This window comes from Scleropages formosus, chromosome 20 (genome assembly GCF_900964775.1).
Source record: "Scleropages formosus chromosome 20, fSclFor1.1, whole genome shotgun sequence".
NCBI classification, from domain to species: domain Eukaryota; kingdom Metazoa; phylum Chordata; class Actinopteri; order Osteoglossiformes; family Osteoglossidae; genus Scleropages; species Scleropages formosus.
Window position 1 is genome coordinate 17,593,424 of NC_041825.1, and position 132,185 is coordinate 17,725,608.

General features: G+C 43.7%; 1 protein-coding gene across 8 annotated transcripts; it reads left to right on the top strand.

Annotated features, from left to right (window-relative positions):
* The first annotated feature begins 1,972 nt into the window (after window positions 1–1,972).
* cacna1g (calcium channel, voltage-dependent, T type, alpha 1G subunit) lies at window positions 1,973–113,653 on the top strand. 8 transcript variants are annotated; one of them, XM_029246634.1, is made up of 35 exons: window positions 1,973–2,083; window positions 4,414–4,547; window positions 17,185–17,282; window positions 24,682–24,841; window positions 26,733–27,024; window positions 30,366–30,458; window positions 31,861–32,722; window positions 33,200–33,579; window positions 46,639–46,790; window positions 46,940–47,125; window positions 47,806–47,920; window positions 48,017–48,172; window positions 51,652–51,717; window positions 54,843–54,936; window positions 55,912–56,096; window positions 56,538–57,008; window positions 57,151–57,251; window positions 58,502–58,625; window positions 64,771–64,839; window positions 66,505–66,689; window positions 72,963–73,089; window positions 74,729–74,854; window positions 75,303–75,392; window positions 76,227–76,419; window positions 79,118–79,168; window positions 88,773–88,924; window positions 91,294–91,403; window positions 94,466–94,599; window positions 96,426–96,496; window positions 97,265–97,343; window positions 98,222–98,343; window positions 98,831–99,181; window positions 105,698–105,875; window positions 106,366–106,535; window positions 112,789–113,653. In XM_029246634.1, the coding sequence occupies exons 1-35, from the start codon at window positions 1,991–1,993 to the stop codon at window positions 113,635–113,637; spliced, it is 6,819 nt and encodes a 2,272-aa protein (XP_029102467.1). In that variant the 5' UTR covers window positions 1,973–1,990; the 3' UTR covers window positions 113,638–113,653. The 8 variants fall into 8 exon arrangements, with proteins under 8 accessions (XP_029102467.1, XP_029102469.1, XP_029102470.1 ...); XM_029246635.1 differs by lacking the exon at window positions 112,789–113,653 and adding an exon at window positions 109,978–110,147 and having other exon boundaries at window positions 1,981–2,083; XM_029246636.1 differs by lacking the exon at window positions 79,118–79,168 and having other exon boundaries at window positions 76,227–76,440.
* Window positions 113,654–132,185: the final 18,532 nt, after the last annotated feature.

Sequence of the window (132,185 nt, forward strand, 5' to 3'; positions counted from 1 at the left end):
GCATTGTGGTTCACACAGAATGTATTCCAGTGTAGCTTTGCTTAAATTAATTACCTTCAACGTTTTAGTATTTCTGTTAATGAACAACAGCTGCCCAGGTGCCTGTATTTCCCATGTCACGCGGTGACTTGGAATGTGAACAATGCCCCTTCCAATTCTTTTCTCACATATCTGAAATGGCAGCAAGGACTTGGAAGATGGGATGCTGTCTTTGTTCTGATGTACAGCTTTCATTATTGTCTATCGACCTGTTGAAAGAGAGACCCAAATTGCCCTCGTGCCCCAAAAGGACAGAACACCTCCATCTCGCTCTGCCCATGCCGCACAACAATTTTCACACCTGAGGCCAGCGGGGCTGAGCGTTTGACTATTCGTTAAGAGGCGCATGTAATATTGGGAAGTAATTGAACTGGGATCGATTAATGCCACCGGATCAGCTGCCGAGGTGCACAGGGAGCCACTAAAGCAGGCATCGCTGTCAACTGCTAACCCTGAGAGGTGACCTGCATGCATCCCGGGCCTTTCGTTATACGATGTGCGACTGGAGAGAATCGCTCATTGAGCCAGTTATCAGATCGACCCTATTGAAAGTCTCTTCATTACCTGGTGCACATAGTCCCAGGAGCTGGGCCGAAGTCTCTGTGTGTCAGGGGCAGGTTCTGATTTCAGATCAATGAGGACCCGGGAGCAGTTAGCAGCTTGTAATTAGTTTCTTCCTATTCCCCCTATTTACATTATTAATCGAGAATAAATTATGGCCAAAGTTTTCCATGCGATTATGGAAGCATCCATGCTTTTTTAGCAACAATGCGATTATCGGGACGCTGGCCTGGATGTTAGTTTGTTGAGCGTGAAAACCTCATCATGGCACAGTAATCCATACGACCCTCAAAGCTGGCTGTGGATAACCCAATCTCCTCTTTCTGTGAGTGCTCATGAACTCGCAAGAAAGAAATGACCGTGGAAAACCTAGATGACATTCAAAGTTCACCAGGGTATCCAGCGTTTTTTCAGTATTCAGAGTCCAAAAATTAAATTCTTAAAACTGTTATGATTATTTGTTATCTATGTTTTTCTTTTCTTTTTAATCCTGAATTCTGTGCGTGGCCGTGTACACGATTCAGGCCGGCCGTCTTTAAGGTATTCTGTTTGATATCACCGCCACACATACTTTGGTGTTTAATTACAACCTCTCAGTAATACTGGCCTTTGTAATGTGGAAAAATGGGCTTTGCTTATGTCATAACAGTGTGTTCGGATGAAACCCTGACTCTCTATTAGCATCCCTTTATTCGATTTGAATGTAAATTTTCAGGGTGTAAGCAGGGTTAGCTACGCTGTGCTGTGAAGCACGGTACTCTGGGTCACGTGATCAATTACGTCCCGCTCGATAAAGCAATAAAAATATCTTGGGTCATTCATTTTCTGAAGGTGAATTACAAGCAATAACAGTTAACACAATGAAATGTTTCTTTTTTTCTTCCAAAGCTTTTAAGTTCATTGACCTTTAAGCGTACTCTATCTGTTTGTTGCAGTTTGTCAGCTGTATCACTGTAATTTCCGCAAGCGAAGTAACTGAATCTCCTTGCGTTTGCTGTGTATGCAGTTTATCTATTACATCAACTTATTTCCTTACGATTACAAACACTGATTGTTCTTGCTTGTTCTGTTTTCCACATGACTTGAGCGAAATTATGGACATGATTTATTATTGCGGTAAGGTTGCCGTAATGTGTCGCTTGTGTCATATCGAAAAAACTTAGACGCTTACCTTTACATGTACAGATAACACATGTGCATAAATACTACGACAAGGAAACAGACTCTAAATAGTGCTTTAGTGTCTGATATTGAGCTGATGATGCTGATGTGATTGTGAATATTTTTTTTTCTTGGTAACTCTGTTGAAAATTGTTGTTGAAATGTTTTCCTGCTGTGTATCTGCTATGGTCCTCAACTCCTGTGTCTCACGTGGTTTGAACGTGCCAGCATGCTGGTGATCCTGCTGAACTGCGTCACTCTCGGCATGTTCCACCCCTGCGAGGACAGCAAGTGCGAGTCGGAGCGCTGCAAGATCCTGCAGGTAAGCGAGACGGCCCGGCTGGGGCAGGGAGGTCTGAGCAAACCTGGTCGTGCTCCTCCAGGAGAGGGCACTGTAACATATCGCCAAACACACGGGGCATGTATTCTAGCGGGAACAGATAATGTGTTCCCTTAGATAACCGGACATCATCCATGCGCAGCACACCTTATAAAATTTGATGATATGTTGTCTGACCCTGTACATGTGCTAGAGTTATCGCTATTTAAACCTTACGCACTACTGGAGGAATCCGTCTGCAGCCATTATCTTGTCTTGTCAGAGCAACCGAACGAGGAAATAACGAGGGCGTATGAAAATCGAGAGAAACTCGGGCATAAAAGAATGGGCAAAGACGTGCAATCAGCAGCTATATTCACAGGCGGAAACGTGGAACCTCTCCTGGGCTGACGTGACTCTGTTTAACCTCTCCGTGAGACTAAAATAATGCCTTTGGTGGGCTAATGAAATCCGAGGCAGTACAATAAAGCCAGCCAACGCTCTAGGCCTCTTGGCGTCGCTCCCCTTCCCACACAACAGCTCACTCTCTCGCTTTTTTATATCCCTGCTAGAGTGAAATGTGCTCTAATATTTACTTGCAATTAACGTTCTATGGTCCAAACCAGACTCAACACATTAGCTCAGCCGCGGTGGATGTTTGGATATGATAAGATTATAGATGTTGCCATTTCCCAATTTGACAAATACGAAGGTCTGGAAGAGGCGGCGTGTTTGGTAGTGCTCTGTGTGTGTGTGTGTGTGTGTGTGTGTGTGTGTGTGAGGAGCCCCAGAGCATGACTGGACACGGGAGGCACGTGGGAGCGGACCCACTGACGTACCAGACGGCTGTTTTATAACTCTCTGGTGCACATTATCGGACACAGAAAGCCTTCAGAAGTTAGGGCAGAAGGTGTAATCTGTCATCGCTTGTTTTCTTCCCGTGCCAGCATGTGAAAACGGAGCTGCGATAACAGACCGGAGGTTAAAGGCATGATAGGAGGAAGATGCCATCGCTTAGCTCAAGTTTATGGGATGGCCTTAGTTTACTTTTGAGGAAAGGATGGACTTGCTACAGTTTTGTTCTTTCTTTTTTGCCCGAAGAAGCATTTTTCTCTTTAGCCTGTGACACACAGAAGCAGGTAGTGCTTGTAGCGTATACAGTCATTGAAACCAAGAGGCATGCAGTCTGGTCAACATGGTGGTCAAGGGAGCAAAAATGGGAACGAGTAAGGCAATCGGTGAGAGACGAAGAAAGAAGGGGAAATACAGCGTGGAGGAGATAGGGGAAGGGCGGGGGGCCGCAGGACAGAAATTGTAGGAGATATCGGGGTGCTTCGAGATGGGTTCAAAGAGGCCACTGTATGAGGGAGAGATATGATGGACTGAATGGCTGGTGTCCCAGGATCCCTGTGCTGCGGCACTGGAGATATCTCCTGGTCCATTCTTCCAGTTCTCAGGCAGAGCTGATGGACTGTAGAATCACTCTGAAGGGGATTCTACACTTGGGCTACTTCCTTGACACGGGCGGACCGGGAATCCCTCACACTGTTTATTCCTGCCTCCTTCATGGTTTTCTACTGCACTACATGAGCTGTTTACTGGTCCACTCACTGTGGCCCCAAAGTTTAAAACAAGTTTATCCTGCTAAAGTAAATTAGGATTACCGCTCTGTTTACGTAAGGGGGTGTGGGGGCGTCGGGGCGCGGCGGGTTCAGCCAGTGCCCGCGGTGTGGTGGGTCTAAGGTTTGAGCCCTGCTTGGGGAGCCTTGCAATGGACTGGCGTCCCGCCCTGGTTGCGACCCTTCCCCCTTCGGCCTTGCGCCCTGCGTTGTCGGATGAGGCTGCGGCTCGCCGCGACCCCACTCGAGACAAGTGGTTATGGACAATGGACTCTGTTTACATTTGTTTTTAAGTATTTTTGGAAAACCTTTTTTTCTCTTGGCTTTTTTCTTAGTCATATAATAACATTTATTTGTGTTTAATAAATTAGAAAACATAAATTTGTGTATAACAATCATTTTTAAACATGCACCTATTAGTAATACAGAACATTTTTTTACACATTACAAAAATTATACTCGAGAAACAAAAACTGACCTTTGATGAGACATAACTATGTAATTGATAAATTCGGGCTAAAGTTAAAAATATAATTCTTTCTTTAGAAAATTTCGATATTTGGCTACAAAGTATCCGAACAATAACTGTTAATTTCTATTTTCAAGTGCAATTTATATTCGGAAGAAGAGTGACCTACTGTCGTAGTATTTCTATTGAATTAATGAATTATAAGTTTCTACAGCTTACACCTATGCCGATCTGCTTTCTTGCAGGATTTTGATGACTTCATCTTTGCATTCTTTGCCGTGGAAATGGTGATCAAAATGGTGGCACTGGGCATTTTTGGGAAGAAGTGTTACCTTGGCGACACATGGAACCGGCTGGACTTCTTTATCGTGCTGGCTGGGTGAGCGACCCGTCTGATGCATTTCCTTCGACACAATAGCAGCGCAGCCACAGTCCGTCAATTTGCAGATGACGTGATTCTTTGAATCCGCGACGTAGGGTGATGGAATATGAGCCGCACTGTATAGAGAATGGCTGCCCATGAACGCAGTAGAATTTGTCGCAGCTTTTGCCCATAAATGGACAAGCACATATTAGCTGTCACCACAGATGTCAGTGCAGGCTTATCAAAATCAAAATATGCATTATTAAAACGGTGTTGCTCCATACACATAAGCGTGCGTGCCAGAAAGTTCCACTTTTGTTCCATTGTTTTTGAAGTATAAGTTTACACACTCGCACCACTTCTAAAGATCGTTGTCCCAGTTGTACTATGACGGCCTGATTGTATAATACGAGTGGCTCTCCGATAGGGCTCAGCCAGGACTCTCGTGGGACTTTAAAGCTCCAGATTGCGTGTCTCCAAACACACAGCTCCCTCCCCCACCTCTACGGTTGCTGTGATACTCGTTTAATTTATCATTATCTTGAAATCCTGTTGAAGTGCAGGTGATGCGAATGGTAAATCAAAACCAAAGTTCACTCGTCATGTTGCTAAACTTTTTTTTTTTTTTTTTTTTTTTCCCCGTGAGACCTTTTTTTCTTGCAGCAGAAAACATAAAACCTTTTTCCTCGCTCTCGCTCTTCCAGAGAGTAGCAGTTTCACGTGTTGTAACGGAAGTCAGGGAGGCGCTGTCGAGAGTCCCCTTGAGTCCATTACAGTAAAATACCATAGAGCACCATAAAAACCTGCACTTAAAGGTCACACCCAGAGGAGCAGCGTACTTACAGCAAACTTGAGCAATCTATTACAAAGGCAGAATTGCTGGAGACCCTTCTTAATTAACCAGAGAGGGAGCAACCGTATACGCAGCCTATCTTAGATCATACGGCACAGCCTCCAGTCGGGGAGCTCTGAATCACCGTCGTGTACCATGTCGCTTTTAATCTCTTCAGCTCCGGTCTTTCAGCGCTAGAAACACTAGTGTGGAAGCTTTCAAGATTTTTTTTTTTTTTTTTTTTATTCCGGCCTCAGTTTATCACTTAAGTCCGTGGAATGTTCCGAATATATTTTTAACGTTTTAATGTCATTAAAACAAAAGCTGATTTCATCAGTAAATGATTTCTTCTGTATTGAATCAGTCTATTTATGTTTATCGGTGGTTATGTGTAAGTGTAGCTTGTACCTGGAGCTGTGATCGTACATCGCAAAAGTAGGGATCATACGCCCCAGAGATATATCTCCATTTCGCTCACTGATCCGCACGTGAATGACCGAAGAGATTTCATGTTTTTCTGTGTTGATATAATTTAGCAAGTTAGCAAAGAAGTACGATTTGATTTGGAAAAAATGACACTGCAGACCTTCACCACTGGAGTGACAGCACAACTTGGTCATGGAAATGTTTGAAACCCTTTTTCTCTGATGCCTGCTTAAATATGCTCAGCCACTGGCATCGCTTGGCTGTAGAATATTTGCGGGACAGAAACTGTAATTAACCTCACCTTGTTTTTTTTAAACAAGAGTGAATACTTGATATGATGTATAATGGTATTTTTCCAACCCATTTTTAATTATGCCCCTGGTTTAACCCATCAGAATCAGGCTGGCTTGCATTTCGATGCTGACATCGCATTAGTCCTTCAGTATTAATTGAGAAAAGGGAGATTATTTTGTCTTCTGACCGTTAACCAGCAGTCTGAGCACACCTCGAAAGAGTGTACCTAGCAGAACACACGGCATATGCAGCCAGTTCTCCCTGCCAGTTCACACAGTGCAACAGCACATGAGGACTTCATTCCTTGTCGTTCATTCCTACCTGAAGCGTGCCGCTCGCGCTGCATAGCTCCGCCCTTCTGGGAGACGTGCCTCCCGGCCCCCTGTTGCATTAGCATCCCACACGCCGCACCGACAGCCTCCAGCACACGACACCATATGGACCAGCGGCGGGGCAGTGCCAGGGCACGTGGGAGGGCTAGCGACGTGACCGCTGACACTGTGTCCTCCTCTCAATCCGCATGATAGTTGACATAAATCCAGAAGTTGCCTCGGGCGCCTTGTGTTGCAGCTGTTAGAGATGCGTCGCTAAATGCCAAAGTTATTTACGGAGGAAGTCGTCTTCGGACCCCTACTTGGGTAGTGTTCCTGGGTGAAGCACATTTTTACAGGAGACTTCACTTTTGGTGAGTGCACTATAGATGCAGTGCGCCGTTGATGTTGACTCACTGTAACTGCTCTTAATTGCTCGCGTTTGCTCACATAAACCCAATAATGTACCCTAAGAGATCAGCATTGCGTACTGCGTTGTCAGAGCGCATAACAGAGTACACTACAATGGCCATTTGTAAGAATTGAAAACGTCTCCTTCGACGCACTGTAATGCATTACGTAACAAAATCAGAAGGACACCATATGTTTGCAACTGAAATATTGCATTAGAGAAGCAATTACAGGAACACACATATCTTTGACATGGCCAAATGGGTAAAGACAAGGACTATTTTTACTACAGCGCACATCCGATTTTTGTTCAGCACTGGAAAAATCTAGCTTAGAAAAATGGCATTAGTATCTGACTGCAGATTTCGGTACAATCTGCTCTCGGACCTGGCATTTTACGAGAGGAGGAAAGGGATGATTACCTTTTCAGCGGTGGTTTCAATAACTTTTTACCTCAAGTATTATTTTCAAGCTGGCACGAAGCTCCCAGGCCTGCCATGAAAAAAAAACTGCCGCAATAGCTGGTGATTTCACAATATGTTCGTAGGGGGGGTGTGATCTGAAATGCAGAGTCGACTTTTGTCCAATAAAGAAACAAACAATAATATGTTCCGCAAGCATACGCATTCATACTAAACCCATATATGTTCATTCGTTACCCAGAAAACATTTGTCTGTGCCATACACCTTATACTTTGTCTTCACATTATAAAATAAGACCATGAAATCTGCAGATTAATTAATTTAAAATCATTTACATCGGAATTTATTTTCCCCATATGGTGACTGATTAAATAAATGCAACGGCGGTAGTGCCACCTGTGCTTTTTGAATTGTATGAATGAATACAACTGTACAGTATATGCAGTGCACTTTTAAAAATTATACATTTCTAAGGAGGACAGAGGTGTCTGATAAGCGGTTTATCCAATCAGTGATACGGCAATCTTGATCCTGTGCTGAAAGACATAGTAAGGAGGGGTACGCTGGGGCCCAGACGGCAGTACACCGCAGGGTGCACACGGTCACACATCGGCATGCTAAGAGCACTCAAGAGTCTTCGGTTCATCTTCAAAGCGTGACATTGGACTGTGGGAGGAAACCAAAGGCAGGGTCAGAAACGAGCCGGCGAGTTTTGAGTTGACATTCTCACCTGCTTAAAATCAGAATTACAAAGTAATTATTATGGTCCAAAGTTTTGTGTTGTTATAGGAAGGTTATAACCTGTTCTACCCCTTGATGTCCACGTTCATGACCTGCCATGACTTCAACTGGATAAGAATTATCATTTTTTTTTTAGGTGTTTTGAACACCATAAACAATTTGGTATTACTGTCAATATCAAACACCATGGTTATTGCTCAGTTTTAGTAAGAATATATTTTCAGTTGTTGTTTTTGCAGCAGTTGTGACCGTCAGAAGAAAATGTCTTGTAAAGTACTGAATGTTCTGCTGTAAAAGTACTGTATGATGTAAACATGGTTCAGGAAGGAGTTGAAATCCATTCAGATATGGATCGGACAGCCGTGCATGTTACGTGTTTGTTATGTTGTGTGGTTGTAGCCGGAAAAAATGTCAGCCCTACTCTGGCTGTTATGCAGAAACAATGGTAACCTTGGTAACAGCGAGATGGGTACACATTTCTTGGCAGCTACAAGAGCCTGAAGAGATTAAATGTTTGTTCACTGAAAAGCACAGTGCCACAAAAGCTTTTTTTCAGCACAGTTTGACAATTTCCTTTGTTGAGAGGATTGAGAGTGGTATTTTGAGACAACCTTTAAGTGATGCATCAGTTAAATTATTATTGTGCCACCATGCATCCTATTTATTATTATTATTCTTACATTTACATTTCTCTCCAAAGTGACGTACAACTCAGAGTAAAGAAAAGTACTTTTCACCAACAGATTGAGAGACACAGAAGCATAACCGTATTGTAAAAGTACAGTAACCTAACCCGGTACCACCGTTTTTGGTGGCACACTTTACACAAGTAGCTGAATTGATAGGAAGTACGAACATCTATAACAGATACTTGGGAGCAAGTTTATGGAGTAGATAGGAGTGCCGCAGAGAAGCGTTTGCAAAAGAGACGAGTTTTTCAACCTTCGACTTCTTGAAAGTTGAACAGGGTTCAGCAGCTCTGAGTCAGAGCGGGACATCATTCCACCACATTTGAACCAGGACGGAGAACCTTCGGGGTTTTTGTTTTGGACCTTTTTGTGAGTGGGACCATCAATGCGCCAGCGCTGGGCGAACGTGGCAGTCCGGCTCGGGCGTAGCGAGCAACCAGGTCCGTTCTCCAGCACCCACTGCAACACCAACCCGCTTTGTGTCCTCCAAATTCAAATGCCGTCCAGGCCTCCGCCTGTGTTTGCGGGCCTCGCTGTACCTCCAGGCACACATGTTCTTGCATGTGAGGAGGCAGACTTCATTCCCAGCACACCCCAGCTCTGCGGTCTTTCACTGTCCGGGGTCCACACACAGAGGCCCCTCTCGGGAAGGTGGCCGCCAACAAGCGTAAAGCGTAAAGATTCAGTGTCCAAAACGGGGTGGTGATGAGGAAGAGGAAGCCGTGAGAATGTCAAAGAAAAACACGATGCTCTGTTGTTTGAGGGAAAACGATTTTTTACATTCTGTAAGAATTCGCTTGCATTGCTTTTGCTTGGCCTTCAAAATAGTCATTCGGTATAATACCTGTTTTTTATGTTTATAACTGCTGCGCGCTGCCAAAATCTGGAAATTATGTGGTTTTGGGGTACATGTTGTTTTAAGGAGAATATTATAATGAATCATTACACATCAGGTTTCATTTCAGCAGACTTCACGCTTGGAAGGGAGCAAGGTTATGCTTCAGTTTGCCTTTGTCACGACAATTAAGAAGTTCTCTGACTTTAAACGCACGGCTAAAAAACAGTGCTTCGCCAAGCAGACGCGCGACTGCTGTGTGCGGAAGCATCAAAGAAATCCACCTTTGTCGAAATCATCTCTTGATGCAGGACAAATCTGATTCTGTGTTGAGTTGTACCATAGTTTAAGTACTAATAAATGGCATTTGTTGTTTTATTCTCGGTTTATGTACACTGGAGACCGGCCAGCATTTTGCACACATAGACGAAAACACATGGACACTCGCACACACACACACGCACGCACGCACGCACGGACAAGTTCAGGCTTCCTTGGCCATGCACGCAAACGCACGTTGGGTCTGGAGTCCTTACTCACGCACGCACATGCACACGCGCACACAGACACACGCAGGCCAGGCTCCGCTCCGTGCTCAGTGACTCACAAACACACGCGCTCACACACTATCGTGAGCACCCCTCCTTCCCCAAGGTCCTACAGCACCTGCTTCGAATTAGGACCCGTTCCTTCTCAATGGAAAGTATCGGCTTTGACGGGCCCGCCTGGAAGCCGGGGGGGGGGGGGGGGGGGGGGGGGGGGGCGCGATCTAAGCTCTCTCTGGGCCACGCGCGAGTTCAAGTGCCCCGTGCATTTCGGATTCAGGGTATGGAATTCATTTCGTGGAATAAAAAAATTGAGTAAGAGAGGGGCCCGGCACTCTCCGAGTACTAATTTTGGGGAGAAGAAATAAAACCCAGTTGTTGTTTGCTCATGGCCAAACTATGCTTTTCGTGCTTTTTGAATGCTCTGCTGATTTGTTTTCCTTCGACGGACAGTGAAAAGAGTAACCCCTCTGTAGCACTGCCTTTGTCTTTTTTTTCTTAAAAAAAAAAAAAAAAAAAAAAAAAAGAAGAGAGCTGTGCATGACTGTCCTGCAAGAATACCCCCCAGCAGAACATGGAGGACTTGCTGGTCATGGGACACCTGGTTTTCCTGGCCCCGGCGGGACTCGTTCACTGTCCACAGAGCCTCACAGTTGTAATAGGGTCCACTAGGGGTCAGCTGCCAGAGTGTCAAAAGACATGCCTTTCGCTCCAGTGACCGGCCAGAAACTATGCGCACGTAGGAGGGGACTGAGGGTCCCCTGTAGTGCGACTAGCTTCAGCCGTCTCAGGTGGCGCGGGGCGCGAGGGGAGGCGAAGCGGACAGGATCGTGCGGGTCGGTCCACCGACGACAAGACCACGGCAGCAGAGGAGCAGAGGCTGCCTGGACGGAAAGACGGAGGATGCTGGACAGGAGCCAGTCCTTTCATCTCAGGCCCTTTTCTGAGCTTTTTTCAGTTTTTTTTCCCTTCGTGGAGCAGGTAGTTACAGATGGCTCGGCACTTTCCTCCATTAATCACGCTGCGGCACACCGGTAGTCGCTGCGTTTGGACAAACTGCTGGATAGGTGTGCTCCGGTTCCGCTTTCGGCCCCCGCACGACGCCGTTACCTACGACGAGCTGTTGCCCGCACCTGCTCGCACGCTGCTAACTGCGGCGCCCATTTGGGCGATTGATAGCTCCTCGCTCTCTTATGTTCTCATTTCTTTTGGAGGAAGGCCACTCGAGGAGCGCAGCCCTCGGCGTGGCGACGCGCTCGGCGCAGGCGCCCTCGGAGCTGTAGGAGCGAATCGTTAGCATTCGACGGAACGTAGTGGCCTTTCTCGGTGCTTAAAAAGGCATCGATCACGGAAACCGAATACCCGCGTGAGCAGGGGGAGGCAAACGGGGAGATTGTAAATTGACACATCAACCGCAGCAGCAGCAGCTGAGCGGGAGCTCTGAGTCGATAGCCCCTCCCTCTCCAGATGTGTTCGACACGAGCCGTATTTACACAGGAATGGGCTGCGTGTCTCTTTCAGACACCGGCGTTCACCTGCAGCGGACGAAAGGGTTCATTCGCATTCACGCTGAGCGGCAAACATTGTTTCTGTACATACAGTAACGGAGAACTCGGGGCGGAGCTGGTCACCTCCTGCTCACCACCTTTGACTCTAGAGCAGTTTCTTTGTTCACCTGCTCAAGCCCATTAAAACATTCTGTGCTTGTTTGCAAAATATGTACTGAGTCTTTCAGGGGAATAACGTTCATGATCTTGACAGCTAAGGGAAAGCCGCTGGTGATATGTGAGCAGCATGAAGGTGCACTGCTCCTTCCACTTTACAACAGTTACTTTCATTTAAAGAGACAGAATAATAATAATAATAATAATAATATACTTTTGTTTTTGAAAGAAAATATTTGAGGTGTTTGATTTTGGGAACTTTTTATAGTTATTCTTCAGTCAATCATTCTAGAAAATTCCTTCCACTATACAGTATCTCTACCGACCAAAAGGAAATAAGAAATGCAAATCATGAAAACCTATCTGGTACATAACAGGAATAAAGTACTATACATGCAGAACAAATTCAGTGAACGTTTCAAAATCATATCACAGGAACCCGTTATGTAATGGATTCCTTAAGCCATAATTTTAACATTGTCGTAACAATGTCGGTTTCTGACAGCTGTCATGATGCCCATCACAGCAGTCAAAATCTGTTACGTTAAGTGAGATGTTGAAATATTCATTCCTGTGACGTGTTGTAATGTTATATGACAGTAATAACAGCATCACGGTAATGCAACCAAGTAGTTTTATTATTTATTAGGCAGTGTACCCTGCATTGGACTGGCATGCTGTTCAAGGTGTACCCTACTTGTTCTTCTCCCAGGATAGGCTTTGGGCCACCACAACCAAGCGTTGGTGAAGGTGACAGCGAGCATCAGTGTTATTTTTCTTCACTATGTCTTTATTAATATTTAATTTTTTTTTTTTTTTTTTTTAATTTTTTATGAGCGGCTCATTCCAGAAAGTTTAACTTTGAAAATGTCCAACCAAATCAGCTGTGCTCTCTGGCTACTTCGCTTTACACATGGCTGAGACATGTGACCCTTGTCCATTCTGGAAACTGAACATCTTTATCTGAAGCAGGGCGGGAGAGCCCGAGAAGTTTGGTGAAATCGACAGCGATCGCATGATTTGATAGCAGTATTTGTCCAGCGTTAATCTCCCATGGCTGCTAGGTTTGCCGCGGCGGGGGGAGAGAAGAGTGGGCGGAAGAGACGGAGCGAGGGAGGTAAAAGGCCGTGTGAGGACAAATGAAGGCTTTCAAAAGCGAATCGCTGTAAATACATAGGGCCCCTCAGAGTTCCACCGCACGTCTTCTTCCACCCTCCCTCCCTCCCTCCTTCCCTCCCTCCCTCCCTCCTGCCCCAGCAATCGCACCGTTCCCCAGCCCACCAGCTCCAGCATCTTCCTCTGGAGCCTGCTTCATTAACCTACTACAGTGTGTGTGTGTGTGTGTGTGTGTGTGTGTGTGTGTGTGTATGTGTATGGGGGGCTGACCTAGGTGTGATTGAAGTGCTTCCAGACATGTGCTTTGAAGACTAGGAGCAGCGTAGAGTAGATGAGAGGGAAACTAAGCACGAAAAGCCTTTCGATGCAGCCTGCCGTGCCCACCCTGGCAACAGTGGAGCAGCCAGCGAGGGATAGGATGGGAAACGGGAGCGCACGTTTCCCCCTCGGTCCGTCACGTGTGCTGTGATCTTCAGCAAGCGAGGCGGCTGCTTTGTCACTCGTTTTGAAACTCCACTTCTGTAATAACGCTAACCTAACTGACTGAGATGATCGGCGGAGTATGCCGAGGCAGTGCCGGGTCTCCCTGCGGAGGGGTCCAGCAACATCGTGAGCGAGACGGTATCTCTGGGTAACATGTCAAGTTTGCTTTCATCTCCCCCTCTCATTCTTTTATACTTTTCATATTATGGTTTTCCCGCAATGTCACCTTGTTGCATGGTTCGTTCTGGCTTCTTCGACAAGGCCGCCATCGCTTTCACTTTGGGAAAATACCGTTTCTCGGACTCTTGGGACCGGCCATTTGCGAGGAGGCCGCAGGCGTGTCCCATGTGTTGTATTGTATGCAGAGTGCGTCTGTGTGTATATGCAAGCGGAGTTTTTCTGCCATACACAAAGGCAAGAGCCAGAATAGCAGCAAGATCTGAATGTTGTGCTGTGAATGTGTGTGTGTGTGTGTGTGTTTGTGTGTGACAGGGACAGTGAGAGAGCGAAAGAGAGGAGGGGGTCTCTCTGGTAGCCCGATGTGTATTTAACTGTGTTTATTTCTGTTATGTGAGCTGCGTGTTTGTCTGACGGGGCCCAGAGTTTGTGTGGAGTCTCCTCACGCAACTCCACTCAAGGTTGGGCCTTTCCACTATCCCCACACGCTAGCTCCGCTCCCCCCGCGCCGCCCCCACCCTCCCTCTCAGTAACCATAGCATCTCGCATGGTAACAATCCAGAAAAAAACAGAATCGAAAACACTCCCCACACTTTCCTCCTCATTTGAATTTCTTCATTATCTTTCCTTTCTCTCATTTTAGTTTGATTATGCCGGTTCACTACTGTTTTTTTGGGTGCAGCCACCAGCCACATCTGGTTCCCATCAGATCCAATCAGTCCTGACAAAGCCCTTGCAGCAGACCTCGGAACCACCAGCCAGAACCGGGCCGGGCCACGTTTTCTGCACCGCGCCTGCCGAGGTGGTTCTCGTATTAACTGTATCCATCCAGCAGGTCCTGAGAGCTGGGAGATGAGAGCCGAGATCTAGGCCAACCAACGACCGCGTTCATTGCGGCAGAGGGGCAGACACACTCTAACATAGAGCATTCATCTTTTTCTTGCGCTCAAGTCCATTTTGCACTCTCTTCAGTTTCACATTTCGCAACGTTAATTTAATTCGTCAGTCTTACGAGTAACCTTGAATGAGGAATTCGGTAAATTATCAGTAATTCGCCGGCTTCATAAATTGTTGTTCACAATAACAGTTCTTATTAACAGTCTCTTCTGTTACCAATGCAAACTGTCATCTGTTTTGATGTTCACCTGTAGAGATAGCGCTATTGCTACAGTTGCTAGGTAGCTAGCTAATTTCCAGAGGTACACCGTATGCAGGTGTGTTTAGTTATTTGTGTGCTACTGCCAGCGAATAAATGTTAAGTGCTGACAACATTATACAAGCGTCCACTTTCATTACCACATTTTTTAGTCATCTACATTTCCCAACACCGAGATAAAAGCTTTTTGAAGTAAGACATTCCTGTGAATGCAGCTCCATCGTTTTTTCTTTCCTTCAAACTTGAGTGTTGAGACAGCTATGAATAAACAGGAAGCACTGAAACAAAATGAAATTACACATGTTCGTACATTTAAAGCTGCACATTCCTACACTTGCACTATAGATGCGTGTATGTACAGAACTGTAGAAAAACACATACATCTATATGGCATGTAGTGACATCTATATGTTTGAACTGTAGTCCAAGAAGCTGTCTGGTGGAGGACGGTTATTATACTGGTGATGGGGGCCGATGCGTTGTGAATCCCTCTTTACTGGCAGTGTTCTATCTAGATATGGAAATCACAGACGATCATTTGCTCTGACAAGCTGTGTATTCCCCTCCCACTGTAGTTTTCTCTTCGTGGCCCTGCAGTAGCTCAAGATGGGTGACTAGCTCTATGGTCTCCCTGTGTGTAGCCCAAGTCTTCCGGCAGACAACCTGGGCTGCGTGTTCTCACTCTGCAGCACTTGGCCTCACGGTGACTTGCAGTTATAGTTTTATAAGTCCTCTGGCTTTACCGTGCAAGATTTTGGGGGAAGGGGGCCAGGGTGGTGGGAGGAACAGGGGCCAATGGGGAGTATGAAAGGGAGCATTAGCGCTGGTGAGAGAAGGTGAAATAGAACAAAAGAACGATAAGTGTATTCAGCTGCTTTCATAATTTTCATCAATTTTTCATGTACGGTCGTAAAGATATCCCAGAGTTCATGGGGCGTGCTTGCCAAGGCACAGTCATTTCCATACTTTTTCCATGAAAAGATATTTTAAACTGGCACCAATTACAGTTCATGCTTAGTCTTGGGGAGATAAGTTGGGGGGATTCTGTTCATGGCTTTGAAGATCATTCATTCTTGGCACCAGTTTGTTAACTGAAGGTAACTGACTGTATAGTATCTCTGTGAATGCCCCCCACCCAAACATTCCCGTAGTCTCGGCACCTCTCCTCACACACGCATACACAATCGCGCGCGAAGTATGCACGCACAACAAATACATACGGAGCGGGGCTGCACAAAGGAGGGAATTCCATCAACTGCACATATGCAGAGCAGCTGTGGGGAGCTGAGGGAGACGGCTGGGAGGAAAAAAGGAAGAATAAATGGAGGAATTTGGAGGTTGTGTGTAAGGTCTGGCAAAGCAAGGGGAGTTACCAGGCTCATCAAGGAAGGGACAATAATCCACCTGCACAGGGGCAACCACAGGGGCTGTGGGCCAGGCTGCCCAGTGATGCTCTCCTGGATACACCAGAGACCAATTTTAAGACAGGAGCCGTGGCCATACTATGTTCCACTGTGTTCTGTTTTGTTGTTGTGCTGGTGCTGCTGCTCCTCAAATAGCATTCAGCTGAGTGAAGAGGCTGTAGTTGGAAGGGAAAAAAGTTGTCACTTGAGAGTGGATTTGCAGTGATTGTATGTAGACATATGTGTGTGATTTTCCCTTGAATATCTGTCCTCTTTAATACTTATTATATTTTGACTCTATTCCCTGATATTGTCCTTGAAACTTTCTTGTTTTTGGTGGTTGATTCGGTCCTGCGGTTGGATCAAGTGCTCAGTTCCATTGTTGTCAATAAAACAGCAAGAAAGTAGATTGTTGTAAAGCCAAAGTTGTGCAACATTTGGCAAACTGCAATTAGCTCCTTCCATTATATTTGAGCATTTACTATGAAATTATTGTACTCCCCCACTGGACTTCACAGACGTGACAGATAGGTGTGGTTTGGAGGCTCTTAGCATCAGTCTCCAGAACCAGGCAGTCAGCCCAGACCAGTCTACAACGCTGGAGACTTCCCAGCCGCCTGACTCACTTTGTACATTTTTGCTTTATATTAGCGTTTATGCTTCTCCTTCTGAGAAAAGAAAAGAGGAAGTTAAGCAAGATCCAAGCAGCCGGAAAAGAAGACAATACGATCAAAGGGCAAACATGACATAAGTGTCCTTGAGCATTTGGAGTGCTGCATTTCAGTGTGGCCTGTCTACTCAGGACAAGTGATGGCTTCTGAGGATCAGTATTAGGCTGTGGAAAGACCTGAGAGATACTGTCCTTACTGTGATGAACGGCTGAGTAGCTCGTAACTTGCCTGGAGTCATTTGTGAGAGATGCATCAGCGGAAGACTGTAGCCCTGCTTCTGGTCTCTACGAGCCCACATTCAGAAGCAGCCTGCTTCTGAGGGAGCCCTTTTCCCACTGACTTTTATCATTTTACTTGACTTTACAGCTGGGGCTTGCAGGCAGCCACATAATCATCCAATAAAACTTTGGTGGGGCATAACAATCTGTGGGATATGCCTGAACACCAGAGCTTGACCTCTTTGTCCCTCCCACAGGATGCTGGAGTACTCCCTCAACCTGCAGAACGTCAGCTTCTCCGCCGTGCGCACCGTCAGGGTTCTGCGCCCGCTCAGAGCCATCAACAGAGTGCCCAGTGAGTACCGTCACCGAGCTTCTTCGCTGCTGCTGACATCATCACCACATCACATCACTATGTCCAGCATTCACAGTCGTCATCACCTTTACTGGCTCTAGCATCATAATCTATTGATAGTGTAGCAGAAAGTTTAATTTGCTGTTTTTCTCCTTGATTTAACAGCAAATCTATTCGCAAAATGGTATATTTCAAAATAATTCTAAAAAATAAGGGTAGCGTGTCAGTTTGATTAGAATGTCTCTTTTGTTCATGTACAGCAGCAGTGTTGATTACTCGAGGATTGCAAAAGAAATGTATGCTCAGCATGTGACCTGTTGATGTTTGCTTTGCTTTAAGCCCATGAGCTTCCCAACTGTGTACTGCTCTTTGTCCTTGTCTTGACATGCGTCCTCCCTCTGTGGTTGATGGGGGACTGCCTCTGTCTCCGTCTGCCACTTTGCCCTTAATTCTGCTCATAGTTGCAAGTTTATAGACATGTTTTCCTCCCCACTCCCTTTTTTTTTTTTTAACAGCAACTTACTTTAAACTAGCTCCATTGGTACAGCCTGTGGAAAAAAAATAAATAAAGAAATCTAATCGGCTCACCAGCTATCAAAAAATGGGGAATATTTCATAATCTGCTTTTTTGCATCTCCATTTCCGGTGGTCCCCAGTGATGGGTTTGATCTCTCCTTGTCTGCAGCCACACTGGGATCCTCCATTGACTCGCCATGATTTACTTAAATTGGGACATTCTGGAGGTGCAGCGAGCTGTCTGTGCATTGTTTTCTTTCTGCTTGTGGTGATTTGTATCGTTTCTGTTTATTCAAATGACTTCCAATTAGAATGGAAAGCTGGGACTTGGAATATCATCAGTAAGGCCGATCACATATATAGCTTTCTGAGAAACATGAGCATCAGTTGCAGTTTTATCAGCACCATTATGTCTCGCTATTGTTTTCATTAAAGCTACAGGCGTTTTGTTAATGCATTTAGAATTCTTTTTTTTTTAATCTCCTGACACTAATTATACATGTGGCACTTAAAAATTTGTACTGGAGACGAATCAAGGAAAACCGAAAATTTTAATAATCTGTGTGCCGTACCCTCACACGGTGTGCATCACACTGCAGAGTGCAGTCCTTTGGTGAGAAGTGGTCCGGTAATCATTCTCGGTCCAGACCCAGAGGAGGGGTCAGCAGTCTAGGCCTGGAAGGCGAGAGCTTCTTTCTCCTCAAGCACTCTCTGTAATTACCATTCATGTCCATCCAAATCATTGCGGAAGGAGGGGAGGGGGGCGCTGGAGACAAACCCATTGCTCATTTAAGAGACACCCAGTCTAATTACTGTCCCAATTGAAGAATTAATTTGGAAATTATTTTATGTGCACATCGCCTGCTGTGAAATGCCATCTTCTATCCTATTGGGGGATGGGGTTTGTTGTTTTTTTTGCTTGGCGTGATTTGTCATTTTTCCCCCACCCCTAATCAAGATGTAGTGATGCGTTCACATGCTAAATTGCAACATCAATCATCAAATCATTCAATTACGCACAGAGGTGTCTCACTAACTTAGTAGGGAGTTCAAAGCGTTGATAGCTATTGCCTTTAGTTGTGACTGGTCACTTTACCACTGACTTCTGCTTCACCTAAATACATCAAGACCTTATACAGTAAATGCAGTTCAGATGGTCTATAGGTATTGCATGGTTTTCTTCTCTGAATTAACTCTACAGAAAATGGCTCAGTCTCCACAAGGTCTTTGAAGAATGCAGCAATGAGATGGTTTCTGTTCTTCATCTGAATCTGCGTCTTTTTGCTCGCTCGTTTCTGCCTGATTTATTCCACAATGGCACTGGTCAAATCATTTCACAAAAACATAACTGCAGTTATACCTGGACATACACTGAAAAATGATCACAAATTTACCACTACCTTGTATATTTTCTGCTAGTTTTTTTTATTTGCTGGTAAATTAGTGTCTTCTGTCTTTACAGACACATGTTTTGTCTTTTAATACCGTTGCAAAGGATGTAGCAGAACTCAGTGCAAGACTACTAGAGTAGGACACTTCGCCAGTAACCAGTATGGCACATATGCACTAAAATACATTTTTGGGCAGTTTGTGCATGGACTCAATAGGTTGGCTCCTGGCACAGGGTTCAACAGAACTTTGGGTACACATCTGGGCAAATAAGTGCTTAAGGCCTAAGGTGATTAGGCCAAGGTGTCCCTTAACCTTTTGACAGAGTGTTGAGATGGCTCCGCCCATTCCACTGCATCACTGGTGTCTCCCATTTTAAACCCAGTTATTGTTTCAGGTGACAAATGGACAGATAGTGGTGAGCAGCCTTGGAATGATGGAGCAGTCATCTTCTCTGAAGCTCTGGCTGTAATTGGAACTGCAGATGTTAAAGGAAGAGGGCAGAAGTGCGCACCAGGGGTGGTGGGGCAGGAGGGGGCAGTGAACAAATGTACTTGGAGACGAACAAGACGATTAGTTGTGTGGATTATGGAAATGGGCCTGGATCGCTGAGCATCCAAGAAGCAGGGCACAGAGTGCTACAGATAGTGGTGTCCAAAAAAGCAAAATATAGCTGCCAAACTACCAGGAAGCAAAATGTAGACCTATCAGAAAGCAGAGCAAATGGGGCTAGTAGCTGAAGATATAAAATATACATGTGTTTAAGTATTTACATCAATAAGCAATCACTGCAGGGTACATGCAGAATTTCGAGTCTCTGTTTGTTGCTGAAGATGTTGTAAATGAGCTCAGTTTGCTTGCGCCCTTTTGTAAACTTCATCTTGGCATGTGATCCGATTTGCCGTGGTTTGTTAGCTGTTGTTCTGAAGATGCAAAGGACATGTATTCTTCTGCATTTCAGGAACACTTAGACTGAGGGAGTATGAAATTGATTAACTTCCATTGTTTATGTATTTGGTTTTAATAATATTCACAGTTCCAAAATAAGATTATGGTAATGGACATGGCCTCCTCTTTCCTCTCTTAAAATACACAGTCTCTCAGGGAAAAAGATCCATGAAAGAGCAGAACGTGTAAAACATGCATCATCACATTTAAATATCTACAAAGTCTGGATCAATACAAGCTGCCCTGTATCTTTTCTCTTTAAATTTATGGACCTTAAATTCTGATGTTTCATGTCATATGAAACCACTTTATAGATTATCCCACAGAAGTGAACAGCATATTTTACTTCGTAAAACGCATGAGATCAATAATGCTCCTTCAACTGTTGAAAAGCAAGCAAAAGCTCTTCAATAGCTTTCTAAGCATAATAGCATGTTCATATTCTTAGTAAAGACTAATCCCTTCTGAAAGTGCAAGGAAAGCTGCAGCATTGTTTTCTACTAAGTTAGAAACCTGTCAGACATAGGTTTACGAAATCATGCGGGCTTCAGTTCTATCGAGCTTCATTGACCTGGTAAATTATCTGCCTTGTTTTTTCAAAGCACTCACTCCTAGTGCAGTACAGTCCTTTCACTTTTAGTCTTTTACTGTTGCATTGTTACTTTGCTGACTCTTCTGTCAAATGAGAAATTCTGGGTAAGTATCATACTTAAGGGTGCTATAGTGGTTCTCCTCCAAAGACGTTAACTTGAAACTTTAAGGCTACAGATATGTGTCCTTAACCGCAGTGCTATTTGCTGCACCTCCTATCACCAGTAGTAATACTGATTTATCAAGCATGAGGACCAAGTGCAGTCTTTGCATCACATTTGTAACCAGGACTTGTGGCCTGTATTCTAGCCTCAGGTTCTGAGACAGTCAAGAAGACATCCCTGGAGCAGTACAAGAGTCAGGGTCAATTCCTCTTCTGCCATTTCAATGAAACTCCAGCCACAAAGTAGTGTAGTTCTTATTAATTAATTTAGCTTATCAATTAATTTAATTAATTTTGAATTTTTTATAAAACAGTTTCAGTGTGAGGATTATATACTAAGCTTCTTACAATGATCCAGTAATTTACAGAGCTGGTTAACTTTTACTGCATCTGTTCTAGTTGAAGATTTTGATGAAGGGTTATACAGCCTGATGTAGGATTGGAACCTCAACCTTTTGATTGGAAGGCAACAACTCTAACGGCTACACTATTTGTACGTTCAGCACACTCGTAGTTGCACAAAACTTTATCCAAGTATCCACAATTCCGAATCACCTTCCTAGTAGTTTTTGTTTTTTGAGATATATATAAACATTTACCACGAGCAGCTTTGTGAAGGTTTATCGGTGCATGATCTTAAAGTTATAGTGCATGAACATTTACTCCTTGCAGGAACTTTCTTATGTTTACTTATGTTACAACAGAAATATCAGTGTTTTTTCAATGTACAACTTTTGTTTTTAAAGTTTTGACCTTTTCATCTAATGCAAGAGGTCATTATTTTTGTTTTTTACATTGGCTGTGCGAATCAGAAACAAGATGTGATCTTAGCTTAGAATATTATTAATTGCTCAACATTAGGAGAAATTCCACTTGATGTCACCATCTGCTATCAGCAGCTCTCAGGGGTTAGGAGCCCTTTTTTAATGCTTTTCCTCGGGAACAGACTGTGCCCTATAGACCACAAGCGATCAGGCTTCACTGGAGCAGAGCAGAAAGTATACTTTTATCATGCTTGAAACACCTAATGGCTTCAAAGTCAAAACATTGCTTTGTACAAAAAGTAAAAATATATTTTGTTTGGCTATTTTTCCTCATACAGTAACCAAATGTATTAACTCAATGTTTTTGTGAATGACGTGTTTGCACACAGTTCTTTATTTTAAGAAAACGATTGGGGTACACTGAAATAAAAACAAATCTTACCCAAAGGCTTTTGTATGCAGTAGATGAAGGCTGGTTTGCGCAGAAATATGTTTTAGAAGTATTGTTTTTTTTCTTCAAAATTCTGCAGCGTAGAGCTAACATGTGATAATATAATCCTTTATTACTCCATTTTTTCTTGAAAACAGGAATCTTCCTCATTTCCTAATAGATGCATGGGTCAGTTGTTTCTAAAGATTAACAGTCGTACAGTAAGAGCGCTTTCTTGTGCGCTACAGAGTCGAGTTCTTCACGCTACAAGGTGTGCATTACGTCACACACAACGGCTCCATTTGCGTTTTGGCGATGTGATCCCCGGCTCTTGAATGGGCTTAGGCCATAGAGCTGTAAGCAGCTTGTCTTTGAATCACACTGAGACTTTGATGTTGTGCTTTGCTACGGGATTACCAGGTTACACTTGAGCCTTAGGGGAGATCTGCCGACAGAATAAAGGAAATGAGCAATCAATCCTATTATAAGTGCTCTTCATGTAACACTTTAGTTCAAGGTTTGCTATAAGTGGTTCATAAACCGTTATCAAATTTTGCATTTAAAGCATCACCTATCTCTGTCGGTGGTCCAGTATAAGAATAATGTATAACATAGGTAATAATTTGGTATTTAAGCACCTTGACTTTGCTGTTTACAGTCCCCCTCGATGTGATTTTGTTCAATTATTTAGACAAAAGTATCTGCAGATCTGTCCGGGTCGGTATGACAGTAGCAATTCATCATTTGTATCTCCTCACAGGTGCAGCGGTTGGTCTTCTCGACCCAGTGTTCAGCAGCACAGCTACAGAGCACTTTAACAAGATTTTAAAAAAATCTAAATAAACTTGAAAACTTTTGAGTGACAGCTAATATGCCTGTAGCTATTTTTTTAAACTTGGAACTTACTTATATAACACATTACGCAATCTAAAACATCAGGTTTTGCATTAACTTGAATAATGTAGCCCTTTTTTATGTTGACTTACAAAGCCTGCAACTGTTAACCACTTTAACCATGTAGGGTATGTAGCTGGATATTTTCTGCAGAATCAATTCAAAATTAAATACATTGTCTGAGGATTGCAACCAGGTCTTTCCTCTGTTACCTGCTGCTTATCTGGCTTATTCTAAAGGTGAATAATTTAAATATTTTTCCATATATAAATAATTTATTTGTCAACTTTTGTTTAGTGGGCTCATGCTTTTCTCTTTCAAAGTTTGATGTGCTGCAGCTTTATTTGGTTTAAACCTGAATAATAACAACCTTTAAAAGTTACTAATAACTGAAAGTTGACAAGCTGCTCTGCTTAGAATGAGTAGGTATAGTATCTGGCAGTCCTGTCATTAAAAAGTGCAACTGATTTTCAAACAGAATTAATTAGAATTACAATTTCAGTATTAGTCTGCATAAAAACCCATCGAATCACACTTCTAATTTATGGAAATGAGTCTCTTAAAATTCAAAATATGAATTTAGAATTAAAAAAAAAAATCTTTGTTCCAGTCTAACTCAGATGCATGGTAAATGGGCTTGTATATTGTATGTGTCAAAAAAAAAAACACTGCAGACATAAGCTAAGTTCTATCTTGTGAAAGAGATTCTTCATTCAGTTTCTTTCTCTGCTGATAACACTTTCCTCCTTATCAGTGCTCCCTCAGAATGTGCAAATTACACTCACTGATGTTGTCACTGTCAGGCACATTGCTGCCAGCTATTGTGCTAGGATTTTGCGACTCCACCAATTACTCTACCCTGAAAATTTGGCCAGAGAAGTAATAGTCATTATTTACATTCAGGTACACTGTTCTGAGATTTACCTTCCCATAGAGCTGATATGTGGGTGAGTTGGAATTATTCGCTTTGTATTCTTACGGAACATTATATTGGCTCGAATGAAGGGATATGCAGTGCCGAACATTTTATTAACCTTTACAAACTGATGTGAACCACATTCCCCAGTTCCATAAAATCTTGTAAAGAGGAGGGATTCAGGTAGTGCACTGAGTCATACAGTACTGGTGGACATATCCTCTTTTGTGTGCGTTTGTGTGTCACATATTTTTAATTTGTATGTCTGTGTGTTTTGCCTAACGTACTGTGTTAAATGTATCAATGAATAAAACATGTCTTTATGAGAGGAATATCATGTTGGACAACTTTTTGTTTAAGAAATGCTTGAATGAATTACTAAGGCCTTTATATTAACTTGTGGTTATCGGCTACTGAAGTGGGCAGTTACAACCGTTCCCAGATTCTGCTTTCATCCCAAAGAGTAGTTAGATACTTTAGCTGTGTGCTGGCTGTTGTCATATTATTTGTCTGTAACCCATTTACCCACACCAGAGTCCATGACCTTATTAGACAACAAACATACTTGCTTTACAGGCTACATTAGACTCGTATGGAAGCTCTGCCCTACCCATATTGCAAACTTAAATATGTCTGTTTATTCCAGAGTAGTGGTCTATGAAGTCAAAGTATCTAACAGGGTACTATTAACTATTAAGTCTTTGTTTGGATGAGTTGTGGATCAACACAATTTATATGGTTGTTTCTCTCATAAGGAACGCACTTTCATTGCACTATTCCCTCTGCAGGCATGAGGATCCTGGTGACACTGCTGCTTGATACCCTTCCCATGCTGGGCAACGTGCTGCTGCTGTGCTTCTTCGTCTTCTTCATCTTCGGCATCGTAGGGGTTCAACTGTGGGCAGGGCTGCTTCGCAACCGTTGCTTCCTGCCAGAAAACTTTACCCTGTGAGTGCCGGTTTCATAGTGCAATCTCGCACACGATGGTATCAGTTTGTAGGGGAACAGTGTAGTTGATTCACTTCGTGTCTCCTAGTCTGCTGGGGGACCCTGAGTCAAGAGCTAGAGTTTCTGTTTCTGGAGCAGTTGTTCATACTCTGAATTTTGAGTATGCCATTGGCAATAATGTCATTTCCTAGAGTAAGAGGATAGGGGAACTTAAACTTGAGATTTGCTGGAAGGGCCCTGATAAGAGTATCAGTCCCTAGTGTAGTGCATCACTATGTGACTGCTGGAAGAAACGAAAGCACAAGTGTCGGTTCTATGAGTGGTTGCATAGGAAAACTTCTTTTTAAGAGACATGCCCAAACTAGATCCAGAGTTTCTTGTAGTAGAGTGGTGGCAAAGGAGAACTTCACCTTAAAAGAGTGCTCACTGTGCCAGGTGCAATACTGTCAGTTCCTGGAGAGATAGTGCAGGAGAAGTTCTCAACCTTGTAATGTGTCCTTTCCCTATTGGGACTGAAGGCAAAATCATGGATGGTATACCACGATTATTGCCTGGAAAAATTCATCCTGTCACTTCTCTAGGGTCATATGTAGTTGGAAGTGCTTAATCCCAGGAACAAATGGAGCAGAGCTGTTTGTAGTCATAGGTGTAAGGACACTGACAGATTGGAAATATATCCAGGAGTTACAATGCATGTATACTTGTTAGAATGACAGTTGTATTGTTTCATTTGACTATTTGTCAAGGCTCCGTTTTTGCTCAATTTGCTAACTAACTATAGACTTCACTGGCTGAACACTGATGAGGCACAATGTTTTATATCTGTAATTATGATATATATTATTTCACTGTTCACTCATCTGTGGATCTTATTCATTTTTAGGTGGATGGAAATGTTTTGAATCCCTGATATGATTTTTGTACTCATTTTATAACCATGGAAACATTCAGTGCAAGAATTGTAATGGAGAGACCACTGGAGAAACTAATGATCTTGATTATCATAATAATGACTTTGCATAAGAAAGTAGTCACAAATGGCATTATCGGAATCATAACTCAGAAATCACCTCTTAGTATGAAGAAATTCAATACAGTCTAAAGATATTGAAACAGTCGCCATTTCTTTAAGCCATATGCTATTAAAGGTCTTTAAAAAAAAAAAAACTTATTTAGGAAGGCATAATGTCACTGAGAGATTTGTCCCGATGGGTAATTGAAGCTCCTCTTGCACTCAGACACTTAGAACAATTAATTCGCCAAGTCAGTTTCACTGTGAAGTGAAACCATGTTGACAGCCGCCCCAATTATCCTCAGTCGGGGACGTGCGCCATTACAGCTAGCCCTTGCCGAGTGTGCTCTCTGCTGGAGTCAACGCTGAATTCTTTGCTGTCAGGTTGGCGTGGAGCTCAACAGAGGCAAAAACCAGAGGTCTTGCTTAAAAAAAAAACAAAAAAAAAAACACAAGGTCCATGAAGCGAGCTTGGCTATGCAAGATTGTTCGTGCACATGCAGTGTTTGGTAATGCATGCCCTCACACTACCTCATTTTGAGAAGTTTAAACGTGCACAGTTTATTTACTTTTATGTTTTGTAATCCCCAAATGTGTTTTCATTCTTGTATACCGGTAAAAGTAATATTTGTGTTTGCTTTGTAATTCAAGAGTTATTAGAGGTTACACAGAAAAGCTAACAACGTTTAGCCTGTATGCTTCATTGACATTGCTCTGAAATTTCGCTGAATTCAGAAATCATTTTCATCTTTAAATGGATCTTTACATGAATGTATGTTTTTTTTGAAAGCATGCTATGGTCATGTTATTTGTGATACTCAATCTGTATTTTCTGAAACACGATCGTTCCCCTACCTCTCGAACAACTTTGTCCTCCAGCCCCTTGTCCCTGGACCTGTACAGCTACTATCACACCGAGAACGACGATGAGAACCCCTTCATCTGCTCACAGCCGCGAGAGAACGGCATGCGTCTCTGCAGCTCCGTGCCCACGCTGCACGAAGAGGGCATACAGTGCCAGCTGGACCTCACGGCCTACAACAGCACAGACAACACGACCTGCATCAACTGGAACCGTTACTACACAAACTGCTCCGCTGGCGAGGTCAACCCATTCAAGGGAGCCATCAACTTTGACAACATCGGTTACGCCTGGATTGCCATCTTCCAGGTGAGGGAACACTGTTTCTTGTTAGTTTTGCTGCGGTGACCTTCATTGAACTTACATAAGTACGACCTTATTGTAATGCTCTGGATCAGGAATGACTCCGTCTGCATTGTATTTGTAATGTTAACATGCTGTACTGGAATAAACCGTAATAATGTCTTGATTTTATTTTGAAAAAAAAAAAAACATTTTAGACTTTCGTACTTACTTTACTTCATTACCTCTTTCATACTTGTGTCCTGTCTAGCAACAGTATCTCTGTAATTCTTTCTTGTGCATTTTTGCTCGTTTCCCCAGTGATTCAGTGCAAGTAGTCCCAGAATTTATAGATGTAGCTTACAGTGCTTCCCAATTAATTTTGCTGCAGTCTATTGTAAACACGGGATCCATGTTTTTATTGCTTTGTTTCTTCTTCTCATTTTCAACTAGATGTTAAGACAAGAAAAGGTAATCCTCTGTATGTCTGATTGAAGTATTTAAAGTAGATTGGTTATTGCTTTATTAGTTCTGTGTTAAAATGTCTGGTGACCCCTGAAATTTCCTGACATCAATAAGAAATCACCAGTTGTTAATAAACATGACAAAGGGGGAGAGTTTAGTTTTAAGACTTCTAAATAAGCTATTTAGTATACCGGTTCCTTAACCAAGTGATTAACCTCTTGTTTTACTTTACTGTTTGTTCTACCTATTTCCCTTTGTCAAATTGTAATATACTATAGTTTTTCTTCTTTTTTTTTTTTTAAATCAAAAAAATTATTTTAATTCGATTTGACTTTTGCTTTAAACCCTCGCAAACCATGAACATTAAAGTGACAGAACAAAATTCCAGGCTTGCTGGCCCTTGAAAATTCTTGTTCACAGTTATGTAAAGCCCCACAGAAACAAGCCGTTCTCTGATATAGCATTCCACCTAGCAGTTGGTTCACTTGCCAAAGAAAGTCAAGTGGCATTCGTTTCTTAAATTCTTTTCTAATGAAAATAATCACTTTTGGTGAAGGGCAGTATTTGCAGCTAATGAATTGTTTGTTTAGTAAATGGAACTTCTTATTACTGAATGTCGTATTTGCCTGTCAATGATCTCATGTATGTAATGTGCACTTTTCTTCTCATCAGTGTCACTTCTGCTAATTTTTAAAGCCAAAAACATTAGTACGAGCTTATGAACACACATTGTATGAAAGTGTGCCAGTCCAGAAGCATAACACATGGATAGGTCATTGAGCTCCAACTACTCACAACAGCAGGCATTGCATGCATGCAGAACCAGTGGTGTCAGGTACATATGTAATGGTCTTTTAAGAGCTGGAGCACTGTGATTAGATGAGCCATATTTTACCATGTTCTAACTGAAAAGATCTGAGCATTTGTGCTGCATTTCTACAGGCGTATACATCTCGAGCGATTTAGTTCTTGCGTTTTAGAATGAAAGTTCCTTACGGGTTTGTGATGGTGACAAGACCCACTTTTTAGCATGGTCTGAAGCTACTTGTTTGGTTATGAAGCAGAGCTTATTTACATATATTTAATACAACATGCTGTAGTGATCCCGAGCGATCACCTACATCCCCTGATCCAATGTTCCTTTTCTGCTTCAAGGGTTGCTTTCACCTGCTATATGCTGCTGAACACATGTTGTAAATAGGTTGCTAAGGAGCACAGAGGGGAAGTTACCCCCCATGTTCCATAGCTCAGCCATTGCTCAGTAATCATTAAGTTGGTCCTCTTTACCATCTGTGGGGCTGTCTAGAGAAATAGTGAGCAAGTCCTTCTGACAGCCTGCTACCACTTTCCTGCAGAACTTTTTGAGAGACTTTTTAAATCCACAAAAATGCATCTTAATTGTTTACTTTTGTCTTTTTATCTGTATCTGTACTATAGTAGCTCTGAAATGTAACAGTTCATAAAATAAAACATTGCTTTTGAGAGACAAAATTACTTATCTTCCTCTAGTGAGCAACCCCTTAAAATTTGGGGAGATATACAGTAAACTAGTAGCGTTGCACATGCCCTTTCTTAAATACTTGTTCTTTTTTCCTTTCTTGGATGAGTGGCACAACATGGGTTTTTATGTTTCTATTTTGGTTTTTAATTAAAATTTAAATTGCTCCCTTTTTCAATCAGGCTCATCTGTCAGGCTTCTAACACCAATCACATAGTGAAATTTGTTTTTATTGATCAGTAAAATCTTACCTATGTGCTCTTTATTTTTTCTTTTGGTAAAATCAAAATAGAAGTTAGTTAAAATGCTTCAGAAGCTGTCATGTTCTGCCTACCAGGAGGTATATGAAGACTTAATCTCCCAGCTGCATGCTGCCAATTCCTCTGCCCCTCCGCTCTGTGCCGAATTCGCTGCCTCTGAAATCAATTAGCCGTCTGACAGCTTTTCATCTTGGTTTCACACTCAATAACATCTTGTAAATTACACAAGAAGTGTTTCTCTTTTTCCCCCTCTCTGATTTTCTTTCCTTGGGAATAGCAGATGTGGCCCGGTCACCTAGGCAGTGATTCTCCGGACACACTCTTCGCACCACAGCGCTTCCTGAGCCCGATGAGCAGCTAGGGCAGGGCTGGTTCTGCGTACTCTCACTGGGTTCTTCACTTTGGGTTGTCAAACACACAGCTGTTGCAGGATCAGAAGCAATACCTGCTTCTGGTGACCTGACAAAGTTTTTAAGAAAATATTTTGCCAGGTTCACTTTACATGTTCGGAGAACTTGTCTTGTGCTTTGTCCTGGCTTGTGCCGTGTGTTTTTTTTTTTTTTTGCTCTAGCTCCTAATTACTTTTGCAGGAATGAATGTGTCACACGTGAAGTAATGGTAGCTGCCAACACGCTATCATCTTTGAATTGTGTTGAACTCACTTTGTGTTGGGAAAAACAAAGAATTACCACAAAGGTTCGCCCCAATAAATTTATTTTCTATCTTAAAGTGGAGCATCAGTTACAACATGTACATACTCGTTTTTAGCCTTTAAACAGTTAGGTAACCATGCAGTTCAGTACGCTAGATGAGATTTGCTGTGAATTTCTTCAGTTTAATTTAAATTCCAGTAATGAAAAGAAAAAAACTGGAAAGTATGCACATGTAACAACTGTCTAAGATGAACACTAATTCAGTCTCATACAAATGACAAGCTCTCTGTACTCTGTCATTTTATTCTGTAGTTTCTGTCATATGACAGACCACTTGACTGGAGAAAATTAGTGAAGATCTTAGAACAAACGCCAACATACAGAAATTTCTACTAGGACCAGACCTGTAGACCAGGGACATAGTGTGAATATATCTTTTCCTTTAGAGAATGTATGACAGCTTTCTGTGTCTCTTTGGCTCTCTTTCTGAAGGTGATCACTCTGGAGGGATGGGTTGACATTATGTACTTTGTGATGGACGCCCACTCCTTCTACAATTTCATCTACTTCATCCTCCTGATCATTGTAAGTAGCACCCAAAGACTAGGCAGCACTACGTCCAGCTTTCACATATAATATTTTAAATTTGCAGGCCGCATAGAAAAGCATTCAACAGCAGTCATAAATAATTACCCAGAAATATTGTGCTTTCATGCAAGTCCAAGACTGACATCCCTTCGGTTTACATGCCAAATATATTTGCATTCTGAATTCCCGTATGCTGTTTTTTGATTTAGATGTGGCACTCATCAGTCTTATCACATGCACCTTGATCGCCTTGGATCCACATCTAGTATACAGATAAAGGTGGTCCTTGACTTGGACATCCCATTAAACTTACCTTTTTCAAGTCCCGGTTTTGGGTCATCTAATGACAACTGCTCCATCTGCTGTATGATAATCGGTTGGCTGCCCTGTCACAAAGCACTCATATCTGTTACTGTTAGGGTATCAGTCAGTGTTTGGATGTCTAGCAAAACTATATTTTCTCAACAAAACTTTTAGTTTGTGATTCCCTTCAAGTTATTTATAATGGCTAGCCTGTGAAAAAGTGTGTTCCAATGTTGCTGAAAAGGAAAAGAAGGAAAAAGATTTAGAAATTAAAGTGAAAATGGCGTAGCATGAAAATATACTATAATACTGTACTCTATTGATTTTACTATCATTTTTAGTATCATTTTAACTTGAATAGTGTGTGAAATTAGTTGAGATGCATATCAAAGCCCTATTATACAGCGTAATATTCATGCATGTTAATTGTTTATGGTTCCTATGATAAGTATGAGGGCATTTTTTCATAACAATAAAGCCATCATAAGTTAAGAACCACTTTTATTCTGTAGCATTTAAGAATACAGGCACAGAAAACTGAAAGATAGTCAGGAAATTTTATGCAGTAATTGGTACTCAAAGCATTTTTGCTATGTCTTAATGGCACTAACCTTTGGGGGACAAGATGATTTGTTCAGAAGCTAAAGATGCAGAGGTGACATTATTATTATTATTATTATTATTATTATTATTATTATTATTATTATATGCTGCAAAAGAAAAACCTTCACACAATAGACAAGTTTCCACTGAAATAAAATGTCAAAGAGTTCCTAATTCCTAGTAAATCCAAACATTTTTAAGATTTTCGGCCTCCTTCACATTAAAAGTGAAAGCGTTCATTGTACGGCAATTTATTTTGTCACAGTGACCCCACCAGCTACTGTTTTTTTTTAGTTCTCTCAGTGTTGCTTTTAACACTGTTGACTTAAGTGTATGTTGGTGCCACAAGTATGGTATGTTCACATAGTTCTGTAGTACTCCAGCTAATCTGGGGAATTTTGACCTGCTAATATTTGTACTTATGCAGAAATGATTGTCCAGTCAAACAGAGCAGTCAGCCACTGAGATATAATCTTGGGACCTCCCTCCACAGGTGGGCTCCTTCTTCATGATCAACCTGTGCCTGGTTGTCATCGCCACGCAGTTCTCAGAAACCAAGCAACGGGAGAGCCAGCTGATGAAGGAGCAGCGTGTACGCTTCATGTCCAATGCAAGCACTCTGGCGAGCTTCTCTGAGCCAGGCAGCTGCTACGATGAGCTTCTCAAATACCTGGTCCATGTGGTGCGGAAGGCTAGTCGGCAGGTGGCCCACCTCACCAGGGCCGCGGCTCGCCGTGCTGGCCTGCGGGTTCGTGCATCGCCTGCCTTAGGACCACCGATGCATAAACGTCAACGGCACCGGCTACGGCAGCCGGGCTCCGTGCACCACCTTGTGCACCACCATCACCACCACCACCACCACTACCATCTTGGCAATGGCAGCATCCGGGCCGACCGCCCGGCACCGCAGCCCAAAGACCTGGAGACAGGTTCCCAGCATGACAGTTCTGGACACCTTGCTCCACCCACCACCCTGCCTTTATCACCGCCCTCCCCTAAGCCCAGTCCTGTCTGCACTCCACCAGCCCCTCCGACACCAGGTAGTGCTGAGTCCATTCGTAGCATCTACCATGCTGACTGCCACCTTGAACCCATCCACTGTGGTGTCTCCTCTGGGCCGGCTGCTAGCCCTGCTCTGCAGGTTGGCAAGAGGAACTCTCAGTCCAGCACCTTGCCAGTGGTGCCCAAAAACTACCCTACCCTGCATCCCTCCCCACCACAGGAGCAGCCAAAGGAAATTGTCCCTGGCGATTCCACAACCAGTGGCTATGGAGGCATGGCCCTTACCAGCCTCAACATCCCACCGCAGCCTGTAAACAGCCCTCAGTGCCTCGTTGAGGCTAACAGCCCTACAGGTACACATGTCAAACTACAGAATTGCTCCCTTAATGTGGCTTTTTTCCTGTCTGAAATTACACATTTAGCATTGTCCATTGCAGTTCTACAGAAAAATTATTTTATTAATAATGCATTTCCTTTTTTCACTTTCTCAAAGCCATAAACCGTACACATTTAAAACAGATCAAATGGAATGCAAAACAAAGATCAAATGCAAATAAAATGGCAACATCTTTGGATAATTTACAAAATATGACTTAATTTAATAACACATTCCAAGAAATCGATCAATGTGATTATTTGATATTAAAAAAAAATCTTCAATAACAGTTTTCAGTTGATCGAGTTTAGTCTGTTCTGACCAGTGGTGACTTTGTGCAGGTTGTTTTTTCCTCCAGGGAACAGAGGAAGCCAATTAGAAGTTTTGTATTGATTCATCTAATTAGCTGAGATGGATTGCATAACAGTTGTTTGTTAACGCTCTCTTGGCACAGGCAAAGTCCCCTGCAAACTGGCCAACTGCGGCAACAGCCTAGACACCAATCTGACCTTTGACCCTGAAAGCTGTCCGTATTGCCTCAAGTCTATGAGTCAGGACTCGGAAGGCACTGAGGGGAATGAGACCCCCGATACAGACAGTGAGGGAGTGTATGAGTTTACACAGGATGCACACTATCGTGACCACCGGGACCCCAACCGGACAACGCGGTCCGGCAGGATGGTCCTCGGTGTACGGGCGAGGAAGGCACTACGCTTCTGGAGACTTATATGTGAGACCTTCCGCAAGATTGTGGACAGCAAGTACTTTGGCCGGGGCATCATGATTGCCATCCTTATCAACACACTCAGCATGGGCATTGAGTACCACGAGCAGGTGGGTAGTCCTTCTCAGATCTTCTATGTTCTGTGGTAAACAGTGTGAGGATTGGATGTCTTGTCCTTAATCTTAAGTGTTTATTTAGACAGAAACAATTTTCAACTTCTCAGTTTACAAGTATTTACAGAAACTTATACATCGCAATATGCTACATTTACTTGCATGAACGTGAGAGTACATTTTAACTGGAAAAAAGAATCTTCGTGATGGCAGCGAGAAAGAGGATTACTAGTGTTTTGCGGAGGTGTTTATCCAGTGCTACCACTGACATCACCAGTTCAAGCTTGACGCACCAGGAGTTCATTTGAGTTTTTAGCATTGTGCTATGACTTGTACTGTCCTTTGGCTGAAGCCGGTGTGTGGCTACACTTTTGTCAGAAAAACTGCCTGGAATTTTGGGTAATAAAGCAAATGGACATTGCTGGCCACCCATCTCATTGGTGTCCCTATTGTGGGCTGGGAAAACGAATAATGGTATGTACTCCTTTCCTTCTTCCAGCCTAATGGGCCATGAACTCCTTTCACAACAGCAGATAAAAATGACTTTACTTTTTCTGTGTGGGACAAAGAATAGGGTGGGTTCATATTCGATCCTCTTCAATCTGAAATAACCGTGCCACAGGCAGGGCCCGGTGTCAGAATAACATATGGCTCTTATTTAAGATCTACCATGGATCAGTGTTCCATGGGTTCAGTGTGCCACTACCTGGAAGCTCATCAGCTCTTCATCATTCACTCCGTTTCAGACATATCTGGCTGAACACCTGTTCGTGTGTCCAAAAGCACTGCTGAACTGTCACACCTTCCTTCTTCAGGGAATACTGCACAGATCATGTTTGTAGCTCCTGAAGAAGACAGCAAAAGAAAGAGCCTTAACAGTGAAACTAATGCGGTGCCTCGTACAATGAGATATTTTTATGAATACAAATAACCTCTGTCTTGACACAGAAATGTACATGTACTCGTGGCTCTAGTGTAGATTCATGCCACCCTAAACAGTATTCAGTACACCTTCTTGTAGTACAACGGTTATAAACAAGGCATGTTGTATCTGTGTGCAAATATCCATCCATCTGTCTGTAATCCCTGACTTTTTGTACATGTCAGAGAGTAGAATTCCTACATTTGGAACTCTCAGCATAAGGTGGGACACACATGTGGATGAGTGAGCATGTCCCCTGTGAACACTTGAAAGCTCCCTTGAGGTGGGTTTGAATAGTGCACTTGTAAGGGTACAGGCCGCCGCCTGTACGAAACAGGGTGTTTGTCGGAAATGTCTCGTTTGTTCTTGCTTGAAGTTACTTCTCTTAATTTAAATGAACATTTAATTAACATAAAATACACTGGGAAAAATTCCCCTTGTGGGAGACTGTTTTATTCTTTTTTGGGTATATGAAAACTTTATTCCTCTAAACTATTAGACCATCGTCCGCTTCTTTTGTTATTATCGCAAGTATTCCACTGACCATTCTCCTAAATAAGCCAACTTTCTTCTTGCAAATGCATTTCCTGCCTTCTTTGAAAGTCTCTTCTGTAGATTTGAAAGTAAATGTTTCATCGAAATATAATGCTGCGCAAGTGCTTTTTTATAAACGTCTGTGTAGCAAGGATATTAACAAATAGTTGAACCTTTGTTAATCGTGCAGTTATTTCTAGAAATATTCTACATAAATACTAAGAATTCTTATGCATTTTTTAATATTAGAATTCTTTGCATTTTTTTCAGTTTGTTCTGCCCTTCAAGTTGACTGCACTGCTACATCTAACACATGTAGGCAACATTTTTTTTTTTTTTACACTCCAGCGTCTTGATATTGTTTTCTGGTGCACATTCACAGGAATTTGTGCAAAGCATGTTCCACAAGTGCTGGTCCCTTTCCACCTCCTCCCAAAGGTATTTTTTGAGCCATCTGGTGAATGGGGAGACACTAGCAAGAGGAATTCAAATTTACAAGGTTACTCAGGTTCTTTGACCCAGTCCCTCAGCAAATAAAAACAGACGCCAACCTGCCTAATTGCATCTGTTCTCGTTAACTTTTCAGTAAGTTTTATGGCCTCCGTCTACCCCTCATTACTTCTCTCTCTCTTTCTTTCGCTCCGTTTCTCCCTCGCTCTCCCCTGTCGGTCAGACCTGATTTTTGCAACATCTCTCCTCTCTGTTGCTTGTTTTTTAAAATATGCCCTCTCTTTTTTGGATGAAACCCTGGGAGAAACAGACAGGCAGACTAACCTGCTGTACTCCTAGGTGAGTGTTTTTCAGCCTTTAATGTCAGAAACTGTTGTCTGGAGTTTCCTCTCCTCCGCAGTCGATTTTTTCCTAGACTTCAACACATAGGACTTCTGATCCTGCACAAAAGGGATACATGTTGAATGATTCATGTCTTTTAACCAATATGGGTGAATTGTCTTCCTGTCAATCCCTTGTTGATCCTTGTCTGTGTGTGAAGAGAAATCAGAAGTGAATTTAAAACCGGCATGATGCCCCATAGCGCTCAGCTTTATTGTTTCGCTGGGAAAGCAATGGGCATTGGCAAGCTTTTTAAGAATATGTGAAGTATTAAGGGACAGAGTGAATTTACTGTAGTGAGTTGATTTTACAGGTTTAGAGAACAGAAAATAAATGTAGAGACTTGAGCTAAGAACAGTACTGAGCACATAATATAATAATTGACAGCTATGTTGAGAAGTTCAAGCTCCTTGCAGATGTATGGCCTCCTCTATTTGAGAGCAGAGTTTTGCGTTCGTTGATGTCTGCTTCCCCATATCAGCATCCACTTCTCTCTCTTTTCCTCCATCCCCCTCCACATGGTGAAACAGTCATGCCAGCTTCTTATTGCAGAGCACATTCTACATGTTCTATAAGTTCTCTGAAGGAGGAAGCTAAGTGTGCCCTGTTCTTTTACTCTAGGGAGCTGTTGCCTTGACTAGCATTCTGACCAGAAGCCTTAGGCAACTTAGCAAAACAATGGGCTGTAAGGTTCCTAACCAACATCACCCCATTCATTATAATTTTTATAAATAAAAATCAGCAGTATATTGATATCAACAAAATTTCAATGAGGTGGCTTTGAAGTGTAGCTGTTCTGTACAGTTACTATAATAATAAATAATCATCCTTTATTACCGAGTGGCACAGCAGTGCAGCAGTCTCAGCGTGTCTGCGCTGTTGTTGGCATGTTTTTCTTGTGTTTGAGTTGGGATTCCTCCCACAGTCTGGAGACATGTGGTGATACTAAATTGCCCTTAGTATGTGTCTGTGTGAGTGAATGTGTGTGGCTACCCTGGGATGGACTGGCATCCTGTCTAGGGTGTATCCTCCTAATCCTTGCTTCTTATGGTTCCAGGATAGACACTGAACTACAGTGACTTGAACAAGAGGTTAACAAAAGTGAATTAGTCAAGTTTCTACAATGAATCACAATGTTACACTTGAGGAGTAAGCTACTTACAATGGTTTATACATTTATATAGCATGGTAATTTTAGTAGCACTATAGCCTAGATGTCTTCCTCAGGGGCACTACAACAGGAGATGAGATTCAAACCCAGGTCCTTTCATTGTGGGACAATAGATCTAAGAACTACACTACCTGCTGTACTCCAGTTTTTGTTATTTGAAATTAATTATATCTTTTAAGTGGTCATTATAATACTCAGCTTTGTTTTGTTTTATTTTCTTTTATCTTCTGTCTTCTATTTTTGTCTATTTTTATTTTTACATTATTATATCCTTTGTATAATTATTTACTTTTATATATTTATTATTTTTGTCTATTTTTCTATATTCTAGTTTTATCTTCTTCTTCTAGCTGGTGCTAGATTTGATGTCAAAATTTTTTTTGATATTTCCATTCCTCCCATTCAGTTGCATTTCCCATTTTTACATTCTGTTTCAAAATATTTGAAACCCTAATAAAAAAATGCATGTAGGATTGAGAAACATTCTCCTTAAATCACATATTATTCCTTGCTTTAGCTCTTATATGTCAGTTTGATTCATTATAGTGTTTGGCACATCATCACTGGATGTCTTTCACAGGCATTACAGTGTAATTTGTTTAATTAAAAATAATGAAATGGCCTAAATGATATCACTGGGATGAGGAGTTTTTGCTACTGTATGCTCTGCAGCAGAATGGATGTAGATCCACAGCTTCCACACCCCCAACTATAGCCCCCTTTCCCACAATAATCAACCTATGACCACCCCCACTACTCGATATACAGAAAGAATTTTCATATAATGGCAAATTAATAGCTCAGTTCGAAAACCAGATCCATCCTGGCTGTTTGTAATTACAGGCAATTCAACATTTATATGCACATTTAATTGAATTGCTGCAAGTACCAAAAATGCAGTCTTATGAAAACAGACAAAGCCTCCTGATTTTCTCCTGTTTTGGATTTATATTCATGAAAATATTTGTCTTAAAATGTTTAAGATTGCAAATGACCATGTTCAGTTGAAGTGGAATATTTTCATTTAGCAACGTCGATAAGACACCTTGTTCATTTTGGCAAGTCTTTTTCAACAGCAGTCATGATTTAAAAAAAAAAAAAAAAAAAAAAAATCATAGTTAGCCAAATTGTGTGGCAACCATATTTTAAAAGGATGTGAAAAAATTTCTGAAAACATTTCTTTTTCTTTGGCTTTCAAACAGAATTAAGACATAGCTGGATTACCAAACATTTTGACAGCATTGTCAAAAGAATACTTTTTTGAATGTTTGCTACGCTCAACCTTCAACATTTTACGAATGTTCTGATTTTACACAATTTAATAATTTTGCAGCATTTTTGAATGCTGTGAACTGATTTTCTTCAAGATGGGATACAAAACAGATGCAAACAAACCTATAACTAATCACACAACATGGTGAATTAGCATAGGTATGACTTTCATAGATTACAAAAGTACAGCTATGGTCTCACCTTACATTGCTAAAGCTACAGCTATAGCGATATCTTACATAGCTACACCTACAGCTGAAACATTGCTGTTGAAGTTTATTGTGAAATACATACCTTCAGGTTAAACACCAACCTGCTTCTTGATGCCCTGAGCATAGGATTTTACAGTCAGTACCTTAACTGCCAGCTATTGCCAGTTTTTAAAATCACCATAAAAGCCAAGCAGCAAATGTGACTTTAGACTTTTTGCTTTTTGCATGATAAGGTTTCGTTATTCTTATTAGTTACTTCCATCTAAGAGTCCAAAGCAATTAATTATATTAGAGGGTCTCTCAGAGTATTGTTTTCAGGGAGATACGTTTGGTTGCAAAGCCAAAGCCAGCACAAACACAGCCCCAAGGAGCCCACAGACTGCCTCGTGTGGACGGAGACAGCAAGGCGTCTCCACTATCAGCATGTTTAAGATCAGGCTGATTACGAGACCACAGGAACGCCGTTGTCCCCTGGCTGGACCCCTGTAGTCCACTTCGCTTTGGAGACCACACACTGTCGCCTGTGGGTAAAGTTGCAGGCCATCCCTGTGTGCTTTGCGGACGGAAAGCACCCTCCCTCCGCCGTTCTTACACTTCTTTCTGAAAATGCATAAATTGAGTTGCATAAAAGTTTACTACCCTGTTAAGCCCCTTGCTGTCTAATATGGTTTGGTGTCCTTTCTTAAGAGAGATGCTTTTGGTGTCTATGACTTTGGCAAAAATGAGGAACTTTTCAGAGATTTCAGCTAATGTCTGGAACCTTGACTCTGACTTTACAAAACTTTGCAGTCTTTTGTGGACATTTTTATAGGCTGGGCTTTTCAATCCTCCTTTTTTTTTGTAGAAGCAGCTTTATAACTTCTACTGTCATATGCAACATGCAGTAAAAAAATCATACAATTCCTCTATATAAAGAAGATTAAAATTCACAGCTGTACAACACTTGCTCTTCACTATTTTTTTTTTTTTAAGAGCTGGACCACACAGACTAAAAGAAAAATGTAAGCATCATGCTGGGTGTTATAATTCTAACTGGAGTGGTCAATGTCAACATATAAGTTAAAAACAACATTATATAAAGTGGCATATGTAAAAAGTGCTTTATTGGCTGATGTAATGTGCACATGCAGTTTGTGTGTGCAGTTGCTTGGTGACCTGTATTTGAAATTGTACTGGTAGCTTCATGGTTAATGCTTAGTGGTACAGATTCCAAGAAGCGGTATATTGTTCTACCCTTTGAGTGTGATGTGCAACCAGCATTTTTTTCTATAAATAATATTTCTATATTGCAAGGCATCATTACAACTTATTAAATATGCTTCGGATGAACCTCTTTGCTGAAAAAACATCGTTTGAATAATATCTGGTGAAAAGTTCATGCCGATGCGTTTTTTTTTTTCCTCCGGAGAAATGGAGAGCCTCAAGGGCTTTGGGATCCCCATCTCAGGCAGAATCCAGGGCTTCAACCTTCCTAATGCTCTCACATGCTTCAACCTCCTGTCCCCCCACCGACTGCCAAATCTCAAGAGGAACCAGTGGGCCTGGGAGGTGGGGGCATGGTGGCGCTGCTGGTGTGCATGAGGGGCAGACTCCCTCTCTTCATCATAACAGTTTTACCTTTTATGGTCTCCTGATGGAATACTTGTCCTGCTGCCAAAAATGTGACAAGAGATTCCAGGCTCCTCACTATTTATACAGTGTTGATTTTTTTTTCTTCCATAAACGGTTTTTGTTCTTTTCAGGTTGCAAATGGAGAAGCCCTGGCTCTTCTCTCTAACCAAAATCCGCCCTCATGACCAACACTCCAGAGGAGGATGAGATTGAGTATTGTGGTTGTTGTTGCCATTTCTTAGAGAGGTCAGTCACAGCATAGCTGTGCTAACTGTGGGGGTCTGGCTTATATTAGGAGCTTCTGTTGGCAGCTACCAGGGAATAATGAGTCTGGAAGCCTAGACCTGGGCTAGGCTGTCACAAGGGCAACCACCAGCACAGAGGCTTGAAAGGCAGGTGCTCCAAAACACTTCCACAGATGTTCGAGAAGCTCCACATTGTTTGCAGTTGACTGAACAGCTGCTTCAGTTTGGTCAGTTAAATTTCTAAATACAATATAGAACTTGGTCCACAAATACAGAAATAAAACCTCTGAACAGTCGAGACATACTGCATGTAGTATCTGTAAATATCTGAAATTTGTTATATGTTGTAATAACCTAAGAAAACTGCTTTGCTATTAAGCTGAGTTTTCATTAGCAGCTGATATTCCATAAATGCACTATGTTCCTTGGACCAGATATACTGACATTTGCCATTACATTACATCTGACACTGACACTGCCACGCTGGCATTTGCATTACATTTATTCATTTAGCTGGCACTTTATTCCAAAGTGACTTACAGTGTTAATCTACCTACAATTATGTACTTATTTATACAGCTGGGTAATTTTATTGGAACAATTTAAATTTAGTGTAAGTACCTTGCTTAGGAGGGGGTGCGGTGGCGCAGTGGGTTGGACCACAGTCCTGCTCTCCGGTGGGTCTGGGGTTCGAGTCCCGCTTGGGGTGCCTTGCGGCGGACTGGCGTCCCGTCCTGGGTGTGTCCCCTCCCCCTCCAGCCTTACGCCCTGAGTTGCCGGGTTAGGCTCCGGTTCCCCGTGGCCCCGTATGGGACAAGCAGTTCTGAAAATGTGTGTGTGTGTGTACCTTGCTTAGGGGTACTGTAGCCAGAGGTGGGACTGAAACCTATGACCTTGGGTCCAAGCAACAGTTCTAACCAGTACGCTACCAGCTGTCCCCAACACTAACACCACTATGTATGTATGACATAGTGTGTAGACACTACGTTCTGCTCTTAATTTTTCCCCATCTCCTTTTTTCCCCGATAGTATTGTGCTACAGTTTGCATTTTGTTGTTAAAAGAGAAGCGCCTGACGTGAGCAGAATATGAATCAGGATGCATTACCTTATTGGTTTCATGGCAGTCAGCCTTTTCAGGATGAAGCCATTATTTTTAGACAACAGTTTTAGTGAGGTTCATATCGCTAAAAAATTCCCCAGTGGAATTTGTCCATAGCCCACTTGTTGTTGTTAACAGCCACACCACGCTTCTGCAGGTCTTCTTCTTTTACCCCCAAAATCAGAGGAAACAGGCCAGAGAGTCACATGTATTGCTTTCAGCCAGGGGTCAGAGACCCAAGCAAATGTGTCAAAGGTCCGTGTACACAAACCTGATAATGGCGTTGACCCTAGATCTGATGCCTGACTCCTGGGCTGCACACCAGTGATTAATGTGTGTGCACACACACGCATTAAGTGAGCAAACCAAAAAGCCCAAGTGGCAAAAACCAAGTGGACCTTCTTCATTTATGTTTGCAGAGACATGGTTATAAATCATCTCTAGAGTATGACATTAAAGGAACATTTATTTTCGTGTGTTTTTTTCTTTTTGCCATTGTTAATGAGGAAACAGTCTCACTCTAAGAGGCTTGGAGAGTAGCCATAGTGGACCATCTTGCTGCCAAAAAAGGATTCTTGAAGTAGCGCAGAATAAATGTCTCCTCAATACACAGTGTAACACGATTATAGAGTCTCCCCAATGTCTAAGTGTTTTTGACTAAAGGAAAACAAAGACTAATTAGAGGTGCTATTTACTCTCTCCTCCCCCATGTTCTTACTTCTCATCCATTCTTTACCATCCCTCCTTTCAACATCTGTTGCAGAACTTTGCAGCTGGTGAATGACAGCTTTAAACTGTCACAATATGTTAGGCCCGCTAGGCAATGACATATGTGTAGTATTAATATATTGGATTATATTTTGTGCATGCAGTTTTTTAAATATGCTTGTGTCTTATCTTAATTCCTTGGTTCAAAATCATGTTTTTTTTATTAATGCACCTGGATATTTTACTAAGGGGGGGTGCGGTGGCGCAGTGGGTTGGACCACAGTCCTGCTCTCCGGTGGGTCTGGGGTTCGAATCCCGCTTGGGGTGCCTTGCGGCGGACTGGCGTCCCATCCTGGGTGTGTCCCCTCCCCCTCCGGCCTTATGCCCTGTGTTGCCGGGTTAGGCTCTGGTTCCCCGTGACCCCGTATGGGACAAGCGGTTCTGAAAATGTGTGTGTGTGTGTGTGTGTGTGTATTTTACTAAGGAAATTCAAATGAAGCAACTTTCTCTAGGTTACTACAAAAAGGACCTTACCTGGACCTTTGTTTTCGTGTCTTTTAGCACTACCTCACCTGGCAAGTTGTGCTTTCATAAAATTAGTTGCTGGTTTCAGTCATTGAACAGCATTGTGTATAGAGTGATTATACCTGGGATTTGCTCTTTCCTCCTTTCATTTGTCCTGCCCAGGTTTTGGCTGTTGACTTGCATGTATCCTGGTATCCTGTCCTCTTTGTTCTACTATTAGGCAGCATTTACATTCAGTAGTTGGCATCAGTTATCATAGCACAACAAAACCAAGAAGGTTCCCTTTATTAATTACTCTATAATACTATATAACCAGTCTACCTTGACTCATTCAGCTCTTTCATTGCTGTTAGGTGAAATGCACTTAAGACACTGCGGATTTACTGTGTTTGCTCCCATTTACTCCGACAGTCCAAAGATGGGTTTCAGGTGGATTGGAGACTGTAACTATTACACAGCTCCAAGATACTCTGAGTATTACTTTAGACAGCTGCTACTCCTGCATTGTATGTGATTGTTTGTTTGTGTACCTTAATATTTAAAAAAAAAAAAATTAAAAATTGGCAGGGGGTTATCAGGATTCATCTATCCTGCATTTTATGCACCTGCTCGAGCGATGAACATCGGTGTATCAAGTAAAAAGTAATAAACTAGGTTTACTTAAGAATCACATGTCTGCAGCCGTGTCTGTTTCTCTTAATTTAAGGCACAAATTGTATTTTCGCTGAGATGTACGCCGCTTTGGAGAAAAAGTGTCTGCTAAATGAATAAATGTAAATGTAAGTATCATTTAATATGTAAATGTGTGTGTGTTACATTGCTCTACTGAAACACCCCACGTAAAGCCAAAATCCATGTCTAACCCTATCACCACATAAACCTTATGGGATATGCTACATTAAATGTACTTGCGTAAAAGTTAATAAAATACGTAATAATAAACATATTGATAAATATATATTGCGAATGAATGTAAGTGTCTTGCATCGCTTAATTTTTGGGAGGCACACAAAATCTGAATTCAGTTCTGTTAAACGTGAAGAAATGCCTTTTAAGTGCGGACTGACAGATGCAGGGCCGAATAGGAGTATTAAATGCAAGTGGAATTCTCTTAACTTGAAAGGGTGCATCTCGGGGGTGACTATCTTAAAAGAAAGCATCTGAAACTCTGATACTGCAAGCATATGCCACACTAATACCAAACAAAGTTTAGGCCAACTTGTGATGCAGGAAAAATTGGACACTCGAGGAATACAGACTCTAATCAAAATGTTTGAAACTCTATAATCCCTTTTTAATTTCAGCATGTAAAGCTTTTTCATGTCTTACTGGGTGTTAGAAATCTTTTAAACCTTCATGATTTTCTTTATTTGAAGCTTTTTTTGTTTTGTTTTTAAACTAATCACCAGCCATTTGGGAATTGAGGTGCCATTTACTTTCTCTTGAAAGTGTGGCGAGACACATGAGGAGAAGATCCCGGTCCCTGCTAGATCTCATAGAGGCGTCATGGCTGAGGAGGTACAGTAGATGTGCCTGTTCTTCAGTCCCTGCAGACTAGTCCCAGTGGATACCAGGAGCTGCGACGGCAACGAAGGTTCCACCATTCTGCGAACCGTAGATATGACTCCGCCAGCAGCACCGTTGCTCCAGATGCAGGTGTTCTGCTGTTACGTGGTGGTCTTGCTGAGTAACCGCTCTTGGTCTCTCCCAAATCTCAGGCCTCAGGCTTTAGAGCAGGCCAGTGCTTACTTACGTGCAGATACTTGGGTATTGCTGTCCTCTTCTGGTACTGTTTACCACATGAGGACAGCCATCGCAGGGAGGTGGACAGCTCAGCGTGTCACAGATAGCAACGCTGTTTGTCATAATGCTACAAGGCTCTTTATTAGATTAAAGCTAACTCAATTTGTCCTGACGCTATTATTTTTCATCTCATGCACTGTATGTATTAATGTTTTGTGTTATTACATTAGCAAAACTCTGTTGCGAATAGTTTCATTTAAGAGAGCAATAATGTGGTGCACTCATAATAAGAGTTTCCTTCACAGAAGGGTCAAAAAAGTGTGTGTTTATACCTAGGGTAAAGAGAGATATAAAAAGTTTTTTTCCCCGAGATGTTAAGTTGTTTCCCAGTCAACTGTTTACACATCCTCTTAAAGAGCAACCTTGGAACGCACTCGCAACGGCACTCTGTAAATTTGCTTCTTCTCTTGAAAATATTATTTTTTCACCAGGATTTGCATTGCTTTGCCTAGTATAAAAGTTGACAACGTTTGCTATAAACACGTTACTTAAGTTATGATGGTATAAAGGTATGTCAGAAAGAATAAAAGAAAAATGAAAGAGACAGTGAAATGAGAAAATGAGAGGAAGCAAGAGAAGCAAGGTCTTTTTACAGTGTTTTTAAATGACCGCCTATCAGTTCTCATTTCTAACAGGGCATCAGACAGAAAGGTCTTCTTTCTTCTATTGAGCACAACGTCTTGCAGTTATGATGAAAATTTTCTTTTTTCTTCAATGTTCATGTTTTTGCTTCGTTTGAAGGAATTATACCTTTTTTGTCCTCCTCTGCTAAAATTGTTCACCTGCATCATGCCTGTCTCCCTTGATTTTTTTTCCTTTTTTTTGCTGTTGTTGCACGAGAACACACAGGCCAGAATACCATGTATATTGTGAAACATCAACAGGGTGGGATGAAAAAAGAAAAATAAGTGAAAAAGAAGATTCACTGTTTTATTTTAACAAATTTTATATGTATCTCAGCTGTGTCCTTTTTGAGAACCCCTGCTGAGCAACACGACTGGGACATTGTCTGCCGACTGTGTGTATATTTTAGCTGGTGTTAAATAACTGGAGCTGGCTGGAGGCAGAGATACATTAGCAATGTACCGGTAGTCCTGGGCACTGGTAATGTAAGCAGTCCGTCTGTCGTCGACAGTCCAGGGTGGGCAGCAGCGCTAATGATTTTGCGGAAAAAAACCCGTTAAGTACTTTTGTCATCTGTTCTTGGATTACTTGGCTCTTTGGCGTCCACTTCCTTGGTATTGTAGCATACCCGACTGCATACCTGTGTTATGTTGGCTGTCTTGGGTGCACTGTGCCTTTTCCCAGTGAAGTCACCAAATGTTATCGCAGTACAGCTTTCTAATTTTGGATCACTTTTTTGTTTTTACACATTTTCCATTTTGGATGTCTACATTGTGCATTTGCAGGGTTTACAGCAAGTGGGATTGCTGTGGTCTTCCATATTTTCCTCTGCCGTGGTTTCTTTCTTGTTCTATTAGCGTTAGCTCTCTCTCCTGGAGTGGTATTGTTTAAAACTAAATATCATCCTATGAAAACCTGTGACGGGGGTGTGGTGGTGCAGCGGGTTGGCCCGGGTCCTGCTCTCTGGTGGGTCTGGGGTTCGAGTCCCGCTTGGGGTGCCTTGCGATGGACTGGCGTCTTGTCCTGGGTGTGTTGCCTCCTCCTCCAGCCTCATGCCCTGTGTTGCCGGGTTAGGCTCCGGCTCCCCGCGACCCCAAATGGGACGAGCGGTTCTGACAATGTGTGAAAAACTGTACATACTATATGGCCTTGAGAGGGATGCAATACTGTTGCATCATGGACACTTGCATCCTAAAATTTGTCATTTTCATAACCAGCATTAGTGTAACACTCCACAATCTTTGAATATGAATATTTGTTATTGTAGTCTTGTACACAGTGTCTCATTTGCAGGTCAATGTCTCATAACAAGTAAACTTCACCTTAAGTGGTGCTGATTGCCCAAGATGTGTCAGTTTTCCTTAAAAGGAAGTCAGAATGCTGAGTTAATTATTTAATTGTATCTATGCATCATTTAATGTTGGTCTTGTACCCCCCCCCCACACACACACACACACACACACCAATGCTCTCCTTTGATTTCCCAACCCCTGCCCAGCCTGATGAACTGACCAACGCCCTGGAGATCAGCAACATTGTCTTCACCAGCCTCTTCGCTTTGGAGATGCTGCTCAAAGTTCTGGTGTATGGACCATTTGGCTACATCAAGAACCCCTATAACATCTTTGATGGCATCATTGTGGTGATCAGGTGAAGTTGATTTTAGTTCTTGAAAAGTGCACTACACTCAAGGGAGAATTTTTACAGTTACAGACTGTGAATTGTTGCTGTGGTTTTTGACCCGGCATTCAGAGTCCACTGCTTTAAAGTCTCCCGTCTCCATCAAACTCATCACACAGTGTGTGGGAGATAGTGGGCCAGCAGGGCGGCGGCCTCTCGGTGCTACGGACCTTCCGGCTGATGCGCGTGCTGAAGCTGGTGCGTTTCATGCCAGCCCTGCAGAGGCAGCTCGTGGTGCTGATGAAGACCATGGACAATGTGGCCACCTTCTGCATGCTGCTCATGCTTTTCATCTTCATCTTCAGGTGAGGCCCAGAGGGAAAGCTGTCTGTGGCGGAAGAGACGAACACTATGCATGGACAGGGGCTCCAGTGTGGGGGACTTGAAGCCGAGGAGTTTTTTTTTTTTTTTTTTTTGTTTTTTGACAGTAGGGGTTTACTGAGGAATGTGCAGAAATGGAGGTGGAATGAGTCACAACAGAGATATGGGGGAAAGGAATGCATAATGCTGGACAATATGTTGCTTTTCCAAAGCCTGTTCATAAACACTGCGCCATTCTGTTGCGTAAACAAATTAAAAATGCATGTGTCGGTCCACATGCTGCGCAGGAGTGTGACGTTGCAGCCGTACATAACACCATCACCCTTTCGACCGGCGGCGTCCCGCTCTGTAACACTGGACTCCGGAATGTTGTTTTTCTGAGAGTTTCCTCTTTTTCACAGAGTGCCTGCGATCAGCCTAACCAGGGTTTGGCAAGCATATGAAAAAATGCATAAAGAGAGTGAAGGAAGAATGCACTGTGGGCTTCTAAATGAAAATATGTAACGAAATAAACACCCACTGCTCCTTTGAAGAGGAGTCAAGTTCACATACTGGAAGTGGATTGATTAATGAATGTTCTTTAAAAAAAATTTAATAACACATTACATTCTCTCTTTCTCTCCATCTCTCTCTGTATATTTTTTATTGTTGTCTCCCATGCTAGTATATTGGGAATGCACCTGTTCGGCTGCAAGTTCGGCTCAGAGCATGACGGCGACACCCTGCCGGACCGTAAGAACTTTGACTCTCTGCTGTGGGCCATTGTCACCGTGTTCCAGGTGAGCCGGGCCGCACAGCTCACGGGATGAAGGACACCTAGCGCTTTGTTTGAGTTTGGTCTGACGCTGCCTTTTCTACCTTCCCTCACACTGCAGATCCTGACCCAGGAGGACTGGAACAAAGTGCTGTATAATGGCATGGCCTCCACCTCCCCCTGGGCTGCACTTTACTTCATCGCCCTCATGACCTTTGGCAACTATGTCCTTTTCAACCTGCTTGTGGCCATCCTAGTGGAGGGGTTCCAGACAGAGGTGACGTCACTCTACTTCCACCACACATTTGTTGTCAGTCCGCACCTCCTTGTCTGTCTACTTCTTTCCATTTTTCATTCTCCTTCACGATCTCCTCCTCCTTTCTCTGCCCCTTTTCCAACTCCTCTCTGGCCTCTTGGCTCTTACCTTGTATTTTCTTCTCTCTAACCTCTACCTTCTCCTCATCTCCTACCGTTTTCTCTTAGGAAGGCCATCTGTGGCCCTCAGTGTTTCAGATCACTGTGGGAGATGTAATGTTTGTGCAGTCTCTTGGCTTTGGTTCCTTTTTAGGATTTCTTTCTTTTTCCATAGTGTTGTAAAAATCTCTTCACCACTGACCACAAGGTAGAGACTGTTCATCCACATCTTAACAAATACGTAATTAAACAGGATTGTTCATAGTTCTTCTAGGGTTTACATGTCGGTACGAAGTGCCAGTTATAACTTTTTTGCTACAGGGAGTTCAAGCTGAGTTGCGGTGGCCTTGGCAGTGTGCGAGACACAGTTGCTGAGCTCAGCTTGTAGGAAGCTGCGACGCAATCCGCTTTTTGAGCTCCCGTTCTCCTCTTCTGGACTCATACTCAGAAAATGCCGAAACCTAGGGCTCATTTTTTCAAGCGTAAGAAATGTACAGTGAAGACATTGTAGAAATAGAGTTTTTGAAGAGTTGGTTTCGCAGAAGTACAGCAGGCCTCTCAATGTGTCTCCGTAGCAGAGCAGCAGTGATGGGACACACACACGCGCACACACACACACACTCACACACACACACAGACCTGCACATATTGTAGGATTCTTCCTGACCCCAGTCTGCAAAGTATGCTGCACAAACACCCTACCACTGACAATACAGAGGAGGATCAATCCAAAGCATTGTTATGTGTCAGTTGCATTATCAATGAGGAATAGTATGATCCGAACAAAAGGCTTTACTCTTAGTTTTGTTGAAACTCAGAATTTAATTGGGTGTCAGTGTGTGATGGCATATTTACTTAAAAGTGTGTATATAAACTAGCTTTTCTGTAGAATATATACATTAAACCAACACCCAGGGAATTCACTGCAGAATTTGAATTTATAGGCTTTTCCTCACATCTCAGTTCTGTGCCCATGCGCATGATGGCATATGCGTATTTATGCCTGTGTTGCATTGCATTTACGTGCTTCCTTTGCGAGTTGAGCCAAGCGAAGCTGACAGCCCATGGAGCATTCACACAGGATGATCGACATGCTGTGGCTACAGAAGGGCACAAAGAGCACCCCATCTCCCCCACACCAGCTCTGCCAGGGTACCATGGTTACTGCGCCTCTATTATCGAGATAAACAGCTTGGCAATGGCCCTGGTGAAACCCAGGGAATATATTTTAAGGTTAACTTTTTCTAATAAAAAAATTTAAATAGCATTAGAAAACTATTCAGAAAAAGTATATGAAGACTAGGGGGGTGCGGTGGCACAGCGGGTTTAGCCAGGTCCTTCTCTCTAGTGAGTCTGCGGTTTAAGTCCTGCTTGGGGTGCCTTGCAACGGACTGGCGTCCCGTCGTGGGTGTGTCCCCTCCCCTCCAGCTTTATGCCCTGTGTTGCTGGGTTAGGCTCCGCTTCACCATGACCTCGCTGGGGATAAGTGGTTGCAGACATTGTGCGTGTGTGTGTGTGTATAAAAAAAATTCTATTCAGTTCTTCTATGACAGAAGACGTATGTAAAGATGTAGAAGTGGTACAGTAGGGTATTTTGGCATTTTTGTATTCTCTTTTCAGTTTTGAGTGTGTGTAGCCCTGGACTGCGTCTACCTGTTTCTGCCTCCATCCATTCCATGCTCGGAAAATTCAGGGTCCTCTTTAGAGTCGAGACGACGCAAGGTGATTGACAGCACTCTGGGGGCTGCACTCTCCCAGGAGGTGTCAGGAGAGTGTAGGTTTCATCAGGCCTGGCTAGCTCCTGGCCTCTGGCACCCACGTGCTCACGTGCTGTCATTTTGCTTCACTGCACAGGCCAGGGAAAGCCCACATCTTCCCAGGATGTATGGGGGGGGGGTGCTCCAGCTGCCAATCAGCCGACAGTTCGTTCACTGACAAGCGCTGTTCTCTGCTCTGTTGTCCCTCCTTTCACTGCCTCCCTAAGCTGTTTACTTAATTTTTCTTGCTTTTTTTGGACTTGCCTTCCTTCCTGCAAACATTTTATTTTTAGTTGGCTGAACTTTGCTGTGCGTCAGGGTTGCTAGGGAACAGAAGGGTGAGTGACGTATTTTGAAGGCAGATCCAGAGATCCAGATTTACTATTCATAAAAACATTGCACCTGAAGTCATTGAAATAAACAATTTAAGCCAAAATGCTCTAATAGCTCATAATAATAATAATAATAATAACCTATCAAATGTAAATTAGTTTTTACATGTCACGGTTATGTGTACCTCTAGGAAATGTAAGCAACTTTACGATTGTGCAACAGCTATGTGTATTTACCAAAGAAATTCAATTTGTGTGCCTTCCTCAAGGGGAAACGGGTTGCCTAGTCGTTGCAGAGCAGGATGAGACATGAAAAGCCTGGAAGTTGAAGTCCTGCTACTTTGCGGTCATACTCATGAGCAGGGTACTTAACCTGGAAAGCCCAGGAAAATTACCTGGCTTTATGAAAAGCCAAAAATATTGAACTGTAACCTGTGAAATTCACTGCAGATAAGTCTTCACAAGGCAATGCAGTAAAAACAACGACAATCTCTTATAGCTTCTCCACCAGTATGCTGCTTGCTATTCTTGTTCTGTCGACTCCTTGCTCAGTTTCATTCACTCTTTCAGCCGGAACCCAGGCCAAATTTGTGGCAACACATAGACATGCCTGTGACACATCCACATGTCCCCATCGCGTTTTTGCTGACACCTATTCTTGCACACCCACACTTTGTCTCCTGACACCCTTGTCTCCTACCGCAAGGCGATGCCCGTCGCTCGGACTCATTTTAATGGAAATTCACAAAAAAATATTGTTCTTTGTGTAACATGGTTGATATAAAAAGAAAACCATTTGCAGTTTATTTTCACTCTCCTTATTAAGGGGTGCAGTGCGACAGATACTGCACGCTAAAACAAGCAGTGTCTATTTGCTTTTTATATAAAACACATCACATCTGAGGTTCCACTTAGCAATATGCAGACTGATGCTGCACATGCAGCTATAAGATTTGTAAATGACAGCTAATTTTTCCAGGCCTGCTACCGGGATTGCTTTTGACTGCCATTTGGGATTTCACATAGTTTAATCAGATGAAACTGTAGGTCTTGCACCTGCTCCGTCTCTGAGATTGGAGCACATTGCAAAAAAAAAAAAGAGTTCATTTTTCTGCACATGTTCAATGCATTCCTCATCTCCTTCCCACCGATCAGCTACCCTTGACTGCATTCATCTGTGCGTCTGAATACCCTGTGCTTTCATTTTCCGCTTCTTTCTTCTTTGGTCAAACTTCTGCACATCTCCACCTTAGGAAGTGTCCAAAAGAGAGGACATGCTTGGCCAGCTGAGCTGTATTCAGCTGCCAGCAGACTCGGGGGTAGGTAGCTCTCTGCATGAAAGTCACCACTGAAGATGACCATAACGTGTGTGGATGGTGTCATTCGTGCTTGTTTTTTTATCTTCGTCTTTTTGTGAAATCAGACTTAATTTGAAGTCCCTTGTTCAGGTCCACAGATTCAGTCTTTCAGCCACAGACCGTGCACAGATCTTAGAAAAACACCGCGCTGAGACTCTTTACTTTATCAGGCTAAAAGGATTGTGGACCAGATACCCGTGAGGATTTACTGAAATCAGACAAATCCAGCAAGACTAGAGCTAAGGTGAATGGTGGGGTGGGGGTATTGATGGGGGCAGGGGGGATTGGAGGAGGCAGGAGCATTCCTGGAGTTTAGATGTTCGTTGACAAAAGGAACTAAAAAGCTCACTTCAGAAGTGTGATGGTACAGCCCTCTGAATGACAAACATTCATTCTTTATTCCAGAAGGACCAGTCAGCCTGAGTAGTTCTTTCCCGCTGTAGCTTTAGCTGTTTCCAGCAGTCTTTGAACTACAGAATTCAAAACTTGCAGTCTCTTGGGTAATATCTGTATTAATGAAGGAGGCATTCAGCAGATGAAGATAATGGCGGAGAGTGCAACAAATGCGGTGATCTTTAGAAGGTGGCAGAAGAGCCTTTGGAAGGGACTTTAAAAGAAGTCTGCTGAAGTCTGTTTTGCAAGACATCATGCATTTTCACCCTGGTATGTCTGGAAGCCTGGTCCTGTAACTGCATACATGCCAGCAGCTGTGGTAGAAGAAGGTCCATTGAGGGGGAGCCTACAAAAGCCTTTGTGGACGTGGGGAGGGGGTAGACTCCGTAGAGTGCAGCTGTCCTCTCCCAAATCTAAACTCAGCCCAGCCCATCTTCAACCCTTCCAATGAGAACAGTGGCTTCTTCTTCCACTCAGAACCACTGAGGAAGTTTCTCTTGTGAAAACATAAACATTCATTAATTTAAGGTACTAGTCCTGTCTGTTTGTTAACTGCTTTTAAAATGTAATCCTACTTCACCAACAAACAAAATTCCTACATGATCCCTAAAGTCTAAGTGATTCCATTATTGATAAATTGACACATCTTCTAATGTATATTTTATTTTCCTCTTGTCTTCTTGGCATATTAAGAGTTCATAAAAAAGTTCTATTTTCATAAACACATAGAAGCATGTAGACAGTACTTGGTTACTGCAGTGTGTATATATATATATAGATTATTTTATTTTATATAGGGCAGATGCAGGAGAGTATGGAATTCAGTTACCAGTATTTTCTTTCATCTTTGTTATTAAAAAACATTTTTTTATGGACCTTATTTTTTCAGTCACAACTTTTTAAAATTTAACACATTTTACAGACATGCACATAAAAAAAAACCATTTAATACCCTTTGGAATGTAAACAAGCGTATCATGCGGTGGTGCTGAGGTATTGATCGTAAACAGTTCCTTAACCAGACCATTCTCTCACAGTTGAACCCCCTTTTCTGCTCAGAAAGGAAAGGTGGGAGTAAGGAGACAGGTAACCAGGGCTTTTGCTGACAGCCCTCTGCCTTCTACACCCTGGGCCCATGAACGGGGCCCCTGGCTCAGCCGAGGTCTCGCTGTGAGTAGACAAATCGAGGGCAAGTTGGTAATGCCTCCTCCCTCTGCCTGTCCCACTGGCTAGCTTAGCAAGAGCAAGAGGGGCAGCTGGGTTCCCGTGATGCTTTGCGAAACTGCTCTGCTCAATTCGGTCCATCACAGCTGGCATTAACTCTGGGGGGTGGGGGTGGATTTTTCCTGTCCCCACAGTGCCAGGGTAACTACAGAAACTTTTTTTTCTGGTTTGCTTTATTTGCTTTGCTGTTGTGTTTGCTGCAGCGGTCATCCCTTATTTTACTGGTCTTCATTTCATTTTGATTTTCTTGTTTTGTGATTTGCTAAAATGGTGCAATGATCTCTTTGGTTTGTACTTTACTGAAACATTGACATGCCTTGTCTGTTCTTTTCATTTGTTTTGTAAAGCCAACATTATTTTTTGTCTTTTTTATTCTATGAAAGAAAAATATCATTTTATATCATGGAGAAAATGTTTTTTTTTTTTTTTAAACCAAAGGGAGACATTCCACCCAGGTCAAAATCTTTGTCAGAATTATCTCGACTGTCTGTGTTGCAGCCCAGTGAAAACTCCTTTAGTGGTGAAATATATTTTACTTTGGATGGTATTTGTCATATCTGATTTTCCATGAAGTCTAGCATTCTCAGCTTGATTGGTTGGTTTAGTATGAATTTTCTGCCTCGACAGAGTGCAGCCTTTAATATTACGAATCAAGGAACTTCCAGATTGGCCATTACACCTCAAGATAAAAAAAAAAACTAATTTATAAGCCCAAATGAAGGGAAATGAATAAAATGTCCCTGGGCACTGGGAGTCCACAAAGCATGTTCTCCTTCTGCACTGCTGCCCTGCTGTAATGGATGCTGACCAGAGAACAGAAACAACGTCTCAAAGGTGGCGGAAACAGTTCTGCAATTCTGACAAACTGCACATTGGGTTGATGATTTGTATGAAACCACACTGAAGCTCTGACTACCCTCCCATATGGCTGTTTTTTTTCCCCCTTCCAGACTGGCTTAAATCTTAGCAACAGAAGACAAAAGGCCTAGAAATGTAAAGATTGTCCTTATGTCATATTACGTGATGTCCATTTACTGTATAGTGTCCAATGAGCTTATAAACATCCTGGCTATTTGTACTTTACACTGTGCAAATGAAGACTGATTCAGTGTCAGCTTTGGTCAGTTATTTTCAGATGTTTAAAACAGTAATAACATCGATGTAAATTCCATTACTAGTCTGAGAACTTTTCTCAGACGTACAGCAGAACTAGACACCTGTGTGGAGTGAATCAGCAGGTTGTTTCAGTGTGGCGTAAGACAATATTGTGGGACTGCATGTGAGCACCGTGTTCATGTGGAAGGGGAGCGCTGAGTGCTTCGCTCGTCTGGGCCTCCTGAAGAGGAGAGGTCAGAAAGACAACAGCCTCACTTACCCACCCCCAACCCACACGCTCTTGTTCGCTTCTCAAAATCACATCTCCTCAACCGCACGCACTGAACCCACGCTCTCTTGACCATGCAATAAAGGGCGATGCATCCAAGTCAGAGTCCGAAGTTGATGCATGCAGCCGGAGCATGGAGGATGTCTGGGGACACAAGAAGGGCGGCTCCGTCTCATCAGGTGAGCCACGTCTCTGCTTTGGTGCCACGACGAACAGGCTTTAAGCAGGGAGTCACGGGTCAAGGTGGAACAAAACACAAAGGAGTTTCAGTTAAAGTAAAAAAGAGCAATTCATGAAACTTTAATGTTTGTAGTCAAACAGCCTTGCATTTTTCTGTTTGTTCATTGGCTTCGCTGGAGGAATAAATTATTAATATCTATCTTTGCTATGTGCTGATCTTAGTCCTTTCTGATTGATTTTATTTCGGGGTCTATTCTTGTTTTTTAGATACTGGTCAATGACTCTGGGCCAGACTTGGTTTCAGGCAGCCTTCCGAGTGTTTTTTTCTTGCTATCCTACTAAGATTTAGCTGAATACTGAATCAGTGATCTAAATCTCACCATCCTGAACATGAGCAAGATGGACTCTAACAAAATGCATCGCCAAACAGCCCTCCTGATGCATTCTTATGCATTAATTTTCTGGCATTAGTGGATTTAAATACACAGTATTCATTTCGCTGACACTTTTCTCCAAAGTGACTTGCAGTGTTAAACAACCTATGATTCTTTACTTGTTTAAACAGCAGAGCAATTTAGGGCACCTTTACCAAGTACCTTTTTCAAGGGTGCTACAGCTGAAAATGGGATTCAAACTTGTGACCTTTGATCTCAAAGGGAACAGCGCTAACCAGTACACTACTAGCTGCCCCAAAACATTTATTCTGACAGAGCCAGTGATGCACCGATTATCAGAAACATTATTACGTCCAGACGGCCGCTTTGAAAGACACCTGAAAAATATCCATCCATAAATAACTGAGTTCACACGCAGATCAAGCTGAAGTATACAGACATGTATTCCATGCATACATTATTTTGTTTATACACCTAGAAATTATCAGTTTGTGTTAGAATAGGGTGTTTTAAGAAATTACAATCCACTGAAAATCGAGTGGTTTATGAATGTGACTTCTTCATCCCTTTTCCAAGCAGTGGTGCCTATTAATGGACACGTGGACATGAAGAACAGCCTGACCCCACCCCTGATCACCCACACAGCTGCCACGCCAATGCCTGTACCCAAGATTTCTGGAGGTGGTGACCCAGCATTAGGCTACGAGTCACGGCGTGGGAGCAATGTCTCTGTCGATCCCAGCTGCCATGACACCAGGTCTCCGGTCAGTGGGCTAGCCTGTCAGCCTTTTGCTACATGGGTAGCGTTTGCGTGCTCTTAATAGGAGGGTTGACATCTGCACCCAGGAACCCTAGTATTATCCACGAATCTACACTAAATCCTGGTATCCTGCTCCTCCCAGTCTCAGGCTGCCCTCTAACTGCCCTATTTGCTGTGTGTAAACTCTGCATGTTAACTGTGACCCCTACTCTGTGCTCTAAGTAGAGTTTCCCATTCCTTCTTTGTATGCTCCCTTGTGGATGGGTACTTTGCATAACCTCTATGTACGCACATTACGTAGCACCTCTGTGTGCACCTGCTGTATGTAACAGCTGTGTGTTCCTCCTGCGTGTATCTGTTTTGCATACTTACTGTGAACACACGATGCCTGTAACCGCTGTGTGTAAGCCCTGTGTGACAGCCACCCTCTCCTCTGATGTTTCAGTCAAGCGCGCGGAGCTCCCCCTATGCGCCCTGGAGCACAGCCAGCAGTTGGAATAGTCGGCGCTCCAGCTGGAACAGCCTGGGCCGGGCCCCCAGCCTCAAGCGGCAGAAGCGCCAGTCCGGCGAGCGCCGCTCGCTGCTCTCGGGGGATGGCCAGTCCAGCTCTGAGGAGGAGGATGGGGGTGGTGGCGGTGCTTCCGAGGGTGATGAGGCATCCCTCTCACGGACAGACTCCCTGCACCGCCCGAGGCATCGGCGCATGGAGTCCGTAGAAACAAAGAGTTCTTTCGAACTGCCCCCCGACACCCTGCAGGTGCCCCCATATTTGTATCGCTCGGCCAGCGTGCACAGCACCCGGCCTCCCAGCCTTGACTGTAATGGCAAGAGCTCTCCCAGTGCTGCTGTGGCTCAACAACTGTCCCTGGAAGACCCCCATAGTGAAGATGACAATGGAGACGAAGAGGTCAATATGGTAAGAAAGGAAGTCAGTGAGAGATTTTTCACTTTCTTCAAACTGTTGAACTGTCCGACAAACAAGTGTTGCAAAGGTTTCTTCCCAAACCCAAAATGTGACAAAGTCATGGCATGTGATGCTTTGCCCTTCACCACTGCAGAGTCGAAAAGCCCGGCTTTTCCGCTGGTTCGAGAAGAGGCAGCCTGAGTGGTGTCGCCAGAGGAAGACCTGGTCCCTTTACCTGTTCCCACCCCAGTCTAGGTGAGGCCATACCGGCCAAGCCCTTTTAGACCAAATTATAGCTTCCAGACCAGATCACCCTTGGGATCCATGCAGTCTTTTGTCCCCAGACTCATCTGAGGCCACTGCTCAGCCCCACTGGGTGAAGTCTTCATGTTTCAATCAGTTTTGAAGTGCGTGTCTGCTCCCATTAGGCTTTGTTGACAAACAGACCTTGGAAGAAAGGAGAGAAGCAAGCACCGTGTGTCACACTTTAGAAGTGCCTGTGCCGATCATTTCAATTATTAAAAAGGAGATACAGCATAAAGCGTTCCCTCTCAACACACTTGGCACCTAATTTCGATAGTTTTTTGTTTCACTTTCATTTGTTTTATATTGTTTTTTTTTTTTGTGTTGCTTTCCACTTTTGAGTTGGTAAAACAGATACATTCAGTCTTAATTGAAAAATTCAGGCCAGGGTAAATTCTAACCTTTGTTTCCTTTTTAACTCCATTGCGAGTCTCTATTGGAGCAGAAACACATTAAAACATGTTCTCCGTAGGGTGGGACTCTGAGCTTTCCTGTGCGTTAAATAACCTTTCCGTCTTTGATCCATGTTTTGAATGAAGCTCTCCACTCACTATTTCCCTTAATGTCCCACCTCTGCTGGTGGAACCAGCTTTAATGGCCGCCTCATGGAGCACCTGCCATGTAATGATGAGTTTTGTGGAGGAGCCGATAACAGGATGAAACACAGCACACTGTCTGTGTAGGTTATCCCTGCCCCCCACCCACCTCCTTCACCGCCCAGCCCCCCCTGCCTACAGCCTCGGTGAGATCCTGCCGAGAGGGTTGGCATGACAACCCACTCCAACTTCAGCCCACCCCCTACCCCCCACCCCCTCTGCTTACATAACTGGAGTATGAATTCTTCAGCATCAGAGGCTGGAGATGGAGAGACGAAATGTGCTGTAGTCAACGCTTTCTTTATTCCTTTGCCCTGATAATGATGAGCTTAATCACATCAATTATCCTCCAGGTTTTGAATGCTGTAGATGTGTCAGAATGGATCAATGTGGTACTGAGCCATAGGCATATGCACTTAGTTCTGAATAAAGTCGGAAATTACTTAAACAACAACTTAAGTTATTCACTTTGGCTTAATAGCCTGCCCTTAAACATACTACTATTCTATTTGCTTAATTTTAGCAACCATAGTAGCTTCAGCTTGGTTCTACAACTTCTCTTTCACTGTAAGGTTCTCACGACAGTGGTGTGAATGTGCTTCACAGGTTCCGCGTGACATGCAATAAGATCATCACTCATAAGATGTTTGACCATATTGTTCTGGTCATCATCTTCCTCAACTGCATCACCATCGCCATGGAGAGGCCCCGGATCGACCCCACCAGCGCTGTGAGTTCTCAGCCCAAAGTACCTGCATTTGCATCCACCCATACTGCATACCATATTGACATGCTCTGTGAGTAATAACTACTCAACTGACTTTCAGCATTTGCAAAATCATGTGCTAAGGATAACATAATGGCGGATGAAAGGAGCCTTCTCATCATCGCTGGCCATGTCATGTTTTCTTTGCTTTTCTTATGAAGAGGTTTTTTGGAATGTGTTTGTTTCGTAGTTTTGATGATTGTGCACTTGCCAGGTGTTTTTTAAAAATGTACGTGTAATATTTAATTGCCCATTATCAGTATGATGTGTGACCTGTTTCTTCTTAGTTTTCCTATGGTTTATTTCGGTTTTTGTTGGAGATGTCCTAGATGTTAGTGCATGCTCTGCAGTCTGTATGAGCATGTAAGAGAAGAGCTGGCATAAAATGACATTCCCGGAGTCATCTGTTGTCACAGTGTACATGATTACAAATGACTGTAACATGTTTGTAGGTGTTGTGCTGAGACACATTTGGTAGGAATGTTTTGATGAGTCTCGTGAAGGACTAATGGCAAGATAGAACTCAGTACACTGAGTGTGTAGGTTATCCCTACCTCCTTCCCTAAACTACTGTGTGTCTTTGGCTAGGAGACTTTTGGAGTGACATAGCTGGGCCATAGCTGTTAATACCTTGTGAATGCAGTGATGGAGATAGATGTGGGTGGAGGATGAATATTTTCAAGAGCTGAGAGAATGGTGAAAGGCATCTGTATGATTTTATTGCTTTCCAAGAATGTCTGAAAGCATCCCCCCCAAACGGTTGGGGATCTAACCTAATTCCCTGAGTGATGCATGTTAAAATCATTGTGAGATACTATTACTTTATGTCTGTGAATAGTATTACATTTAATATACACTGCTTTTACAAAGCCAATGCTATTTTTTATTTTGTAGGAATATAGAAATGAAGAAATATCCTAGAAGAAAGAAATACAATTAAACATTTCTGTGAAAGTTTGTACTATTTGTCATTAATCTTTAGGTCTTGGATCAGTTTTATTGCAAATCTTACGTTCTGTCTCAAAGGGATAATAAGCTTTGGTTTTTCTCTCCTTTTGACACGCTGGAAACACCATAATGGTGATTGATCTAATTATCTGCAAGGTGGACCTTTGAATAATTTAAGTGAAAACAAGGGGGTATTGAGCTGGCTGCAGTGCCCCGTGAGGTTCTTGAAAAAGAAAACTTGAAGAATGACATTTCTACATGCTCCAGCCTCTTTAAGCAACAGCCCTCGCATTCATTTTCATAGGTTGCCACCTTTTGCAAGTTTCGCAACATTCACACACTCGCACACACACTCACGTCCACATGCACGCGCACAGACACATGCCAACAAACACCAATACTTATAAAAGAAATATTAAAAATGCACATACATTTCTCCTTTTTTGCACTAACAGTAATTTCCATCTTACATAATGAAGTGATCTGGCATAATGAAGCATCCAGGAGACACTTTAATCTGTCCCAAGCTGAATGCAGGACAGAAATGGAATGCGAAATGTGATTTGGTGAACTCTGCCCCGTTTTAACTATGCTACCGTTTTGACTCTTCATTTATTTATTTCTTTATTTATTTTTATTTTAAAAAATTGTCTGTGAGGAGCACTTTAGAATTAAGTTGATATTGCAATGGGGAGCACTGCAACGCTGTAGTGTGACATATCGCAACATAACTCTTCAAGTGTGGCAATAAAAATATAAGCCACTCTTGAGGTGTTGTTACAGCACAGCTGACAATTTAAGAACTTTATAGGGCCTAGTGCCTCTGAACCTTGGACAAACCGCAACAGCAGCCCATGAACAGTAGTCAGACTCTGAAGGCTGCTCTTCTGTTTATCATGACTCACAATACATCCATCATGGTTTTAAAAACACAACTGTAACAGTAGTAAAAGATTCATAACAACCATTATTAAAAGTAATACTGCCTTAAATGTGTTACTGTTATGCAGCAGCAGATTTATGTTTGGTGGCCTAAAGTTATGATTGATAAAAGATGGATTTTATCCTCTCTCGTTTCATGGAGAACAGGAGGCCTTAAAGAGTCAGAAAGTTTAATGTCATTTTCCAGCGTGCTTTTTAGTGGGAGGGCCAATCACACTCTTCTTTGCAGCACAAGCTGTTTACTTCATGAGTTTTATACCCTTCCGCAACAGCTTGGTTGAATTTGTATGTGCGTTAAGTAGATCCTCACATCTGCTCAGATGCAGAGAAAAGTGTTGCAGCTCAGATAGTTGTCATCTTGTGATGCACAAATGACACACTGGGTTCTCAACTTTGGCCTCTGCCCTGTGTGACCAGAGACTGTGATACTGTCTGATCAGTAGATGCGTTGTGCTCCGCTGCCCTGGACCTGACTCAAAGACTCTATAGAGCATGCCGTTGTGTGCGATGAACATCCGCTGTCTCCCATACAGTGCTTGCAGCAGGGTCAATAGCGGTTTGGGGATGCTCTCGGGTCTCACACTCGAAAGCCCTCACTGGCACATTTGTAACTGCTCATCTGTGTTTGACCAGGAAATAAAATTGTCTGATGTCACCAAGTGATTCAGTTATTTGGCTGTATTCATAATAGATTTATCTGTAAATTCAAACTAAGGACGTTTAAAGAATCTTTCAGGTATAGCTTTAATATAGTCAGGTTAAACTATGCTTTAGAAAAGGTTTTTCCTGTGACTTACATTCTTCAGGATGATTGGACACAGTACACCGTTCTACCATGTTTTCATCAGTCCTGCTCTTCTCCCTAGATTAATCACCATACTTCGTTTGCATACTGCCTTCTCACAGCAATGGCTAGGGGCCACCCTCACCCCACTGCTAACCCTCCCTGTCTAACTGACTGTGTTTGTGCGGTCGACAAGGCCGTGTTTCAGAATGCCTTTAAGGGCTGTGGGCACGGGCTGAGCTGTTACAGCAGATGTGTGCGTGGCCATCAACTGTGTATCGAAGGGCAGGGAGTTGGCGTCTTCTTAAGCTGTGGGCCAAGATGGCAATTCCTGCCCTCTCAGCCAGTATGTTACTGTCAGGTTCAAAATATATTATGGCAACAGCCACCAGGTTACTTTTGCACTTTGTCTTGTTGGTGTATAGCTTTGTAATTGCTTCAATTTGTTATTGTTTTCTGCCACATGTTGCCTAGATGCCTTTTTTTGGTTTTTTTTTTTGGTTTATTTCCTCCTCCCAGGAATGGTTTCGCAGAGGAGCTTTTTCATTCCCTTATGAAAAATGAGTACATTTGTTTGCTCTAAAAATAGCCCGCTCTAGTACTCTTAAATGCACTTCCTTGTTTTTCATTATGATTAGTTATTATAATTTTGTTTCTTAGATAAGTCTTTTGTCCAGAGTCACTAACAAGTTTACATATTTACGGAGTGGGGTGTCCTTTTTCGCTGGGAGCAGTTCAGTTGAAGACATTGCTCAAATGTGCTAGAGTAGGGACTTGAACAAGCAACCTTCAGGTTACAAATTCTTGTCCTACAATTCCTGAATGAATTCTTGCATAATGTACACTGCATGAATACATGCAGTATGTTAGAGTTGATGGAGAATTGACCCACTCTGCAGGAATGTTTTTTGCATGGGATTGCTGTCTGTTGGAGCAGCTGAAGGAACTTGTAGTGTCTCCTCATATAAGAAGAAAGAACAGAGAGTAGGACTTTCCTATTAAGCCATAAACAACTAAGTAAGTACCCTTACAGGCAATGGAAACAGTCAGATAATTGCCTCTAAGTGTACTTAGGGCAAAGCTGTAGGTGTTATTTGTGCTCACAGTAGGTCTCGCTGAGTTACACACTAAGTTGGGCTTGCTTATAGGTGACCTTCATTCCACCCAGACTAAGATGGCCAATTTCCCACCCTGATAAGCAGCAGCCTTTCATCAGCCTAATCAAGCTGTCTGCCTCCATGCAGACGTGGAGCCTGTCCTCCAACCAGACCAGTGGTCAACTTTACACACAGGCAGAGAAACTGACCTTCAACCAGACCAGTTGTCTACCTTACATGCCGACAGGGAAACTGCACTCCACCAAAAGTGGTATTAATTTTATACACTAGGAAACCAATAATTGGGGTGTAAGACAGTTCAGAAGCACCATGACAAAAGCCCCAGCCTCTCCCTTTTGCAAGTTCTATAGGAAAGTGGGTTCGACATGAGTAGTGAGATCAGGCAGCATTTGTAGCTGACAAGCTCTGCTCTCTGCCATGGCAGCCGAGCAGAAGGGCATCTTGTAAACCATTCCCTTCCGTCTCATGAGGACTTGAAATCGCCAGCAGTGAAAATGTCAGTATGGAGCATGCAGCTAGAGAAAGCTTTAGTGCAGGATATAGCAGGCAAGTGGTGAGGTGGGCCTGGGGTTGACCATGTTTCTGTTTCGGTTCAGCGGTGAGCTCAGTTGGTGTAACATTTGATGCAGGGGTGCCTTTAGCAAGACTCGCAAGCAGGAGATAATCATTGCAAAACATGGAAGCAGGATAACAATGACCGTTAACTGGTCAAATTATAAACTTGATAAGCTTGCGAATGTTCTGGTGGGAATGAGGTCCAGCACCCAAAGGATCAACCCTTTCTCAAAAGAGAGGTCCGTGGGAAAAGCAACATCCAGGCCCAAAAACTGAGAGCAAGGTGAAGCAGAAAAAATAAGCAGAAGACGCAGCGCTCCTGACATTGCGTCTGGTCTGCTTGCTTTCTCTTGGCTGCTTGTTTGGGTTACAGAACAGTTTCTCATCCTTTTCTAACAGAGCTTCTGTGCACAGTCTTAACCATCTGGCCTTCATTACTCAGGAAGTAAGCAACTACAAAGCAGCTAAACAGAATTCAAGAATGATCAGTGTAAGTATTTTTATAATGACACACGCTTCTACATCTTCAGAAAGCAGTTTAGAATAAGCCCGTAAGAAGCATTAGAAAGAGATAGATGTAAATATTTTCATAATGGTACTCTCTTCCACGTGTTCCTTTCTGGTCTCCTTTATGTTATTTACGTTATATCATTTATTTGCTTGGCATATGCCATCATGTCACGCGTTTTGCACTTTCACTCATTTATAAAGCTGGATGTTGCACAGTTGCCGGCTAAAGCTGCTAAATGGTACAACAGCAGAGTCACTTCCTAATGCATGAACCAGATGTCCTTTTAGCTTTGCAGCCTTGCTTGGAAGCGGCCTGGTGTTCAGTGTTTCCAGAGGAATGCCGATCTGCAAACATCCTCGGTGTAACACAGGGACGGCTGGCATGATAAGAGGTGTTAGCCTGGCCCAGCAAGTAGGCTCTGCGGACAACGCGGTGCTTTTGGGGGATCTCGGCCGATAGGACACCTCAACTTACGTCCCTTCCCCCGTGGTAGACCGGGAGAGACGAGAAGGAACTGAAGGCCCCCCGTGCCGCTGAGATGCATGTCGACAAGGTTGGGGAGGGGAATGGATGGAAAAACGGCTGGGTAGCTGGTCAGGAAACAAATGAAATGTCAGTTCAGAACAGGAGAGGGTTTGAGAGGGTCAGGTACCGCGCTCTGTCAGGGACCGTGGTATGAATATGATCTCCTTTGTCATCACATGTGAATTGCCCACCTTTTCACAATGGACTGAATGCTGCTGATACATGAGACAAAAAACAAGCTAAAATATACATTTTAAAACACTACAATTAGAGAAAGTCGTGAGAAAAACATGAATAAAACACACAATATATACAGATGTGAAACTGGCAAATACATGCTAAGAAGCTTTGACACTCCTCTCTTTAGCGCTCTCTGTCTCCGTGACACCTGTTTGTCAGGAGCATCATCACTTCTCCTTTAGCCCAATGAAAATTCCACTACATTTACTCCTGTCCTGCCCAGGCGAATGTGCTCATGATGGTCCTGACATGTACAGTCTGTGCTGGTGTTACAAGGATACTCCTTATGTTGACAGCTCAGTGAATCATATTCAAGTGTGTGTGTGTGTGTGTGTGTGTGTTGGACAAAGGCATATTTGGGCTCCTTTACGTGTCTTAAGCCTGTGTCCGGCACTCGTTGTCCTCCTCAGACGGCGGACTAACCTGAGTGCGCTCCTCGCGATGACTCACCCATCACTTCCTGTTTTCATCTGGCTCGCTCTGCAGGAACGCATCTTCCTGACGCTGTCCAACTACATCTTCACCGCCATCTTCGTGGCAGAGATGACAGTAAAGGTGGGTGACCGAGGTGGCATTTGTACTCTGTGGGGCCTCGCTGGCACCCCCAGACAGACAAGGACACAAATGCAAAGGACCACCAGGAGAAGAACCACACACACACACACACACACACACACACACACACACACACATTTTCAGAACCGCTTGTCCCATACGGGGTCGCGGGGAACCAGAGCCTACCCGGCAACACAGGACGTAGGGCCAGAGGGGGAGGGGGATACACCCAGGACGGGACGCCAGTCCGTCGCAAGGCACCCCAAGCGGGACTCGAACCCCAGACCCACTGGAGAGCAGGACCCGGTCCAACCTACTGCGCCACCGCACCCCCCATGGAGAAGAACCAGCCCTCCCTATTTTGTTTTCTGTCCTTCTTTATTGTCAGTTTCAATGTGGTGCTGATCTCAGTCTCAAATTTGTGTGGAAGTGTGTGAGGTTTTCCTCGCGAGGTACCAGCTGTCCAGCTTGGAGAATGACCTCATTCCTGGTGGGGGGTGTGACAAGGATGGTTAGGGGGGCCACACCAAGGGACTGTCTGTGACAGAAGGGCAGCAGGGCTAGTGTACAACCCACACCAGCTGTGCAAGCTCCTCTCTTCCGTTGCCACAGCGGTTTCATACCCCAACTCACTATTGAAGGTTTAGATTTACCCGCAGTGGATGAATGAGCAGTTCAAGGTTTGATCCACCAATTTTGTTTTTTGCATTTACAGAATGTGTACATGGAAGCTCTTGATGCAGGAAGAGAATTTAACATTCTTCCTGTTTGACCACATTAAACCCTACCAGAAATGAAAACTCTGTGGATGAAAGAGGTTGGGATTTTCAAATCTAGCCCCAAGTCATTTAGCATGACACCTGTTAATGCTCTGAATTGGACGGCTGTTTGTAAGAAATTCAAATGACTTCAGTCTGTATGGGGACGCATGCATTAGCAATCTCTGAAGATGATGGCAAAGTTCATGAGCATCAGTCAGTGAGGTCTGGAGGCCAGATCTGGATGCTGCTTGTATGCCGGGTCACACCTGCTCGAGGGTTTTGAGTGAAAAATGTGCTGGAGAGTAATATGACTTAGAAGAGGTTAATTAATGGCAACTGAGAAGGCTTATCAGGTGGGATCAGATGCCAGAGCATTATAAAAGCTGAGCGTGACTCCTAAATGTCAAGGTTCATCAAAAGCTACACTGGCTGCAGTCTCATCATGATTTGTTTGATATGATCTATGTTCTTTAAAACTGTGACCTGAAATCATGTGGAAAATATTGCACATTTATAAAGTTACATTACATTACATTGACATTATGAAGTAATTACATATAATATTGTGAAATACATTAGTTACTGATGTTTTTCATATAATGCAGCTACAATACGTTGACATCCCTATATTATTTGGCTGTTACATTATTATGTGTGGGGAGGAATATTACATACATAATATGTAAATAATAATGAGGTAGTAATAATAATAATAATATCAGGTTTTTCCCTAATTTATTTTATATTTTTGTAAATTTTACATGTATCCCCACACCGGGTCTGCATTTCAGCACAGTTGTGTCTACCTTTCCGTAAATCAGCCTGTTTGATTCTGTTATTCTCAAAGGGACAGCATCTGATTCTAATGAGCATCAGATGTAAATATAACGTTTTCCCCCTGCAGGTGGCGGCCCTCGGATGGTGCTTTGGGGAGCGAGCCTACCTGAAGAGCAGCTGGAATGTTCTGGATGGCATGTTGGTGATGATCTCAGTCATCGACATCCTTGTCTATATGATCTCAAACAGCGGCACCAAGATCCTGGGCATGCTCCGTGTTCTGAGGCTGCTGAGGACCCTCCGTCCACTCAGGTAAGTTCGCCATCTCACTCCTATTATACGTTATACTACTGTTCATCAGACAGTTCATGGGGGGGTTTAATAAAAAAGCCAAATTAGCTCTTAGTTTAGGCACAAAGAACAAACTCACACTTATTCTCATGTGCCCTCTCAGGTAATACCACAAAATACCATATCAATTCAATTTGTCCAAATCATTGTACAAGCACAATGGGATGCAGAGGCTCCCACTGTCACTGGGAATACACCAAGCACAAATTATTCATTTCACCACAACACCTGTACTCTACACCTATATTGTACATATGCACTGCTCACTTGCAGGGCAGGCAGGTCACCCACTAATAGGGAACATGAGCTGGGATGAGACAGGTATGTTTTACCCTACTAATGATGTGTTGCTGCAATAGTAATCCTTTGCACGTGCACAGTACACCTACACTGCACACTAGTATTGTACCACTAGTCTGATCTTACACCTAAAACATCAGGTGGACATGTGAGCAAACTTGAAAAGTAAGACACCACAAAATCTCAACAGTCATCTCTGTTCACATGGGCAGGCTGAAAGCGTTACCATTTACTCATCACAATGACATCCCACCACTGCACATGCACTTGTAGTCTTGATCCAGTGAGGTGATTGTTTTGACATATGTATCAGCGGATTTTTCTTCATGAATATTCAATGACCTTACCGCATTCATGAATTGCGCAGGAATGCAGAATATGCCTTGGCAAAAGTAACATCAGCCCACGCTGAAAATGGAAAGATGGTTTTCTTGCACTTTTGAATCATTTTTCCCCCGATATTCAGTTCATCCGTTGCTGGACCATATGTAAGGTTTGCCCTGTGCCACTTCTCCTCCCTGAAATGTTGTGCTCATAACTCTAGAGACTGCACCCTGAAATATTCATCATGCGAGAATATCAAATATTCATCTTTTCCTGCACAATTTGGCTACAAAACGCTTTAGATATTCATCCCAAATTCCTCTCCCTTAACGCTCGCCCTTGACCTCTTATCTGGAGGCGAAAAGTGTGTTACCTGTACAGCTGGTTGATGCTCAGCCACTCAAGAATTTCAGGTCCGTTGCATTCGGGACTTTGGAGACACTATGATCTGAGCACAGCTGTACATGCTGCATTGGGGTTTTTATGTGATCTCCAGCACTGGTGCATTCCTCCCCAGGTCGCTAAAGTACAATGGTTAAAGTTTTATATGCCTATGTGAGTGCAATTGATCGCAAGCAATTAGGATTTCTCCATCCAAAGCAAAGGGGCGTTATGCTTGCTGTAATATCTCGCAAAGAAGGTATGATGAGAGATTTAAGAAAAATATAGTTTCTTTTGGGCAGTTGTTAGTGGTAGAAATGTTCACTGTTTTTTATAAAACCCAGAGTTGTCCAGAGCAGTGGTGTGTGTTTACCAGATGACTGTGTAGGTGATACAAATGATCAGTAAATAATCAAATAATTACCATTTTTTAATTACTTAAGCTTTGATGCTTGCCAAAACTTCTTCATATTTTTTAAAAATGTACATATCAAAAAGCTTGTCCTGTTAACTTGACCAGTCTTTATATTGCAAGGCATTTATACAGACAGCAGTACAAAATATAATATATATAATGTAAATATGTTGGAAAAACTGTAAAATATGAACAATAAATAGAAATATTATGTAACATATTAAAAAAAGATGTATTTGTTTATATAAATATATATTCATTTGTGTGTATATATGCAGTACATACATACATACATACAAATATATACCGTAATTACGTTCCCCGAAACCCATCATAAGTCAAAAATATTGTAAGTCGAATCATCATAAATTGGGTAGCACCTGTATATATATGCAGCATATATAAGTGGGGTCGCAGAGAACCGGAGCCTAACCCGCTAACACAGGGCGTAAGGCTGGAAGGGGAGGGGACACACCCAGGACGGGACGCCAATCCATCGCAAGGCACCCCAAGCAGGACTCAAACCCCAGACCCACTAGAGAGCAGGACCCAGCCAAGCCCGCTGTGCCACAGCACAGGGAAATTTTTATTTATATATATATATATATATATACTGTATATATATATATATATATATATAAAGTTCCGTGTGCTGCTAAATACATAAATAAATAAATATTTGCTCCATCATCCTCCTGGGATTAGAACCAGCAACCTTCAAGGCTTTAACCTCTACATTTATATGGGAAGCCATTTTTCCATGAGGAATAACCTACTGCACAATTTAGAAAGCCATCCAGAGAAATGTGCAAGGGCAATAGAGGGAAATAATATAGATGGGACCTACAATAAGTCTGTAATTTCCTTTGTCCTGGAGAATTTTTGGAGTTTGACAAAAAAAAAAAAAAAAAAAATTGAAAAGCAAGAGTCTGTTGTTCCTTTATTAGCAGCTGACCGTTTACATTACAAAGAGAGACTTTGTCAGGCAGAATCCAGGGCGCTAATATTTCACAAGGTCAGGGAACTTTACAGTGAGTGTCGGCACATCTGCTGCCTAGTGCCTTTTTAAAATTTAATTTCATTTTATTTTCTTTGTCTTCACTCTGTGGGTTTTATATTTTTTACAGTGAAGGAAGTGGGCCAAGCTGGAATCAAAAGAAAAAAGACAGCGCAATAAAAGGCAGTCTTCCAGCACGCGCCTCCTTCCGCAGCCCTCGCTTTAGATACCCCTCAAAGCACGGGGCGTTAAATCAGACCACATGTTCAGGTGTGCTGACGCTCAAGACAAACTGGTAGCGTTGTGCAGATTAGCGAGGGCCCGCCCAGCTCTCCGTGTGTGTGTATGTATTTGGAATATTAATGGGGCCATTAGAACAGTCTGGGGAGGGTGTGCTTTATACCTCTGACACAGTGATTTATCCAATTTGTTCAGCACCCCACCAGCATCCCCACCGTCCATTCATCACCACACTGACCGCGCGTTGAGCCCCGACTTCCAAGGCTGGACCTGACTTTAGGTGGAGAAAATTCAAATCAAATTGAATTTTTTTTTTTTTAAAGAGGGCATTCTGTCATTTCGTTCAGCCGCCCCGTCTATAACCTGACAGCAGGTGTAATCTCTTAAATGTCGAGGAGTCAGGAGTTAACGGCTCGAATTAAATTTGTCTTTTTTGCGCCTGCTCGATGCCCTCCCGTCGGCTCGGCGCAACGTGCTATTTCTCATTGCGCACGACAGATGGTGCGCATTGCCACCAGGCTTTACAGTCGTGTCCATGCTAGTGCCTGCTAATTCAGTCATTAATTACGGCTAAATCAGGAATGGCTGTACCATCCTTGATTCCGGTGGATAGTGGTCTTAGCTGTAAATGTCCTGAGGTGCTGTGCCTACACTTGTGCGTGTTGCGTGTATCACACCGGTGGGGGGGCAACATCATGCAAAAATGAGGTGTAGAGATGAGCTCTTCGGGAGCGCTGAGGTGTTGGCTATTGTCACCTGAGAGCAGTTATTAAAAATTTGTCGAGTGTGTGTGTGTGTGTGTGTGTGTGTGTGGGAGGCTCTGGGTTTTCTCCGTGTACGCAGTTGTCTGTTGCCGTGTGTGTGTGTGTGTGTGTGTGTGAAAGTATACATATTTTTGTTTTCCTATACCTGCAAGGAAAATAAATCCTGATAAATAAATACTACTGGTGTTTCAAAACACAATGCCCTTTTTCACGCTTTGTTCGCCTTCGTTTTTAAAAAAAGAAAAAAAAAAAACCAAGGGTGAAAAACATTATGGGATCCACTTCCAGTGTTCTGTAGTTTCATCCGACTGGAGTCAGGGATCAGCAGGAGTCAGTAAAATCCACGCAAGGATAAGGAAGCAAAGGTGTGTGTGCCCACATTTGTGTCGCAGTCCTTTAGTTAGCGTGTCCCAAGAGTGTTTTGATTGGGTTTGATTTCTCGCTTCAGCTGGCCACACGCTCCCTCCTTGGGTCCTCCTCAAGGTGAAGACGATGAGCCTTGAGTGGTTCCTCTTGGATGCCTGACTAAAAAAGTAATTAAATTAGAGCGTCGATGAAGATGTGTCTGTGTGCACGGGGAACAAGTGGCTGTCAGAATACCCTCCACACGCTTTTGGCGTTCCTAAGAAGGACACATAACTGCAAAGTATCTAGCAGTGTAAGTCACCTCGGTGAATAAGGTGTGTGGGCTGATAACACTACATAGAGTTCGTTGGAAGTCGCTTCGGAGAAAAGCATCCGCTAAATAAATGTAAACGTAAAAGCAGGAGTGCACAGCGGCGTTTGCTCTAGAAAACGTGCTTTAATCATTTTTTGCAAACCTGGAAAGTAGGAAATTAAGACAGTCCTTCTGTTAACATGATTGCAGTGATTGAGTCTTTCACATTTAGGCAGCCACTGTTTTCTGATTTTCTAAGATATCTTTTCACTTTGCAGTCCAATATTTATATTCTTCTACTTATAGCAAACTTAACCAGCGGCAAACCTGCACATGCAGAATCAGCAGTACCCACACAGTATGTTACAGTGACACTTTGCTGTTGGGAGCCCAGGTATGAGCATATTTATAAACGAATGTTTCTGAGATCCTGCTTGCATATTTAGGCGGCAGTGAACAGCTTTTTACACTTCTTTTTGTTGTGTGTCCTCTGCTAGAAAAAAAAAAAAAAGAAACTGCAGGGCAAAAGATCTTTGAGCAATACAAGCACACGCAGTGGCACAGATGGAAAGGAATCCCCAGCCTCCCCTTTATTTTCCGGTAACCGAAAATAGAAATGTTGCGGAATGTCTCTTTCTCTCAATCGCTGACATTCACGCTGCGCCCATTGTGGCAGTCGGCTTGTCCTGTCGCAACGGCGAGGTAAACTGCCAGAGCCACTCAACACGACTGCCCTCTATGGGCGACCACTCTAACTGAGCAGGTAGATTGACCACTTTCACCGAAGATGTGCTCAGTGGACTGCCTGTTTTCCTGCTCAAGTTTGGGGAGGTGGAATCAAAACTTTTAATTTTGTGTCTGCCTACGAGGTAGAGCTTCAATTTCACTGAGAATCAGACCGGTAGCGAACTCACAGCTCTTTTCCGGTCCCTGTGCCTGACTGGCAGTCACTGTTCTCCTTTCCATCGAGCTTTCCTGTCAGCAAACGTGGCTCACCCTGAAGGGAGGTGAATGGATGCAAGGGATCGCACATTGCGTGGGCATTACAACCATCATTCTGGTGTCCAGCTGCATCCCCCTTCCTGTCACAGCTGTTCAGTCAGATCTGTGGCCCCGCTGCCACATTGATATAATCGGGGGGCTTGCTGGAGAAGGCCAGGCTCAGGAAGACAGATAAGAATAATCTGATGTCTCTTGTTTTCATTGTTTGATCCAGCAAGGACACACCACACTGCCTCCCCTCACCCCACCCCAGAATGGGGCTAAGGGGATTACCCTGCGGTTTATGTGGTATCATCCCAGTCAACAGTTCTGTGGAATTCTCAGCAAAATTTATGAATTTTTTAGAGATATGCAACCAACATTTTTTTCCAGCCACACGCAAAAGGGTTTCTACATGAGCTTCAACTCAGCTGGTGAAGGATGGTGTGGTTGAATGGGGCGGTGGTGTTGGATGGCTGCTACAACGCTTGCCCCTTATGCCAGGTTTTTAATAATTGAATACCTTTGTCACATTATCGGTTTAATTAATGCAGTCTTCTGTTTGTGCTGGAGAGCTCGGGCGCTGGGAGGGACCTCCCCTGCCTTGCAGCAGAGCCGAGGAACCGGCGGAGGAAAACAGCTCTCGGAAAATGGGGTCGTTGAATATTTTAGGAGTAATTGATTTGATTCTGCGCCCCTTGCGAAAGTGCAGCAAGCACATTCCACAGGCTGTGTTTATCGAGTGAGATGGGTGCTACACCGATGAAAAGGGCAGTGTGACAGGTTGACGGATCAGACAGGTGGGGAGGGGAGCTCCTCTCTACAGGGCAACAAGGAGCTTTGACTTGCACCAATCTTCTCGCACAGAGCGAGACAGCCCGCTTGCTGTTACCATCTGGACTGAGACATAGACCTGCCACGGCCACAGTTTGTCCGCAACTAATCAAAAATCCCTGTCCTTACTCGAAAATGGACCATTTTTGTTTTTCCGTTGTTTTATTTTTGCTGATGTGCTCTCTTTGGTTTCACTGTGATGGATCACATATCCTCTCTTAATGCGAGGCAGCTTTGGTTTGTGGCCACATGGGAGGACTCACATATGTCATTGATTTCAAGAACCCCAGGTTCAGAGATGCTGAAGAAACCTGTCCTTTTTGTTTTCATTCTTTTTTAGGGTCATCAGCAGGGCCCCTGGTCTCAAGCTAGTGGTGGAGACTCTGATGTCCTCTCTGAAACCCATTGGCAACATTGTAGTGATCTGCTGTGCCTTCTTCATCATCTTTGGCATCCTGGGTGTACAGGTGAGCTGCTGGTCTGTCGGCCTACCTAAAAGCCCCCTCCCCAGTCATCTCAGAAGCCCATCAGTGTGGTCAAGTTGAATTTCCAATTATTTCTTGAGTTTAGAGTCAACTTGAAGAGAGAGGAATCAATTACGTCTTACACGTATAGTCTGAAACCTTGTTAGTCTGGAACTGGCCATAAGTTTAATTCTCTCACCAATTACAAGTCACAGCTCTTTGTCTACAGTATTGATTTCTAAGAATAGATGGAAGATGCAGTTCCCTCTGGTTGCAGTGCATTTATCAGAAATTCATTTGTCTGCTAATTATTGTTTTCCTGTATTCGTGCCCTTTTCACAGAGTGCCACAGTAACCTGGCACTCTTGAGTATGAAAGTCCAGTAGCATTGCTCCACATGCGTCTTCACCATCAGCCCAGTACAATTACTCCACAGTTACCTACAGCCTCTTTTGTCATAACACATCCCAAGATACTGTATGAGACAAATATATACACGTGAGAAGAGAGACTCTGAGGAGAAGGGATTGCGTTCTCGCAGTTCTGCGTATCTTTGCTTATCTGTGCATCCATGCATCACTTTGCACCTCCTCAAGTGTTTTTTAAACCCATCCACCTATATAAAGCTCCACATATGAATCCCAAGATGATTCCTTACAAGAGCACCAAAAGACGGAGAGTGTGTTTAGCATTTTAAACCATTTGTACTCTTCAGTTCCTGCTTACTACTCTACAGGAGCAGGAGAGGGTGTACTTTCTTAGGTCTTATTTGTCTTCACCAAGCTTCTTGTTCCATGAGACAAGGGAAGTTTAATCCTACCTCAACCTCATAGCTCCATACTTTAATGAGACCTTGAGGTGATATGGTTTATAGTGCACATTTCTCCGATTCATTATTGACCTGCATACAATGCCAAATGCAGGATGTGCTCACATCCATAACCACAGATTGTACGCAAATACAATAGAGTGTGGAACTTTGCTCAGGTCTATAAGAACCATCAGAAATTACATGCATAAAAATAACGATATAATATGAATGGTTCCAGTCTTGGTTGAGGAATGTGTAAGTTTTCTAGTCATTGGAGTATTCCCCAATAAACCATGAGTAATTAGAATTTTCATACATCATTTTAATACCATTACAGCAGTTGTATATCAAAGACCTATTGGTAGATGATGAATAGTTTTAATATCTCTTTCAACCTCTTTCAGTATTTGATAACACATTTTTGACCTGAAAATGTGTTATAATATTACATGGATCTCTTTTTGAACAATTGCTAAATATAGTGATTAGTTTTATAATACACCTTATACACCTAATAGTTCCTGATGACCCTTTAAACATGCCAGTTTTTACCATGTATTTGTGTCAGCCAAATATTTGTGCCATGCCACTTTTTTGTAACAGTATGATAATTAACAGTGTTTTCTCACAGATCACTTGTTTAAAAAGCCATTTAATATACCAAATACATGTGGTAGTCCTGTCTGTTCATTTGCAGTAAACATGATACTACATATTATCTTGGGCACTTATAAATGGCCTGTGTTGCAGCTAATAATGGTATACTATGTTTTGTGAATGTTGTGTTTTGCGAAGTTGCTGTTGCTCATTAAATGAGTCCTCTTTTCTCAGCTCTTCAAAGGCAAGTTCTTTGTGTGCCAAGGAGAAGACACCAGGAATATCACCAACAAGTCTGACTGCCTGCAAGCCAACTACAAGTGGGTCAGGCATAAGTACAACTTTGACAACCTGGGACAGGTGCGTCACAACATCAGTCATACTGCCACCATATGAAATATGACCCTCAGATAAAATGCATAATTTTGTTAGTTTAATGCACATTAGCATGGATTGCAATGGGCGGTGTATTGGGTAAGAACACAGCAAAAACAAAAGACAGCAAAAACACAGCAAGTAGCACCATGGCTAAGAACACAGACCTGAAGTTACAGGTACGGTTCTTGGGGTGCTATGCTAGATATTTAACGGTAATTAAATAAAAACCTCTGCCGCCTCCCGGAATAAAACTGTATGATGTTTTAGAATGAAACATAAGAAATGCCAGCAAAAAATAATATTATATTGTGAAGAATTTGTGTATGATATGCAAGATAAAATGAAGGGCAGAATTCCTCCTGAAGAACAGATAGTTAACTTGTTGACCTGAGATATCACTTACTCACCTCCAGCCCTCCTCTTTTGCCAGGCATTGATGTCACTCTTTGTCCTGGCTTCCAAGGATGGCTGGGTGGACATTATGTATGATGGGCTTGATGCAGTAGGGGTGGACCAGCAGGTATCAGCAGGACCGCTGATTTTCCTTCTTATTTTGTGTGCAGTTTTGTGTGCATGTTTGCCCACGCTTTCAGTTTGTATGTCTAAGTGTTTATCTTTTTATCACTTTGTAAGCCCCTGACACTATCTTGTTGATTAATGTTAATCTGCAATTTGAAGCTCAAAGAATTGGCATTTAAAGGCAAAAAAAACAAAAGCATGAAGCATTACTATGCATTAGTAAGACTCCAATCTGGAAACAAAGCTAATCTCTACTTTGGATATGTTCATTGCAGATAGAAGACTTAAAACAAAGGTTGCTCAAGCCATGAGAATAAAATTAAAGTCTTGAAATAGCTGGTCAACATTCCTGTCTGTGTTCCAATGGCTACCTATTTATCTCTACTTCCTTAAGCTCCTTACTGTCCTTACCAACATTTTTTCTATGCTTCCACTCTTCCTTTGATGTAGCTTAGAATATAATTTTCTTCTCCAAAGATGTCTATTTTCCCATTTTTCATCCCAGAAGCTGTCGGAAATTTGAATGAGCCTGCCTCCTCCTTTACAATGGAAGCCTCAAGTTCTGTTCTGCTCTGTTTGAACACTAAAGCAGAGGGAAGCAGTCTGCTCTAAGCCCAGGCCAGGGCATTCATTTGCTGGGATGGAGTCTTAACTCAGAGCCTTATATGCAATATTTACAGCACTGACTGTGCTTCTTTTTACATGACATTTATGCAAAGTGAATAACCAAAAAAAGTAGGTCTTCTTTAATATAGATGTTCTGTGTTGAAATGAATGCTGTTCTCCTGCTTTCCTCACATTTTGCCTGTGTATGGATTCATGTATCTCTTTCTAGCCCGTGATGAACCACAATCCCTGGATGCTTCTATACTTCATCTCCTTCCTGCTGATTGTGGCATTCTTCGTGCTCAACATGTTCGTGGGTGTGGTGGTGGAGAACTTCCACAAGTGTCGGCGGCACCAGGAGGCCGAGGAGGCCAAGCGTCGTGAGGAGAAGCGACTGAAGCGGATGGAGAAAAAAAGACGGAGTAAGGAGAAGCAGCTGGCTGGTCGGTAGTCTTTCCACCTCTTTCTGAGTCCTGCTTGATCTATGATTTGATGGAAAGCAAAACAATGCTACTGGAAATGAAATCCCCCTCCAAAAAAACCCTTGGCCGGCTCCTTCTTTGTGCATTGGAGAATGCCCCCCTATTTTGCCCCTTTTGCCTGGCCCATTACTTTTGTGCCTGGTTTACTTTCCAGAGCATGCCCCTTGCGCATAAGCAGAAACCTGCATGATAGAAGGCTTACCAGTAGATGGAGGTGGGGGAGGTGATGTGCCCCACCTCTTTTGCACGTAGGTCAGTGTGGCCAAAAAAGGTTGCCTTGCTGGCACCTGTGCAGATGTGCACTGCACTGGGGGACACCTGCCGCTCCGTTGTTTTCTTTATTGCAACCTTACTCCATTTGGACAGACAATTGGACCCCTTCCTTTCATATTCACTTCCTAGAGCCCAGCAGTCACCAAACAGGATCCTCCTAAATTATTCAATTGACAGAAGTGACAGTTCAACCCCAGTGCTGACTGCCTGCAAGTCAAGGATGTAATAATTTGAGGTAGATCACAATGGAAATGCAAATACGCTTTGCAGGTACTTGGGTTAAAAACCCTTTTGAGAAATACAGAGAGAATTTTTTTTGGATTCTGAGCAGCCATTACCAAAAAAATGGCCCATTAGAAAGGATAGTCACCTGGAAGCCTACAAGCATTTGGGTTAGTACATTCTTGTTCAAGCTACCAAAGCTAAAGACTCGTTTTCAGAAATAAATTATATGTCATAACCGATGACGGTGCAGAAATTCCCCCTCTGTACAATGCACTCTTTTACCTTTATGGTCAGAGGTCCTCATCCACTTTTCCAAGTTCAATAAGGGCCACCCTAAATCAGCATTTATGCAATGATTTATTTTTTCATGAACAGATTAACTTGATTTAATTAGCCTCAGTCTCATTGCCTCTAACAAAGCTTTCACCCCATCTCCACTCTCACTCACCAGCTTGCTCTTTTTAGTTGCTGGGAATCCATTCGCTCACTGGTGTAGATGAGTGACATTGCAGAGGAGCACAGTAGCCTATAGAGCAAACCAGCTTTTAGACGATGGAAAACCTTGAAAAACATCCTCCCAGTTTAAACAAGGACGACGTGGATCAAAGATCACTCGAGTATCGAAAGCTGCTTTTTGGAAGACTGAGGGTACAGAGGAAATCTCTTTTCAGTTGATGTTGAAAATGGTTGGTTGTTATAAGATCGCTTTAAAAGTTGTGGACGACAGGTGGAGATGGAAGTGAAAATGTGGCAAGAAGTTGATATTAAAGTGCTGGTCATGTTTTCATAGAGTCTACTGCTGGGCTTTCACTTTCCACTGAAACATGGGTCATTCGGTGTGGAAAGTGTCTTTAAATACCTTAACTTCCATTTAGACCCTCCACGCATGCAACGTGCAGCGCAGCCAGGGGCATAATTTCAAACAGGAACAGATGTAGCGTAACGACGTAGCGTGCTAGAACCATCAAGTGTTCTGGTGGATGTTAGACAAAGGATGGCAAAGTTCAATAAATATTAGAACCTTTCGCTAGCACACTCTGTCAGCTTGCGGCCAGAAGAAAGCAAAATTCTTCGTTGCCTAGCAACACTGTGAACCGCCCACTGTCTTCCTTCACATCTTCTTTTCTAGCTCCTGTATGGCACTCCATGAACTGTGCTCACATTAGTTCAGACGCAAGTGGTTTTGGCTTTTTCTTTTGTCGGTAGTGTGATTCCATACTACCAATGTCTAACAGAGCAGTTTGAAGCTCTAGAGGTTACAAGGCAAAACACTTTGTTTCTTTTATAATCAATTGAAAAAGGTAAAGTTGTGTGAAATAACAGTAAGTCAAAACTTCCACACACCATTTAAGCATTTTATGATTTGCTGAATCTTATTTGGACTTGATTAACACTTTTTATCTTCTTTTCTTAATAGTCTATGAACAGTATATGGCCCATATACTCACTTAAGTGCACTTATAAGTTGGAGCAGAAACAGTGTCTGGCACTAAGATTTCACATTAACATCTAATAATGGTTAAGCTCTAATTGCACTCCAAAATAAAAATGTGACAAAACTGATATATTTTACATTTATTGTGGAACAGTATGTAGCATAACATATGTTAAGAGTTCATCATCATCACTCACTCAGTCACTCACACACACACACACATCATCTGAAACTGCTTGTCCCATGTGGGGTGGTGGGGAGCCAGAGCCTAATCCAGCAGCGCAGGGCGCGAGGGGACACACCCAGGATGGGATGCCAGTCTGTTGCAAGGCACCCCAAGCGGACTCGAACCCCAGGCCCACTGAAGAACAGGACCTGGTCAAACCCACTGCGCCACCGCACCCCCTTCTGTTAAGAGTTCATTTGGGCTGTAATAATGCTATGTCACTGTTACATATAAACTGTAAGTCAAACAAATGAATTTTTAGTAACTCAGACTTTGACTCAGACTTGTTGCATAATCATGCACTAAACTCCCAGAATCACTTAGATTATTTGTCTTAAGAAAGCAGCATAACCTATCGCTGGACTCAGAATCATTGGAAGCACTGCAGTCCTGGACTTATCCAGCATCTCCTCTCTGCTTTCTGCTTTCCTTCCATTCCTGCTCAACTCAGCCTGATTAACATGGTCTCATTCTTCTAGATGTAATGCTGACGGGTGTCAGTTGGGCCGGCCAGGGAGGCGCCGCGACAGGTACTGAGTCCCAGCATGCCTGTGTGTGTATACTGTGGTTCTGGGCCGCTGCTCTGTAAGAGCGGCCCCTGTGGCGGGGGAGGGGTTGGTGGGGTCACAAGAGTGGGAAGGTGGGTGAGGGTTGTGGGGTGAGGCACTGCTCCATGCTTTCGTCCTTTTCCTATTGGACCTACGGGCCAGCGTGGGTGGACGTCCCAAAGGTCCGAAACTCCTCCACTCATACAACAAACCAGGTTCACGCCCTGCCAAGGCTGGCCAGGCAGCGTCACGCTCATGCTTGGGGAAGGGGATTGTTAGGTTTAGGGTAAGGTTTAGGTTTAGCTCACTGGCTAAAGGGGGGCCCGTGTGGTTAAATAATGTTCTTTAAATAATGACTGAAATTTTGGCCACGGTGGAACACAATTGGCATTGTTTTGCTGCATGGCTGACAATTTTAGCTGGCTGGTAAATTTTGACTGTGAGGTGCTTGAGATCCCCCCTACAGACCTGTCAGGTGCCTGTAGATTGGTAGTTGCCTACAATGAGGGGTGTTATATCCCTCCAGGTGACTTTAGCACTTCTGCATGATGTTGTGTGAATGTTTTGGGGTCAAGCAATTCATCAGCTTGGTATGGAGTGCATCGGAGGAGAGCACACCATACCTCTGAGGTATCAGAGCAGTCCTGGGGGTCCTTCAGAGAACTCAGTCTGAAAACATAGGCGTATGCAATAAGTTTGAAAACCGGGGAAATAAAAGCTCATCACTGCCATAGCCACAGCTGGTGGCATTCTTCATGTTCTGCTACCACTAATCCCTACTCGGTTTCTTCCTGTGCTTCCCACGGAGAGTAGTATTGATAGTGTGTTGGCTGTTGGTGTGGAAATGACCACTGCTACAGCCTTTCTGTCCCATTTCATATTAATGACCCCCACTCCCCTGGCGTGATGCTTCTTGGCAGCTGTGCAAGGGGGCAGGGCATCATACACTTCTCTGGTTTCTGTGCTTCGCGTTCCATTGGTGGCTCCTTGTTGGTGGTGCTGTGATTGTGCGCGTGACAATGTGTCCACAGCGACAATGTTCAGGGTGTTCATCACTACATGGTGTTTTGCTCACTCATGGCTGTTCAGAGGTGCATGACTGTAATTCATTTATACATTCTGTATTTTAGACACATGGCCTTCAGCACTTCTGGCTTCACAGGAAACTTCAAACACTGATTGTGTACATACCTTTGAATATGGATTGCGGTGGTTTAAGTGGAGTTACTGTTGTGAAGGTAGATCTATCAAAATTAGTGCTCAAGGACCACAACCTGGTTTTTCTGCATTGTTATTTCCAGTACTCTGAAGCATCACTGGCAGCAACAAATGCTCTGATGAGGAATTTGGATAGGCATTAAATCAGAGCCATCTGAGAGCATTACTGAACAACAGTGTCTGTCACTGGGATCTACTCTGAGAAGCTTTGAAACGCCCAGTTTTGAAATACAAAATCTTTATCAGATAAGTTGAGAAACATCAAGTTCTGATTTGCGTGCAGTTTTGTCACAGTTCCATCAACTATCAGTAAAGAGGCTTGCCTCTCCCCATCTTGTTCTTTCATCTCGTTTGAGCTTCGCCCTTCAGTTCTCCAGATTCCAGTGCTTCTAGTAGTATGGGAAGTCTATAAGCTTTTAGTGGTACATGGCCCTTAGCCCCTCACCCCTTTGCTGTGATCAATAGAAGTATGTACTGTAGCGTATAGCATAGTAGACATAAGAAAGCCTTAGGCATCTCTTGCTCGTTCTCATGGAGAACACGCACACAGCTCACGAGCCCATTAAGTGCGCAGCAGTCACCTTCTTGTTCATCGATCCATTGTGCCTCCTTACAGCATGACACCAGTAGCTCAAGTCCAGCATTGTGGCCTACACTTGTCCTTGCCTGAGCCTTTAACTGTTCTTTGTCACAAATGCACTATGTACCTTCCGTCTGCAAGTTAGTTGGGTTCCGAAATAGAGGTGCTCCTGCTTGAACATTGGCTCAATCTGTGAAGCAGCTCAGAGTGCATGCTTTGGGTGCATAGCCAATACAGGCTGAGTATTTTCTGCAGGTTAATTTTGGCAGAAACTGTTAAGACTAAGTGCCTCACCTGAGTCTTGTTCCTTTACTGATATACCGCTTATTGTCTACCTTGCTTGCATAAGACTCTTGCTGATAACTTTCAGAACCATTCTACATTCTTGGGTTTAAAGCTTTTACCGATACCTTGAAGACAGGAAATACAGCAGTCCATTGCAACTTGAATGTGGTTTATGTCCACCAGAAAGCCAGGGGGATGGGTCTCTTTTTCCTTTTTCTAATTAGTAGGCAATGTGTTAATTAGCTTGTCCTCTGGTGTGATCCTGCATTTTTTGGGTTTGAGTTGAGATAGGAAAACCACCCACTCGTCTGTCTCTCTCGGTTATCTTCTGTTCCACTTCTGTTGTCCTGCCCACATTGGAGGAAGATTCAGCATGCTGGCAGGCCAGATCAGAGGTGATGGCTAATAATCTCGCTCAGCTGCAGAGCCAGAGCCATCTGCTTCTCCATACCTGTGTCCTCCTCACACATGATATTGAGTTATAACTTATTCATCCCGCTCTGGCTTTTCATCAGAGGCTGCTTGTTTTTGCATGGAGCTAGGTGGTGTGTTCAGGATGGTAGAAGAAGCCAGGTGGAGCTGGATACTGATGCCAGTAACGATTTCTGTGCACTCTGTGAAAAATAGCATTATAACTGTAAGTAGGATAGCAGGCTTAAAATGTTTCAGTAAGCAAGATAGTTTTTCAGGGCATAAAGTTGTAAACAGAAGATTGCTGCTTTGCATCCTAGACAAGAACCCAGACTAGCAGCTTTCAGTAAGGTACATAATCTTCATTACAGCAGTATATTTAGCACTCTTACACTGAATCACTGGATGTGGATGGGGAGGCTTTGTGGCCAAATTCTTTCCGTCACAACTCGGAAGTCTGCAAGTTGAGCCATAAACATGCCTCATCATTTGAATTCTGGGAGAAATTAGACTGCAATTCCCTCTACAGGTGCTCATGAGAAGCACTGTTTAAGAGGAATTTAGTCAGTAGCTTTGAGAAAAAACACTATCTCTTTGAAATGGCATGTCTCAAACAAGAAGAAAGCAAATGTGGCTGAACTGCAACCCATAGAAGAATGCTACCAGATGCTATATGCTGTGCACAAGTCCTAATGAATAGTGGCGTAAATTAGCAATGGGCTGCGGCATGCATTACAATGATGAAAATAGGACTATGGCTTTAGAATCTGAGGTTTATTCCAATCCTTTATTCCAATATTCTTCTTTAACCCAGATAGTGTAGAGATGCAAGGCAAACTGACAAAGGCAGAATTCTAAATGATATTTTGTGACCTCTTCTTTTGGCAGCGGAGCGCAGAGTGGTTGCTTATGTAATCTGGCAGTGAGAAACATGGCTCTTTTTTGTCACCCTGCAAGCGAAAGCGACAGCAAAGTGTTCCTATTGCAACTCCAAGAATCACCAGCTCCACGGAACGAACAGATGGCTTGAACTTTTCAGCAGAGAGAAAAAGTGCTGCTCGGATATGTCGGTTGGTGTTGGAGAGTCCAGTATGTGTCCGATGTTTGGTTCCTTAGAGAAATCCCTTTTCAGTATAAGCAATTTTGTAAGGTGTTACTTTTTTATGTGCGCTCACAGTGAGTCATCTAAAAGAAATGTATAACAAGGATTTGTGACAAAATGCTTTGCAAAGCTGGTGGATGTTGCCATTTACAAAGGAATCGTCAAATAGATTACCAGCATAAAAATAGGATTTTCAAGGCATATTGATGAACGTAAAATGAAAAGTTAACTCAATTGGTGAAACAGCAACTACTAAAGTCGTGTTGCATAGGACTCTTAAACCAAGACATCAGTGCATACAGGAAAGTAGTAAACAAAGTGGTTATAACCTGTATATTTGATTGCGCCAAGTGTGTAATTGTTAGAATCAGTCACTTGACAAATATCCCAGAATGTCCCAATTCATCCTATTTTTTGGGTCACTATTTGTTGGAACGGAATTAACAATACTCATTTTTTTCCCTCCCTTCCTCCCACTTTTTTATCTCAGCTTGGGAGGAGGTAATTAATAGCTGCAGCCCATTAGCCCATCATCACTGTCTCCATTATGAAGTGGAGGAGAGGGAGGTCTTATAAGAAATGAGCGCGGAATACGGGGAGCTAGACCATCATCTTTGTCTTTTTCCCAGCGGGGTGCTTCTGACGTGTTAGAGGGCATTAATGTTTTATATGTTAGGTGTGTGCAGGTGTAGCAAACTGCTCTAAGAGAGGTGAACAGAGGGGCCCCTGTGGGACTGCCATTTTTGTGGCAACGCTGTAACGGTGACTTTATTTTCAACGATCTTCCGTGTTTCCCCCCACCTGGGGTGTATGGGGTGACAACAAGTAGCACTGGAAAAAGAGGAGGGAGTTATGGAAGGAAACGTGGCCTTGACAGATGTATAGGTGTACAAGCATATGGTGGGTGGAAATTTGCATCCTTAATGGTGAAAGGCATTCAATGTGTTTTCTATGCTAGCAAAATATGTGCTACTGCTATTTGTTTTTCATGCTAAGAAATGTGATCATTATGTGGCAGTTTTTTTTGTTTTTTTTTTTTTAAGTTATTTGAAATAAGACATTCTAGCTGAAACTCTGAAAGCGTGACGCAACGATGGACAGTCTTTGTCCTGCTTATTGGTATTATCTCATCCCTTCACACCCCTCCCCAGAACTGTTCTCTACTCACAGCTACATAATCGCCCACCTTTGCCATCCAGTCTCCATTCCAGACAGCTCATCTCTCTCAAGTCAGACTCAGAAAGAAGTGTGTGCTTTGTTCTTCATGTTAACTGGCTGCATGATCTGTGTGTGTGTCCCGCCCTCTCTGTCTGTGTGCCTGTGTGTGTGTGTGCGTGCGCGCGTGTGTGTCTGCTTGAATGTGTACAGTATGCAGCTGTCTGTGAACGTGTGTGTGTGTGTGTGTGTGTGTGTGTGTGTGTGTGTGCTGGCACATGCCAAGGTGTGAAGTTCCATGCTTTGTCATTGTGAATGATGTCATGTTTTTTTCTGTTTTTTGCCTCTTTCTTCTGGACTCCTCAAATAGCTCAGCTGCTCCTTCTCTTTGTCTTCTGTCTTTTTTTTTTTCCTATTATAACACTGATGTTGAACAGGGCAGAGCATTTGGGAAATCCAACAGAATCCTTATAATTGTGTTTGATTTCTACTTGTTTTCTACAATTAGCCTTTGACTCAATGTATGCTGGTTAAGAAAATATAATGATGAAAAAATTATGTTTTCTCTTGAAAACTGAGCGGAATGAGTGGGAAGGGAAGTCAGGGAAGAGAAATCTGCATCCAGCACACATTGACTCTAATGTGAATATGTCATTGACTGGCGAGTTAAGGCGTGTAGAACCAGCTGTGCTTAAGGAGAAAAATAAACCACAGAAAAAGGATTACTGAGAGAAAAAACAATGTTCTGATCCATGATGAAAAGGTAAATGATCTTGACAGCGCTGACCTATGTATGGCTGGTTTTACCCGCCCTTCTTTTCCTTTCACAGACATTCTTACTGTATCATCTAGGTCCCCTGCACCTCTCACTTGTCCTCTCAGATGTCCTTCTTCAGCTCTAAGCTCAGTAAACCTACTCATGACATCCACCCCCACCTCGGGACCATTACGTCACTCAGGGTCGCGTGCGCCACCCAATTAGCTAACCCACTGCCGGTGGTCAGTCCACAGAGACGCATATATCTGCATATGGATAAACTTTAGCAAATAATGACACTCCTTAGAGGAAAACCTCAGGTGAAGCTGACCCCCAGCTCAAGTCAGTAATGATGATGCCAAAATACGACTCCTCACTTGTACTGTAGACATGCACTGAGGAGCAGAACAAGGTTGCGTGATACAAAAAACACAAAAAACTGAAAGAAAATATGCATTTACCTCTGTAATGAAGACCTGAGGTAGCAACCCCATCACTTCTGATTCTGGTAGAGCCCTAGTATATAAACATATAGAGTGAATTTCACATCAGCCATAAATAGTTCTGGAACATATTGATATTTTACAATGGTTTCCTGTTATCACTGTCTGTGATGTTGTGCATAATTACACTACGATGGGTCACATTGTGTCTGTATTTCCCAAGTGACTGCACGCCTGAGGTATGGCTTCATAATATGCACCCTCTCTGCTGACAGGTTTTTTTCCCTCCTCACCCTCCATAACAACCCACAGTTTATCTTTGATGCATCCATAATAGGGGCCATGGACCTCCAGCAGATGCGTCTTGGGTCACGCTTCTGTCTTCGTGGGAAATGTCCCCCTGGAATCTTATGGTTTCCAGGCGAGAGCTTCTTGGACACAGCGTAGCAACTGTGCGGGATATAAGATCCTTCACAAGAAACAAACGGAGCCATTGTGCTGTGAGATAGACAAAGTGGTGAGGTCTATGGCCCCTGGGAGGGACGTGAGGAAGGCGGGGGGTAGGACGAATTGATCCGGTTCTCTGCCCGCCTTAGCGCAGGTCAAGATTTCCAGATCTTTCCTCCACTCTGGGGTAGGGGGGGTGCATGATGGCCAGCATGTGGGGCAGGTGGTAAGGGGAGGTGAGTGGGGTTTACAACTTATTTTACATTTATGGTATTTATACTGTTCTTGCAGAGTATTGCACCAACTCACATGCCATTTTCTCTGGAGATGAGCATGCCGGGAGAATCCAAGTCCATCCTAATGCTCATTTTGGTGGGGCCATTGTGGATGCTATGCCCTCACTCTCCCTGCACCGATGCCGCTTTCTCTACCGTAACGTTATTTTTGCTTAAAGTATCTTCCGGATGAATCTGCAGTCCCTTGCTACAACTGGCAGTTCAGCAGTCAGTAGTCTGGGATGCTTGCATGACACGCTGTGCAGCTGCCTGTATTGGCAGGGCAGGACCATGACCCAACTGGACACCGCGAGAACAGCAGTACCTCGGTTCCTGGATGAGCCAGCTCACTACAGGTTCCAAATTCACAAAGGAATTGGACTCGCAATGTCTCACATAGGTTCCCTCTTTCACAAGAGAGGTTGGCAGCGGTGAAACCTCTTCTCTGAACCCAACGGAAAGCAGTCCTCCCTTCCCCAGGCTCTTGGTGCAGTACTCTCAGGGGATAATCTTTATCATCTTTATGTCATTTCTCCTCCTCCTCTGTGGGCAGTTTCCTCGGCCAAGTTCCAGCACAGCGAGGAAATACTATTACAATAAAACACGGCACCACTGAAAGCTTTAAGTATCCTGAGTCATTTTAATTTAAACGCATTTAATTTAAATGCCCTCCATTTCCAGGGAAGTTCATATTTATCTGTAATTGATGCGTCTCTCAAAAAAGCAATCACTCCAGATTACGGTTTCATTGATGAGCTGGGCGGAGAGAAGAGGAGAATGACTAATGCTGCAGAGAGGCGCAGGGTGATGCTGAAGGACCAAGGGAGCCGGGGTTTCCCTGTGGGCTCCTCTCTCTCGGCATTTAATGCTTCTCACATATATTTATGCTAAATGACTTAAAACTTTTATTACTCAGCCATACAGTATACATAGTGTAACCGTGCTACATAATTACCACCTCACCAAATACATGCTATTAACACTTTGCCTAACCTGACAAGACCTGTCAAAATGTCTTGCCATCGGTACAGATGACACAATATAGCTGTTCTTTTTGTTTTTTCATGTATCATCCCCTTACACTATAGCTGGTCAGAGGCTCCATGTTGCCTATCTTTTTCTCCCTAAAAAATCACCTGCATGTGGCCACTTTTATAGCTCCAGGATTCATAAGTTGGGAATTATGAAAGCTATTTTAAATGAAGTCAGCAAAATGAAGCAAGATAACGAACATGTTTCCAATTAGTCTGCACTAAAGCCAGATGTCTCTAAGAATCCCTCTAATAATGAACCACAGGACTGGTCTGGCACGCATCCTGTCTCAAGAGCTGGGGTCGCTTGGTCTCCAGGCACCTCACTTACCTGCGGCCCACCTGTATTCAGAAGTGCTTTGCAGAGTAAAGGTGAGGGCTTCACCACTCACATACAGTATATGTAAGGATTTATGCAATCTCAGCACATCGCAGTCGTGAACCAGCATGATTTCTAGATTCTGCACGCATGTCTACAACCTGGGCTCCTCTATAACGACGCATGCCTGGTGGTGCACACATGAACCAGACACCCAAAAACACGTAGAAATGTGTAGCCTGTGACAAATCGAGCTTTGTGGCCACACATCACTTCATCAAAGCAGTAAAGAGAAGATTGGCCTCCCTTCTCATACAAAGGGCTGACTCAGAGTTTCATAGCCCCGAGTCAACGCTGTTCACAGTCTCCCAACAGAGGAGTCCAAAACTTTTACAGTGTATGTACCTGTGTCAATTGGCGCAGTGTGACCCAAGTGGACAGGAGGACAGAGTACCGGGGAGGCCACTAGATGGCATCTGTGTCTCTGCTGTTTTTAGAGGATTATGTGTACCTGCCTATATCCGATCCAGTGTCCGTCACCTGTTTCAATCAGAGACACACGCACAAATCTGCATTATGCTGTCCTAGTCTCTTTCCCAAAATCTACGGTAGATGCATTGAATAAGCAACCGTACAATTTTGTCAGAGATGCACACGGAGAACCTTTCAGAGTCACTAACAGCTCCCACACGGCCACTGCTGGGCAAATGAAAGGCAGTGGGCATAACCTGTCAGTGCCCTGCCGTCTCTGGCCCCCGCAAGGTCCCGTGTCCACATCCCTGCTGCCCTGCCATCTCAGCATCACCCTTGGGCCTCGGCTCTTGACAAACAATGGAATAACAAAAGGACCGAGTGACCCAGGGCTAACCTACCCTCATGCAACAGTGCTGTTTGTTCTCTTTTGGTGTGTACTGTTTTACACTGTTCTCCCAAGATGCCTAAGATAGTAAAAGTGTCTTTTTTTTTCCTTCCTTTTTCATCACACACAAGTTAATACATCTTCCTCTCTGGGGTTTCCTCAAGAAAGAACTAAAAGAGGTCAGGCCAGCAGTACGTGCCCTGGATGGCAGGCATTTGAAACGCTTTTCCTCTCTAAACTACCTTACTTTCACATCCCAGAGCTTCTACTGTATTTCTCAGGGAATTGAGTTCTTTTTCTTTCTTAAGGTTCGCCTTCTAAACATCCCTGTTTAAATTGCTTTAAGCTGAAGATGGACACTTTCAGTACACTTCTTTGCTTGATTATTTATAAAGCTTATACAAGCTAGTCAAAGGATGAAGTTGAGGGGTGTAACTATGTTTACCCTTCACCTCTCCTTTGTGGGCCGGACCTTTTTTCCTTCTCTTCATCGTTTATTTTCCTCCCTCTGGAGAGGATGATGTGAGTTACTGTTCTGTCTCTGCTTCTCCTTCTCTCTGTCTCTTTGTGTTTCTCTCTCGGGCCTCTGCTCTGGGAGCGGGCAATGCCGAGCAAGCGCGGTGCGTGAGAGAGCCCTGGTCTCACCCTGTGACTCCCACCCCTTCTCCCGACCCCCCCCATCCATCTCGATTCCCTCACTGCAGAGGCCCAGTGTAAGCCCTACTATTCAGACTACTCACCGACCCGCCTGCTCATCCATAAGATGTGCACAAGTCACTACCTGGACCTGTTCATCACCGTGGTCATCGGCCTCAACGTCATCACCATGGCAATGGAGCACTATCAGCAGCCCAAGGTAGGGGCAGCCACTCCCTTTCCCTCCCTTCATAGGAGAACTCCTAAAGCTGAGATGTGGTTCAGTACAGTGCTGGAAGAGCAAACACGCACACATTCCACTCACAGATGCAGCAGTAGGTTCACACGGAGCTGACATCGCATGAGTTACCACGACTTTTGGTGTCCTTTCTGGACACGCAGCTTTTAATAAATCTGGTTTGTTTATAGAGCTGCGTGTAAATCGCAAATGATTTCAAGTGACAGCGACAAAGAAACAAATGGCCAGCAAGTCTGTTCAAGTGGAGCTGTAAGTTTGTTTATTGCACATCAATGGGTCAAGGGCCATCCTTTATGTGGAAAACTGGTATTGTGTATTACAAGTATTAGAAGATTATTTATTCATTTAGCTGATGGCTTTCTCCAAAGAGACTTACAATGTTAAGGTTCTTCCAATATTCACCCATATATACAGCTGGGTAATTTTACTGCATCAGTTTTAGGGTAGGTACCTTGCTCAAGGGTACTGCAGCTGGAGGTGGGAATCAATTCTGCAACCTTTGAGTCCAAAGGCAGCAGCTCTAACTACTGCACTACCAGCTGTTCCTATATAAATATCATAGCGAGAAGGAAAGATATCCAAACATAGAGAGGGATAGCAAATATGAGCCTCTCCAAGTCTGCAACAGGATCTGTTGGTCCTAAAGCGAAGTTGAATTCCCTCATCGCTCCAAACCAGCACACACAGACTGGCAGCTTTTAAATTGCCCTCATTAGTAATCATTTTGAGCCCGATGACAAGTGACTGAACAAAGGTCTCGGCTGCCAGAAAACTCCATCACACACGCGAGCTGGACGAGACACATTGGGGTGGGGCTGTTCACTTCCCAGCCCTGGAGTTGCACTTTCAACGCATTCTTCTGTTCTTACTACACCACTCCAAGATCAGAAAGGAAGTTACTGTCCATGGTGCGGTCAAGACACGAAGGTTAATGGGGTTATTTGCTGCACAGTTGGATGAAAACCCTCTTGATCACCAGTGTCCATGACTATGAGCTGAACACCTGTGTGCTACAGTATTCTTCGCGCAAGTACATGAATCTGCTTATTTTATTATAAAGTACTCAAAGATTCATACGAAAGACATCAGTGTATTTGTATTTACATTTGCATTTATCAACATATGGTTTTTAAAAGTACAGTAAGTGGGTAAAACAACAGGTGATCAGTGCAGAGGTGCAGAACTACACCTGTTCACTTTGGAATCATTGGAAGCCTTTCAGTATGCTTTCTTTATGACAAACCCATATTTATAGATCAGTATTTATAGATCCCACTCCCAAAGTGAGATTCTTTCTTGCCTGGCTTACAACATTCATTCAACAGAGCATCACACAGGTGTATAACAGATTTATTCACCCAGTGAGCCCTATTATGTTTTTAAATTCATTTTCCTGTACTTCCTTTGTCATTGGTACTCGTGAGCAGAGTCTCAGTTCCATGTCACTGGCAGCTGGTGGAAAGTTACATTATTAGAGAGAGTACAGTGGCACCTGTTTGTTTGGGGTTCCTTAGGTGTCTCCCAAGCCTCCACCTGGGTAGGTAGCTGTCTATGTGACATCTCATCACCCCAGAACAGCCCAGGTTTCTAGGGGTTTGCTCCTGTCACTAATTGAGGTCCTTAGCTTCGCCCAGGGCTAAATATACATTCCGGTTTTAATTATAAACTCCCAGCGTTTTGTCTGGGAAAGCAGCGGCCAGTCGTTAGGCAGCCCCTGCACCAGGAGTAATTCAGGGTAATTCAGCCCAGAGAGTGAATTGATTTCTGGTGGAGGGTCGGAGGAGAGCAGGTCTTAATTACTGCGTGTCTGCATGGGGAGACAGAGTCAGAGGTCGCAGCACACAGAGAATGGAAATGTTAACAAATGCTGGACTTTGTGTTTTATTTTATAATAATTTCACTGTCTGCAAGGCTTTCTCTTATTGCTGAACAAACTAGAGGGAGAGAATTAACTTGTCATCAACAACCATCCCTCCAGCATTGCTGGTACTTGAGTGTGGTGTGAGTGTGATTTTACATTTACATTTATTTACATTTATCCATTTGGCAGATGCTTTCCTCCAAAGTGACACACAACTCAGAGTAAACAAAAGTGCATTGCATTTTTTGTGCTAACAGATTTTCCTTTGACTTTGATGAAACGGATACCTGGCAGTGTACATGTGTTAAATTGTTATTTTACTAAAGCTAATCACCTTCTGGGGAAAAAAAAAAAAAAAACTGCAAAGATAGGCAATAAATCTTGCGTTTTCATGTCATCCTTCTGTGGATAATTCAATGTGTTGCTTCTTCCTTCTTCATTCTTCTCTCCTTTTTGTTACCTATTGCAGGTTTTGGATGAGGCCCTTAAGATTTGCAACTACATCTTCACCATCATTTTTGTCCTGGAGTCAGTTTTCAAGCTGGTGGCCTTCGGATTCCGCAGGTTTTTCAAAGACAGGTCAGAGCGCCGACCAGTCCAATGGTCAGGCCCCAGTAGCCATACAGATCTATATATCCCATGTTAAGAAAGCCCTAAACATCTCAATATCACTATTTGTGGGCAATTCTTTTCCTTTGAAAAATGTCATGCTCAAACTCTGTGTTTCCTTCCCTATACAAATACAGGAAGACCGGTGAGCAGCACAGCAGAGTGGGATTTGATTGTCATATCCAGTGAACACATGTGCTCATAGCAGTAGTTTTAATAATAGCAGTAAACATTGCTGGATAGATTATTATGTACCAAAATAGTTTACAGTATTCAAAACAAGGTTTGTAGCTAGCTCCAAACACATCTGCTGATTGGTTCACTTTCAGAATTAAGATATGGGGGCAAGCTCTCCTACATGATTATTTTTGGATTTCCTGGCTTAACAGCTTAAGCAAAAACTAGCCTTCCCACTAGAACTCCCACATCAGTACATTTTGACAGGTCTGCCATTGAACTGCAGTGGAAAAAACTAGATGCACAATGTGCACGATACATTTTGCTAAAAGTGTTACTTGAACAACAGTTTTTCTAAAAGATTGCCAAATCTGAAAAATGGACTGCCATCTAGGAGCAATTAATGTGAAATACGTTCACAGAGTAATCAAGGCATGTTTAACTTAAGAGTGTGTTTGATTTACCCCTCCGTTTTCTACAAGCTGTGTGGTTTTGGTTTCTATCACATTTTCCTGATATTGCTTCCCCATCACGCTATTTCCGGGCAGAAAAAGGCAGCAGTTTTTATTGCAGTCCTGGGCTAACATCCATAAGTCCTTGTCTAAACTCTTCAGCTAAAACTGTACAGTTATGTCATATCTCCACATTAGAACAAATGCATCTTACTTTGGTGGAGGTAAACTACAGTCACACACACTAATATTAGCATGACAACATTACACACATTCATTTTAATATGTAAGCTATTGTCACTCGTAGTCTTATCAAAGAATAAACTGTGTCTCTCTTAAATAGCAGATGCTTGTGTGAAATTATCCATATTGTTGGAAAAAATACGAGAGATCCCGTGCTATGTTCTTCTTGGAATTCAAAGCCTTAGAATGCATCGCCCTTGTCCTGTCATAGTTGCATAGCAATTAGGTATTCAGTTCTGCTTTTTCACTTTGAATGAATGTAAATGAATGTCAACAAATCAGCAGTGAGGATGGCATCCCTGCCACGCTCTTTGCAGATGTGGAACAATTTGTCATTCAGTTTCAGCATCCATCATTAGCACTTTGTTGATCTCGAATTGAAAGAGTGGCGCAACAAACGGAGAGCCGACTCACGGAGGCAAAGCGGCATAGATTGCAGTAAACGTTTGGTTATTTCCTTAAAGATTTAATCTAATAAATGCATGTAGTGTTTACAAAAAAAGCAAAAAATATGTGTTAAATGCTGGATATCACACCCATACACATATCTTGCTTTTTGTGTCTGTTCATGTGAGACTTGTATCTGAAGGGTCGCGGGGGGTTGTCAGTTTGCGGATGATTTTACTAACGCTAAAACCTTACTAAACCTGCTTCAGCTAAACTGAAAAGACATAGCGACCATGTTTAAGAGCTTGTTCTGGGGGAGTATCAAATAGTTTCACTAGAGCTGTTCATCTAATATACTTTGCGATAACTCAAAGCATCATGACAGCAGTGTCCCTGTTGCATGACGTTGCAGCTAAATGGCAGATGATGCTAGAAGAATTATTGCAGCGGATCTACACGAGGAACTTTGGCGGAAGTTGATTTCCACAAAATCGCAGGGACTCACAGTGAACACTTGGTGCGATGGGGATTCAGCATAATGAAGAGGAAGCATTTCTTGTACCCCGTTCACAGAAAAAGTTACTTGCAATTCCCAGTGCACAGAGTGAACGTAATTGCTGCAAGACATGGTATATTACACCCTTTTTGATCTAGAGGCCTTTGTGCAATTTCATTTCTTTCGTTGAACCCAGCATTGTATGTAAATGATTAGGGTGTTCATACTGATTTGAGGTGCCCGAGATGAATAACAAAAACATTAGAATTTACAGTGTTTAGCCTGGGGGTATGTTCTATCTTAAAAGTTGACACGTTTTTTTTGCACATGCTGTATTCAAATTGTAAATAGTTTTAGAAACTATTAGTAATGAAAGGTTTCCCTCATTGAATCCCTCAGTATTGCATTGAATTGTGTTTTTTCTTTGGTTGTGGCATAGTGCACTGCTCGAGTAAATAATTTTCACCAATTTACATGAAATGCATAATTACATAAAGGGCCAGTGTTTTTTTCCCCCAAAATGCCAGCCTTCATTTTGGTATGTGGAAAGCGCTTTTCAATTTTAAACATTTCAAAGCATATTTCTGCACTGATGTGCTCTGTTTCTACAGTTTTGCATTTAATGTAGTTTGTTTGCAATTCGTATGTTCCCAGGTACCGAGGGAATTTGTGTGGGTCTTAAAGGATTAATCAGTCAAGCAGCTTTAGAAAGCAATGCCATTTAGAGCTTTGCTTACTCTCTATATAGCATTTCTTCACACTTCCTCACATTTCTTTCCACACTTTATTCTAGACCTTTGGTTTATATCACTTCCCCAGAAAATATGAAACTAATAATACGTTCAACATAGCAGCCTCTTTATTTCAATATATCATGGTATTGCCCTAATATGTCGCACCTGACCTGTTTGTAGTGCATTTTAAAAGATGGGATACTATATTCAGTGTGCCTGTGCGAGGTAGATAATCTGAAATGCTGTATAATTGGTTTACCCCACCAAAGATAAAGATATTTAAATATTTGAAAATGGCCTGAAAATTTGTCCAATATGCTCTGGCATATAATTTGAAAATGCCCCCAAAATGAGTATAAGATGATGTATTATTCTCTCAGAAGAAAATTATTAATACTATTGCTATATATTGTACACTTATTTGTAAAATATGCAAAAATGAATTAACCATGTTTGTCCTTTGACTGAATGCACATTTGTGGTGCTGAAAGTTTTTCATTTTGACTAACATTATATGAGCAGAGCTGTTGGGATTCTCCGCAGGTGGAACCAGTTGGACCTGGCTATTGTGCTGCTCTCCATTATGGGAATCACACTGGAGGAGATTGAAGTCAACGCCTCCCTGCCCATCAACCCCACCATCATCCGTATCATGAGGGTCTTGCGGATCGCCCGCGGTGAGCTCTGCAGTCCTTCCTCTCCTCTCGTTCTCTCTCAGCTCCTTAGCTCCGTGGAGTGCCTCCATCTCTTCATCACAGTGCGTATGTTATAGCCTCTGTACAGATCTCTTTGGCAGAGGCAGGTAGAGTCAGAGAATTGGACCATGATAAGTCACCCTCATCAAGAATGCTGCACGTTTACTCCACATTATCATAATAACAAGAAGGACTCCAGATGGCTATGATGAGAAATTAATTTTAAACAACCTCTTCAAAAAACCTTGAGCAGATTCAATTCAGTTTCAGTTTAATTCAGTTGCTTTTGCATTATGCCCTTCCCAACAGGTTACTTCCAAATTCCTAACAAAGCAAAGCAATGCAAAAAGCAGGGACGTGCAACAAGTAGCGTCGGTAATGATACGAAGTCAAAAACAAGTACCGGAAATATTTGGTTAAATAAAACTCTTACAGCTGGCATAAGAGGAAAAACCTCAGGGGGTTGAAAGCAAACTGGCATCTTTCTCCACCTTGACATGATAACACCGTTCAGTTAGGAAATAATACTAAATATACAAACGTTCTGACAGGGCCAAGTAGTTGTTTGGACTCACCCTTTGGAGGTCAGCAAGTGCAAACATTGAGGGCTTGTAGATCTCAGTGTGCAAAGTTCACCATGGGTGTGATGGCACCTTGGGATGTCAGAGCAGAGTAGGCAAGAGCTATATATATGAACGCTGCAAATGAAGACAGCTGTACAGCAGCATAGATATCAGTCACAAAGCCTTTACTCGAATATACCAAAGAAAAGCAGTGGGCCTTCAGTCTAGATGTGAATTGTACACCACTCCACAGGACAGGGAACCTACATCTGAAGACCTCAGTGCCATCAGATTGTTAGTTTATTCTAGGAATTACAGGAAAGCCTGCGCCCAGTGATCGAAAAGTGAATTCCGCCGTGTGCATACTAATGAGGTCTGATAAATAAGTGGAGGCTAAACCCTTTTGATGTAAATTACCATGCTTTCTGGTTCACGTTATAATCCTTACTGCAGTATGTTATAAACTACTGAAAGTAGCATTTGGAATTTGTGTCTTCATCAAAAAGAAGCCTGCTTAGTTTCGCAACACTACAAATGAAAAGATGATAATGGAGGCACCCATCTGCATGGAGTCGTTGCTGTCTGCATGATGAAATAGCTTCGTGGGCAATGGCATTCATTTCTGCTGATGTGGAGACACCTGGTGAAAAATGCGTGAGCAAGAGCCTTTCTCAACACGCACCCAGGTTCTATCGCTTTCAGCCACCTTAATTAAAGTCCCACCCATCCTCATCAGCTGCTGATGGCAATTAACACCCATTTCTCCAAAGCCATTTTTTCAAAGGTTGATTATATAGTGAGGGATTCCCGGGTGGGTGAATTCATCCTGCTCTCAAAGTCGTTAGCCGCTCGCATATGCCCATTGTGTAGAGCAGCACCTCAATAATAACACCTACTGACTTTTCCCATGACTTTGAAAATTAGACCGGTATCAAAGGACTCATCGCAGGAAACCACTGACATATCTGGAATTGCCGCACTTTCTGTTTCCCATGTTGTTTGTTGCATCGGCTTTATATTGCGATGCATCAGGAGTGGAATTCAGTCTTCATCGAATCCACGTCGGGGAATAGTCTTAACTTTAATTTGTTTATTCATCGTAGGAGGGGACGGTAAAGGGGTATCAAATTCTGCCAGTCATGCCTAATAGGGCTTTTCCTGCCATTAGTGTGTCAACTGAGCCGAGAGACTGACCCACATACTGTGTCTTTGTGTGTGTGTGTGTGTTCATGCTTAAACCTGCAGTACTGAAGCTCCTGAAGATGGCTGTTGGGATGAGGGCTCTGCTGGACACTGTGATACAGGCCTTACCTCAGGTACGTGGAAGCCCACTCTCCACTGCCGTTGGGCCAGTAAGGACACTGCTATACAATACGGTACACAGGCTGAGCACACACTCTCACCCAAAACAGCACTGCAGCTATCTTGAAAGTTAGCTGTTAGCACAAAGACATTTAATGGTACGGTGTGCAGTTTTAGTGCCATAACAGTTCCTGATTTGGGACTTCAGTCTCGTAGCTAGAAGTCCAGTGCCTTAATTCCTATATCACCTGGTGCTTGACATAACATTCTTTCTTCTCCCCAGAAATTAGGGAGGATGTTTTTATGCAAATGTTTACGCAGCGGCAGGACCCCCGCTGGCAGGATGCTCAGTCATTGTTATAGACCATTCCAGAACCACCCCCCACGCCCCACCCCCCCAGGCCACACTGCCCTTGCACGCTCGGAGCCAGACAGCATCTTAAATGTGTTCTACACTCTTGCTAATAGGATGCCAGCACAGTAAAGAGGCACCCCAGATGATATCAGTCACTGTTTAAAGATGCAGAGGAGTTTTTGATTTCGGTACACCATGAGCCGTAGGGCAGGATGTTCATGCCTGTAAATCCTGCAAGGGGCCTTGGATATTTGCATGATTGGTAATGATAACAATGAAGCCTTTTTTGGTCTGAGATTTTTGCAGCACATCCTCAAGCGTTATCTGCGATAAGACATTTCTCTTTATTTTCTTCTCTCTTGCCTTCCCCCACTTCTCTCTCCCACCCCATATCTCTCCCTCTCTTTTTCTCTTTCTCTCCCTACAGGTGGGGAATTTGGGTCTTCTCTTCATGCTGCTATTCTTTATCTTCGCGGCGCTGGGGGTGGAGTTGTTCGGAGACCTGAGTAAGAGCCTGAGTACCTGTACAACAGGAAGAACCTGAGTACAGCACACTGACATTGAGAACATGCACACGCAGACTCTGAACCACACATGTACACACGTACTCTACACGTACTGCAGTGCGCAAGAAGCTCGTACCATACTTGTTCGTGATGAAGGCTAAAGTCAGTCTGGGGTTGCTCTCTCTTTTATTGGGTTTTGCTCCATTTAAGCTCTAAATTACTTGAAGCCTTTGTTAAACTGATAAATTGATTCCTCTAATTGCTTCTTTGAAATTACTTTTAGGCCTTAAAGAGATCATTAAATTTTCACTTGAAAGTTCACTGTTTTTTTGTGACCGCATTCAATCATGGGATGAAAGTGGTAGGGAAAAGGAGCGGGACGTTGTAATGGCAAGGCCAATTAGGCCACGGGGTGGTAATGTACCCTCTACCCTCCCACTCCATGAGCCTGGGACCTGGGGATCACCATCGGGGAAGGAATTGAAAAAGACAATTACTTAGCTAACACTTCTGTTCGGAGCACTTAAAATTTTGCCCGTTTATTTTACTGGACATTTCCTAGCAGCCATCAGTTGTTAGTCTGTGTCCTCGATCACCAAGCTATCTGTCCATACAAAAGTCCGTTCGTATACGTCCAATGTTCCACCTCTCATTGTCCTCATAAGGCTTCCATTATCTGTATGTGGTGGTGGAAGACTCAGCCACCCGTAGAGAAAGACCAGAAAAGAGCCTGCTCACATCTATCCTCTCAGTTTATCACCCTTGCCTTCAGCACACTCACTGTGACATTACACGGCCACGTCTGTTTACCTACTGAAGAGAAATCACTGCCTTTTAAAACCCCAGAAACACAAATGTCCTTCTTCTCTTTATTAAAGTATGCGACGAAACCCACCCTTGCGAGGGCCTGGGTCGATACGCCACCTTCAGGAACTTCGGCATGGCATTCCTGCTGCTCTTCCGCGTCTCCACGGGGGACAACTGGAATGGCATCATGAAGGTTAGACCCGGAGGCTAATGGCCTCGGCCACTACTCATCAACCATCTTACCATCTGCCTTATGCTCGTCTGCCTCATAAGTTATTTGCTTACCAGAGCGTTTAACTAGAAGTAATATTATGCTTGTTTATGACATGATACATTTAGAAACAAATCAGGAGCTAAATTAGGAGTAAACGCTGCATTTCCCAAACATACGAAACACACACAAAAAGCAAATGTGACACGTTTGTATCAGGGCACAAGCTACAAGGACGTTCGCTCTTTTATTGAGCTTTGCTCCTTTTTCTTCAAGCCTTAACTATATACAGTACCTTTTTTTCTCATACTAGGTTGCCCTTGCAGCAACTCGTGAGAAACAGTAACGTTTCTTATGACGGTTTATTCCTCGTGAAACTCATGTTCCTTATTAGTGGGTGAACACTTGGTCAACTGCATTTCACAATGGTAGGAAATGCCTGAAGCCTGTATTTCTCCGTGACCGGCAGGACACGCTGCGGGACTGCTCCCAGGACAACGGCCCCTGCTACAACACAGTGGTCTCGCCTTTCTACTTTGTGTCCTTTGTGCTGACTGCGCAGTTCGTGCTGGTCAACGTGGTCATTGCCGTGCTGATGAAGCACTTGGAGGAGAGTAACAAGGAGGCCAAGGAGGAGGCGGAGCTAGAGGCTGAGCTGGAGGCAGAGCTGGAGCTGCAGACCATGGGGGGAGAGGGTGGGGTGGGGGGGCCGCCCTGGATGTCTGCCGAGCTGCAGGACAGAGCCGCCCCCCCAGACAGCCCCAGGGACCATGCACACATAAAGGCAGACTCTCCCCTGTGCCTGGAAGCACCACTGACGGTGAGTGTCCCCCACACAACCAGCATCATGTGTGCGTAACTTCGCTTAAAACCTCGACAGCAGTGGACCACTCCATCCAACACTGTGCCTACACTGTCTGTGCACAACTCCTCTATTGTGTGTGTATAGTTTACTCAAGGTCAGTAAGGAGGGCATGAAGGTTCAGAGCTGGAGTGAGTTTGTTAGCACTTGTTTTTGGGGTTTCGTTGTCCATTTAGGGTGGCAGTGTGTCTAATAACACATTGAAGGGATTAGGCTGGACAACTGGCTGAATCGCCAAGACCTCAGCAAGAAATTATAGAGTAATGCTGTGCCAATATTGTGCCAGTGTGCATCACCTGATAACCAGGCTTAAACGCTCATTGTCGGCGGAATATTACTTTCCGAGTTTGAAGCTTTCTTGGATACCTCGTTGCACTGTGATCAGCAATATGTCAGCAGGAATTTCAGATGCAGAAGTGAGGACTTTGAAAAATTTGAAATTCCCCCTTTTTGCCAGTAAGAGTGATTGTCACCCGATGTTCTATAGACTCACTATAGATAATATGCCTGGCTAACTATGTTACTAACATCAAGCAGCCAAAAAAACAGCGAGCCGAACTGCAAGTTTCACTTCTCAGTAGACATCTGAAAGGACTTGTAGTCATCAGTTCCTGAGTGTGCAAAGACAGAAGTGGACACGCGGAATGAAAAGGTCAGAGAAAACATTGACGATGTTATTGCAGTGCCTTATTGAGTCTGTGGCCTTTTAAAGAAAACAAGAGTTATCGTGTAAAAGGCTCAAGAGAGGCAGGGACTCATTAAGCTGGGATGATTATTTGTTAATTGCAAGCTTTACTTGCTAGCTGACTGTGACAGAGGTTTTTCCCGCCACCTACCACCTGCCACAGTATTCGCTGGCACATCTATTAATATGCAAAACTAAGAGATCACAGAACTTTTGTTTTTCAGGGAGGTGCAGTAAGAATACAATGTGCGGCGGTCATGGTGGGTGAGACAGGAAAGGAAAGGTTGAAACCGGAAGAGGATGCTGCGTCCCATTGTACCTTAGATCTAGAAGTGTGTAAAGGCAACAAATAAGTTATGCGCTTGCAGGACAGAACCAGGGATTCAGCCCTGATTTTCAGGAAAAGTCTGTGTGTAGCCCTGTTTTTGTGAAGGTTGAGGTGAGGTTGCAGCAGGGGAATGTGAGTACTACAGGCCCAGCAAGAGAACTCACAGCCCTGACCGGGAACTGCACGCGCTATTCCACGAGCTCTTTATGCTCCTGAGCTGTCTGAGCTCAGTGGCCCCGCGGCCTCGGACCTGGTGAAGCCCAGCAGGATTTGAGCAGATCGGCGCTCGGACAGCGAGACGTGCCTACGTTCTCTCCCTGCTGTCTCCTCTCTGGTTCAGCTCTTATGTAACTGCCATGCAGAAAGCAGTCCGCCCGGTGTGCAAAGGTGGCACTGTCTCTCGTTCGTGCTACTGCTCTTGACTTCAGTGTCGTTCTTAATCCTGACAATGTCATTGTATTAATAGCTTTTTAAGTATCTTTTAAAAAATCCTTTTCTCTGCTCCTTCATACAGCCATTATCTATATGCATTCCTTACCTCATTTCTTCATACATAGAAAATCACCCGGCAAACACAATGTACACTCCTGTACTTCAGCGCTTAATAATTCTGTGTATAATTCTTCAAGGCGAAGCAGCAGGGAACACCATGAAGCAGCATGACCCCCTGGAACCACTAGCATTTTTATTTATTTACGTGTCGGCTACAGCGCTGTGTTTTGTTCTTGTGGCGCTCAACTGTCATCCTCTGATTGTAATAGTAACCCGGGGAAAAGGGAATTGATACTTATGTCAGGCCAAGAGCAACACTGCATTTGTTAACGTTAACAAAATTGAAATTCACCTCTGCTGCCGGAGAAGATTTAATGCATTAACAGTTTACCCTTTATTGTAAAGTACGTTTTATGACGTTCATTTTTTGACAGGAAAAGTTGTAAAATTTAACAGACACATTGTTTACAGTACTGTGCTCTTTGGATGATACAGACCTGCAATTCCCCTAATTATAAGTAATTTTCTAATTCATAAAATTCTAAGCACTTCTCATTAAACCGTAGAAGCAAATTTGCTACCTCAGCAAACACGGCATCATAAGCCATTCGTGCCGTTATGTAATGTTGCACTTCGAAAGCAGTATTTATCTGTTGTCCAGCATTTCAAAGTGATCCTTATGACTAATCCGTGCTAAACACTTACATGTTATGTACATTGCCAAACTAATTATTTTTCTCTCAAGATATAGCTGCCATATTGGACTTTAACGTCCTGTTAATTTAATACAAATGTTACATTTTATATGCGCTAACTTCTCAAGAGATTTAGTGCAAAATAATGTATTTACAGTGTGAGTTTCAAATCAGGTTTTGATTATGTTGTTTCTTATTTTGAGAAGTAGCAGCAAATATAAGTGTAAAAACAGGACAAAATTGTATCATTATTAATAATAATTACCAACAATAGATAAGCTAGATGTACTGAAATAGGAGACATGTAACTGTAACTAGAAACAAACTGTTAAAAGTTCATTTGAAAATGGTTGCTGAATGTCTTCTTCGTATATTGCCTAGTGTTTTCATATAGAAAAACAAAAAGTTGTTGCTCGTCAGTGGTCCGAGTTCATATCAATGTGGCATGTAATGGGAAAGTGCGTTTGCTGCTCAGTAAACGATGACGTTGCTTGCCTGGAAAGGCATTGGTTAGTTTTGTTACGAGGAGAAAATACCATGTATAGGTCAGACTGGTGCCATGGGAAAGGAGATTCACTTCTTGTTTTTTGCCTCTGATGGCTATTTCCAGGGTGCACAAGCTTTTTTTAGTTAGTAAAACTCATGCTGACAAAGCAGGCATTAACCCTCTCTTTTCTTGCAGTCAAGAACCATGAGTTGTCGCACCCTAATCCACATCCTCGGTGCGGTAAAGTGGCCTTTCGATGATGCAGTAGTGCCCCCTCTCGGAAGGCATCTGCACTCACCGGGCAAATCCTGCCAATGGACAGTTGCGAAGTGTGAACCCAAGGGCGCCCGTGTCATTTGGCGACAAAGCCAGTTTGGGTCCTGTAGGAGCAGGGAAGTCCTTTCCACAGAGAGCGTCAGTGTGCTAGGAGGTGCTGATTTCTACCTCTTCCACAATGTGCAGCTATGTTGTGGGACATTCTTGCTTCAAGTTGTTTTTAGAAGTAAAGACACAGTAGGCAGTATTACATAAACAATACAAATGGTGTTGACTTTGTGGAACACGCTCCATGAGCATATGCTGTTTCATTTCAATGCCCGATCCACAAGTGTTCCTTGCAGTGGTTGCACGTGACACTGAGAAAAAGTGAACCAACTCGCTGCTCTCTTCTGTCTCTCTTTGTGTGTCTGTCCTTCCTCATGGCCTTCTCCCTGAATCTTTCCCCTGAATGCCCCCCATCCTCCCAACTTCTTTCTTCCCGCCTTTCTCTGTCTCCTGCTCCTGTACAACCGCCCTTCCTCGTGTCCCTCGCTTCCTCCCCGTCACCGTCCTGCCTGCACGCTGGCTCCCAGCGGAGGGCCATGCTTGACTCGGTGTCCCTGGTGATCCAGGGGTCACTGGAGGGGGAGCTCAACCTCATGGACAACCTGTCAGGCTCCATCTGCCACTACTACGCTCTGCCCCCTCAGCCCAGAGAATACCGCGCTGAAAAACAGGTCTATCTCTCACACTGGTACCACAACTCTCACCCCCATTCCCAAACCCACGCGCCTCCATTTCTCCAAACCCTCCACAGCATACATTCTCATGTAAACTCCACTGGCCTGTTAATGCACATAGCGGCGCCACCTTCCTGCTGACTTACTCAGGCCCAAAGAGGTGCACGGGCTTATAAGGGTTACCTGCAACCTAAAAACAGCTGTTACCTGAACTGAGCAGAAAAGCCATCGGTCCGGAACGTTTTCTTCTTCTGCATGTCGCTTTATTGTCTGATCCTATTTGAAATACTGCTGCCTCTGTACCAGGGGCTCTGGATGAAGATTCAGACGGGTTCCGATCAGCTCCAGGTCCAGGGTCTATGTGTCGTTGGCTGCTAATCTGTAAGCGAGGACATGAGTCAGGAACAGGGAATGAAATGTGTGTGTGTGTGTGTGTGTGTGTGTGTGTGTGTGTGTAGGAAGGCACTAATATGGCACAATGTGATGATCAATAAACTAACATCTGATTTTGGATAACGTACAGAAAAGAGCTCTTTCAACTAATTCCCGATGAAATATGTCTTTAAGTCACGTTAGCCTCCCTACTTTATTGCCCCGGAAAGATTTCCAAAGTAATTGGAAATTTTCTTAATGCCTCGATAGCAGCAATTTTATACATTGTGAAATCAGCCAAAAAAAGCTCTCCGGCATCACATGTTTTGCCAGTGGAGTTCAAGCCCCCAGCAGCGCAGCCAGCTCTCTGCCTTGTCAGAAAGCGTTTCCTCAAATTAATTCTCGGGAGCTGAAGGTGGGCAACAAGGCCAGAGTGGCAGATATTTCCAGGTCGAGGCGCTACAGGGTGCCTGGGAACATTCTCAGGAATGTATATGATACACTCAACGGATTATTTCACGTGCAACACAGGTTTAACTGCTGAACGGCTGTCAGCGTCAGATTAGCGATGTACGTTAGGGCAGGATCACGAGCACCCTCCCATCTTCCCGTTGCCTCCTCCCCCCCCGCCCTGTACATCAGTTGACTCATTTCCGGGAGCTTGTTTCATCATACAGGAATCTCTATTCTATTTGTATGTTTTGTGTTTGTGCTCTTTGTGTCTGCCTTACTGCAGGCCTCTTACTAGTAATGGCACAGCACCATTTGTGCATGTAACGACACACTGTATATGTGTGCAGTATGGATGTATCTATGCTAATGTGAGGGATGTTCATCCCTAGCTGTCCGTCTGTCCGTCCGTCTGTCTGTGTGTTAGGGATGGACGTTCTCACCCTTGGCTCATCTCTTCCTGTTTAGATCCCTCTAGCGGAGGTGGAGGCTCTATCTCTGGCATCGGAGAAATCCTGGTCCTTAGCTCTGACGGACGACTCCGTCCCCGACGGAGATTTTAACCCCCTCTTACTTACCAGTCTGGAGTGCAATGTACTTACAGTAGAGCAAAGCTCATTCCCTTCTGCGGTCCTCTCGACCAACTCCGGGGCTTCCGAACACACCTGACCCTCCTTTGTCCCACCTCTGTCTCACACTCAAGTGCACACTCAGCGTACTCTGTCGTATCTCAAAAAGTGCAGGACTCCTTGAACCTGGTGCCATGCCTGCATTAGCGCCATGGTTCAATGCACACTTCAGCAAGTGTGCTCACTGTAAGAGACTCACCGTCATGTACAGTATATGGTAAAATATACAATTGACATTACGATTTACAACAAAGACCTTTTGACATTTATATTTCGGACGCACTTTCAGATGAATTTAATCTCACATGGGTATTGAATTCGTTCAACCCACACGTGCAGAACTAGATGCAGAACTGGATAATACGAAAGTGTATATTAGACATAGGCTTAGAAATTTAAAAATATGCAGATCTCTTAGAAATACAGTATGTCTATAAAGATTAGGATGGGGTGGTGGCCGGTTGGAACCCGTATGTGTGCTCGGAAGCCCATGGGTTTTTTAACCATCCGCTCCTTTCTTTCTGTACACATCCCACCTCTCCGGCCCGGTGTGTGTACAGTCCAGTCCAGTCCAGTAGAGTAGTGCTGCCCCGTCTACCACCTGGGTTCTGCAGCTCTGTGCCTGTCTCCTCCAGCATCTCTGTTCTTAGCTTCTTTTTCCCTCTGTCCTTCAGTTTTCTTTCCACGGCTCTGTTCCTTCATCTTTTGCTCTCTCTCGTCCCGCTATCCTTTGTGGTCTTTTCAATGTCCAGTTGCCCCATGCGGTTGTCCCAGTGTCTCAGACGGTGCCCTCAGGGCAAGGCTGCCGCTCTTGTCTTCTGGCAGAGGCTGTGGGAGGGGCTTGGGCAGAGAGGAAACGGGCACAGCCACAACACAGGAGCGCAGTCGTATCTGATCTCTTGGCCCAATTGAGACTTGAACCCATCACAGGATGGCAACGATTCAACGAATAGCGTGAGGCATCAGTGTACAAAATGAACGCAATCTCAGCCTTCTCTTTGTTAACAGTACACACTTACGGTAGAGCTTTTAACCGGGGTGAGTAGGCCTTCTGTAATTGTTAAGCATATGCACTTAAAGAGAAACCAGTGTTCTGACTGCTTCTTCCAGCAACGACTGGGAAGAGCCCAAAGCATGCTATGACCTGTGCCGGCACTGTGTCCGTCTCCCAGTGGCCAGTGTGCAATGCTGTCGTCTCCCAATCATCATGTTCCAAACGCGTTCAGCCTCCCCGTGTGTGTCTGTTTGTGGGGGATCGCGCTGTTGCGGTGGCCCTGTCTCCTCTTCCCCTTGTCCAGCAGCCGGGTCAGTCCTCACCTCTGCTCCCTCTGTTCTCAGACCGAGCCACCGGACGCAGGGGAGCAGCCCACTGAGCACGAAGACAACCTGCTGAGCGTGCGGAAGACCTCCGTGGGCCGGACCCATTCCCTCCCTAACGACAGCTACATGTTCCTGGCCCTGCGGACTGCAGCCGCGACGGTGTCGCACGCCTCATCCCCGCAGAGGGCCCAGTCAGGTGCACCCTATTGCCGCATCCGACTGATTCCTCACTCCTGATAGAGGGCAGCATGTTTTCTCCATGTACCGTACTAATTCTGTCCCAAGCTAACAACTTATCCTGAAACTGCAGTATAACCAGCATGACGTATTCTGCCGGATGTGCTCCGTTAATTTCCCAAACAGGAGATAACTCGTTGGTATGATAAAATAAGCACTGCTTGTTCGCTAAAACCCTTGGTATGGTGTTTTAAAGGTCAGACCTGGCAGACTGCCATGCCTATAAATCACTGGAGGGAAACCCTGCTATTTATACAGCTGCATTATTTTTCTAAAGCCATTCGGGTTAAATAACAGCTCAAGGACACGACAGCATTTCCCTTCCCACGATTTGATCTCGCACCGCTGTCCTTCACCGCTGCCTGTCGGTTTAGCCCATTGGCTGCCAGTGTACTGTTTGGTGGTGCCCTCCGCAACTCTGTTACACAGCTCCTCTGGGTCTTCTGCAGGCTCCAGCAGCTCGGTACGCTCACAGCCCGAGGAGAGCTCCCAGCAGCTGACCGTGCCCTCCGACCTCTTCCGACCCATCAGCCCCCACAGCCTCTCTGACTCAGAGAGCATACCGCGTATCCCTCCCCCTCGCCGCGGCCATAACTTTGCCCGTACCCTGCGCAGACAGGTGAGTTCCAAATACGACACGAGTCTCAAAATGAAAGTTTGTCAGAAATATATGAAGTAGAGCAGACGTACACCACAGGGAAGATCACCAATAGGTTGTTGTATCATCATTTAAAGCTGTATAAAGGGGCAATATTATTAATTATAAAATAAATATATTATGTAATTAAACATATTACGTACTGTAATATAAGAAATACTAGGAAACGACTCACTATATGACCAAAGTTCGCTGCATGAGTGTGTCAGCAGTCTAACTGGCATCAGGCACACACAGGCTAGCATTCACATGGTGAAGTAAATAAATGACCCCTTTAGTTAGTGTACAGTCATGGCAAACATACACACACTACTTTGGGAGACAGCAAACTTCCAAAATGTGGCTCCAAAATCTACTGACTGTGAATAAAACGGTCTCTACTTTGTCCATCTTTTCAGAAAGTATATAATATAAAAAGACACTGTTACAAAAAAGGAGGTAAAGGTGCCAGTAAAAAAATACTGTATACTGTCCTTAGCTGCAAAGAAAAATGCTGTGTTCTGCAGTCTCTCAAGAATATACTAGAAACTGCCGCATACAGAGAAAAAGTCTTCCAATCTTTGTTGGCAGCTTTTCGACGTGAAATTCCAGATCAGATCTTTTTGTCACTTCTAGTACTATATGAATGGAGCTTAGAGAGAGACACCTGGTATGTTAACTGTAACGTCATTTCCTTGATATGGAAATGTGTGATCGTGGGTGTAAAAAAACTTATTGTCCCCTAATTTAAATCAACATAATTAAAGAGTTAATTAGAGTTAAAATGCAATCAGGCTTTAACTGGGCCAGCCTTGACTAATATACTTCTGAAATACATAAACACTGGCAAATGTCAAGTTAACAATACAGGGGCTCATCATGCCACACTGAAGGGAATTTCTTTAGACACCTGGAGATGCTGAAGTCTTTCGGTCTGCACGATGTTAGACTGCCATTTCTAATGCTCAGCGCTTCAACTGAAGCGCAGTCAGAGCCGTACTCATCAAATGGAGAAAATTTGGAACAGTGGAGAATCTACCTAGTAGTGGTCTTCCAAAATCTCTTCATGAGCAAGGCATGAAATTGGCAGTGAAATCAAAAAGAACCCCAGAGAAACATCTAGGGAACTGCAATGTTCTCCTACCTCAGCTCAAGTAATTGATTATGACTCCTCAGTAAGAGGTGTGGTGCAAAAACTGGGATAGTAAGAAGTGTGGCTAGGTGGAAGCCACTGGTCACTAAGAAGAACATACAAGCTCATCTACAATTCACCAAAAGCACTCGGATGTCTCAAGACTTCTCGAAGAACGTCCTGTGGACTGATGAATCAAAAGTAGTATTTCTGCATGACATGGGGTCTGTTATCTCCGGTGAAAGCCAAAAACTTAAGAACCTTCTAGCAACAGTCAGTGGTAGTGACAAGCCCTCCACCTCAGCGCAATGACGGACACCTGCAGCAGATCAGGGGACGAATGTATAAAAGGAAAGCGCGGAACGCACACAAATGCGGAACCTTGTTCAGCCTCGCTATTCACTCACGCTTCTCGTAGTAGATCCCCTGACCTCCCTGATTCCCAGTACCTCTTCCTCGTCCTGCTCCTCATCTACAACTTCCTGGTTTACCACAACTTCTCGCCTGTCTACTGGATTACGGTTCTCGGATTTGACCTTCGGGTTTCGTTCGCCCATCGGTGACCATTTTGCCTGTTTCCCCCGACCATGCCTCTTGGGACGCCCCATGAGTATTCTTGCTGTGCTCCGCACTTGGGTCCGACGCATCCGCCCCGGGGCGACACCGTGACACGTAGTGTGATGGTCTGGGAACATTTTGCTGTGGCATGACCTGGACACATTATCTTTGGAGAAACATGAATTTCTCTTTGTACCAGAAATTTCTAAAAGAGAATGTACGTAATGAAGCACAGCTGGGTCATGAAGCAAGACAATGATCCCTAACATACAAGCAAAGGCAACAGTCAATAACCAAATGGATGAAAAGTAAACGAAATTAAGGTTATAGAACAGCCTAGTCAAAATTCCTGCTCTGAATGTAGCTGAGATATGGTGACAAACCTGAAAATAGCTGTTCACGCTCTAAAACCTGCAAATGTTGCTGAGGTAAAGCAGTTCTGCTGGGGGTGGTGGGCTAAAACTGCACTGCAGTGATGTGAAACCCTGATCAGCAGCTACAGAAAAATTTTCAGTGCAGTCATTGCAGCTAAAGGTGGTGTGATCACTTACTGACTTGGGAAGAGGAAATTGTTTTTGCACTTTTCATATTCAATGAAATTGCACACCTAAGAAAATGGCATAAAAACAATACAGGTGTCTTTTTTTCTCTTTCAAGCTCTATTCATTTGCTGCTGGAGCTGACAGAAACATCTGATGTGTCACATTGCATGCATATTCCACCATTTATGATTTATTTGTGCATTTCACAAGACTTAAAGTTTTACTGTATAAGATGCAAGGGTTACTCTTGCTTCTAGGTATCCTGTCTCATCATACATGGGCCCAAGCATCATAAGCCTATAGTTTTTGGGCAACACAATCTGCTCTACTGTTGTTTCTATCTGAGCAGTTTTTAAACACTTTGAAACAATTCATCCCGTAACATTTGTCTTCACGTGCGTTCTGCAGTAAAGCTACTCTCACTCTCCATAAATATAAAGTGGTCAAGTGTAAGTGTCTTCCTCATGGCTTGTGACAAAGAAGACACTTATTGTGTCTTCAGAAGATGCTTCCTAAAGAGTTAGTGTAAAAGGATTATACCTTGCTTGGGAGTTCATAGCACAGAGGAAGAGCTCTCTGCAACCCTACTGACATAAAGCTCTAAGGAATCTTCCGGAAGACTCACTGGTTTTGATCTGTTGAAAGAAGGCTTTGGCCCCAGATTCGGGGAACTCCTTCGACTGGTGTCTTTCCTCCGATTTTTGTAGGGTCCAGGAAAGGAATCCACATCAGCACCACTATTGCCCACATTATACTGAATGTGTGTTCTACTGAATGCTGCTTACCAACAGTTACCAACTATGTTCTGATGGTAAAACTGACATCACACAGAGATATCTCTCTACTGCAGCCTATGCTGTGCTTTGAAAATATACTCACGCTTTTCTTGGGTATACAAAATATGCTAGCGAACACCATCTGATATATATGAAACATGCAACTGAGTATATCAGGTATTCCAGAGGTTTCACTGTCCTCACTGTCTGGATTCAGTGTGTTACACTCAACGTCTTACACGGTTTTATAAATGCTTATCGTATGGTGACATCCATTTAGTAGTGTCTTTCATTTTGTGCTTTGTGTTCTGACTTGAATCTGTATTGCTGTGTTGGCCAGCATCACCTAATGCTGCTCTTTTTAAACTCTCCTCTCTCTGCCTTCCTGTTTGCCTGGTGTATTACTAACTGTCCAGCTCAGCCTGGTGTATCGCAGGCCGGACCCCCAACAGCACCTCAGACACAGATACTCCTGTTTCTGAAATGCTGCTCCCACCTCACCATGACCCCGGTGATCCCTGCCCCGTGCACCTGCCTCCTACCTGACCTCCACCTTTTTCTAGTCCCTCAGTCTGCCAGCCCCCACCCCCACCTCCCATATTTCATCACTTCATTTCCCATGAGCCCTCTACAGGGGGTGGACATAGAGCAGCTCAGTGGCAGGCCTGCTGAGACCGCCGCTCTGCTGGACAGGGTGGTCACTGATATTAGATGGCATTTGCGTTTGTTTGCGCACTGCGACAGGCAGCAGAGTCACGCGGTACAGCTGGGGGGGGGGGGGGGGTTTCATACAGGTAGTGGAGAACTCTAGAAGAAGCATAATGTGACACCTTAAATGTTCCCTGTCCACGCTCCTGGACACAAAGTGGTGTCATTTGCAGGAACAGGCTGGGGTCAGAAAGGCTGCGGGTTTGAGTGCCAGTGCCAGGAGAACTGAGAGCGCACATTTGAGAAAGGCATTTAAACTGAGCTGCTGCAGTAAATATCTACACGTCACATTTTGCTTGAAATTCTGATTTTACCCTTAAAGTGATCATCATGACTCAGCTGTATACTTTAGCTGGGTGCTGCTGTGAGCTGAACTCCATTACAGTTGTATTTTTTTTAATAAAACTGTGATAGTAAAAGTACTATTTTTACACGGTACACTTTTGCCAGTAATACACCTATACCTGGCAGTAGTGGAATTTTAATATCGCAAATGAATTTTAATTGCCCATGTTCTGAAGTTGCTTTTTATTTGGGCCATGTCATTGCATGAAATAGTGAAATGCAGATAATGTAATTACATGTTGCAACTCTTTTCTTGATGGTTCAAATCCATGATTCTGAAGCTTTAATTTATATACTTGCGTGATTGAGGAAATCGTCTAAAATTTTAAACCAATTTTGCCCTTGATGCCAATGAATTAACTTTTCTGCTGTAATATAAGTGATCAGTTTTCTATTATAACTGCGCTGAATATGTATGTATTATAGTTGTTTTCATATTTAAACGGAGGGTTGGTTTTTACTGCTAGTATTACGGAAAATGTGAGTGGGCATGGAGCAAGTGCTTTTTTTGAGTTTTCAGAGTATTTGTTTTGACCACTAGAGGTCCTTACAGGTCACTTTTTGAATGTCTGCACATTAAAGGACTTTGTGATAGCTGAAACGATGAATGGTTTAGCGGCTTTCTCGATTTATTGGGAAACAAGAAAAGATGGAGGAGTTTCGATGCAGCTCTGCGAACCTCCCTCCGGCCCTCAGTGTGGCCCGTCAGGTCTGCTTTCCTGCACCCTCCCCGCTTTCCACATGACTGACTATCAGAGCTGGGGGGTGCGGTGGCGCAGTGGGTTGGACCACGGTCCTGCTCTCCAGTGGGTCTGGGGTTCGAGTCCCGCTTGGGTTGCCTTGCGACGGACTGGTGTCCCCTCCCCCTCTGGCCTTATGCCCTGTGTTGCCGGGTTAGGCTCTGGTTCCCCGTGACCCCGTATGGGACAAGTGGTTCTGTGTGTGTGTGACTATCAGAGCTCATGTGCATCACCAGTATCAGGTACTGCAAGTCATGCGCGTGCACACACACACTGTTCGAGACCACTTGTCCCAAGCAGGGTTGTGGCGAACCAGAGCCTATCCCGGCAACGCAAGGCTGGAGGGGGAGGGGACACACCCAGGATGGGATGCCAGTCCACCACAAGGCACCCCAAGCAGGACTCAAACCCCAGACCCACTGGAAGGCAGGACCCAGGCAAACCCACTGTGCCACTGTGCTCCCCCTCCATATTGCAAGTCATTAAGGTGAAATGTCAAGGGGCATCAACCTAGGCAAGAGGATGAGTACAGCCTGAATGTCCCATAATGCCATGGGCCCTGTGGAGATGGTGAACAGAGAGGTTGCTGCCTCACATGACTCTACTGTTTATTTTATTTATTTTTTTGGTTAATTTGGTAAACTGCTACTTTTGTAAGATCACCCAGAATAGCAGAATAGTATATATCGACCTCCTTCACAGTGAAAATGAAGTGTATTTGAGCTCCTGTATAGCATAAGTGGGAAAATTTGGAAGCCTTATTCCCTCCACACACACAGCTGTGGCTTTCCGGTAACAAACAACCCGACCAGCTTCGGTAAACACAGCGCTTACCCCGGTATAATGCACTTCTCCCCATGTGTCGCACTAAACAGAGAGTTCGGTCGCTGTTTCCAGTGGTGGGAAGCGGTCAGCTGACGAGCGGCTAATTATGTTTTTCCCCTGCTTCGGAGAGCTGGTAAAGGAAGTCAAGCTGCTGGGCTAATCGGGCCTCAGTCTCGGTGTTTGCTATTGAGGCCGAGCACCAGCTAAAGTGAGGGGCAGCACAACTGAGCCCTTACTACTAATTATTGCAGTCGCGAGCCTCGCTGGCGCTTCCATTCAGGCGTGCGGTAATCCGCGATCAGTCCGGCCTCGGCATTAATACTGATACGTGATACATGAATCTGCAGCTCTGCGTCTGAGCAAACAAACAAAGTTGTCCTGTAAGGCAACCGTGTTTTGTTGAATGAGGAGCCGTCACACCTGGGGCCCCGTTTCATTTCGCAAGCTTCACATGTCCCCTTCCGCAAAGAATTACTGGCTTCCGCTCAACAGATCCTTCCCGCAGATGACCATCCCTTTCAGTCACCGCACATTAACCAGTCTCCCTGTCACCCCCATACCCTAACTCCCCGCCCCTCCGCAACCTTCCCTCCCCTCGCGCTGTTTCAGGTGGCCGTGGTCAATGACTCGCAGGAGGCCCTCTACACAGAAGCGGCGGAAAGCGATGGAGCGCAGGTGCCTGGAGGGTTGGCTGTGCCCCCAGTAGGTTTGCCCACCCAGCAGCAGCAGCAGCATCAACCCACGGTCCTCCTGGTGCCTGCGACCCCCGGGGCGTCGCCCAAGCCTGGCCGCACCAGTGTGCGCACGCAGCACAATGTCTACGACCAGCGCAACATCTCCAAGACCCCGCCGCCATGCCGCCTTCCTGTGCCGCCAACTGGGAGGCAGGAGGAGGACCCTGTGGACCAGGAGGTGTCCCGCATTATCCGGGAGGGGCTGGCAGGCATCACCGGGGGCGGGGGCGGGGCCGGGGACGCGAGCCCAAGCCCAAGCCCTTGCCGACGGCAGCTGAAGAAGTTCCACAGCGCGGACACTCAGGGTCGGCGACCGCTGATGCCGCGGCCCTGTTCCTGGTTAGATGACCCCCGAAGGCACTCCATCGAGGTGTGCTCCTCCGTGGAGAGCAGCCCCCAGCGCAGCTCCGTCTCCTCAGGCTTCGTGTCGCGCGCAGACAGTCTGCAGCAGACCCCAGCCGCAGCACCCCCACCAGCCTCTCCTCGCCGCAAGAAGAAAATGAGCCCGCCCTGCATCTCTGTGAACCCTCCGGACACGCAGGAGGCCACGCCCCCACCCCTCCTCAGCAGGGACACCTGTCTCAGGCGGCGTGCGCCCTCCAGCGACTCCAAGGACTCCTTTGACCTCGGCGGGGGGGAAGGGTCACCGCAGGAGGGTGCCCCCAACCCAAAGCTATTGACTCTGCCCAGCTTCTCCTTTGAGAAGACAAGCACTGAGCACTGATCCGCACACACGTGAACCGCACATACACAAACCATACACTGACAGTGATAGTCCTAGTAATAATGCTGTAGGATAATAAAGGTGAAACAATAAATAATAACTACGACAATGGTAACAAATCCATGATCATGAAGAGTAGTGACCATCCCTCGTCTTTTTCTGTACTGCCAAATAATGAAGAAACATTCAGAAGAAAAAAGTCCATTTAAAGCTGAAGAATATGACTGTTTCTCTTCCAAGACACTTGCAAAGTCGTGTGCAGGTGAATCCCATGACCTCGTTCTGAGAAGTTGGCACAGGCCTCATGCAGGCCGCTCCCTGCTGGCCGCCGTGGGACTGCTGGCTGTTGTACTGTGGGACTCCGGCCGACGCAGGGCCGCTCTGGAGGTACAAAGCAATATGGACGTTTTAGAGACACTATTTTCTTAAATTATTTGGTCATAGTGTTTGTACAGGATGTAGAATTTTTTATTTCATCTTTTTTTTTTTTTTTTTTTTTTATTTGTAATTTTGTGACTTTTGGTTGTTTTCAATGTTAAATTGTTTGTCTGTTTTGTTTTATTTTTTTTTTCACCATAGGATATTTTTAGCGTTCTTGATTTATCAAAAAAAGAAAAAGAAAAACATTTTCCAAAGTGCTGAGACCCATGTATTTGTAGGAATTATATATATATATATATGTATATGTATATATATATATATATATATATAAACAATTAATTATTAAACTGCTCATTGATTTTTAAGCACAAGCAACAGACCACAGTCCATTGAATACTGCCAGAAAATAAAGAGATTACTACATAATTTTGCAATTAGAAATAAAGTATGTATGTGGGGAGAACAGCATGTGCGGGATGATTCATAAAAACATAGAGTTTAAAACAGTCAGCCAAAGACAGTTGTCATTTTACTCCACACATAGTAGAGTGCTACATATACTAAGAAAGACATTATTAAAATTTTCATTAGGAATTTTGGGCCCCTAAACTAGCCTGAAAATTGATGAATATACTATGGGTCCATTTTTTCCATAAAAAGTAGTCATAGTTTTGAATTGTATGTTTTCTATGGTGCTGAGTTCACTTTCAAGAATCATTTGTAAATGATGCATTCCAGTCTGGAAGCTCCACACATCATTGCTAATCTGCCACTTTCTTCCTGTTTTCAATCTGCCACTTTCTATTTTATCAAGGTCATTTATGTAAGGTCCATTAAGAATGTATGACTTGCGTCCAGTTTTAATCCACATAGTTTTCCCTCGGCTAAGTGAGAAAGTTGAGACCACAAGTCAGAACAGCTTGGATAGTATTTCAAAGACTTGATGTGACATCATTTGCACCAGTAAAAAAAAAAAAAAAAATGTACTCTCATCTTTGCTGTTGCATTTTTTAGCCACTAACTGCATGGATTTTGTCCTCAGCACCTACAGTTCAAGTGTAACAACTTGGCTTGAGTCAGACTGAAGGAGCAAAACCATACATCGTTGTCGGTGCCCAGAGGACATTAGTGATACTCTGTTGAATTCCAGTCATACCTTGTAAAAAGCCACGACCTTCTGAAGATGCCGTTCGTTCCTCATTCTGAGCAAAATTTGGTTTGAATCTCAAGAAGCACAAGGAAACAGCAGTCTCTTCGCCTTGGCACCCGCGGACTTTGAAGTGGAAGGGTCCGGCTGAGTCCTGGCTGATCCCTCGTGTGCTTCGGTGAGAGCGGCTTGACCAGCACGTCTGTGGGCTTCCAGAGCTCTGAAAGAAGGGGTGAAGAAACATGACCTCACAATGTGCCTCGTGACTCGGTAGAGTAACCACTCTTCAGCCTAAAATCATAGTTCAGGTCCAAAGCGATGCCATCTATAAGCATTGTACGTGAAGTTTTTTCCTGATATTTACTAATCTCTCAATGTCTTTTAAATGTGACACACACAACTGTAATTACTGGGAAGTATTTCGTAGTACATTTACAAGAAACAAGGTAGTCAAAGAGGCTCTGGGACTGTGTCATTAGCAATACCCGACAATGGTTACCAGTGTTCTCTTCTGTAGACATCGATAGTCCTTTGAATCCTGCCAGCCACTGAATCCTTTTGTACTCTAAGGGGACCGAAGGCGTGTACAGAAGCACGGGTGCAGAACTTTCAGTCTGAGTTATCGACAACCCATGTTCTGAGATTTTCTTTGAATATAATCACTGTGCTGCACAGTTTCTCCTGGAGAGTCCAACTGCCGTTCTCGGTACAAAAAGATCAGGACATAAAGATGTGTCACAAATAAACAGAACTCCTCTCTCTACCTCCTGCCTATTCCATTCACAGTATTGATTGAGCTGCTCCCCGACCAATTCTGTGTTCATCAGGGTGTTGGGGGTATTAGTGAGAGGTGAAGGGTAAGAGAGCTCAGAGCACCTATACAAAATTATAAAGAAGCTTTTGATGGCTGTTACATAAGAAAGAAATGTTGACACCACACTGCTGTCTTTTACTGACAGTCTTGTGGACCAACCTCCTAGGAGGTCTCTTCTCGCTGGCCAGGTCAGGGAAGTGTCTGCATGCAAATTAGCTCCATTAATATACAGACAGCGCAGTGTGATGTTGGGAAAAATCCATCGCTGTTTTTCCAGGACTGTCAGTTTGTGGCTCTGCGCTCCTCTGCCTGTACATGAAAGGAGGAAAAATGGAACCTGTATGTTTATCCACACAGGTTGTGTGAGTGAAGACAGGTGTTCACAACACACCTATAGTCATACCACTGTGTTTCAGGTTGCACCTAGAGTATGGCATGCATGTTTTCATCAACCTTTTGCATTTATTTTTCAGGAAAGGAGTCTCACTGGAACATCACCACTTCGCAAATACTAATTTTTTAATAAATTAGGTTTTATGAGAAACCGAAAGCCAGTGTAAAGACTCTACGTTTATTGGTAAGCAATGTGTGTGTTCTAGATATATAGATAATATGGATGAAAATGTGACTGATGTCCATGGAAATGGGACAAGGCTACAGCAACATACATACAAGTAGTGATAGAACACAGAAATAACACAGGAAAAATACATTGCATGACTAACAATACAAGAGGACTTAATCAACAAAGAAGTGTATTGTATAAATTCAGTCATTTTATCTTATTTTTCCCAGTCACATTAACGTATTTCCCTATTATGGTGTTTTTTTTTTTTCTTTACATGGAATACAGACAAATTTTGAATCGTTCGAGCTTTTCATATAATGGATCACACTGACGTCTATGTCCCAGTGTCTGATCTTTCAAAGAACAGGATGTTGGAACCATAGAAGGTAATGAACCATGTAGCCAAGTCTCATGCATCTCTGTGGTTCTTCTAAAAACAACAGAATGTGTTTCATTTGTATTCCATCAATGCAGAATCCTTTAGCTTTTTGTATCTTGGCAAAAGAAAAGAAATATTAAGTACATGTTAATGTTCAAAAGATTCTTTTTCTCAGTCTGATGTAAATTTGCTCATTAATTTGCTAAAAAAACATTAATTTATCGCTTCCAACGTTTTAATTACCCAGAATAAAATGGATAATTATCTCTGAAGTAGTTGCTACTGTTTAGAAGTGTTTGAACAGTTTTTTTTTTCTTTCCTCATCCTTAACTTGAGCCCATCACCAGGAATATTTGCTGTTTAATCCCTCACCAAGGAGACCTTCTCTTGTTGCCCCAGTCCTGGAAGTCTGATTTCTTAACTAAAATTTCAGTGACGTTAGTCCATTCTGTGCTGCGCACACCTGCGGTCCTGTACCTTGGGACCAGTTATGATTGTCAAATACAGAAGAGAGGTTGAAAGTGTAGAGGTGAGAGGAAGACAAAACTCACAGAAGGTCATCACCTTGCCATGGAGATGGCGTGCTGTTGCAGTACGAGCATCACCACATCCCTGGGCTCTGCACATCTATTCCAGATACTATTCAGCTTGTCTCTCAGGACACAACTAACCTTAAACAGAGACAACTTTTGTTCACACACTCAAATTTTTTGCTACATGAAATTTCTGAATATTCCTGATGGTATTATGTAACTTTTTTTTTCTTTAAGCTATATAATGGGTAAATAGATAACTGAGTGGTCTGTGATGGACTGGCGTCCTGTCCAGGGTGTCCCCCGACCCCTTCAGCCTTACACCCAGTGTCTCCGGGATAGGCTCTGGCTCACCGCGACCCTGCTCGGGACAAGCAGTTCTTGAAATTGGTTTGAAATTGGTTCTTGAAATTGGTAGATAACTGAGCTGGAAATGCTTTTTTAAAAAGTGAAATCAGGACGACTGAGACAACAATGTGACTCAGTAACACCGGTGATGTGGCATTGTTCCAAATAATTTCTGAAGGAGTGAGATGACAAGATATAAGGGGATTTTTTTTTCTGTTCTTGCAAATATCTCTTTGCAGAGGGGATTTATAGCAAAACAACAGAATATATTTGAAATATCTGACTATAGATGATACATTGGTTTACTGTCTTACCCTAACTGTGCTGCTGCGGATGTACTTTGTGTGGGGCATCTGATTGCTTAGCAGATAGAACTGGTGGTGTAGTAGTTAGAGTTGCTGCCTTTGGACCCAAAGGTTGCAGGTTTGAATCCCACATTGAGCAGTAGTAACCTTAAAAAAGGTACTTACCCTAAAAGCATCAGCTAAAGGAATGAATGTAAATCTGGTGAGGTATTAATCATGAGTTAATACCCTAGAGAAGATAAGATATATATACACACTGTGGTGTTGTCAGCCTGTAGAAAATGAATAACAAAATATGTTAGGTAATTCATGTGAATTTGGCACACTTCCAAGTTAATCAGACGACATTAATAAATGATGCAGAAGATCTAAGCGAAGACTGTAAATGAAACATTTAGAATTCAGGGCACTCAGGAAAGCCAACTGCATTTACCTCTCTGCATTTGCAGTTTCATTAATATTTTCCCAGTCAGTAAATTTGCAATGATTAATTATCTTTGTGCCGTATGTGAAACCACTGCTAGAAATGCTGAGATTTAAATTTGTATTCTTTTGTCATTCTTTAATCTGAATTTCTGAATGCATTTCAGATAGTTCCTGCGACTTGAGAGGTGAGTGGGGTGCACACCTGTGACCTCACGCTGCTCCTCGTGTGTGTTTTCCCCCAGCAGCAGGGAGGCCTTCACACGAATCTCCTTACGAACGCCACAGAACGGAGGCGAGTTTAGCATCAAGAGGCGTGAAATAGTGGGACTGAGCAGCTCTCATCCTCTGCGGCCGTGCGAAACCTCTGAGGATCCATGAGAACTGCAAGGCTGGAAGGGTTTACTTATTACATCTTTACCCCCGCTCACACCAGGTGGTTCTTGTTTGAGCCCCTGGAGAATAAGCCGACTCAAACCTCTTGGTAGAACCCGAGGCCATTCTGACTGTGTCCGAAACAGAAGCCAAAAGTACGAGAAAAGAGGGATGAGGGGAATACTCATGCAAAGCTGAAATTCAAAGGCTAATCAAAGTAACTGTGAAGCATCTGGGAAGCCCTGAGGAATGAACCCTCTCACCCCAGCCCAGCCCAGCCCTCCCAAAAGACATCAAATAGCTCCATGTCCTCTGACTGTAGTAATAGCTTAGGGAGGAAATGGGCCCAGACTCTCTAATGAGAGGCAGCTCCTTTTCCCAAGACAGATGTTCTGCCCAAGATAAGGGAAGGGCCCAGCGGCGAGCCGCATATGCGTTGAGCCACGAGCAGGAGAAGGAACTCGCACTTGTCCATCAGTCTCCTCCATTGCCAGTGCCTGGTGAAGCGGGGTGCACCACACAACAGGTGTTCCCTTGCTTACTCATTCACTCCTTCATCTGTGGGGGGTAAGCAAGTCGGCTGTACTTGCAACAGATTGCATCTATTCCCCTTTTGCTGGCGCCGCATCCTCATGGTCCTCAGGGCGAACCTTTGTGTAGTCCCTCAGGACATGCAATAGATGACAGCGATAGTGTTCCTCCACAGCTTCGTAAGAGCTTAAAAAATACCATAGCTTGGGGTTCTACTGCCTTTTTCGTGAGACAACAGAATACGAGTCCTAAAATTTGCGATCGCTCAGGCAGTACGTGACACGGAGCCGAACAGACACGCGACACTGCGCTCGAGCTCCTGTCAAGCCACCAACTCCAGCAGAGTTCACTTAACACTCACTCTTCATTTCTGTGCGTGTTCAAGAGTCTGTGCTGATTTTAAGGTGGCCGCATTCCGGCAGGAGCTGTCACCGACACGTGTACACATGCCCTGAGACCCACCGCCACAAAATTCCTGGGATGAAGGAAGTTTTGGGCCTCCATTGGGCCCCCTGGAGCCTGAGCCTTGACTCACCCGCTGTACTGCTACAGCCTAAAAGGCAGAGGGGTAGCCCAGCCAGACCTAGTGCAAAAAAGCTTATGAAAAGCACACAGTGTTCCTGCTGAACATATTGACACAAAAGCTAGACACGAGCATTTTTTAAGACAAAACCTTGGCGGTTGGCTGTCAAGAGTTTATATTAAAAATGCCAAAAAAAAATGCAAGGTACCATTTTACGGGGGGGAAGGTGCTGCTCACAAAATCACTATGACTTACAAGAACTTGAATGCTGCACGGGACTTAAAAGGTAAAACACACAAACTGTGTCAGTAAATCTAAATAGAAGGTTTCACAAGGAAAATAAATGTTAGTGTAATTAAGTAACGCAGAGGAGGAATCGTTCCTCAGCACAAAGCACTCCGAGCCTCCCACACACCTGCGTTTCGGTGATGATGACAGGAATAGGATCAGCAACTCTTTGCTTTGAAGCCTGGCAGCGACCTGCCTCCTATGCTTCATGATAGCGGAGCTCATTCTGAACAGGAGCTCCAAAGAGCAGCTTCCGAGCAGTGTACGGTAAAGTGATGGGCTACGGCTCACTGAGCTGTAGGGTTCGAGGTGCTTCACTTGACTCCTTCTGCTTATCCTTGTTTCAATTACTTCAGTTGCTTAAGCTGATTAACCCAAACCTCTAGGGATCATACTTTACACAGCCACATTGCTCTGGTCCTACATGTTGTAAACTCAGACAGCTGGTAGCATAGTGGTTAGAGCTGCTGCCTTTGCACCCAAAAGTTGCTGGTTTGGATCTCACCTCTAGCTGTAGTACCCTTGAACAAGGTGCTTCTACCTAAATTGATCCAGTAAAAATTGCTCAGCTGTATAAATAGGTAAATAATTGCAAAATTGCTTAAAAGTGTCAGTGCAATGAATAAATGTAAACTGGGTGTTTATGTGGGAAAGGAAGAGGAGACAAAGAGAGAGCAACACAAGATGTGAGGTGATATTAAATGAGAACCAGAAGACTTTGGGCACTTAGTGGAGAAGTTATCACCTATCAGTGGTGTTCTGTAAACTTGGACTCCTGGGTGAACCCCAGCACCAGGCCACCCTGCAAAGGAAATGCCTGGTAGCCCCAGGTGGCATAGGACTGTTCATAGTTTGCATCATGCAAGGAGTTGCTCTCTCAGCAAAGAGAGAAGCCTGGCAGGGGGGGATTACATGTACTGAACGGCAGAATAGCAGCTTTTTTTGTTCCATTATTCATACTGTAGCATTCCCTTGCCAATCCCATAGCTGCACATATCAATAGCATGCCTCTGACTCTGCGGTCTAATCGTGGACTGCCTTGCAAATCCCCCCCAGCTCGAGAGTGACGAACATTCGGCGATGCCTTTCGTTAAAGAGCAGAGCTTCCCACTGACAGTTTTAAATAAACAGAAAGAATAGAACACGCATCAAAGCCCTGGAAGATTTGGTTATTAAGCACAGAGGATGACAAGTGTACCCATAGCCTCATTGCTCCAAATCCAGCTGGGTTCTGTTCCTGCTTCGGACCCGAGTACTGTACTCATTAACATGGCCCACGTGGAGAAGGATTACTGATTCCACTCTTCTGAATTGCTCAGCATTTTTGGGCGAGGTTAATTACTTGTCCTTATACACTCCTCCAGATTTCTCAGTGTGCAAAGGGGAATACTGCGAGGAGGGAGAAAGTAAATAAACCATGGTACTGTATTTCAATGTGTCTTTCTTGAGCTGCCGGGAAGATGCTGCCTTACTCCCCCGTGTCTGTTTGAACAGGTCATCCAGATGACTTCCCAAGAGGCCCATCGTGAGCTCGGGGTTGATGCCGTAAAGCCTTCCCAGACATTCCCTCCCAGAGTTGTATCATTTAATAAAAAGTCTCAAGAAAGAAGCATGGTGAGAAAAGAAAAAATATATTTCATTGCCATATTTTGTTCTCCCATGTGTGCGTGACGTGTTCATATGAGGCCTGAAACTTGTTTTTTCTGCAGTCCGGCATTGCTGTCCGTTTTCCTTCCGTGTGTGTAAAACAGAGGTAGTTATATAAGGGATGGTGGTAGTGTTGGATGGACACACTAAAAGTTGCTGTGTACACTGTGAAGTGTTGATACGCTCATGAAGATATGAAAGATATGAGATGTCGATGTACTGCGCACCTCTGCCCATTTCAAGCACTGCCATTGAACACCCCTCTGCGCTTTCAGTGTTCTTACCTTTACGATTAAACCGCAAACATGCCTGTTTTTATAGAGTACATTTTGATGACATGTGGTAAGTGCATCAGGCTTCCTGTTTACAGAGGTCTCAAAGTGAAATCACAAAGCAACAACAAAGGAAACGTAGCCTCTGCAAATGAGAGGCCCTTTGACCAACGTTGCAGATGGAACGTCTCACCCGTAGGACTAAGTGCTTCAGTATGGGACTCAATAATTACTACACTGTCACGATGCCACAACTTTCTGTTTCCTAACAGCAAGAAAGATCATTAATGTGAAAAAAAATCTAACTCAAGCCATAAATGTAATTTCAATAAAATCCACATAACATAAATATTGCATTATCCTGGAGAACACTGTACATGAAAAACATGCAAACAAGAAATGCCTTTGCAGGAAGCACCACATACTACCAGTTTACAGGCTTCAACCAATCGTTCTGGAAAACACATTGCTATTGCAGGCTGTCATCACAGGTCTCTATCTGGAGAAATGCCCACATGACATACCTTACCAGAATGCCTTTCTGCCCATTGCTGCCCTTTAGAAGAACATATTTCCTTATTCCACACAGGCTGACGTTGCCCTCAGGATAAAGCTCATACACACCACATTATCAGCTTCTGCCCGACTCTCACAAATACCCCCTTTGGTCCAAGACTGGCAGCATCTCACTTGGGTGCTGCTGGGGATGTATTGAATATTTTTAAATAAAGTGCGAAGTACACTTAAGGGGTTGTATTCTACATCCTCAGGTGTTTAGTTTATGTCTCTGCTGTGGCAAAACTGATGTTGCACACAGGTACAGTAATACCGACTACACAGAGGACTTGAGCAATCTGGCCTGACAACTATTTGGAGCTCAATAAATGTTTAACAACTTGTTCTGTATGTTCACTGAATTTTGCACCATTTGAACAAGGAACAGACTGGGATTTCATCCCATAAATTATGTCTGTAATCACTATCTAGATCTCTGTTCATGTAACACATGACATAGAAATTAATGCCGTAGCAGGATAGTCTACCAGTCTGCGCGTGTGTCCGTCTGTGTGTGCCTGCATGCAAGTGCCTCCATGTATGTGCATGGATTAATTAAACAATGTCAATGATCCTGTAAACATGCATGCCGTGACACACGCTAATGGACACTCTGCTATAATGTGCCGGACTGAGTACAAAGCCTGTATTTGTAAGCACTCGTGTTGTTTATTTCAAAGTAAGGCAAAGATGAAGAGCTCAAGGAAAGTTGATACTCTACTTCCGGTTACCCCAGCGTGCCTCAAGCACTGTTCTGCAGCAATGAGACTTCTGACTGTGTCCCAGGTCTGCAGGCAACTGCCAAGACGAAATTTAAACCAAAAGTTGTCTTTACTGTTTAGGCAGGTCTTTCATATAAAGTGCCTTGCAGTTTTACTGATTGATATAGCTAGAAGATTTTGCCATCAGCCTTTAGGGAGTGGGGTGCAGTGGGTTTGCCTTGTGCCTGCTGTGTGGCAGGTCTGGGGTTCAAGTCCTGCTTGGGGTGCTTTGTGATGGACTGGTGTCCTGCCCTGGGTGTATCCACTTGTCCCTGTACCCTACATTGCTGGGCAAGGCTCTGGCTTGCCTCAGGGCAAGCAGTTGTAGATGTTGGTTGGTTTAGGTAATGTACTTTACCATGATCTTGTAAATTTCAGGTATCATGATCATGCCCTCACTCACTACACCACCTACTGCTTTTCCTTCTTTTAAACCAGCCTCCTTCCATTATATTTTCCCTCCTCTGCTCTGCCAGCTGAGGTTTGCTTAAAGTGTATCTAACAGGCCTAAGGTCAAGATGGAGGATTCAGTATACAGGTTGCTGGCTTGGTTTGAGTAGCTGGTCCAGATGAGAAGACAGCTGTTTTTCCCTCTATGTCAAATTAATGTGCAGAGTATGAGTTGAACTGCTGCCTGGGTGCCAGAAGTTGTCAGCTTCTACCACGTGGTGAATGTTAATACTCATCGCTCCAGGTGCAGCGAGAATTAGTGAGGACCTTTCTTGTGCCCTTACGAGAGAAATTCTCTGTTAATGATGACTGCTGCCAAATAAAAGGTTTATATGTCGCTCTTGCTAGGAGAGAGAGCTGGCTGCATCTCGAAGAACTACCTATGTTTTCCTCTCCTTCTGTTCAGTTCAATGTGTACAAACATCTAATTGCTAACTGAGAGAAAGGAAACCCTATTGTACAATGACACTCATTCGCCATCTTTTTGTTTCCCTAAGCAAGAGGGCCATGACATACAGCTTGTACAAGTCACAGATTAAAATATAATTAGGCAGGAATGTTTCTCCCCAAGGGGGTGCGGTGGCGCAGTGGGTTGGACCACAGTCCTGCTCTCTGGTGGGTCTGGGGTTTGAGTCCCACTTGGGGTGCCTTGCGATGGACTGGTGTCCTGTCCTGGGTGTGTCCCCTCCCCCTCTGGCCTTACACCCTGTGTTGCTGGGTAGGCTCTGGTTCCCTGTGACCCTGTATGGGACAAGTGGTTCTGAAAGTGTGTGTGTGTGTGTGTGTGTGTGTGTGTGTGTGTGTGTGTGTGTGTGTGTGTGTGTGTGTGTTTCTCCCTATTGTGCTGATGCTCTGAAAATTAAGGGGAGTACCAGATATGATCTCCATGGCCCATAGGCAACAGTCATGTGTGGTGGCAGCAGGTGACCATAGCAACAGTCCATGATGAAACTGTGTGTCTTTAAAATAATCAGTTCGTTGTGTTTCCGTTGACCTTCTCATTGACAATAATGACACATTTGACAACGTCCACCACGATCACATCTCATCCCTTGACCACCTTCAGTTTTTCCTGACCCCTTAAGTTCCACACATAAAATTTCATTTGTTAACGCTGCCATTTCAGATCAAGTATAAAAGCAATGCTCTGATGCATGCAAAAATGGACTGTTTGGTGGGAAGAGGACCTAATCCTGTGTGGTAAGTGAAGGGCAGTGCTGGCAGTCAGCCTTAGGAACATACTGGTTCCCATCTCTCCCTGCCGATGGGAAAGAGGAACAAAGCATTTTCACAGTTCTTTGGGATAATCAGTCTTACTGTAAGCGTGGTATTAAATAATAGTCAGGTCAGCTGGGCACACCAACCCAAACTGGAAAGTGAACACATCCATCACTCCACCAAGTCATCTTGATCAGACTACAGATAATTATGGGCACATTCATGTTGACATACAGGCTGAAGACAATTCAGAACTGCAGTGGACTAACACACACACACACATTTTCAGAACCGCTTGTCCCATACAGGGTCGCGGGGAACCGGAGCCTACCCGGTAACACAGGGCATAAGGCCAGAGGGGGAGGGGACACACCCAGGACGGGACGCCAGCCCATCGCAAGGCACCCCAAGCGGGACTCAAACCCCAGACCCACTGGAGAGCAGGAACCGGTCCAACCCACTGCGCCACTGCACCCCCTTCGCAGTAGACTAACATTTAAGTAAAATAGTGAAAAGCACTGAGGCTTTCTTTCTGGTCCACACCCATCTGACTGTTTTAGATTTTCTGAGTTGGATAAATTGTCAGACTCTTCTGAAAACATTATATAACCTAACAGTTTTCTTTTTTTTTTTTTTTTTTTTTTAAAAGAGTTAGAATGAGGATGTCAAGATAGCATTACTGTCGGTGAACCTACAGCAAAAGACTGAGTTCAAGATTCACACAGAGTGAAGTCAAACAGTCTTAATGTGTTTGTGCTCCAACACATTAATGACCCATTTATGCTTTTATATCACCTACCTCTTTCTTTTGATAATATCAGGTGCCTGTACCTGCTTATGTTCATGCATTTACACACACACACACACACACACATTGTCTGAAACCGCTTGTCCCCCTAACCCAGCAACACAGGGCGTAAGGCTGGAAGGGGAGGGGACACACCCAGGACGGGACGCCAGTCCATTGCAAGGCACACCAAGCTGGACTCGAACCCCAGACCCACCGGAGAGCAGGCACAGGCCAAACCCACCGCGCCCCCTGTCATGCATTTATGTTATATAATAGTTTTAGACCCATTTCACTGCTCTATAGTTTGATGGCGCATTTCATGTAGAGAAACTTGCTCCAAAATACAATGGGATGACCCCTCAGCCCTATTTTGTTGCCTTGTGCACTGCCTAAAACTACGGTGCTACCCGTGAACCTGGACCGCTGGAAATAGGACTGCTTAAGGAGAACATCAGAGACCTAAGTGTACTGGAAGCTGGATACTGAAAGAAGTTATGAAGCTTTTAGGCACTTACAGGGAGACAGCGCAGTCTGTGCGCATAATTTGCTATTTACAGCGCAGGCCAGAATGTTGTGTGCTGCCAGTCCTGGGACAGCAGATGCGGCCGACATGCTGTGTTTTATCTGGCAGCGCTTGATGGTTCACAAAGGGGACTAAGGCCACCACAGCAAATAGTAGGCAGCTGAAAAGAATCATGTTGACTTGACACCAGAGCTTCAGAAGAGAGCAACTGTCAGTTCAGCAGCAGCGGTCTGCCCTGTGTATACAGAACTGTGTTTTTAAAGTCGGAGGTCTCCAGGCTGTAACATGCTACTCTGTTTCCCACTGACCCATAGGGAAATATGGGCTGGCATGCAGTCTCCGCAACTCCGCTGTACCGCAGTCCTCTTTGACAGAGTCATAGCAGAGTAAGGTAAAAGCGGAAACACACTGTGACAGAATATTGACTGTGGAATGCTGCTTCAAGTCCAGCGATTGTAATTTTGTCGATCTGCACTAAACAATGCTTTCATTAGGCAGGCTGTGTAACGTGTGAGGGGCAAAAAAATGAGACGAAAAATGAGAACGAGCTGTCCCTGGACGTTCTCAGGAACCTCTTCTCAGGCAGATGTAGCCAATTACGCAGCAATGTGACAGTTGTGGCGGGAGGGATAACGTGTCGCCAAACAACCCTCCCACCTCTCGGTTCTCCGCTCTGCAGCCTAAGCCGTCCTGGCAGGCAAGGTCCAGATGGAATACGTCACCATCTGGCAGAGGAGGACAGACCAATATGACCGAGGAAAAATATTCAACTACCACAACCATATATAACCCACACAGGAGCAGGAATCTGAAGCCAAAGGTGTTTTCCAGTATATATGAGCAGTCCTGAATAATTTAAAGCAGACCTATAATATTGTTCAGTGCCCATCACCTGACCTGAAAGTCCAGGTCATGCTTCAGACTGTGGTACTTGCATACCAATCCAGGACACAGTTTCACGAATGAGCCTCTTGGTTGCTTCTTACAGTCCTCCTGCAGTGGCCTCTGAAAACATGAGACCTAGAGGAGACACTGTATGGGGCACAAAAAAATGAAATCTGCAGTGAAACCTTGGGAATGTGTGGGAAAAGGAAGTCAAATGAAGTCTGCTACAGGCTCGGCATCCCTTCCAGTGTGTTTTGAGTGCTGCCCTTGCTGAGGCTGTGGGGATCTTCCTTGTTAAGGGTCGCATTCTATAAAAATTGTCTGGAATAAAAAAGAACATGTACTAGACATGCTTAGATGAAAAAAAAAAATGCAACATGCAGGCTGAAGTTCAGAATATGTGTGGTCTCAGCTTCAACAATGAAATATTTTGCATGAAACTTTCCTCAAAACATGTGGAGCAATAAATACACTGGAACGATATCTCTCTAGCGCAGGACATCACACAAGATCGTCAAACAAAAACGAACCTAAATATGAGACCTCCCCCACAACACTTACAGAGCGGTAAAAATTCCAAACCAAGTGCTTAGAGCAGGTTCTGTACAGGCGATTAGCACGAGCACTCAAGTACAGTTCGAAATTCAAGTCGCTGGCGCTTTGACCACATTTCGAAGCTGGAGAGCAGTTGAAACCGCCTCCCCTCTGCCGGAGCCGTTTCACGAGCAGCTGCTAGATGGCAGTGTAGCACCGTTCAGGCTCCCTCACGTCATCGCTGCAACAGGAAGCTGCCCTGACACTCCTTCTTCGCAATAGAAGTGAGCAGGAGGGGTCTTTGCCCCCCCCCACCCCAAGACAGCTTTGTTTGGATTTGGTCTGCATTTCACGAGATGTATTTTTTTCCACCCAGAGGGTTGCACTAACGTGAATGTAACTATCAAAACAGGGCTCTCCAGTGATGACTAACTGGATAATGAAGGGCAGGAGACCTGAAGTGAGTCCACAGCGGCTGGAAACATAGTGAGTCAGTCGCTAATTCATTTTGACAGGGAGCTTCAATGGTTAAGGAGCAACTATGTGCAGAGTACCCGGGGACATAGCAGCTGCCCTTGAAACTGTCAAAATTAAAGTCCTACCGAAGCAAGAAGCATTTAAAATGCCCCTGGTGACCCTTCTCTCAGAAAGGTCTGATTCACTGGAGGATACCCAATGCACCACATTCATGAGTGTTACTGTGAAAATATATTCAAGACTGAAAATTCTGCAGAGTTCACAGGTCTTTGACAGATCCTGTGTGTTAATCATATCGCAAGTGCAAGTGGTGAGTCTTCAGACAGTTTTCAGGTTCTGACCGATGACATGTGGTGTGATGCAGGACCTCTGCATTTTTTGAAAGTGGGAGGTGGAATGGCTAGGGTGCGACATGAATTGAGCTGAACTCTACTTTATTTATTTGCCTATCACAGCAGTGATCTTCCTACAGTGATTACACACAATGGGGCAAGACATGTTCTCTTGAGACCAGTCGATCACAACAATGAACCATAAGCAGCAGGCCAACCCACCTAGCGTCTAAACAGAAAGTACTGGATCTTTGTGCTTAGCGACTGTCAATGTACTGTCCAGCATCTCTGGACGGCAGGAAAACCCATACATACCCATACACAGAAGTCCAACAATCTACTCAGAGCATGTTTCTGTCCAGTGGAAAGTGATACTCACCCCAAGACAGAAAACATGAACTTGATACAAACCTGCCACTGGTGTCAGCTTGAAAGGGATTACACCTGACAGCTGCTCTTGAAACAGATGTGACATTTGTAAGCAGACATGGTGTTCTGCACTGCCTTACCGAGACAGCTTTGAACCGATTGGTTTTTTCCTTCTTTATTATACCAAAAAGACTGAAATGAAAAATAATGTAAATGAATATGAAGGGAGCAGTGAGAAGTACATTAGGTTGACACTAACCTTGGTGTGAAGTTGGTATGGCCCTTATGTGCCTCTTCATGCCGATGAGTCATAAAAGCAGTATTTATGTGTTGTCAGTCACCGGGGCATTTCACAGATATTTAAATCTGCCCGGTTGAGAAACTCTTATAGTCCATTGATAGGATGGACATGCAGACACTGTCTTTCACATAAGCTTTCAACAAAAGGAATCAAGAGAGACTTTGCATTTATGAAAGGCTTCAGAAGAGTGGGTCTTTAACCACTGTACTACAGACCTCTTTGTTCCAGTGGCGTCACTAGGGTTGGCATCATCAGTGTGCTAACTCATGGTGTCACGCCCCACCATGGACCTCCTCCTGTACCAGACCATACAGAATCCTTAGTAACGTTTTTGTACTAATGTTACTCATAAATGGTAATTCCCACACACACATCTTCAGAACCGCTTATCCCATACGGGGTCACGGGGAATCGGAGCCAACCCAGTAACACATGGCATAAGGCCGGAGGGGGAGGGGACACACCCAGGACGGGACGCCAGTCCGTCGCAAGGCACCCCAAGCGGGACTCGAACCCCAGACCCACCGGAGAGGAGGACCGTGGTCCAACCCACCGCACCCCCCTTGGTAATTCCGATATATCACTAAATGTAATGGCAATAGTAGTGACATAAACAACTAGCAAAGTTAAAATTACAGCTTTAAATTACAATACCATACGCACAGCCTAAATGTATTTACATTTACATAGTTTCATGTGGTTAACGTGAAAATTCGGTAAGAGAAAAATAGAATTTTAAGTGAAAACGTTTAAGAACTACATCAAAATTATGTTTAACGTTATTGATATATGTTCACAAATACGAATTACCACAATATTGTAGCTAAAACACCAGAAAATTTTTAAAAATCTGCAACTATAAAAACACCAGCAGCAACGAAAACAACAGTGTGTGCTTGTAGCATATGCAGATGAAACCATGTGATTCGAAGCGTTGACAGCTCTGACCGGAATGCATTAGAAGGTTCAAAAAGTAAATGAGCATAGAGTTTTAGCCTTGTAGGTATATTGATACATGTAAGCTGGGCTTACGAAAAATGTTTTTGTTGTTATAACTAACTATAGGGATATCTTCATTAAAAACAATACATTTCTGCTGAAACACTACACAGAAATTTTATAGACACTCATTTTGGTGTCACCCCCTCTGATGGTGTCACCCAGTGTGGTCCACACCCCCTGCGCCCCACTAGTGATGCCACTGCTTTGTTCAGACTCTCTTCCTGCCTTATCTCTCTTGTACTTGGCTGAAGATGGGCAAGAAGGCATTTAATTCACTTAATACTATAAATGAACCCAAGTGGCCAAACTGAACAATGACGTCCAAGCACAGACCAAAATTTTCTCATTTACATCATGAATGCAGTGATGAATCATCACTGCTAGAGTGAGGGTAGGAGGTCCAGGATCATTCTGTTCAACAAGATATTTATTGAAATATGCTTTCAGGCAAGTAAGAATGCAGTACCAGTGAATCCCTATCCTCAGGAAAGGAAAATACGAGAACTCGTAAAATGATACCATTTTTCTTCAAGATACATATGAGATCTATTGAACACCGAGAAGAGGTCTGGAGCATTTTTTTCAAACTTGTCAAGCTGTGCTTTGAAACATCCATCCATCCATCCATTTTCTTGCCCGCTTGTCCTAGAAGTGTCGTAGTGGCAATAGGAAGAGCAGAGAGGCCAAGACGTCCCTGTCCCTCGCAACTTCCTCCAGCTCAACCTGGGGGATCCCCAGCTGCTCCCAGGCCAACTAGGAGATATAATCTCTCCAGCGGGTCCTGCACCAACCTCAGGGTCTCGTCCCAATTGGCCGTGCCTGGTATACCTCCAAAGGGCGGCGCTCAAGGGAACCACCTCAACTGGCTCTTCTCAATGCAGAGGAGTAGCGGCTCTACTCTGAGATCCTCCTGGATGGTCAAACTCCTCACCCTGTCATGGAGAGTGAGTCCCACCACCCTGCAGAGAAAACTCATTTCAGCTGCTTGAATGGGGTAGGGGCATAGACCGACAGGTAAATAGAGAGCTTTGCCTCTATTTGCTCCCCCTTCACTACTACAGTCTGGTACAGCGACCCCATTACTGCTGCCGCTGCTCCCAGTAATCCTTTTCTGTGGGAGAACCATGGACTCAGACTTGGAGGTGCTGATCCTCATACCAACCGCTTCACGCTCGGCTGCAAACCATTTTAGTGTATGCTTCGAGGCATCAATGTGACGGTGGTCTTCTTATATATCATATGTATTGTAAGGTGAAGTGTACTGTATGCACATCGCTTCAGAATGCTGCTTATAGCCTCGATTCCCATAAGGAGCTACTAGAGTGTGTAAGTATTTTGATCATAGTCTTAACTGCAGCAGTTTATTGTTGTATCCAGCAATATAGCGGTGTCAGCGTGACTGAAGAAACAGTATTGCAGATCTTGCTCACTTTAGTCTGAGCTGAGTGCTGCATCTGCACTTTGCCTTGGAAAACATAAGGTTGGAGCTGTGTTTCCCCATTTAAATTGAAGTACACTGCAGCTGTGTATTGTCACAAAGACACAAACCTAAGGCAATGGCAATTCCTTCATGCTGGTAAAGAAAACTAAAAGTCTGACACGCTACGATGTCTCGCCTACCTATTCCCTATGCATGCAATGGAAAACATTTGTTGGAATCATGAAAACAGGACATACATCAAATGCATTCGGTCCCTGTACACACGGAGTGAGAGCTGTGTCCGCATACTCGGCATGAAATGAAGCCTGCTCATTGTGGGTGTTGAACTCCATCAAGGTTGTGCCTTGTCCCCAGTCCTGTTTGTCGTTTTCATGAA

What these genes read in the sequence shown, in the direction of transcription:
- cacna1g (XM_029246634.1), top strand. Translation starts at nt 1,991, where the DNA reads ATGCTGGTGATCCTGCTGAACTGCGTCACTCTCGGCATGTTCCACCCC. An exon ending in GCATTGAGTACCACGAGCAG is followed by an intron (nt 33,580 to 46,638) that starts GTGGGTAGTCCT and finishes ACCCCTGCCCAG; the next exon opens with CCTGATGAACTGACCAACGC. An exon ending in GGAGTTGTTCGGAGACCTGA is followed by an intron (nt 97,344 to 98,221) that starts GTAAGAGCCTGA and finishes TCTTTATTAAAG; the next exon opens with TATGCGACGAAACCCACCCT.